This window comes from Nomascus leucogenys, chromosome X (genome assembly GCF_006542625.1).
Source record: "Nomascus leucogenys isolate Asia chromosome X, Asia_NLE_v1, whole genome shotgun sequence".
Lineage (NCBI taxonomy): Eukaryota > Metazoa > Chordata > Mammalia > Primates > Hylobatidae > Nomascus > Nomascus leucogenys.
This window is the reverse complement of record NC_044406.1, coordinates 117,749,977-117,894,155: the sequence shown is the minus strand read 5'-3', so window position 1 is coordinate 117,894,155 and position 144,179 is coordinate 117,749,977. Positions and strand designations below refer to the sequence as shown.

Genomic DNA, 144,179 nt, shown 5'->3' with positions numbered 1-144,179 from the left:
GGATTACAGGTATGAACCACATGCCCAGCCACTCTTTGGTATTTACCCACCCAAAGAAGTTAAAAATGTATGTCCACACAAAACCCTACACGGGAATGTTTACAGCAGCTTTATGCATAATTGTCAAAACCTGGAAGCAAGGAAAATGTCCTTCAATAGATAAATGGATATATAAATGGTGTTACATTTAGATAATGGAATATTATGTGGCACTAAAAAGAAATGAGCTATCAAGCCATGAAAATACATGAAAGAACTTTAAATGCACATTACTAAGTGAAATAAGCCAATCTGAAATTTCTACATACTGTATGCTTCCAATTTTATGACATTCTGGAAAAGGCAAAACTATGGAGACAGTAAAAACATCATTGGTTGCCAGGTGTTGGTGAGGGATGAATAGGTGAAGCACAGAGGATTTTGAATGATACTATAAAAATGGATACATGTCATTATCCATTTGTCCAAACCCATAAAACCATGAACCCTGGTGTAAACTATGGATTTGGGGTAATTATAATGCAGGTTTATTACTTACAATAAATGTACCACTCAGATGTACATTTGAGATGTTGATAATGGGGGATGTTGATAATGAGGGAAGCTATGTGTGTGGAGGGTACAACAGCAGTCCCCAACCTTTTTGGCATCAGGGACTGGTCCCTAGGCCACACACAGCTGAGGGACTCTGGGCCTGGCCCAGCAAACCACTTTTTCCTCCTAGGTCTCTGGGCCTGTGATGGGAGGGGCTGCCATGAAGACCTTTGACATGACTTAGAGACATTTTCCCCATTGTCTTGGGGAATTAACATTTGGCTCCTCATTACTTATGCAAATTTTTGCAGCTGGCTTGAATTTCTCCTCAGAAAATGGGATTTTCTTTTCTATCACATTGTCAGGCTGCAAATTTTTCAAACTTTTGTGCTCTGTTTTTCAAACTTTTGTGCTCCCTTTTAAAACTGAACACTTTTAACAGCACCCAAGTCATTTATTGAATGCTTTGATGCTTAGAAATTTCTTCTGCTAGATGCCCTAAATAATCTCCCTCATGTTCAAGGTTCCACAAATCTCTAGGGCAGGGGCAAAAATGCCACCAACCTTTTTGCTAAAACAAAACAAGAGTCACCTTTGTTCCAGTTCCCAACAAGTTCCTCATTTCCATCTAAGACCACCTCAGCCTGGACTTTATTGTCCATATCGCTATCATCATTTTGGGCAAAGCCATTCAACAAATCTCTAGGAAGTTCCAAACATTCCCACATTTTCCTGTCTTGTTCTGAGCTCTCCAAACTGTTCCAACCTCTGCCTGTTACCCAGTTCCAAAGTTGCTTCCACATTTTCAGGTATCTTTTCAGCAACGCCCCACTATACTAGCACCAATTTACTGTATTAGTCCATTTTCATGCTGCTAGTAAAGACATACCCAAGAGTGGGCAATTTACAAAACAAAGCGATATAGTTGGACTTACAGTTTCACATGGCTGGGGAAGCCTCACAATCATGGTGGAAGGCAAGGGGGAGAAAGTCACGTCTTATGTGGATGGCAGCAGGCAAAGAGAGAATGAGGAACATGCAAAAGCAGAAACCCCTGGTAAAACCCTCAGATCTCATGAGACTTATTCACTACCACAAGAACAGTATGAGGGAACCAACCCCATGATTCAATTATCTCCCACCAGGTCCCTCCCACAACACATGGGAATTATGGGAGTACAATTCAAGATGAGATTTGGGTGGGAACACAGAGCCAAACCATATCAGACTTACCTAACAATTTTTGACTGTAGAAAATTCAGGAAGATTCTCCTCATATTAGTTTTTATTAATTTTTGCATGACATAAGTTTTATGGTATTAGTGTTTATTACATTTTACATACAATGTGAGGTAAGGTTCAAAGTTAATTTGTTTTCTATATGGATAGTCAGTTATTTCAGCACTATTTCTTGAAAAGATTATCCTTTCCCCAGTGAATTCTTTTGGTACCTTGTCAAAAAAATCAATTGACCACATTTGTAAGGGTTTATTTTGGAATTATCCATTCTGTTCCCTTAATCTATGTCTACCCATAGATGAATACTGTACTATACTGTCTTGACTACTGTATCTTTATAGTAAATTTTGAAATCAGGTAATGTAAGTTCCGCAAATTTGTTCTTCTTTTTCAAAATTATTTTGCCTATTCTAGATCCTTTGCATTTCCATAAAAATGTAAGGATCAACTTGTCAATTTTTAGGAAAGTTCTGCTGGGATTTCATTGATCCCATGGATCCATAGATCCATTTGTGGAGAATTGCCATCTGGCAATACTGAGTCTTCCAAGCCATGAACATAGAATGTCTATCCATTTATTGAGATCTGATTTCAACTTATTTTGTGCTATCCTGTAGTTTTAACTGTAGAAATAATGTACTTCATTTGTTAAATTTATTCCTAAATTAGCCAGGCATGGTGGCTCACACCTGTAATCCCAGCACTTTGGGAGGCCAAGGCAGGCAGATCACTTGAGGTCAGGAGTTCGAGACCAGCCTGACCAACTTGGCAAAACCCTGTCTCTACTAAAAATACAAAAATTAGCTGGTCATGGTGGTGCATGCCTGTAATCCCAGCTGCTCTGGAGGCTGAGGTAGGAGAATTGCTTGAATCCAGGAGGCAGAGGTTGCAGTGAGCCAAGATCATGCCACTGCCCTCCAACCTGGGCAATAGAGCAAGACTCTGTCTTAAAAATATATATATATATTTCCAAGTTTTGATGCATTTTTTTTTCTTGAGACAGGGTCTTTCTCTGTCATCCAGGCTGGAGTGCAATGGTGCTGTCATAGCTACTGCAACGTCAACCTCCTGAGCTCAAGTGATCCTTCCACCTTAACCTCCCAAATAGCTAGGACTACAGGTGTGCACAACCATGCCCAGCTCATTTTTTATTTTTTGTAGAGACAGAGTCTTGCTACATTTCCCAGGCTGGTCTGGGTCTTGAACTCCTGGCCTCAAGCAATCCTCTTGCCTCAGCTTCCCAAAGCTCTGGGGTTACAGGCATGAGACTCCATGCTCCAATGCTATTTTTAATGAAATTTTTTTTAATTTCATTTTCAGATTTTTCACTGTTAGTATATAGAAAACAAATTTATTTTTGTATAATGTTCTTGTATCCTATAAATTTGATAAATTTATTAGCTCTAGTACTTTTATTGTTAATTCCTAAGGATTTTCTAATACATAATTATGTCATCTATGCACAAAGACAATTGTATTTCTTTCTTTCCTGTCTAGATTCCTTTAATTCCTTTCATTTATTATTTATATTTTCTTTTTGCCTTATAGTGCTGGCTAGAACCCGAAGTACAATGTAGAATAGAAATGGTGAGAGTAGACATTCTTTCCTTCTTCCTGACTTTAGGGAGGAAAGAATTCACTATTTCACAATTAAGACTGTTATTAGTTGTATGTATTTCATAAATGCCTCTTATCAGGTTGAGAAACCACCTTTCCTTTCTATTCCTAGTATTTTTAAGTTTTAATCATGAATGAGCATTGGATTTTTCTGCATCTATTAGGATAATCATGTGGTTTACTAGTCTTTTATCCTATTTTTATGGCATATAAATTTTATATTGCTGCTGTAACAACTAACTACAAACGTGTAGCTTGAAACAGCACAAATTTATTGTTTTACAGTTCTGTATATTAGAAGCTCAACATAGGTTTCACTGGACTAAAATTAAGATGTTAGCAAAGCTGGATTCCTTTCTCAAGGCTCTATGGGAGAATCTATTTCCTTGCCTTTTATGCCTTCCAGAGGCTGCCTGCATTTCCTGGTCCATGTTCTTCACCCTCCATCTTTCAAAGCCAACAAAGGTAGGTCCAATCCGTCTGACATGGCATCATTCTGACTCCTTTCTCTTTTGTCTCCCTCTTCCATTTTTAAGGATGCTTGTGATTACATTGGGCCTTACTTGGTAGTCCAGCAAAATCTCTTGATTTTATGGTCATCTGAGTAGCAATCTTAATTACATCTGCAACCTCAATTTCCCTTTGACATGTGATGTAAAAAATTCACAGGTTTTGGAAATAAAAATATGAATTTTGGGGGGGAACCATTATTCTGCCAACCACAGCATGCCATCTGACCCCCTGAAAGGTAAATGCTTATCTTATATGTAAAATACATTCACCCCATCTCAAAGTCTTCAAATGTCTCATCCCATTGCACTATTAACTCAGAGTTAAAGAACATCTAAATCTTATCAGCTCAAAAGTCCCAAACTCATCACCTTAACAATCTACATCAAGTATAGATGAGGTTCTGGGTATAATCCATCCTAGGACACAATTCTTCTTCAATCTATGGACCTGTGAAACACTGGCTCCCAAAATATTATGACGGTATGGAATAACTGTCATATACATTCCTGTTCAAAAAGGGAAAAAATTAAGTTAAAAAAGGAGTCACTGGTCTCAAGCATTTTCAAAATCAATGAAGGCAAACGTGATTTGCTTTAAAGACCTGCAAATAATCCTCTGTAGCCAGTGGCTTCACTCAGTGGGCAAGCAGTTCTGGATTCACGCATCCACGCTCTGAGTCATCTTTTCTTTTTCATGAAGTGCAGCACGTTTGCAGGTGGTTACTTTCATTAGCCTGTTTCTTGCATGTAGAATTTTGGGGCTCTGACAGCCCTTTTGTTCATTTCATACTCTGTCCTTTTCAGTACAAGCTGGCAGCGTTTTTGCTTGTATAAAATTCTCAAAAACCTTGTGTGTCTCCTATGTTTGTCATGGGGATTTACTCCACTAAGCAAGAGGCTCCTTCACAGATCTTTTCTAATTTATCTTATCTCTATTTTTGGCTTTTGCAGAAATGGCTGAGGGTGTCTATGAGTCACACTCTAATTTCCTCAAAGAGCCTTCATTGTGGTGGAACACACTGATCTGTTGATCTTTTTGTGGTATGAGCAAAAATTTGTCCAGCCACAGCCTAAGCTTTTGTTCTAGAACACACTTTCCTATAAGTAAATCTCTTAATTGTATTATCTTTTGCAATTTGGATAGGCTGGGAATTTCCCAAATCACCAAGTCCTGGTTCTATTGTAACAATTTCCCCCTCAGTTTATCTTTTTCCTCTCATATTTTGTTATAAGGAGCAAGAAGACAGGCTGTACCTTCGACACTGGGTTTGGAAACCTCAGCACAATGTCCAAATTCGCAGAATTCTGCTGAGTTTTCTTCCACCGTATAACAAGACCCTGTTTCTCCCAGTTTCCAGGAACATTTTCCTCATTTCATTTTGAGTCCTCACTAGTGTCACCTTAAACATCCATATTTCTTTTCTTTTTCATTTTTAAAACTTTTATTTTAAGTTCACAGGTACACGTATAGGTTTGTTTTATAGGTAAACTTGTGTCATGGGGGTTTGTTGTACAGATTGTTTCATTACCCGGGTACTAAGCCTAGTACCCATTAGTTATTTTTCCTGACCCTCTCCCTCCTCCCACCCTCCACCCTCCAATAGCCCCCAGTGTGTATTAGTCCCCTCCATGTGCCCATGAAATATCTATATTTCTAATAAAAGTGTATTTACAATGATTTATGTAGTCACTAAGGTGATATATGTTTTCTTTACCACAATCCTCACTTTTTTCTGAACCTTCATCAGCAGAATCTTTGATGTCATATTTCTATTAACAGTATGGTCAAGGGAATCTAAGTTTTTAAAATCAAGCTTTTCAAATTCTTTCAGTCCCTGCCCACTGTTCAATTCCAAAGCCGCTTTGGATTTGTATCCAAAAATACATTTTAAGGTATTTGTTACGACAGCATCCCACTTCTAAGTATCAAAATCTATATTAGTTTTCTACTGCTGATGTAACAACTAACAACAAACTTAGTGGCTTGAAACAGCACGAATTTACTATCTTACAGTGTGGTACATTAGAAGTTTAATAAGGATCTCACTAGGCTAAAATCAAGATGTCAGCAGAGCTGTGTTCCTTTCTGTAGGCTTTATGGAATAATCCATTTCATTGCCTTTTACACCTTCCAGAGGCCATCCATGTTTCTTAGTTCATGAACCTCTTCCTCTATATTCAATGTCAGCAGTGACAGGTCCAGTTCTTCTCATGTGGCCATCATTCTATGTCCTCTCTGCCCTCCTTCTCCCACTTCTAAGGATTCTTATGATTACATTGGGCGTACCTGGATAATCTAGCATAATTTCCTATTTTATGACCAGCAGATTAACAACATTAATTCCATCTGCAACCTAATTTCCCCTTGGCATGTAGTATAACATATTCACAAGTTCTGGGGATTAAGACATGGATAGCTTTGGGGAACCATTATTCTGCCTACCACCTGTGTTACATTAATCTATTTTCTAGTTGTTAAACCAGCTTTTCATTATTAAGATAAATATCACTTGGTCATGTCATATAATTCATTTTTTATATTGTTGAATGGAGTTTGATGTTCTTCAAAAGGATACTGCTCTAGGGTTTCTTTTCTTGTGGTGTCTTTGCTTTTTGTATCAGGGTTATACTGGCTTCTTAGAATTAGAATATATTCTCATCTCAATTTTCTGAAGGCATTTATGAAGGATTGATTTTTTGTCTTGAGTTAATTTGCCTAGCCTGGGCTTTTCTTCATGGAGAAGTATTTAGTTTCTAATTCAATTTTCCAGTAGTTAAGGGTCTATTCAAATTTTAAATTTCTTCTTAAGTCAGTGTTGGTAATTTACGTCTCTTTTCAGAATTTTCTCATTTCATCTAAATTGTCCAATTCATTGGCATAAATTGGCTTACAATACTACCTATAAGCTTTTTAATTTCTGTAAAATCAGTAGTGATAGCCTCTGTTATTCCTGATCTTCTCTTTTTCTCTTCATCAGTTTAGCAAGGATTTGCCAATTTTGCCAATCTTGTCAAAGAAGCAACTTTCAGTTTCCTAGATTTTCCCTGTTGTTTTTCTGTTTTCTTTTTCTATTTCATTTATTCCCGCTATAATCGTTATTATTTGTGTTCTCTTGATTGCTTTGGTTTTTAGTTTGCTTGGCATTTTCCAGTTTCTTAAGGTTGAAGCTTAGGTTATCGATTTGAGATATTTCTTCTTTTCTGATACAAATGTTTAAAACCATAAATTTCCTTCGAAACACTGTTTTAACTGCATCTCATATATTAATATTTGAATATATTAAATAATTTTTATTCAAATCAAAATATATTTTTAGAATCCTAGTTATTTTTATTAATCAATTATCCAACACATGCTAATTGTATTCAAGGCACTGTGCAAGATGTTGAGAATCCAGAGATGAGCTTTTAGTTCATCCATCTCGCCTCTCCTTCTGTCCATATGTGTCCATAGGGTGATGATCCTGGAAAATCATGCTTATAAAGTTTGTGAAAACCTCAGCATTCTAGAGAGAGACATAGAGACTGTTAAAATGCAGGAGTATTGGGTGACATTTCAGGAGCTCTAGTCTCCAAACCTTCTCTTCCTCTTATGGGCACCTATATCCATAATGAAGAGCAATTATACATGACACACGACTTTTTATTCTATGTCTGACCCTGGGACTGTGATGGAAAGAAGAAAAGTTGATGAAGTCATTGCCCTCCAGCTCTCTGATCACCAAGGAGGGATGGACACCTCCCTCTTCTTTGTTTCTCAATGATTCAGTATGTCTGGCTGGGGTTTTCACTGACTCTTTCACACCCTTCCTCTTCCCTGGGCATGCAGCCTTGGATTAGCAATCAGTGGTCAGGTCCTCTGACTCCTCCTCTCAGTGGTCCCCTTTTCTAGTCCTGCCTTGTCAGTCTTTTAACTTCAATCAACTCCTGCTGTTGTCTCCAAAATCAAAACATTTTAATTGCTCTTCTGATTTTTCCCTTTGGTCCATAGAAGTGTTTTATTAATTTTCAAGTATTTGCACTTTTCCCAGTGTACTTTCTGATGTAGATCACTAAATTAATTATGTTGTGCTCATAGGACATCTTTAAATAATTACATGTTTCCAATTTTATTGAGACTTCTTTTATTGAGACTTAATTTTTCCCTTTGATCCATAGAAGTGTTTTATTTAATTTTCAAACATACGGGCTTTTCCCAGGTTCCTTTCTGATGTGGATCTCTAAATTAATTCTTTTGCACTCAAAGAACATATTTAAATAATTGCAATCTTTTCCACTTTATTGAGACTTGTTTTCTGGCCCACTGCATGGTATATCCTAGAATATGTTCTATATGCTTTAAAAGAACGTGTATCCCATAGTCATTGGGTGGAGCATTCTAAAAATGGTAATTAGGGCAAGTTGGTTAATAGTGATGTACAAGTCTGTGTATCTTTGCTTATTTTCTATAAGTTATGGGCAGTGGGATATTGAAATATCTAACTATTATTGCTGTTTACCTATTCCTCCTTTTAATTCTGTCAGGTTTTGCCTCATGTATTTTGAGGTCCTGTTGCTAAGTGCATATATGTTTATAGTCTTTACATCTTCCTGATGGATCTACCTTTTAATCATATAAATGGTCTTTCTTTGCTTCCAGTAACATTTCTTGTCTTAAAGTCTTTTACGACATTAATAAAGCCAATATCATTTTTATGGTTTCTAGGTGGGAAATTTTTTCCATCATTTTATAAACATTCAACCTATGTATTTATTTGACTCTAAGTGGTATCTGTTCTAGACAGGATATAGTTGGAGCTTGCTTTTGTTTGTCTTGGCTGATAATCTTTGACTCTTGAAAGGGATGTTTATTTCATGCACATTTAATACACATTGATATGGTTAGATTTATGTCTGCAATTTTGTCACGTTTTTCATCTGTTTCATTTTGTTTATGCGTATGTTGCTCTTCATTTGCTTTTCTAGGTGAAATAAAGATTTTTAGTGTATAATTTTAATTTATCTATTGCTTTGTTATTTACTATATTATTTTCAATTATTTTCTTAATGCTCTTGAATTTACAATATGCATCTTAGCTTATTACAGTTGACTGAGAATAATGCTAATTCAATTTTAGTAAAGTACAAAATTTTACTCAAGTATGTCTCTTTTTCTTCCTCCTGCCTTTTGCCACTACTGCCATATAGTATATCAATATATGTTATAAACGCAATGATATAGTGTTATATTTATTAGTTTATACAATTGCATGTCTTCTTTAAAAATTGAGAGGAAATTAGAAGTAATATATTTATAGAAACTTTTGTATTTACCAACGGGTATACCATTTCCATAACTCTTGATTTCTTCCTGGAAATTCAAGTTATCATCTGCTGTCATTTTCTTTCAGCCTGAAGATTTCCATTAGAATTTCCTTTCAGGCAGGCTAGTGACCAACAATTCTCAAATTGTTTATTTGAGAATGCCTTTGTTCTACCTTCATTTTCTGAGGATAGTTTTCTTAGACACAGAATAGTTGGTTGAGAGTCTCTCTCTGTCTCTCTCTCTCCTCTATTCACCCATTTTGAATATGTCATCTCATTACCTTCTGGTCTGTATCGTTTCTGATATGAAGTCAACCATTAATCTTATTGTTGTTCTTATATACCTGATGTTTTTCTTGCTGCTTTCATTTCAATATTTTATATTTTTCTGGTTTTTTATAGTTTGCTCAGGATATTTTTAGGTGTGGATCTCTTTGTGTTTATCCTGTTGGGGGTTGGAGGGGTCAATGAGTTTCTTGGATGTATAGATTAATTTTTAAATCAAATTTGGGAAAATTGCAGCCATTATATCTTAAAATGTTTTCTATTCCTTTCTCCTCTCCTCTAGGACTTCCATTACACATATGTTAGTAGATTTTATGGTTTTCACAAGTCTCTAAGGCTCTGTTCATTTTTCTTTATTCCTTTTTTCTTTCTGTTCTTCAGATTGCATCTTCTCTATTGTTCTATCTTCAGGTTCACTGATTCTTTCTTCTGCCAGCTCAAATCTACAATAAGCCCCTAAAGTGAACTTTTCATTACAGTCATTTTACTTTTCATTTCCCAAGTTTGCATGTGGTACTTTTGTATAAATTATATGTCCTTATTGAGATTCTCTATTTTCTGTGTCATTGCCATCATACTTTCCTTTAATTTTTTAAACATAAGTTATTTGCTTCAGTTCTTTAAACATATTCATGATGGCTGCTTTTAAGTATTCTCTGCTAACTTTACCATCTGGGAATATTCATAAACAGTTTTATTAACTGATTCCTCCCCTGTCAAGTATAGGTCACACTTTCTTCTTTTTATGCATGTCTTATAGTTTTGTTGTTGAATATTGGATATTTTGGATAATATAATATAGCACTTCTGAATTCTGACCATCCCAAAGGTATTGTTCTGTTTTGTTTTGTTTGTTTTGTTTCTTTGCTGACTGGGCTAAATCTTTACAATCTGTTACCCCAATGATGTGCAGCCACTGGTGTCTTTATTTAGTTTTTTTCCCTTTGTTTTTATTTTAAAATCTGGATTTTTAAGGGTGATCGCTGGGCCTTCATAGCTTCTGATAGACCAAATATTGGTTAGTAGTTGCGTTCAAACATCTTATGCCAGAAAGATTTTCTCTCTCTGCTGATGTATCTATGTGTGTACTGTGAAAACATTTAAACTGTTTTGAAGTCTTCCAAAGTTTTTGCTTTTTGCCAGGCTTTTTCATGATTTCTCTGGGGGTGTTTACTGTCTCCATCAACCAGGTATGTGTGGGTGGCTTAAGTCTACTCCAATCTCTGCTGCACATGTGCACATCTTCTTATTAAGCCAGGATATGTGAAAAACATACCAGCATCCTATGTCTGTCACCTCCCCAAAAACCTTGTTACATTCCTAGCTAGTCCACTGTATCTTGCTTGCCCAAAATAGGCATACAACCTCAGGCTAATGGAGCCATTAGCTCTTCCTATTCACTTGTTACCTAGTTTGCCACTGTAACTGTGAATGCTGCCAGTCAAGTGAGCCCCTCCCACTGAGGCATCACAACCGCCAGTTTGCACAGCCGTCCTCACCCTGGTTTCATTACACCACATACAGAGTCGGGAGATGGTGTCTAGAACTATCCCCAGACAAAACTACCAGAAACATGCTGCTCTTGTACAAAGTTCAGTAGTTTTCACAAATAAATACTTCTCAGTTTGCTTTGTACCTTTGTTTGAATTCCAGAATGTTGAAATGGTTGTTTTTCACTATCTTGTATAGCTTTATAGTTGCTTTTTGAGGAGAGAATTTCTCTACCTCCTGTCATGCCAGAACTCCTGTCCTATAATAGATATTTTAGAATGACTTTTATCTTTTGGCTTTGCTAAACTCAATTATTACTTTTCATAGCTTTTTGTATATTCCTTAGCATTTTTATCCATACAATCGTACCATTGGCAAATTGGTTAATTTTACTTCCTCCTTTTCATTCTGTATGCTTTTATTTTTTTTCTTGCCTTACTGCATGAGCTGAGACATCCTGTATTAAATTGCATTGGAGGGGTGAGGTCAGACAACCTGTCTTTTAATCTGATCTTATAGAGAAAGAATCAGTCTTTTACCATTAATTATTATGTTATCTTTACATTTTTTATAGACCAGCAATGTTTTGAAAAACACACATACTCCTTGAATAAATGAGAAAAGATGATGAACTGTAAGAAGATAGTAAACTGTGGCCAAAAGGCAAAATCTTCTATTATCTAGCTAAATGACCTTGACCAAGTCCCTCCACCTCAGTTTCTTCATCTCTAAAATGTGGAAGGTTGAATTGACCACAGGTGATCAGTGGTTTTCAAACTTTAAAGAAAATCCTTTCTTAAAAGTGTTTTCCATGAAAGTCTAATATTTAAAAAGAATAAAATAAAATCTGATCTGGTCCAGTAGAAGTAGGAGTGGTAGTACTGGATCCCAAGTTACTCAGGCTCTCTGCCTGTCCTTTTACAATGGGAGGTACTGCCACAGAGGCAGTAGGGTTCTGTGAATGGAATGGAATTTGAAAGGAGACACATAACATTATTAATATGACTTGGAGAGGTACAAGGGGAATAGGAGATAGGTATTTATAATAAAACAGCATATAATACATAATATATGTATATATAATGGGTAACATTATATAAATATAATATTACATCCATACATATATATGATGGTTACCAATAGTTATATATATACAATGGTATACATGTAATACATATACATATACCGTCATGTGTCAGTTAATGATGGGGATACACTCTGAGAAATACAAAGTTAGGTGATTTTGTCATTGTGCAAATATCATAGAGTATACTTACACAAACCTAGATCATATAACCTACTACACACCCAGGCTCTATGGTATAGCTTATTGTCCCTAGTCTACAAACCTTTACAGCATGTTACTGTACTGGATACTGTAGGTAACTGTAACACAATGGTAAGTTTTTGTGCATCTAAACATATCAAAACATAGAAATGCACAGTAAAAATACCATATTATAATCTTATGGGACCATTGTTGTATATGTGGTCTGTCATCGACCAAAACATCATTATGTGGTGCATGACTGAGTATAATGGGATATATATATATATAACCAAGATGTTAATGGTGGTTATCTCAGGTTGATGTCATTAATTTCAGGTGACCTTAATTCTTTGTGTTCTTGGGGTTATGAAACTTTTTAAAAATGGACTTTATTTTTACTTTTTGAGACAGGGTCTTGCTATGTCACCCAGGCTGGGGTGCAGTGGTGCAATCACAGCTCACTGCAACCTCGACCTCCAGGCTCAAGGGATCCTTATCACCACAGCCTACTATGCAGCTGGGATCACATGCACATGCCACCGCACCCAGCTAAGTTTTTTTTATATTTTGTGGAGATGGGGTCTCACTATGTTTCCCAGACTGCTCTCAAACTCCTGGGCTTAAGCAATTCTCCTGCTTCAGCCTTCCAAAGTGCTGGGATTATAGGTGTGGGCCACTGCATTTGTCTTATTTTGTACATAATCAGTAAAACAGCAATTTTCATGGGGGTACAGGAAATTGTAAAAAAATACACATAAGAAAGGCCCCTAAAAACTGTCTCTCAGACCACAGTGCAATCAAACTAGAACTCAGGATTAAGAAACTCACTCAAAACCGCTCAACTACATGGAAACTGACCAACCTGTTCCTGGATGACTACTGGGTACATAACGAAATGAAGGCAGAAATAAAGATGTTCTTTGAAACCAACGAGAACAAAGACACAACATAGCAGAATCTCTGGGACACATTCAAAGCAGTGTGTAGAGGGAAATTTAGAGCACTAAATGCCCACAAGAGAAAGCAGGAAAGATCTAAAATTGCCACCCTAACATCACAATTAAAAGAACTAGAAAAGCAAGAGCAAACACATTCAAAAGCTAGCAGAAGGCAAGAAATAACTAAAATCAGAGCAGAATTGAAGGAAATAGAGACACAAAAAACCCTTCAAAAAATTAATGAAGCCAGGAGCTGGTTTTTTGAAAAGATCAACAAAATTGATAGACCGCTAGCAAGACTAATAAAGAAGAAAAGAGAGAAGAATCAAATAGACGCAATAAAAAATGATAAAGGGGATATCACCACCGATCCCACAGAAATACAAACTACCATCAGAGAATAATATAAACACCGCTACGCAAATAAACTAGAAAATCTAGAAGAAATGGACAAATTCCTCGACACATACACCCTCCCAAGACTAAACCAGGAAGAAGTTGAATCTCTGAATAGACCAGTTAACAGGCTCTGAAATTGTGGCAATAATCAATAGCTTACCAACCAAAAAGAGTCCAGGACCAGACTGATTCACAGCCGAATTCTACCAGAGGTACAAGGAGGAACTGGTACCATTCCTTCTGAAACTATTCCAATCGATAGAAAAAGAGGCAATCCTCCCTAACTCATTTTATGAGGCCAGCATCATCCTGATACCAAAGCCTGGCAGAGACACAACAAAAAAAGAGAATTTTAGACCAACATCCTTGATGAACATTGATGCAAAAATCCTCAGCAAAATACTGGCAAACCGAATCCAGCAGCACAGCAAAAAGCTTATCCACCATGATCAAGTGGGCTTCATCCCTGGGATGCAAGGCTGGTTCAATATATGCAAATCAATAAATGTAATCCAGCATATAAACAGAACCAATGACAAAAACCACATGATTATCTCAATAGATGCAGAAAAGGCCTTTGACAAAATTCAACAACCCTTCATGCTAAAAACTCTCAATAAATTAGGTATTGATGGGACGTATCTCAAAATAATAAGAGCTATCTATGACAAACCCACAGCCAATATCATACTGAATGGGCAAAAACTGGAAGCATTCCCTTTGAAAACTGGCACAAGACAGGGATGCCCTCTCTCACCACTCCTATTCAACATAGTGTTGGAAGTTCTGGCCAGGGCAATTAGGCAGGAGAAGGAAGTAAATGGTATTCAATTAGGAAAAGAGGAAGTCAAATTGTCCCTGTTTGCAGATGACATGATTGTATATCTAGAAAACCCCATTGTCTCAGCCCAAAATCTCCTTAAGCTGATAAGCAACTTTAGCAAAGTCTCAGGATACAAAATCAATGTACAAAAATCACAAGCATTCTTATACACAAATAACAGACAAACAGAGAGCCAAATCATGAGTGAACTCCCATTCACAATTGCTTCAAAGAGAATAAAATACCTAGGAATCCAACTTACAAGGGACGTGAAGGACCTCTTCAAGGAGAACTACAAACCACTGCTCAATGAAATAAAAGAGGATACAAACAAATGGAAGAACATTCCATGCTCATGTGTTGGAAGAATCAATATTGTGAAAATGGCCACACTGCCCGAGGTAATTTATAGATTCAATGCCATCCCCATCAAGCTACCAATGACTTTCTTCACAGAATTGGAAAAAACTACTTTAAAGTTCATATGGAACCAAAAAACAGCCCACATCACCAAGTCAATCCTAAGCCAAAAGAACAAAGCTGGAGGCATCACGCTACCTGACTTCAAACTATACTACAAGGCTACAGTAATCAAAACAGCATGGTACTGGTACCAAAACAGAGATATAGATCAATGGAACACAACAGAGCCCTCAGAAATAACACCGCATATCTACAACTATCTTATCTTTGACAAACCTGACAAAAACAAGCAACGGGGAAAGGATTCCCTATTTAATAAACGGTGCTGGGAAAACTGGCTAGCCATATGTAGAAAGCTGAAACTGGATCCCTTCCTTACACCTTATACTAAAATTAATTCAAGATGGACTAAAGACTTACATGTTAGACCTAAAACCATAAAAACCCTAGAAGAAAACCTAGGCATTACCATTCAGGACATAGGCATGGGCAAGAACTTCATGTCTAAAACATCAGAAGCAATGGCAACAAAAGCCAAAATTGACAAGTGGGATCTAATTAAACTAAAGAGCTTCTGCACAGCAAAAGAAATTTCCATCAGAGTGAACAGGTAACCTACAAAATGGGAGAAAATTTTTGCAACCTACTCATCTGACAAAGGGCTAATATCCAGAATCTACAAAGAACTCAAACAAATTTACAAGAAAAAAACAAACAACCCCTTCAAAAAGTGGGTGAAGTATATGAACAGACACTTCTAAAAAGAAGACATTTATGCAGCCAAAAAACACATGAAAAAATGCTCACCATCACTGGCCATCAGAGAAATGCAAATCAAAACCACAATGAGATACCATCTCACACCAGTTAGAATGGCGATCATTAAAAAGTCAGGAAACAACAGATGCTGGAGAGGATGTGGAGAAATAGGAACACTTTTACACTGTTGGTGGGACTGTAAACTAGTTCAACCATTGTGGAAGTCAGTGTGGCGATTCCTCAGGGATCTAGAACTAGAAATACCATTTGACCCAGCCATCCCATTACTGGGTATATACCCAAAGAATTATAAATCATGCTACTATAAAGACACATGCACACGTATGTTTATTGCGGCGCTATTCACAATAGCAATGACTTGGAACCAACCCAAATGTCCAACAATGATAGACTGGATTAAGAAAATGTGGCACATATACACCATGGAATACTATGCAGCCATAAAAAATGATGAGTTCATGTTCTTTGTAGGGACATGGATGAAACTGGAAATCATCATTCTCAATAAACTGTCACAAGGACAAAAAACCAAACACCACATGTTCTCACTGGTAGGTGGGAATTGAACAATGAGAACACATGGACACAGGAAGGGGAACATCACACTCCTGGGACTGTTGTGGGGTGGGGGGAGGGGGGACGGATAGCATTAGGAGATATACCTAATGCTAAATGACGAGTTAATGGGTGCAGCACACCAACATGGCACATGTATACGTATGTAATGAACCTGCACATTGTGCACATGTACCCTAAAACTTAAAGTATAATAATAATAAAATAAAAAATTATTCTTAAAAAAATAAATTAAAAAAAATGAAAGGCCTTTTAAGCTCTGACATTATATTAATAAGGTCGACTAACATCCAAGAGTGTTGGCAGTTTAATAAGGGACCCTATAAGTGAACAGACTAACCCCAAAAGGAATAAGGCACTAATGAAGAGATGCCAGGAACTGGGGCCATAATTTTTATCAGTATTTTCAATTTATGTCTTCCAAGTTACACCACAGTGGTCAAAGAATACTCTTTGAAACTTAGGTAAAACCACTTGTGTGGTACTTTTTAGTTTTTATTTAAGTTTGTTTTATTTATTTTTAAAGGATAACAGTAAAATCTATGTAGACTCACTCTTCTATTTCTATCCGGCTCACAAACCCTGGAAAGTTTGTTTTATTTATTTTTAAAGGATAACAGTAAAATCTATGTAGACTCACTCTTCTATTTCTATCCGGCTCACAAACCCTGGAATCCATTTCCCAATCTCCTTGTGCTGCTATTCTGGCCTCCTGCCCATCTCTCCTGCTCCACTTCCCTATGTGTGGAGAGACTAATTGAAGACAAACTGGCCAGGCTAATTTTTCAAAGGGTGAGCTCAACTTTGGATTTTTACTTTAAAGTAGAAAATGAAAATTCCCTTTAGGACAGTTTCCTGTTTTGGATCACAGTCTATTTAGTAAAAATTTTGCCAGTAAATCTAAAGGAATAAAGTCTAGGTGGAAAAAGAGAGAGGAAAGTGATAATCCATTCTTCATTTACTCATTTACTATTTTAAGCTTTCACAAAAAAGTGATTTATACATGTGTATTTTCTTAATATTCACCTATTCAGCAAACATTTATTGAGTGTCTACTGTGTGCCAGGCACTGAAATATGTGATTTCCCCAATGTACATCTTTTCTTTCTCACAACAACCTTATTAAGTAGAATTGTCAGCCAGATGTGGTGGCTCATGCCTGTACTCCAAGCACTTTGGGGAGTCACAGCAGGAAGATCACTTGTGCCTAGGAGTTCAAGGTTGATGTTAGCTATGATTTTGCCACTGAACTCCAGCATGGGCGACAGAGGTGACAAAGCAACCTCAAAAAAAAATTGTCACCTTACTTTATAGGTCAAGAACTGAGGCGCAGGGAGCGGAAGTGACCTGCCCCAAGTCACAACGTTGGTTAGATTCCAAATACACTCTGGTCACCAGAGCTACTGCTTTTTCTACCAGCCTTGCAGTTGCCTCTCCAGCTGAAGTTGTTGTGGAGATTGTGCTGTAAGCAGTCAAAATATTAGCAAAGGTATGCACCCTTGTCCATCAGATGACAATATTTAATTTGTCTAATTTTACCAGTTTATTTATTTACTGACATAGAATAAGTTGGTTCAATATAGACAAACGGTGGTATTTGGGCTTTTTGCCTAATCAAGTTGAAATGTGCTTTTTAAAAAGTTTCATTCAAAAGCCACTCTTTTACTTAATGTGGAAGTACTGGGAGCCTTCCCACTAAAATCAAGAGGAAAAAAAGGATGCTCACTCTTGCCACTATTATGTAACAATGCATTGAAGGTATTAGCTACCCTAACTATACAATAGAGTAAAATAATTATTATAAGTATTGGAAAGAAAGCAATAAAAACATTTCTATTCACATATAATAGAATTGTCTTCTACCCGAAAACCAAAGAATCAAGTAAACAACTACTACAAACATTTAACAAAATTTAGTACATTAGTAAAATATAAAATTAATGTATAAAAATAAATTCCCTTCACATATGCAAACAACTGTCAATTAGAAGATATAATGGCAGAGAAGATCACATTTTAAAAAGCAACCAAAAATATTACATACATAGGAGTGAATATATAAGAAATCTACAAACTTTTATGAGGAATACTTTCACTTTGCTATTCATCACCTAAACACACTGATCAATCTTAGAATCACTAAAAATGAAACAACCAGACATATGCCTTCTGATCCAATACGAAGTACCCAGCATCAACCATGAAGTGTCTTTAACAAATAAGTGAATCTCATCGAGAAATATGAGGAATAGAAGAACAAATTAAATGACACAATGAAGCAAGCAGACAAATCTAGAACATGAAACATTCCACAGGACAATTGACCCAGGTTCTTCAATTGATTTATTGAAGGGATAAAAAGGGGGAAAGGACATTGCTTTAGATTCAAAAAGAATCAATGGATATAACAACCAAATGTAATGTGTGGACCTTGTTTGGATCCACTTGTCCTAACGTTGATCAGAAAGCTTATTTCTGCAAACTAATTAATGCAAACTAATTAACAGTAAAAAAAAGATTTTTGAGACAATTGGGAAACTTTCAGTATGTATTACAGTTGACTCCTGAATAATGCAAGGGTTAGTGGTGCTGACCCTCGCACAGTTGAAAACCAGCATATAACACTGACTCCTCCAAAACGTAACTACTAATAGCCTACTGTTGACTGAAAGCTTTATCAATAACATAACAGTCGATTAACACATATTTTGTATGTTATATGTATTATATTCTTACAATTAAGTAAGCTAGAGAAAAATGTTATAAGAAAATCATAAGAAAGAGAAAATATATTTACTATTGATTAAGTGGAAGTGGATCATCATTAAGGTCTTAATCCTCATTGTCTTCATATTGAGTAGGCTGAGGAGGAGGGAGAGGAGCTACTCTTGCTGTCTCAGGGGTGGCAGAGACAGAAGAAAATGATGTATAAGTGGACTCATGCAGTTCACACCCATGTTTAAGGGTCAACTGTATATGATAATAAGAAAGTGTTTAATAATTTTGTTAGATGGAATAATGGCTTTGGGGTTATAGAAGAAAATTTCCACATTTTAATGAAACACATACTAAAGATATTTAGGGAGTGAAAAGAAATAATGCTTGGAATTTGCTTTAAAGTCATTTGTGGGAGGTAGAGAGGGAGGAAAAGATAGAGAATGAAATAGAAAAATCTTAGTATTATTTGTATTAGCTTTCTAGGGGTGTGTCTTAGTTTATTCTGTGTTGCTATAAAAGAATACCTCAGACTGGGCAATTTATAAAGAAAAGAAATTTACTTAGTTCATGTTCTGCAGGCTGAGAAGTTCAGGGCATGACTCTGGCTTCTGGCAAGGGCTTTCATGTATGTTACAAGGTGGCAGAGAAGGTCAAAGGGGGAAGTGGGCATATACAAAGAGAGGGGAAAACCGAAGGGCATCCTAGCTTTATAACAACCCACTCTCTCAGGAACGAATCCATTCCCACAAAAACTAATCCAGTATCATTACAGCAAGCACTCATTACCCCGAATATAGCACCAAGCCATTCATGAGGGATCTGCCCCTATAACACAAACACACCCCACTAGGCCCCACCTCTCAATACTGCCATATTGGGGATCAAATTTCAACATGAGTTTTCATGGGGACAAACAAACCATATCTAAACTATAGCCAGATGCTGTAACAAAATACCACAGACTGCATGGCTTAAACAACAAATTTATTTCTCACAGTCCTGGAGACGTCAGCAAGTTTGGTTTCTCCTGAAGCCTCTCTCTTTGGTTTATGGAAGGCCACCTTCTTGCTGAGTCCTCAGTGGTCTTCCCTCTCTGCACATGTTTCTCTGTCCTAATAGCCTCTTCTTACAAGAAGACCAGTCAGATTAGATTAAGGCCCACCCTAATGGCCTCATCTTAACATAATTGCCTTTTTAAAAAGCCTATCTCCAAATACAGTCATGTTTTGAGGTAGTGGGTGTTAGGGCTTTGACATAAAAATTTTGAATGATGAGTGTGAGTTTATTGTACTATCTATACCCTTTGCTGGCTCATGCCTGTAATCCCAGCACTGTGGGAGGCCAAGGCAGGAGGATCATGAGGTCAGGAGTTCGAGACCAGCCTGGCCAATATGGTGAAATCCCATCTTAACTAAAAATACAAAAATTAGCCAGGCATGGTGGCACATGCCTGTAGCCCCAGCTACTTGGGAGGCTGAGGAAGAAGAATTGCTTGGACCCGGGAGGCAGAGGTTGCAGTGAGCCAAGATCATGCCACTGGACTCCAACCTAGGTGACGGAGCAAGACTCAGTCTCAATAGCAACAACAACAACAACAACAAAGTACACCTGAACAGATAAACATACATAGCATGTCCCGTAAATAGGCACCATCAGGAAGATATCAATTATCCCTGAGAAAATTCATAATTTTAACATATCTCAATAAATACACCAACATTTGTTTCCTGGAACTGAATAAGTGTATGCAGAAAAATAAGTAAACAAGAATAGTCAGGAAAATTCTGGAAAACGAAAGAGTAATGGGCTGTGGAGCAGCCTTACTGGATACTAAAACATACTCTAGCACCTCAAAAATTAAAACAGTGTGGTATTTGTGCATGACTGGAAGAGAATAAAAATCCCAAAATAGACCCAAATGCATAAGATGATTTAATATATGATAAAAGCAACTTCTCAAATCAATGGCGGTAGAAATAAGCTTTCTGGTCAACATTAGGACAAGTGGGAAGCCATTTCAAAAAAGATTAAATTGAATCTATATCTCATGCCATACATCAGGGTAAAACCCAAATAGATAAAAGACTTAAATTTTTTAAAAAAACAAAACCACAAAAGCACTTAAAAAAGCCTTAAAGTGAATGCCTTCCTAACTATGACTCAAAATCCAGAGGCCATTTTTAAAAATGATTGACAAATTGTGCTACACAAAAAAAGAAAAACTCATGGCAAACACACGTGAGCGCACGCACACACACAACACACACCCCATAAGATCATAAGCAATGTCAAAAGACAAAGGAGAAATAGGGAAAATATTTGTAACATATATCATAGACAAAGGACTAGACTAATTTCCCTAATTTTTAAAGATTTTCTAGAAATCTGTGAGAAAAGACAATAAAACATTTTTTAAGGGAGACCTAAAAAGAAATAATCGACAGCACGAACAGACAACCTACAGAATGGGAGAAAATATTTGCAAACTATGCATCCAACAGGGGACTAATATTTAGAATTTACAAGGAACTCAAACAATTTCACAAAAAAAAACCACATTAAAAAGTGGGGAAAGGATGTGAATAGACATTTTTCAAAAGAAAACATATAAATGGCCAACAAGCATATGAAAAAAATGCTCAGCATCACTAATCATCAGAGAAATGCAAGTTAAAACCACAACGAGATATCATCTTATACTAATCAGAATAGCTATCATTGAAAAGTCAAAAAATAACAGTTGTCAGTGAGGATGCAGAGAAAAGGGAGCACTTGTCCATTCTTGGTGGGAATTTAAATTAGTACAACCACTATGGAAAACAGTATGAAAATTTTTCAAAGAACTAAAAATAGAACTACCCTTCAATCCAGCAATCCCACTACTGAGTACCCCCAAGGAAAAGAAATCATTATATTAAAAAAAGATATCTGCACTCATATGTTTATGGCAGCACTATTCACAATAGCAAAGATATGGAATCAACCTAAATGTTCATCAACAGATGATTGGATAAAGAAAATGTGATATGTGTACACAGTGGAGTACTATTCGGCCACAAAATAGAATGAAATGTGTCTCTTGCAGCAACATGGATGGAACTGGAAGCCATTATCTTAAGTGAAACAACCCAGAAACAGAAAGTCAAATACAACATGTTCTCACTTATAAGCTAAATAATGTATACATGCAGACATAGAGGGTGGAATGATAGATACTGGAGACTCAGAAAGGTGAGAGGATGGGAAGGGGGTAGATGGTGACAGATTACTTAACCAGTACAATTAATTTCTTAATGGGTACATTATTTGGGTGATGGACACAATAAAAGCATAGACCTCATCAGTACTCAATATATATACAGGTAACAAAATTGCACTTGTACTCCTTCAACTTTATACAAAATCTTTTAAATAAGAAAAATAAAATGAGAATGTCGAAGTAAATGAACACACCTTTCACAGTAAAAGAAATCCACACAAAAAAGAAATTAATATAAATGTAATGGCACTGGAGCCGGGTGTGGTGGCTCACACCTGTAATCCCAGAACTTTGGGAGGCTGAGGCGGGCAGATCACCTGAGGTCAGGAGTTCCAGACCAGCCTGGCCAAAATGGTGAAACTCCATCTCTACTGAAAATACAAAAAAAAAAAAAAAAAAAACTAGCGGAGTGCGGTGGCACACACCTGTATTCCCAGCTACTTGGGAGGCTGAGGCAGGAGAATCGCTTGAACCCAGGAGGTGGAGGCTGCAGGGAGCCGAGATCGCGCCACTGCACTCCAGCCTGGGAGACAGAGCGAGACTCTGTCTCAAAAAAAAAAAAAAAGTAATGGCCCTTAAACATATGAAAAGATGCTTGACTTCTCTCATAATATGAAAAGTACACCAAGATTTTTTTTCTCACCTATCAGTTTGGTAAATATTCAAAAGTTTAATACTCCACTGTCAAGCCTGTATAGAAAACAGTCACTCTCATACATTACTAATGGGACTGCAAATTAGTACAATCTTTATTAATTTGGTAGGGCTGCCATAAGAAATATCACAGACCAGGTGGCTTAAACAACAGAAGGTTATTTTCTCACCATTCTGCAGGCTAGAAGTCTGAGATCAAGGTGTTGGTAGGACTGGTTTCTTCTGACGCCTCTCTCCATGGCTTATAGATGTACATCTTCTCCTCTATGTGTCTTCACGTAGTCTTCCCTCTTTACATGTCTGTGTCCTAATCTCTTTTTACGAGGACACCAGTCAAATTGGATTACGACCCACCCTAATGACCTCATTTCAACTTAATTACTTCTTTAAAGACCCTCTCTCCAAATGCAGTCACATTCTGAGTTACTAGGGCTCAGGACTTCAACATAAGAATTTTATGGGTCACAATTCAACCTATAATAACCCTTATGGAAGGAAATATAGATATAGCTATCGTGACTACCAATTCATTATCCTTGACCAGCAACTCTACTTCTGGAACTCTATCCTACAGATATATCTGCACACATATAAATTGACATATGTATAAAGATATTCATTTCAGTCTTGTTGAGGCTGAAATATTAATTTCAGACTGGCTGAGTGAACTTTGGTTAGTCTACACAGTGCAAAATTATGCAGCTGTGAAAAGAAATGAGGAAGTTCTCCATGCACAGGTAAGGGCAGATCTTCATGATAAATGAGGAAAAAGAATGCACAAAACAGTTTAATACTAGTATGCTACCTACATAGGATAGATACATTTGTATTTGCTTGTATAAAATTTGCATAAGGAAACACTGAAGGCTGAACAACTACAACAAAACGCTAATAAAAGTGGTTACCGAGCGGGACCAGCCATGCAAATCTCTAGAAGATGGCGGTGCTCTTTTAAACACTTCAAAATCATTGGAAGAAAGCTACAGCTGGGCTCTGCCTGCTGACCTGGGGAGGCCAGTGGCTCTATGGAAAACACTGTGATAACCTACTAAGGAGAGCAGCCTGTGAAGAAGCTCAGGTGTTTGGCAATCAACTCATTCCTCCCAATGCACAAGTGAAGAAAGAATCTGTTTTTCTCAATCCTGCAGCTTGCAAAGGCAAAGCCAGGATTCTATTTGAAAAAAATGCTGCCCCGATTTTACATTTATCCTGGCATAGGTGTGACTATTGTTAAGACAGATTATGAGGGACAAGCCAAGAAATTACTGGAACTGATAGAAAACACATAGGTGATCATTGTTGCAGGAGGAGATGGGACACTGCAGGAGGTTGTTACTGGAGTTCTTCGATGAACAGATGAGGCTACCTTCAGTAAGATTCCCATTAGATTTATCCCACTGGGAGAGACCAGTAGTTTGAGTCATAACCTCTTTACTGAAAGTGGAAACAAAGTCCAACATATTACTGATGCTACACTTGCCATTGTGAATGGAGAGACAGTTCCATTTGATGTCTTGCAGATCAAGGGTGAAAAGGAACAGCCTGTGTTTGCAATGACCGGCCTTTGATGGGGATCCTTCAGAGATGCTGGCATCAAAGTTAGCAGGTACTGATATCTTGGGCCTCTAAAAATCAAAGCAGCCCACTTTTTCAGCACTCTTAAGGAGTGGCCTCAGACTCATGAAACCTCTATCTCGTATACGGGACCTACAGAGAGACCTGCCAATGAACCAGAGGAGACCCCTGTACAAAGGCCTTCTTTGTACAGGAGAATATTACAGAGGCTTGCATCTTACTGGGCACAACCACAGGATGCCCTTTCCCAAGAGGTGAGCCGAGAGGTCTGGAAAGATGTGCAGTTGTCCACCATTGAACTGTCCATCATAACACGGAACAATCAGCTTGACCGAACACGCAAAGATTTTATGAACATCTGCATTGAAGCCAACACCGTCAGCAAAGGAGACTTTGTAACTATAAGAAGTCGAAAGGTGAGAAAAGCCAAGCTGGACACCGAGGGCATGGAGTGTCTCCAAGCCAGCCAGTACACTTCGCTTGTCCCCAAGGAAGCAGGGAGCTCTTTTAGCATTGACAGTGAGGAGTATGAAGTGATGCCTGTGGAGGTGAAACTGCTCCCCAGGAAGCTGCAGTTCTTCTGTGATCCTAGGAAGAGAGAACAGATGCTGGCAAGCCCCACCCAGCGAGCAGGCAGAAGACAAGTACTCTGAGACCACATTTTAGGCCACCAGTAAGACCAAAAGGGAACAGGTGCCTCAACCATCCCAACAGTGTTGTCAGATGCTCTCGAGGGCATTTTCATGGCAAGTACCCCTCTGTCCCGCTCCAGCAGTGCTTCCCAAAGTGTTCTCTGTCACCTGCTTTGCAATCAGCTTCTGTTAGGGCATGTTTTGTTTTGGTGTGACGGTCGACCCTCCTAAACACAGACTTTCCTCAGGCTAGTTCAAGATGGAAAAGGACTTTCTTCTGTTTTCTCCCAAAGTGCAACCACAGGGGAGAGCCCACAGTGGGCTTAGCCTGCCTAAGCCCTTCCATTCCCATTCTGTTCTTTGACTGTACTAGGAATTCTGGGAAAAGTGCCTTCCTTCCCTGGTGACCTTTTCCTATTTCTAGGCTCCTCCACGGGTGCTACTATTTTGAGAGCTCCGGCTCTTGTTTAGCTTTTATTTCAATTCTATCCTCAGTCCAGATATGTATGTGAGGTTGTTTCCCTCTTCAGCCATGGCCATAATACTGTAAAATGCTAGTTTTTATTTTTTAAGTAGTGCTTCTTAAATGGTTTGCATGAGAGCCACGTGGAGTGCATGTTGAAAATTGATCTATTTGGGGTCCACCCCAAACCTAACAACCCAATTTGGAGATGGGGCTCAGGTATCTGCATTTTTAAAAAGTCAGCCACCCTTCCCAGGTGATTCTGTAAGTTGGTCCCTCAACCGTACTTAGAGAAATAGTGTTTTAAAGCAGTGGTCCACAAAGTATTCTGCTCATGTGGCCCCCAAAAGTATTTTGAAAAATCATGTATCCCCTCACCCATCTAAGTTGACATCTAAAATTTTTCATGGGAAGTTAAATACTTGACAAAGTATGTGTTTGCTGGTGTCATGTAAATATTGGTATTTTAAAATAAAAACTGTTACATCACTATTTTAAACATATCCAGTACAATTTAAATATCACAACAATTTGACACCCTTTATTCATTTATAAAAATAAATGAGCTAGTTCTTTAGTAGTTGAATATTTTAAATTGGCTTTTCTTTTTCTATATTTTCATACCACTTTCAGCCAAGAATCCTATCATAATGTAATCTCTTGTGCTTGGCATCTTTTAGTCATTCACCCATTATCTTCTTGTCAACAAAAACTATAAATGGAAGTAAGTTTTTTTAGTTCTTGCATTAAGTGTTATCTCAGTCCAGACTAAATGTTATCGTAATTATTGGTATATAATGAAAATGATATTAATATAATTCTTTGATGATTGTTTTATTAGAACGTTCTTTATCCTAATTAGTTCATTTATCCAAGAATACATGAATGTTATTTACAGCTGAGATGGGGTTCAACATCAGTTGTATTCCTTGTTTCATTTCTTTATAGATGTAAGCACATAAATTCTATGGGAATAGAAAGAAAAAAACTGGTAACCAATAGGGGTATATTGGGAACACAGAAAAGAGGGAACAGGAGTGGAAGTGAAGTTTTCCATATACCTTTTTATATAGTTTTTATTTCTAAATCATGTGAATTCAGATAATTAAAATTATACATAATTTTATATATGTTTCTATATAATATGCAATTATATGGATGTATGATATCTATATAATTATATATAGATATATATAAGCATAGATAGATAGCTAGATAGCTAGATAGCTAGATAACTAGATAGATAGATAGATAGATAGATAGATAGATAGATAGATAGATAGATGCTTCCTAGCTCGGCCATGAAATTTCTAGTACAATTTGAGATTAACTCGAATCTTTTTGCTTTTGAGAATGGCTATTCTCAGTTTATTAAAGCTTCATCTAGGGTTTTCAAATTGTGCCCTTGTGAAATAAAGAAAATCCCCGGGGACCACAAATGCTTTCCTTCTTTATATTTTTCTTTGAAGAAAGGAGCTGAGTTTAAGAAGGCTAGAGGAAGACCAGTTGGATTTGATATGGACCAAACAGGAGACTACCCAGATGCTATTGATCCCCTGCACTTGGCAGCACAAACGCCCTTGGGTGTGCATTACTTCAAGCAAACGGAAGTGTGCCCCGCTGACAGTGGAGATGCCTGGCTGGGGGTGGGGGGACCCGAGTGCACCACATACAGCTGGGAGTGAAATTCCTGGAGAAAGCACCCACAGCACTCTGAGCCTGCTTGCAGCCCAACGGCCTCGCTGAGAATGCTACATTTAAAAGTGCAGTTTTTGGATGATTCCCAGAAGATTTTTGTGGTTGATGTAAGTGGAAATCACATTGCTATTATTCCTTTATTATTCATTCAATAATAGTCATTTGTGAACAGCCCATTAGACAGCAATGTTATGTCTTCTTTAGGACTGAATGAAGGAGGACTGTGATTTTTAGCTTTGGAAAAATAATCTGTATTTAACATCACAATGTAGTTCATATTTTTCCATTAACCTTTCTCTTAGAACAAGTTGTCTTTTCTCAAAGGACAACAATAGCAAATTTTAAAGGCAGGATAACTATTTGCAAAAAGTAAAGCAGCAATAAACTAGTTCTTTTACCCAATAAGGTATTATTGTTCATTGAAATTATGTCTGTGGGTCTCATCCCATGAGCATTTGTGGGGAGAAAACTGTTGTTCTGAGGGAAAGGAGTGGGGGAAGCTATCCTCCTTTTCTGAAGAAAACCTATGGGTTATAAGGGGTAGAATTATGTAGTTGTAATGAGAACTTCAGGAAGTAATGACAAGTATGAGAGAGAAAAATTAGGATAAGAGACTATTTAGCTTGATTTAGTACTTATAGTTCAGAGTTCTTAATAAATTCCTAGCTACAAGATGATTGCATACAATTATACTTCATCTCTTCAAGAAAGAACAAATGTATTAAGCACATCATTTGTTGCTCATGTTCCAACATCTTAAGATATGTACATTTTGATGTCGGGATTTATGTATGAGCATTTTGAAAAGTTCTACGTTTTTATTGGAACCAAAAATACTATTTGCTTTGATATTTACATTAGCTACTAACAAGAGACAAATAGTTTATTTTCTTTGAAATTCACACAAAATGTTTGTTCTTTTATACATAAACTGACAACTGCTGTGGCTCAGCCATGATGTTTGGTGTGTGGGTAGCCCATTTTTCCAATGAGTATTTTATTTTTATTTGAATCATGTGCTTTGTGAGTGATGACTTCATGTCTTCGTCTGCTGTTTTGCTGTCTCTTCCTTTCAGTTTTATGCGCAAAAGGCATTTCTAGTTCCACGGACCTGAATGATTTGTTTTTGTAGCAAATAGCTTCCATTAGAGGTATGAGGCATTTCCTATTCTTTCTTGGAACTATATTTAAGGGGTGGAAAATATCTTTTGAGTAGTTTATCCATTTGCAGACTGGTGGTGTATGCTCACAGTGCTGCAGTACCTGAATTAGTGAGCTGGGTATTCAAAAGATATTGCTTTAGGCTAAGTTTTTAATAGATATTTCAAGGAACTCAAAGAGAAATCTTTGACAAAAAGTGACAGATGAGTTTTTTGAATGTGCAGTCTAATTCAGATCCATTTAAATGGGTTGGAGGGTGGATGGGGAACACAGTACCATATCTTCACAAAATTCACCTACGGAAGAGCCAGTTCCAGCAACTTGAAGACTTGATTTGGCTTCAAGTCAAACTGTCTCCAGCTGCAACACATTGTGTTCCTTGGAAAGATAATGGGAGAGATTTGATACCCAGCAATTCGGGTGTCAAAGCATGTGATCCCTTTTGCTCTGTGGAAGACTGCTTTGTAAGTAGCAATTGTGGTGTTACCCAGAGTGGCAATAGCACTGGCTGCAGTACTGTGAGTGGCTTTGTCCAGAGGAGTTAGAAGCTTAAGTTAGCATTCAATCATCCAATAGTACCTTCTCTGCTTAACAATAATAGATTGACGATGATGATGATGATGATAGTGATGATGATGATAATGGTGGTGATGATGATGATAGCAGTAGTGAGTCATCTGTGGGTAGCACTTTAAAATTTACAAAGCACTTTCACATCCATTAGTTCATTTGATCCTCCATTCAGCCTTGTGAGTGAAGGTAGGGAAAAGATCTTTTCCCATTTTGTAAATTAAAAGATGGAGGCTCAGGGAACTTAAGTGACGTGTGCATGATCACACAGCATATAATTGCAGAGCTGGACTTCCAATCCAGAACTCTTCCCTCTCCTTCATATACATTGTAAACAGAAGACTCATCTGTCAGTAGCCTTCAGTATTGCCGATGCACATTATTTATTTTCTGATGACCTCAAAAGGCATAGAACTTGGCACACAGTGAGCTTTTGATGACTATTGTGAACCAGTTAGTAGATCCTTCTTTTCTTAATCACGGTTGAAGAATTATGTGGGACAGTGTTCCCTCAAGGTCACGGAGACAATGGTGTGAATCTTTTCACCTATTCAAACACTTAAAAAGCAACCTAAAGAATGCTCTACTTTATTAGAACTAACATTCCAAATTTGGTGAAGAAATGCTTGGAACCATAATGAAGAGAACCCATTAATAGCTGAGGAAGGCCACATGGAGGACCTTTTGATACTAAACTGGAATCTCAAGAGGCATGGATCATAACCAAGGAAAACTGTCCTTTAAGATAAGATTCAAGAAAATAATTGGTTGCATAAGGGAACATAGTGGACTCTTGGGTATTGGTGTTGATTTTACAGAAAGTGCAGTGGTAGAAATATAAAAAGGACACATGATCAGATAAAATAATGTCACCTGGGGAAAGCTCATTGACATCCAGAACCCTTTCTCCACCCCCAGTACTATTATCTTGCTGAATTTGCCAGTGTCCAAGGTCTCACTCAGGCCTCCTGAGACTGTTTCCTAAGAAGCCTGTTTTGTCACTACTCCACAAGAACTGGAGTCAGAGACTGACATTTAAAATTAGAATGCTAGTGTCACCATTTACAGTGGGATTGGGGACACTGGGGTCCTCTCATCATTTATATGCCAAATGATGTCAGAAGAGCGAGATCTGGAAGAATTAGATATATGATCCTAATATTCGATGGCTTGGTAATGCATCTGTGTCCACAGAGGCCATGGCATTGAGACCTTTTAGTCATGTATTCATTAATTAACTCATTTAGTTAACAAATTATTATTGAGGACCTAATATGTCCCAGGCCCTGTTCTGGGAACAGTAGACTCTGCTATATTGGTAGGTAAAGTTTGTGAGCAAGAGCACACTCTGCTCTGGACAATGCTGCCTGGATGCTACCAATTTTGGCCTTGGTTATTCCTTTTTCTGTCATTGCATGATTGACAACTCCACTTTCTGTTCATCCTACTGTTTTTAACTTGTTAATACTTTCAGTTAGTTTATTAGAAAGAGTGGCTGCTCCCAAATACATCTTGTTTTCCTGAGGTTTCTTTGCATATTTGTGCTCTGAGTCACTTGGTGTTGATTTTATAGACAAATTCTCTGAAAATATTAGTCAACCTTTTCTTTCATGAACTTCCAATAGTGTTTAGGGGTGCAGGATAGGTTATGGGACTTCAGAATTGCTAGAATGTGCCTACTAAAGTACAATCCAATGAAGAAAATGAATTTAGTGAAAATGTCATCTTACTTTTCAAGCCCTCATATTTATTTCATAAAACTGATCATTGTCAAATATTAGCATTATTCTTAGGGCTGATCTTACCACGGACAGCTTATCTTTAGATTGTCAAGGAAGGCTCTCTAGAATGATGATGGGAGTGGGTGAGTGGGACTAAAAATTGAGTAAGGTCATGATTTACAAATTAATTGCAGGTTTTATTGTATATTTAGTTTTGCTTCTTCAACATGGAGACTAGAACTTTTCTTGATGGAAAAAAGGAAGATAAGACCAAAGTTAAAGCTTTGTGAGATATTAGAAACAATAGAGGGTCAAGTTTCTAGCTTGACTATCAATCTCTTCAATGTACACACATGCACATGCACGTGTGCACACACACTCTCACACACATTTAGTAGTAGTGATGAGTGCCTTTGGAGAGCAACCTCTTGTTTGTTCAACTCAGGTTACATAGAGAGTTGTACAAAATGGCCACCCCATCACCGTATTTGACACAGTTCTATCTGATATTCCTTTTTGCCTGCTGTATTTCTGTCTTTGTAAAAGCTGTTATTTCTGAATTTCTAAAATGTTTCACTTTGATGGTTTCTGGAGCCTGAAGTCAAAACAACATGTTAAAACATCTCTACTTTCACATTTACCTGATTACCCCATGCAGTGGGTACCCAGTAAGAGAATATAGTAAGTTAGCTCACCTGATTCCCTTGGGAGTCCATGATAAAGGCCACTAGGCCTCATTTTTGGAAAGAGACAGAGGAGAGGCAGTGCCAGGACCGAACACTGTTCAAGTTAAGTAGGAAAGCAAAGCACAGTGATTTTTAAATTTATTAGTGGTGGAATTTACCCTTGGGATGTTTGCCCAGGGGTTGGTTTTTAAATTTGTAATGATGAAGGATGTTTTGTAGTTTAGTCAACAGTGAAATAGATAACCGATTCTGTCACTTCATAAGGCAAAGTTCTTCCAACTTCAATGAAATGAAATTGCTTTGGTGTAATAGAAGGTACCTGGATTTGGGACTACAAAAACTACCAAAAAACCCACCACTTTAGCTATGTAATCTTAGACTAATCACTTATCCCCTTAGCTTGCTGAGTTGTTGCAAGGAGTAATACAAATGAGGTAATGTATATTTGGAGTCTGATAAACCAGGATAGATTTGACTCGGCCACTGACAGGCTGTGGAGCCGTGGGTAAGTCACTTAGGCTATTTGAGCCTTAGTTCTGTCAACTGTAAATCCTAGACTTGGGGTGCGAGGAAAAACTTCCAGAAGAACAAACCATTTAAGTTGCTGAGTAGGAGTTAAGAAGGTGAAGATCGAGAGGTAGATTGTGGGGGTAAGTATGGTGATCTACACAAAGGAAAGAATGAAGGCCAATATGCAAAAGAGAACATGGTCCTTTCACAGAACAAAAGGGTCAATCTGAGTGAAGAATGGAATCTTGAAAGGAAAATGGGAGTGACTGGAGGTCAAAGTTGAAGAAGAGGTTGGCAGCTAGACCATTCAGGCAATGTATTCTGTATGTGAAGAAATGTGGTCTTTATCCTGAAGGTGGCAGAGACCACTAAAGGGTTTAAAAGTGGGGATATTAGCCTCTGCTCATCATTCGTTAATTTATGCATTTATTCATTCATCCTATATTTAATAAAAATATGTTCTAAGTGCTAGAGATGCCAGGTAGAATCTGAATGTTACCATCAAGTTTAGTGGATCCAATTTTAGATGGTCAAACTATATCCAAACACATATGCCCAAACATCAATATTGCAGCCTACTAGGGTTCTGAACTTGGTCAATGGTGAAGACAGACAGGAAGGATGAATAAAAGACATGTTAATGAGGTAGAATTTCTAGAACCATTTGATGCCACCCCTTTGGGTATGGGAGATATGTGAGAAAGGATCTAAATGACCTCCAAGTTTCTAGCTTAAGTGGCTGGTGGGATGATGGCCCCACTCACCAACATAGAGAACAGAATAGAAGGAGCAAGTTTAGAAGGGATAATGATTGGTTTTGTTTGAGATTTATGGATGGGATTATGGAAGGAAAAATACATCTGGAGTAGGGCAGACCTGAATTCTAGACCAAACACCAACAATTTGAAGGCGTGAGACTTCAGGTGGGTCACTTCAGCTCTCTGAGGATGTACCCTTATCACTAAAGTGGAGATAATCCTAGCATCTACCTCATGAGGTCATTGTCATGATAAATGAGATAACAGGGATAAGGTTCCTGACACAAAGCGGGTGCTCAAACTTGTTAATTCCCCTCTCCCTAGCTTACAGACCTCCTTATTTCCATACTTTGCAAACCAACAAAGAACAGTCACTTTCAACTGGACTTTCTTTTGATAATGCTTGATTTTGCAACCCACCTCCAGGTAATAGAGCTGTGCTCCCCTATTTCTGCGCTTCCTGTAGGGTTAATTTACCCTGGCTTTTTGCATGCTTTGGCCTCTGTTTACTCAGCAGTCCCAAGAGATTTGATCTTCCCTTTGGAGTCATTAATCCTGGAAGGGTCCATAAGAACTCCCTAGAGTTACCTAAAATAATGTAGGGCTTCCTTTAAGGAAGCAGATGGAAATAGCCAAACCCTTTGCATTTTACTACATTCTAAATTGTTCCATGGTCATTACTCACAGTTAGAGTAATACAGTTAATAATAATAATATTACTGAATAATAATCACAAATAGCATTTATCAACAATTTTCTAAATGTATTTCCCATGCACTACCTTACATAAGTCTCACGCACATCAAATAAGTGTCACTAAGGTTTTTATATAACTTCTTTGTGCCTTGGGTTTTTTTTTTTAATCTGTAAAATGGGGATAATATTAGTACCTGCTCCATAGGGTCCTACCAAAGGTTAAATGAATTAATATATGTAAAACACTCAGACTAGTACTAGTAAGTGCTATATAAGTGTTTGCTACACTCATGCCTCATGGAATTGGCTCCAATTTTAGATGGTGAACACATGTCCTGCTTCTTATGTCCAAGCAGTAATATTCCAAGCTGACTAGACCTAAAATATTATGTTTATCTCTATTTTATGAGTATGTGAACTGAGGCACAGAGAGGTTGGCTTACCCAAAGTCATATGGCTATTTAAGTTAGCAGGTGAGCTGGGATTCAAGCCCCACTTTGTCTGGCTTCAAAATCCTGTCTATACATTGATTAGATGGTAGGCTTCTGACTCAAGTGTGATTTCTGCATATGCAGTGAAACTTCCTGGTTTTCCAGAACTTTGTGATGTATCCTCTAGCAGATACATCATAAGCAGCCTGCCTAAACAGCCTGCCCCATGCTAGGTGGGATCAATCGATGTTTGTTGATAGACTGACCAACAGACTTAGCAGATCAGCTCACCACCACCCCGTGCCTGTACAAAGAAAGCCAAGTGAAGGAGCTTCTAAACCCAGGTCAGAAAGATCATCCTGGAATCATAACGTTCCAACCTAGCCAATGTTGGCTGTCCCTTTGCCAGGGATTCATTTGTCATTGCAGGGGACCCATACTGCCTGGTGAATGTCTTTGTTTAAACTGAGCTTCCTCTGTCGTTCATATCCTGAGGTTTGTTGCTTCGGAGAATAAATTGAACTGAAAAAAAGTGCTTGTGCTTCCTCTGGCCCCAGGCCAGGCTGAGCAGTGGGTCAAGCATGGTGTGGGTGCTGCCTGCCCCACCCTCTGGGAGCCCCACATCTCCTGCTGTCACATGGCTTCCAGGCTGCTTTCCTGCTCCAGCTCAGAGCAAAGGCAGGGCCTCCAGCCTTCCCACTCCCACTCCTACCTGCCCCTTGGCTTCCCATCCCCACAGCTGAAAGGAGGAGGGAACCCGAACGCAAGAACATTTGAGGCCATGGCGGAGGAGATTGGGGAACTGGCTTTGGAGCTATAGGTGGGTGGCGGTTGGGTGTTTGTTCACGTCTGCACTCGTGGGAATCTCTGTGGAAAATTTCAGTTAGTTGGGGCCTTGCCGGCCGCCTCTTCACCTTTCATCGCAGGGCAGGCCTGCCTGCTGCCTGGTGCTGGGGAGGAGTAGCAGAAGTTGGTTCACTGCCCTGCAGCCAGAACGATCTGCAGATCTTCCCTCTGAATTAGACTCGCCAGAGGAGAAGATTCCTCTGAATTCTATAGGAGTTTCTCTCCCTCTCTTTTAAATACCCTGCATTTGCATCATTGTTTTGACCTGTCACAAACACAAATGTATTACTCTAATAAAGGCTTAACTTTAATTTGTGCCTTAAGACAACGAAGCTGTCAGTTGCAACTTGGAGAAATTCTTCAAATTGACTGAGCTGAGTCCAAATTGTCTTGGGGTCAAAAGGGCATGGCCTGAGGGGGAAAATCATCTGGGAGGCGGCTGGACTGGCCCAGTCATTTCCTAAAAGAGCCTGGAGACTGCCAGCCCAGCAGCAGAGCGCAGTGCCTAGCTTTTGTGATACTAGGTGCCTCTTAGTAGCTTTGTGCCAGACTGTCAGAACTGGAAAAACATTCCGTGAGACCAGTTCTACTGCTGAGAGAACCACCCTTAACAGTTCATTTACACCCTAGGAGGTAGTGCCGAGCTGGCCAGTGAGGTGCTAGGGCAAGGCACCACTGAGAAGATCTGCTGAAGGCTACAAAGCTCAGGAAGAATGAAAGGTGGCAGGCGTTCCGAGGAACATTTTTCTGGGGGCTGCGGAACCCTCTGATGTATATAGCTTGTCTGGTTCTAAACACAGCTGCTGTGCAAAAGCTACAATTATTACCCCCACATCATCTAGTTCCAGCCCCTTTTTCTTTATTCCTTCTCAGCCTCTTTACCCACTTCCTCCTCTTCTGGGTCCAAGGTGTGGGGCCAGAAAGGGGAGGTTTGTCTGGGTGAGCTGACCCCAGGCCCTGGAAGCACTTAGGCATGGCGCCTCACCACTAATCGCTGGGCTTAGTTGTCTTAAACAAGAGGTCCTTTGTCCGCTGAGATTCCTTCTATGATGACGAAATTCACCTTTCAACAGACTTTTAAAAAGACAAAGATTCTCCAGAACTTCACACTCAGAACATTTTAAGTGATTGTAAGAGATCTGTGACAAAGTTACTGTCAATTGCCTTTAATGCTATGAGATATCATTTCCTGACCTAGCTGAATGCCAGGAATTTCCACTTAACATTATTTCATACAATCATTACTTAATACACCTGTGAAATAGGTATGATTATGCTCCTTCATTCATTCATCACTCACTTAACAAGTCCTCACGAGCCCTCACTGAATCCACACACTGTGTTGGCTATTGAGGATGCAGAGATGAATGAGAAATAGTACCTAATCTCAAAGAGCTCATGGGCTAGGGGAAGAATCAGAGATATAAGCAGGTATGTATATTATGGTGTGATGTGTACAAATGACAGTGGAAAGGATAATTTTTTTTCTAGCACAGCAAAAGAGGGGCATCTAACCTAGACTGAAGTGTATATGTGGAGGGGACGGACAGGCAGGGTTTTCTAAGGAAGGTGATGTCTAACCTGAACTCCAGATAGCCAGTACTAATTATTTAGGTATGTGTTGGGGAGTTGGGGGGCTGTGGGAAAGCAGAGATGAAGGTTGGTCCAGACAAAGGGAGAAGCAGGAAAAGGCCTGTGGAGTAGGTTAATCTGGTTGAATCTTAAATTTGAGGGCAGAGGGGGCTGAGAGAGAGTGGTGAGAGACTGAGGGCTGAGACAGGAGAGACAAGCAGGAATTGATGAGACAGCTAAATGCCTAGGCAGATAAAAAGGGGTCCCCAGAGAATCTCTGACCCAGCCCACAAGTGTTTACATCAGATGCTTTTGTGCAGATGGGGGAGCCTGCCTAGGGCCTTGTCTGAGCATGCCCACATGCGCACTGGGAGAACAGGGTGGAGCCATGGGCAGGGGGAGGAGCTTGGCCTCCAGTTCTTATGTGGTGGCCTGGGATTCAATCTGTGAGGTCAGGGACATATTAGCAGGAGCTCCATCTCCCTTTGCTGAGTTTTTTTTTTCTTTTTTTCCCTTTTCGCCCAATAAAATCCTGCCCTACTCACTCTTCAATGTGTCCGCGTGCCTAAATTTTCCTGGTTGTGTGACAAGAACCTGGTTTTAGCTGAACTAAGGAGCAAAATTCTGCAACACAAACTCATAAAAAAGATCTTTCAAATAAAGAAATCAAGGTTCGGCAAGGTTAAATATGAGCTCAAGGTCATACAACTGCAAGTAAGTACTTGAGTCAGGAATTAAAAGTAGATGCGTTAATTGCAATCCCCAACTCTCTCCCCTATGGTTTGCTGCCTCCGGAATTCTGATGCACAGTTCGGGTTCATATAATTCTTTCACTGCTTTACCAAGCAAGAACTACCACTGCCACGATTCCTGCCCATAATTTGTATTCATATTTCCGTATTTGATTAAAATTTTACACAAAAAATTAATTTAACATTTTAGTATTTAATTCAAAGTCTCAAGCAAAAATAAGACAACCAAAAATGTACCCCAAATAAGCTGGGAAAATTCAGTTTCTGGAAAAATGTATCCTAAGGAAATAAAATTGTATGTAAAGATACATGTACATCTTTGTGTACTAAGATGTTTATCTTAGTGTTGTTTGCAATAGCTCAAGGGAGAAAACAACTTACATGTCCAACAAGGTAGTTTCATATAACAGTAACTAATGATGATATTCACAATATAATACTACATTTTTTTAAAAAGTTGGTCACCAAAAGGTGTTATTACATCACATGCATTGAGCTTTACTCTGTGATCCTTAGATTGGCTGTCTCTTGATAGGTGGGATTAGGAGTACCTTATTTCTTCTTGCTTTTCTGTTTCTTTTGTTCCCTGCTTTTTAAATAAGCATATATTGCTTTTGGACTGAGGCCAAAAAAACAAAAAAAGAGAAAACAATAAAAGAATCTTCATTGAAAACACAGTTCCAATGATAAGTATGTGAGGTAAAGCATATGTTACCTCGATTTAGCCATTCCATAATCTACATATTTTAAAACATCATGTTGTACATGATAAATACATATAATTTTTATTCATCCATTAAAAATAATAAATAAAAACAGTTGCTGTATATGATCCACTACCTGCATAAGCAATCAAAAGAGGGGATTCCTCTCATAACGGCAGGGCCACACTTTCCCAGCTGCTCGTAGCCACATTATGTGATATGTATAGGTTCTAGGAACTTGCTCCAAAATATCAACCCCATTCCCCACTAGCCTACAATTATTACTCTTTTCCAACCTATATAGTAATGGTAATAGCTAATATAGATCAACAGAATGTTTATTATGTGCCAGACACTAGTCTAAATATTTTACATGTATCAGCTCATTGAAATCCTCAATGAAGTAGGTGCTACCAATATTCCCATTTGACAGATGTGCTAACTGGAAAGAGGTGAAGTAACTTTCCCAAAGTCACAGAATAGTAAGCGGTGCAAACAGGATTTGAACAGGGGCAAGCTGGATTAAGAGCCCATGCACTTTACCACTCCATCCACTCTTTGAAGCTAGCCCTTCAAGAACCACCATGTTGCAGTTATCTCAGCATTTTATTTTATTTATTTTATTGTATTTTTAAATTTTATTTTATTTTAAGTTCTGGGATACATGTGCAGAAAGGACAGGTTTGTGACATGGGTAAACGTGTGCCATGGTGGTTTACTGCACCCATCAACCCATCACCTAGGTATTAAGCCCCACATGCATTAACTATTCATCCTGATGCTCTCCCTCCCCCGGCCCCAACCCTGACGGGCCCCAGTGTGTGTTGTTCCTCTCCTTGTGTCCATGTGTTCTCGTTGTTCAGCTCCCACTTATGAGTGAGAACATGTGGTGTTTGGTTTTCTGTTCCTGTGTTAGTTTGCTGTATCTCCGCATGTTGTATCTTAAACGACTCTTATTTGTGTTGGGAGTGGTTGTGTAAAAAACAGGGTCAGCAGTTGCTGGCGAAGTGGGCCCTGTAAGAGCTCTGAGAGAGCTTTCATGTACAAATGGAAAATGGAAACGGTTCAGAGAAATGGACAAGGTTAGAAAAATACATGGCATCTGAGAATCATATGAGGCCAGAAAGAAAGGTCATTCTTTGGAGCTCAGTGGGTGGGGTTATGAGGCCAAAAGGATGCAGTAAGTTCCTTTAATTTTGAGAAGGCAAGCAATAGTTGTTGAATAGTTACTGCTTACTCTGAAACATAATAGATGCTTAGTAAATACCTGTTAAATCAACGTAAGGGTGGATTCTGTTCTTGCTCTCAGCTGCTAGGCAGCTAATCCTTGCTCCAATGAGTTAGCTGATAGAATGTCAGTCGATAAAACATTCTAGGAAGTTAAGTGTTAAGTCGGGAGGGGTGTGGTGCAAACATTTCATGTGTTAGAGTAATAATTTTTTTCCTGGACCAGCCCTGCACACATGTGAAACTGTGTGGTCACAGTATGCCCTCACTGACTATTCGAAATGGGGTTGCCAGAAGAAATGAGAAACGCCCTGCCTCAGACTTCCCCAAAGTATAACAAACGAGAGGTCATCTCTACTCCTAGGAATCTACAAAGACTCCTCAGGTTTCTCTGTGGAAGCCACCGTGAACCTGTTTATTCATTTCTGCATTTGGAGGAATGTGGACTAGAGACTCCTACGTTGAGAAAAGCAAATGTCAAATTCAACATTCAGAAGGGAAGAATATCTTTGGTTTTGATTTTTAAATAGCAATGAGTCAGCTTAACCAGATCCTTCTGCACAAATAATTCCACCTAAGCAATTAAAGGAGAAAAATATTAGAAGATCTTGCATTGGAAGTGTACAACTAATTTTAAGACACAAAGGTTAGTATCCCTTGGGATGTAGTTTCCCATTAAAGATTGCTAATAAGTTACAAATCCTACCACTACTCCCTTCTCAGGTTTCCCACAATTTTACATTTAGAAAGTTAAACCGTGCTTTCTCTTTCTCTCTTGTACATCAGTCTTTTAGATGTGTAGTACTTAAAAAGAAATGCATGAAATTAAAAATGTCCTGGGTTTGGCTGTACTTGTACCTGGGTACAATTAGAGAATTCCAGACAACTGTTTTGAGTTATGCTGCATACCCTAAAAATAGAGCCACCATATTTAAATAGCCTTGAGGAGAAAGGATGGCAGAGGTCCTTAAATCTGGGGCCAGCCCCAGACTAATCCAGACTGAGAAGAATCTGTAATTACTAGGCTTACAAGTTCAAGTCACTCCAAGGCTCACAAGTGTGAGTTAGCACTTAGGACTGAGATGACTACAGGCTGGTGTAGGCTAAAAGAAAAGGGGCAGAAAGCTGTAAGCAGGCCCCGGAGTTAAGTTCAACAAATCTTTGAGAATCACCTATGGTGTGCACGACATACGTGGCGATCGGTCAAGGGGAGAGCAGACCTAAGTGGAATCTAGCTGGTTGCCATTGTATGTCCAAGTTAGTATCAAACAGCAGGAACCCATGTGAAGAGACTAGGTGAACATCAGGGTTAGGAACTTGGATAGATGTGTGGGTAGAAAAAGAAGAGTGAAATAACAGGTCCTAAGTGACTGCTGCAAAGGTGCAGCTTGGCAAGAAGCCAAGTCAAGACTGAGGCAGGGGCGTCTTGTAGGTTTCCTGCCCTAGGGCAGAACTGGTTCCTTAGTGTAGTCCACAGGTGTCAACAAGCAAGCACACCTGGCTAACGTGGAGATGTGGAAAGGATGGGAAATGAGACACTCCTGGACAGGGAGATCAGATTTTTGCTAATCAGTTTGAATCCTGTAGAGGTTGTATATTTTTAATTTAAAATTTTATATCCAGCTTCAAAAACAATAGAACCTAAGTTCATTATAAATAGATGAGAAAATTCTGGTAAGCAAATGAAGAAAATAAATTTCAAGTATAATCCTACCACCAAGATTTTAACATTTTGGTGTGCATTTTATACATTGAAATTCTACTTCCTTAATGGACCCCTAAATTCCACATGTGCCTCCCCATTCCATTTAGTTTGGAATAGTTTCCTGAATATATTTTAAAAGGTTTTCTGTTCAGTCAACGCAGATTTTCCACAGTAACCCTAATATGCTGGCTTTCGTGGCCTCTTAGTAAGTAGATGTTTTATAAGGCATTATTCCTTGATGACTTCTTTATAGGGTTTCTGTGAAATTCACAACCTGTCAGAACAGCATGGCTTCCAAACTGCTCACAGCTCTGCTGGGCAACATAGTGAGCACTCTTTCTAAATGGAGTAAAGCTGATTCTAGGAAAAAAGAGACTGACTCGGGGAGCAAGTGAGAAAAGGGAGGCTAAAGGAGAAGGTGAAACATTGAAGTCATAAGCAGAAGGCGGGAAAAGTGAGTCAAGGACACAGTCCAAAGGTGAGAAAAGATAATAAAGTCAGGTAACATGGTTACCAGAGGCTGGGAAGAGTAGTGGGGGGTTGGAGACTTGGGGGGAGGTGGGGATGTTTAATCAGTAGAAAAAAAATAGAAGAATGAATAAGACCTGCTATTTGATAGCACAACAAGGTGACTATAGTCAATAATAACTTAATTGTACATTTTAAAATAAAGAGTGTAATTGGATTGTTTGTAACTCAAAGGATAAATGCTTGAGGGGATGGATACCTTATTGTCCGTGATGTGCTTATTTCACATTGCATGCTTGTATCAAAACATCTCCTGTACTCCATAAATGTAAACGACTACTATGTACCCACATAAATTAAAAAATGTAAAATGAGGTAAACAGTGTGACTATGACAGGAAGAAATGAATGAAAAAAACAAGTTGTAGCTGCTTATCTCTCTCTTATCGTTCATACACCTAGATATTAGTTTTCTCTTTACATTTAAGGAGAGCCTGGCATAATGAAATGAGCCCATTGCTGGAGGCCAGAAGACCTGGGTCCCACTCCCAGGTCTGCCATTAACCTGCTGAAAGATCCTAGGCAAGTCTCTTACCTGCTCTGGATCTAAATCTCCCCACTTGTAAAATGATGGGCTTGGAGTACATGATATCTAATGGTCTGTTTTGTCCTGGGTGTCTCATATTGCTAGGTATATACAGAATCAATTTCACGTTAAAATATAATTCCAAGTACCATTTAGAATTTGGTTGTGCATCATGCCCACCACATGGATTTAATGCTAAAGTGTTATGTGGAGACAAACAATTATAATTGTTTTAATTACCCAGAGTAGCTAGTAATTTCTATAAGACTTGGGAGCACTGTCTTAAGAATGCTATTATTACACTGTCACTTTTCAACAGTCTTTCCCATTTAGGCATGATAATTTCAATGTCCCAGGAGTGGGGACAAGATTGCTATTAGGCTGATAATCTTGCTGGGAATCTTTTTCTTCACCCCTGCCCCGTTAGTATGAAGGTTAACGCTGAGCAGTGAGAGTCTCTTAGACTCCATCCAGTTACTCCACCAAAGAATGTGAATCGGATGCAACGTGTCCAGGTTATTGTCAGGCCTGCATAAGGCCTCAGGCAATTATATATAATCACTTCCTTGTAGCTTTGAAAAGGTGTCTGACAGAAGGTATCGTCTATCAGGTACCGGACTAGCTATCTGATTCCAGAGTTCTCTTCCTTGCTTGGTTTGGTCGGCGTCAATATGGCTGTGTGTATAGGGGGTGGTGGTCAGGCAGTTGTTCAGCTTGATTCTCCAGGACCCCCCAGGATAGTCACGTGGGCTGGAAATCTTTCTGGGCAGTTAATCCTAAGCAACGTTAAGCCTTCCATCTTTCACACATGCAGCACTGCTTTATGTTTTCAGAAATAAAATAAAAACCAGTTGTAATTTGGTGCGAATTTCACACGTGCACAAGCATCTAAAAGGCTTGTTCTTTCTACTTACCCCCACCAGGAAACCTTAAGTACCCAGTCAAACTGTGCTTCCCTCCAGGGTTTATTGCTGAGTCCTGTGGGCTCCAGGGAAAGGGTCTTGGTTCCTTCCTACTTATTCTTTGTTCTTTGATGTGTCTAACTGCACCTTGCTCTCCACCAGATGCTAAAAGATTAGACTGCCTGCAGAGAGAGCTCCATTTTAGAAGGAACCGCTGCTACCTGGTAATTAGCCTCTCACCACTCTTAGCAGTTTTCCTTTTACCAGGAGTTAAAACCCCATGAAGGGTTACAATTTGGTCAATGAATTTCTTCTGCCTCTGCCCTGAAGGAGCTCCCTTTCCTAGTTCCCCAGGTGATTTACTGAGTGCAAACTTTCAAATTATGTTCAGCTTATTTCCTAGAAAACTTCTTGTAGCTGCCTATATTGGTAAATGTGTAAAATATGAGCCTTTTTTAAAAATGTCAGAATATTTGCATTTTTACCGAAAAGTAAAACGGTCTTTAAAAAGAATCCCTCCTAGGGCTTATTCCTCAAGAAGTTCTGAGATTCCTGGATGTAGCCTGCAGAAAAAGGCTTACCTTCAGAGGGGTTTAAGCTCTCTGTAAATAAGGTGCACACCTACTGATGTTTATAAACAGAGCTCAGTCGAGGTGAAGGAGTGCAGACCAAGATTTCACCAGATGGCTAAAATTAAATCAGCATCACTGAAAACATGCTTAGCCTAGAATTGCACTAAATGGTGTCAAAATGCAGAACTATCTCCATACTTACTGTTCTAATTAACACAAGTCCAATCCTCTCACTGGAGTGTTCTGCTTGGTTCTGGCTTCCAAAATGCTATTCGGAGTTCAGGATTTGAAGAGTAAAGGACTGATGGAAATTAGCCAGAAGGAACTAGTTCACAGTTGTCCCCACAAATATGCTGAATGACAATGTGCTTATACTATTATAGATGGAACTGGTTCTGGGCCAGTGCCACAGTGGGTGATTGGGGTAAGTTACAAAAGGGATAATACATGGAGAAGCTCTGAGGTTCACCAAAAGACCAGAAGAAAAATACCAGGTGGTTGGCCAGACACACTGGCTCATGCCTGTAGTCCCAGCACTTTGGGAAGCTGAGGCAGGTGGATTGCTTGAACTCAGGAGTTCGAGACCAGCCTGGGCAACATGGCGAAAGTCCATCTCTACCAAAAATACAAAAATTAGCCAGTCTTATAACCCAGTCTCAAAATAAGTAAATAGATAAAAAAATTAAAAACAAAATTTAAAAATTAAAAAAAGAAAATGCCAGGTGGTGGACTTAAATTTTTATATTTATTTTTCTTTTTATTTGAGACGGAATCTTGCTTTGTCGGCCAGGCTGGAGTGCAGTGATGTGATCATATTTCACTGCAGTTGAACTCCTGGGCTCCCACCTCAGCCTCCTGAGTCACTGGGCCTACAGGCATGCACCACCATGTCCAGCTAATTGTTTAATTTTTATAGAGACAGGGTCTCCATATGTTGCCCAGGCTGCTCTTGAACTCCAGGCCTCAAGCAATTCTCTTGCCTTGGCCTTCCAAAGCTCTAAGATCACAGGCATGAGCCACTGTGCCTGGCCCAGGTGGGTGACTTTAAAAGGAATTGGTGAACAAAGTAGGTTGTCAGAAGGAGATTTTATAAGTCAATGCCAGCAGAAAGCTTTTGATATGAGAAGCCATGATTTTCTTTTCAGACCTGTGCAAAGGCTAGGGAGTGTTGAAGGAGGGGTTCAAATATGTGCACATATTGGTGAGGAATGTTCTGAGCATCCCCACTCTCAGATAGGTTGGTGTGGGGAAAATTCAGTAACAAGGGATGGAGAGTACGTGAGGCAAGCTGCTTGGGTAGCCCCTTGTTGTGCATGTGGTCTGTGGGCCAATTGGTAAAGAAACAAATGTCAAGGATGAGCAAAGTGATGCATAAAGGTGAATGAAAGATGGTAAAATGAAGCCTAAACTCAGCGATGATGCACGCAAACCGTTATCCCAGCAGAAGGCAAAAGGGGAGCAAGCCTGTAAGACCTGCAAAGAGAATACCAGGAATCTCTAGGACACTCCCTCTCTCTTAACCTCCCCAAGTCCAACTGCACCTACTGCAGAGCCATCTCTCCTATCTTTACCTCTTTCTATTCTCACTACCACTGTCTTAATCCAGGCTACCATCTTCTCTCACCTGAACTATAGCAGCCCCAACCTGGCTACCTGTCACCTGTTTTACCCCCTCCTCCACCTATCCCTTAAACCATCATTCCTCAAAGTGTAGTCTACAGACCAGCAGCATCGGTCTCACCTGGGAGCTTGTTAGAAAAGTATATTCTCAGGCCTCACCATATATCTATAGAATCTAAACCTGCATTTTAACAAGATCCCCAGGTGATTCATATGCACTTTACAGCTTGTGCAGCAGTGCCCTAACTACGTTTAGGCTGGTGTCTCTAAGACACAACTCTGACCATGTCAAGTCCCTGCTGAATATCATCCAGCTACTCCTAACCCCACCCTGTACCTCACCTTCAAGGCACATGGCTTCACATGCCACAAACAGCTCCCCTTGGTATGACTTCTGCCCACTTTTCTAGCCCAGGGTCTCATTTCTCCTTTAGCAACACCAAACTGCTTGCAGTTTCATTGTTTAAACCAGGTTTTCTAATCTCTTCTGCCTCTAACACTCTTCTTCTTTCCGCTGGCTAACTCCAATTCTTGCTTCACACCTTAGCTTAGATGTCCCATCTGTTAGGAATCCTTTCTACTACGTCCTCACCCATCTTTATGGGTTAGGTGATCTCACATTACCCCCTGCATACATCACTTAGCTCAAACTGCTGTGATTAACCATGGATGTGCCTGTCTTGTCTGCCAGCCTATGTGTTCCTTGGTGGTAATGCCTGTGTCTTGTTCATCTCAGTGTCCCTGGAGCCGAGGAGAGTATGTGGCACAGAACAGGTGCTCAGTAATCTGTGTTGAATTGAAGGGACAGTAGAAAGGATCACAAAAGGGTAATGGCATACACAAAAAGGAAAGGGCAGGCACATGAAAATGAAGCCCAGAGTTTGGGCAGATAAAAATTACAAACAGGAAAACAAAAGAGCTCAAAAAAGACAATAAATAATAGAGTAAAAAGCACGCTAAAGGAGAGATGAGGCGTTGACTTTTAAAGTGTTTATTAAGGAGAAGGTTAAGACTGATGAAACAGTTCTCTGTCTCTGTTTTTGTGTGTGGCTGTTATGGCTGAGACTTACCTATGAAAATGTGAAATCAGAGGGTTAAAATGACCAAAAGGAAATTCATTTACTTGCCACCTGGAAAGATGATCAGCTGATACTGGTTTATCTGAGAGAAAACCAATAGTTATGTGTGTGATTCTAAATATTTCAGATCTTGAATATTCAAATAAATATTGCCCTTGTCAAAATAGACCCCTCAGATGATGCAAATGCTAATAGCTGGGTGTAGCCTGTTCTCACACTGCTACGAAGAAATACCCGAGGCTGGGCAATTTATTTTTGTTTAAAGAGCTTTAATTGATTCACAGTTCCGCATGGCTGGGAAGGCCTCAGGAAACTTACAATCATGGCGGACGGGCACCTCTTCACAGGGCTATAGGAGAGAGAATGAGTGCAAGCAGGGGAAATGCCAGACACTTATAAAACCATCAGATCTTGTGAGACTTGCTCACTATCATGAGAACAGTATGGGGGAAACCTCGCCCATGATCCAATTACCTTCATCTGGTCCCGCCCTTGACACATGGGGATTATTATAATTCAAGATGAGATTTGGGTGGGGACACAGAACCAAACCATATCACCAGGTGACCACACACCAGGATTTGTCCAAGACAGGCCTGGTTTATGCCTGTTGTGATAATATCCTTATTACAAGTGCCCCTTGTTATCCTCTAAAGTGTCTAGGTTAGGTTCATAAATTATATGGTCACCTAGAAGTAGTCAACACTTATTGAGTTCTTCCTATGTGTCAGACACTGTGTAAAGTACTTTACATGAATATTCTCACTAGAAGCTTACTATGATCCCTTTTGAAATAGACATACAGTTCACATAACAGTAAATTAATCAAATTCATCCTTTTAAAGTGTACAATTCAGTGGTTTTTTGTATCTTCATTATGTTGTACAACTATCCCAACCGTCTAATCCCAGAATATTTTCATCACCTCCAAAAGAAGCTCTATGCTCATTATTAGTCACTCCCACCCAGCTGCTGGAAACCACTAATTTACTTTCAGTCTCTAAGGATTTGCCTATTCTGGATAGTTCATAGGAATTGAATCATATAATATGTGACTTTTTCTTTCTGGCTTCTGACAATTCCATTTTACAGCTGAGGAAACTGAGGCTCAGAGAGATTAAGTAGCCTACCCACGATCACTCTTCTAGTGGGTAGAGGAGTTGGAACTAGACCCAGGTGTGTCTGGCTCCAAAGCAAACATTCTTAGCCACCATGCTGTGCTGCCACCTCATATTTATTGCAAGGGCTCAGCACATTCTTGGAACTCCTCTTTGGCCCTCTGTAGCTGGGCACATTCTTTCCAAAATGCCTCACAAATCTTCATTATTTGAGAGGGAATTTAGTGTTTGGGAAGAGCCAAAAGTCATAAAAAGCAAATATGGTAACAAAAGTGGACCATCAAGCAGGGTCATTGCTATAGACTGACTTGTATTCTCCCAAAATTTATATGTTGAAGCGCTAACCCTCAGTGTGACTTTATTTAGATAGGACTTTTAGGATGTAATTAAGGTTAAATAATATAAATATGGGGTCCTTATCCGATAAGATTGGTAGCTTTATAAGAAAAGGAAGATTCTCTCTCTCCCTCTCTCTCTCTTTCTCTCTCCACCATGTAGAAATGTAGTGAAAAGGCAGCCATTTACAAACCAAGAAGAGAGCCTTTACCACAGTCCAACCATACTGGCACCCTCATCCAAGGTCTCCAGCCTCTAGAAATGTGAGGAAATAAATTTCTATTCTTTGAGCCATCCACTCTATGGTATTTTGTTATGGTAGCCTGAACTGGCTAAGACAGTCATATTTAGGGATAAAAAATGAGGCATAACCATAAAGTCAGGAGAATGAATGATTATCATCTGTAACTTTGAGAATAATTTCCTGAAGGGGGCATAAGAAATATTTTGAATGCCAGAGTCAGCATTGGAAACAGGGGAAGCATCTATCTATACGATATTTTGTATGACACTATGCTTTTAACTTTTAGAATATCTATTGTATTTCTCTGGAAAAATATAACAAGTATAAGAAAAAAGTAAAAATAACCCATTATGCTACTATTAATGATATGCTGTATTTCCTTCCAATCTGTCTTTTCTTGAAACCTTAATCGTATAGCCTGTATTTTTTTAAAGCACACAATTAATATGTAAGATACATTAAAATTTCTCTCTTTTTAAAAATCTTTTAATTTTAGGTTTGGGTGTACATGTGAAGGTTTGTTACATAGGTAAATTCATGTCAAGGGATTTTCTTGTACAGATTATTTCATCACCCAGATATTAAGCCCAGTACCCAATAGTTATCTTTTCTGCTCCCCTCCCTCCTGCCACACTCCACCCTCAAGTAGACCTCAGTGTCTGTTGTTTCCTTCTTTGTGTTCATAATTTCTCATCATTTAGCTCCCACTTATAACTGAGAACATGCATTATTTGATTTTTTGTTCCCATGTTAGCTCCCTAAGGATAATGGCCTCTGGCTCCATCCATGTTCCTGCAGAAGACATGATCCTGTTCTTTTTTATGGCTGCACAGTATTTCATGGTCTATATGTACCACATTTTCTTTATCCAATCTGTCATTGATGGGGATTTAGGTTGATTCCATGCCTTTGCTATTGTGAATAATGCTGCAATGAACATTTGCGTGCATGTGTCTTTATGGTAGAATAATTTATATTCTTCCGAGTATATACAGTAATGGGATTGCTGGGTCCAATGGTAGCTCTGCTTTTAGCTCGTTGAGAAATTGCCATACTGCTTTCCACAATGGTTGAACTAATTTACACTCCCACCAACAGTGTATAAGTGTTCCCTCTTCTCCGCAACCTTGCCAGCATCTATTATTTTTTGACTTTTTAATGATAGTCATTATTTTTAATACCATTTGACTTGCGTGAAATGGTATCTTATTGTGGTTTTGATTTGCATTTCTCTAATGATCAGCGATACTGAGCTTTTTTATATGCTTGTTGGCTGCATGTATGTCTTCTTTTGAAAAATGTCTGTTCATATTCTTTGCCCACTTTTTAATGGGGTTGTTTGTTTTTCTCTTGTAAATTTGTGTAAGTTTCTTATAGAATCTGGATACTAGACTTTTGTCAGATGCATAGCTTGCAAATATTATCTCCTATTCTGTAGGTTGTCTGTTTACTCTGTTGATAGTTTCTTCTGTTGTACAGAAGCTCTTAAGTTTAATTAGATCTCACTTGTCAATTTTTGCTTTTGTTGCGATTGTTTTTGGTGTCTTTGTCATGAAATCTTTGCCCATTCCTATGTCCAGGATGGTGTTATCTAGGTTGTCTTCCAGGGTTTTTATAGCTCTGGGTTTTACATTTAAGTCTTTAATCCATCTTGAGTTAATTCTTGTATATTATGTAAGGAAGAGGTCCAGCTTCAATCTTCTGCATATAGCTAGCCAGTGATTCAGGCACCATTTATTGAATATGGAGTCTTTTCCCCATTGCTAGTTTTTGTCAGCTTTGTCAAAGATTAGATGGCTGTAGGTGTGCAGCCTTATTTCTGGACTCTCTATTCTGCTCCATTGGCCTATGTGCCTGCTTTTGTACCAGTACCCTGCTGTTTTGGTTACTGTAGCCGTGTAGTATAGTTTGAAGTCAGGTAACGTGATGCCTCCAACTTTGTTCTTTTGCTTAGGATTTCCTCGGCTATTCGGGCTCTTTTTTTGTTCAATGTGAATTAAAAAAAATTTTTTTCTAGTTCTGTGAAGAATGTCATTGGTAGTTTGATGGGAATTGCATTGAATCTGTAAATTGCTTTGGGCAGTATGGCCATTTTAATGATACTGAGAATGTCTTATTTCAAATGTTGTTGAAGGTGGTTGTTGATCAGTTAATTGACAAAATTTGCTAAAGCAAACACTAATAACAAATCATATACATATACATACAGATTATCTCAAATTTTTTATTTTAACATAAAATGTATACATTTTATTCATATTCTAACCGTTTGATATAGGGCCAAGATCTTTTCTTTAGTATGGACTTCTGATTGTATTCCCTTTTGTCTTTCTTCCATAAACCACATCCATAATCTGTCATCGATGATTTCCAGTCTTGGTTTATTTAACATGGAGCAAGAATATAATGATTTCAAAGCAGCGAGTACAGAATCTTTCCAGATTTTGATGTCTTTCCTCCCTCAATCTTTTGTTGCTGTCATATCCAAAACTAATTTGACAGCACATTTTTGGGGACTCCCCCTTATTGAGTCTTTGTAAAAATATCAATTTAAGTTTCATAGAAACAACTCTTGCTATTAGTGCTCATAATAATTTTTGATATATATACCATTTAATTAAATGGTGTAATTATAATAATAAGTAGAGCTTGTCAAAAATATTTTCAAGAACATAATCATTAGTAAGCATGGGACTCAATTGGTCACTGTCAAAGTGTACAATTGTATTTGAGTCACCTACTAGCCATGAGTTTTCATCACAATGTGGGCATCTGCCAATGTTTTTTTGTTTGTTTGTTTGTTTTTTGTTGTTTTGGTTTTTTGAGAAGGAGTCTTGCTCTGTCGCCCAGGCTGCTGGAGTGCAGTGGCACGATCTCAGCTCACTGCAAGCTCCGCCTCCCAGGTTCATGCCATTTTCCTGCCTCAGCCTCCCAAGTAGCTGGGACTACAGGCGCCCACCACCACGCCCGGATAATTTTTTGTATTTTTTAGTAGAGACGGGGTTTCACCGTGTTAGCCAGGATGGTCTCAATCTCCTGACCTCGTGATCCCACCACCTCAGCCTCCCAAAGTGCTAGGATTACAGGCATGAGCCACAGCGCCCAGCCCGCATCTGCCAATGTTTTAAAGAGGGAATGGAATGCATTATATGCACATTATTAAGTGGAAGTTGGTTAAGAAAGTTTCTACCATCCTTGCTTCTTAAAAAAAAATTTCAGACATGTACAGAGTAAAAAGTTAAAGTCCCCTTATTCTGTCTCCTCTCCAGGAATATTGCTGTTACCAATTTGGTGTATATTCTTCCAGATTTATTACTATGCATATATCTATACATGTGCATTGCTGAAGTGCATATGCATATGTGCATGTGTATATGATGTGCCAGGCACTGTACTAAGACCTTGATGTGAATTATTTTATTTAATCCTCACAACAACCCTATGAGATAATATCACTATTGTCTTTATTTTACAGATTAGTAAACTGAGGCTCAGAAAGGTTCAGTAATTTGCTCAAGGTCACATAATGACTAGTTTGTCTCCCTCTTAAGAGGACTATTATACTAATGTATATGAATCAAGTTAAATGTCTGGGTCCATTTATCCACTTATTCAGTAAACATTTATTGAATGTCCACTCTGCCAGGCACTGTATTTAATTCCAAGAATTCAAACACGTGGTTTTTATCTTCAGATATCTAGAAGAGGTAGATCAATCTGTGAGCTAAATGATTTGCCCCAATTCGTCCAGCTAGTAAGTGAAGAGAGCAAGATTACAATCCCGATTTATTTTAACGAATTGGTATATAACAGTTGTTGGTGCACAGAAAATTTGGTAGATTTGTTTTTAGAGCTAGCCACTTCGAATATTATTGTTTTCATGAGAAGATGAGTTTGAAGCCCCCAGGAATCAGTGTTCAATTGTTATGACCCAATAAATTAAAGATTATAAATCCAAGTTATGAATGATTTGTTTAAATTATAGAGATGATAGATATAGATAGATAGATAGATAGATAGATAGATAGATAGATAGATAGACATTTAAAGGCAGATATTAGGATGAGACAGGATTCAGGATTGCAGTTCCAATTCCTTAAGGGGGAGGACTGACGGGTGGTAAAGAATTTAGATCTGCTAAGGAGCTTGATTAGGATATTGAAAAGTACCAGCTTAAAAAAGAGCAAGCAATTGTACAGAGAATCAGAAGTCCAGAGAAAACAGAAAAGAGAAAGAAAAAACAGGAAAGTTGTGTATAAGGCAGTATTACAAGAAAGAGAATCATAACATCAAAATTGAGAAATTTGATCATAATGGTAGAAAAAATTAAAGGCTGCATGTTGAGACAGAACCAAGACCTTACCTATTACATAACACATTCCACGAAGCTGGCCAATTTCAACGTACACTATGGAGGACTGAAGGAAAATGCCTCTCGTGGAGATAGGGGTGGAAAGCTTGAGCCACATGAGTGTCTGACCTCCAAAAGCATAAATGCCAAAGGCTTTTAGAGCCAGTTGGAAACACTTACAAGGATGGAAGAATCAGGGAATTATTCTTATAAACATAGTATGGGATCTTACGGAAGGAAGCAAAAAGAAGGCCTTAATTAGAAATCTTAAAAGAATGGCTACATATGCTTTGTAATTGCAGAAACATGTAAATATACAAACACATGGAACATGGCAGTGTTGATAGGGAGGATTAAGTGCCCTGATGGAAAATAAGAATAAAATATGAAAGGGAGAAAGGAAAATCTTGAGCTTCTTAAATTGCTTGCAAAAAAAAACTGGAGTGTATGACGGAATTTGGTCCTCATGACTGAAATGTTTCTTTGGTGTTGGAAAAAGTACTGCTGTCATCTCTTTTATAAATTCCTTTTTTTTTCATAATAAAAATCCCGTGGCAGCTCCTTGTCCATGAAGGATTTTAAAAATAGGAGCAATTTCATGTGTCTGCAATGGTCTGTGTCAGCACTTGCCCTAGGCAAGGTTGCCACACAGGCAAAAATGTACCCCTCTCCCCTATAAACAGGCCCTCCCTGGCAACCCCATTCCCTTGGTGCCCCCCCCAGTGGAACTGACCCCCTTTTCTTGGACTACACCTCCATTGTGATCTCCCGCATCAAATCAAACCCCCTTTCCCTTGGTAGAGCAGCTCTGTCTCCAGGTGCAAGGGATGAAATAAGTTTCACCCTTTGCAGCCTATTTTCATTTAAAAATCGGACTGGGGTTAACCCAAATGAATCTTGAGTCGGTGGAGCTCTGGGCAGTAAAACCAAGTAGAGAGAAGTCCATGGGGAGAGGGGCGTATTTTTGGTCGGTGGGGGAAGGGGGTGAGGTAGGCCGCCTTCCTGAAAGCTATTAAATCCCAGATGTGGGCTCTGTTCAGTTTGGTGCTGCCTTGAGGGAGGGGGGAAGTGGTGGTGGATGGACTCTCTGACCTCTCAAGGTTGCTGTTAATTCTATGGGTCGGTGATTTCCAGCTACATTTCCCCGCGCCTGGCTTCCTTTGCAGCACTGTAGGCACCGCGTGACTCGCCTTTAACTAGGGGTTTTCAGCAGCCAGTCTTTGTGCCTATCAGCCAGGGCTCAATTTTCCCACCATGGTCCTCCCTGCAACAGCAACCCCTGGGCTCAGCAATAGTGGAGGCTGAAAATCAGCCCCAGCCATACTCAGCTCAAAGAAATTTTTTACAGAGAGCTCTTCAAAGCTCCTGTTCTCAGAGAAGCATAAGAAAGGGACTGTTTTGTGCTCACAGTGTGTGTGGGCTTTATGAAGAAAAAAAAAATCTGTGGCCTTATGTGAACAGAGTATGCTGTATGCAGATTTGGTGGGCAAAGCTACAAAATGAAATCTACTCAAGGGGCTCATATAATCATATGGTCAATTTCATGTTGGATCAACAAACATTCAGGAGCCCAGTACTATGTGCCAGGCTCTGAATTAGAACTGGTGAGTAACAAGAAAAATAAAGCAAAGTCCCTGCTATGGAGGAATTCAGTCTAATGGGGAAGATAGACATCCAGGGCAAGAAGTGCTATGCTTGAGGTAAGTGAGGGTGTTTGGAGGCATAGGGGAGCTTGCCCTTGGCTCAGCCTGCGGCTGATAGGGTTTGAAGAAGGCTTCCCTGGGGAGATGACATCTGAGCTGAGTAGGAATAAGCCAAACCAAAGAAATGTGGAAAGAGCAATAGGTGGAGAAGGATGACATGAGCAGAGGCATGTAGGCATGCAATGACTGGACAGGTATGGGGAACTAAGAGCAGGCTGCAGTTATTAGAGGGGAAAGTGTCAGGAGGAGGTGGGCAAGAGGCTGGAGGGGCAGGCATGGCCACAGGAGGGAGAGAGAACTGGGTATCCTGTGCTGAGGAGTACAGGCTTTATCCTGAGGGGGAGCCACTGAAGGATTTCAAGCAGGGGAGTAATAGGGTTGGATTTACATCTTGACTAAACTATCTGTCAATTTGGAAGAAATCATTCAAATTGCCCATGGGATGAACTGACTAAAGAATTCCATTGAAAGGGTAAATTTGCAGATGTAGCCATAGTTAAGTGCAAGGCTCTCTTTTTCCAAGGTGGTTTGTCATGAGGCTTTTTTAGTGATGTCGCTAAAACAACATACAGACAGATAAGTGGATCTATCTGTAAAGGTCAACATCTTTGAGAAGGATGCATGTCCTCTAAACAGTGCTTAAAGCAAACAGGGCTCGCAGACAGTCTTGTGGCTTCTACCCTTTATTCTGTGCTGCAGTAACAGTATCAGGTTAGGAATGCAAATTGTGCTATCATCTTTTTGTTTTGTTTAGCAAAAGTCATCTGGGAAGGCATTGTTTAACCTGAGTTGCAGCCATCTAAATCTTGCTGAAAAGGAATATTTTGGATTAGAGTTCTGCAGCCATTCTGGAAATAATGTAAGTTGGTTTCATTATAGGGTTCTTTGTGTCTAGCATTGCTTCTAAATGCAGTTTGCAGCTAGGTATGTAGGGTTCAATTCCCTGATTGAAAAATGAAAAACTATGTGCATCCTTGCAACATGATTAGATTTAATAACTAGTTTTCCTCCTCCCTCTTTGTTTATTAACGTCACCTTGGCCAGGTGCGGTGGCTCATGCCTGTAATCCCAACACTTTGGGAAGCCAAGGCAGGTAGATCACCTGAGGTCAGGAGTTCAGAACCAGCCTGGCCAACATAGTGAAACTCCACCTCTACTAAAAATACAAAAATTAGCTGGGTGTGGTGGTGTGTGCCTGTAATCCCAGCTACTTGGGAGGCTGAGGCAGGAGAATTGCTTGAACCTGGGAGGCAGAGGTTGCTGTGAGCCAACATCGCACCACCGCATCCCAGCCTGAGCAACAGAGTGAGACTCTGTTTCAAAACAACAAGTCACCTCAATTTGCCAGACACAAACTCTTTTACCCCACGTTCCTGTTTTGTCACTCTGTGAGCAGCTATGCATGCTTTATCAATTTCGCCTTTCCAGAGCCTGGACCTCAACCTGCAGAATTAAGACTTTTAACCGCACCAGTGAATATTCAGAGGAATCTCATTTCTCCTTTCTCAGACCCTAACATTCAGATATTCTTCTGTTGTGTCCTGCCTTGGCATATCTGTGATCTGGCATCTTCCCAGAAAGGCTCATTATGTCTATTAGACTGGCATTTGGGGACTGGAGGGTTCAAATGTGGAGCCAAATGCCTTCATTAGTCTTTGTAGCAACTAATGAGCCATGTATGTGACAACTCTGTCATCCTACTAAGGCAGTGGAGCAGTGATTCAAATGTCAACAAGAAAGAGTTTATAGATCAACAATGTTCACTGTCATCGGGAAAATATAAGGGGGCAGATTAGACGTGGTATGCCACCTATTTGACATTGCTGTTTGTTTCTACCTTTAGAAGTCTAAATAGTCCTGGTACTCGTTTATTTCATGTTAATCTTTATCTATCACCGAAAAGAAAAATAAGCTCTGCTCAATGCCATGCTCTACCAATTTTTTCCTTAATGTTATTACAGGTTTGGTTGGAACTTTTGAAGCCCATAACAAAGCAGGTAAAAAGTAAGTATGGAAAATCATTTAAGGAATAGGGTTCACAGTTAGAGCTTGAAAAAGGTTTCAGCAACCTCACACAATTTCTCATTTTAATATAAGGGGAGAAAAGGGCTTTGAGATATTATTTCAACCCTTCACACATCCAGTAAATTCAGCAATTTAGAAAATTGTTTTAATTTTGCCTGAGATGAAAGAAATCATGCTGCTGGATCTTTGAGTAAATGTGAAGAACTCTGGTAATTACAGTACTCTGGACTGGTTTGAGGAATATATCTCATTTTCTGGCACTGCAAATCTTCGAGCATCCTTGATGTCAATCTGCAATGCCATTCACTGTCTGCCTGAAGATTCTTTAGTTATATCCTGTCACAAACATTATTCATTCGCTTTAGTTCATATTTAAGTGCCTAATATGTATGAAATATTTTCTCCCTATATTTTACAATCTAGTGTGATGGTTCTCAAATTTCAGTGTGCATTAGGATCGCCTGAGTTTCTTGTTAAATGCCGATTCCTGGGCCTTATTCCTGGGTTGCCAATAACCTGCATGTTTACAAAATTCCACAGATGTTTCTGAGACAGGCGGATTTCTATCAGGACTTTGCACTGTTTTAATGTCTCTTTTACTTGTTCCTCTTCCTCTACCTGCTCTTTACATGTTAGTGCTTCCCAAAGTTCTGTCTGTTCCCACTGCATAAGGATCACCTGTCACATTATTCCAACAGCTTCCAAATCGATTCCCCTCATCCACCATCTACATTACTCCCAAAGAAATCTATTGAAAATACCAACCTGATCACATCACTCTTCTTCTTAAAATGCTTCCATGGCTCCCTACTACCTACCCTTCGAGGAATAAAGTCCCAGTTCCTTAGGATGGTACACAAAGCATTGAACTCTGGCTACCTTCCTAGCCTTGTCCTTGCTACTAGCTACCTCGTATTCCTACCTCTGCTGACTTTGACAAAACTAATCTCAGATGGAGGCTTAGCAGATAAAATACAGAATGACCTATTAAATTGTAATTTTAGATAAAGAATAATTTTCTTATATGAGCACGTCTCATGCAATTGTTGTTTATCTGAAATTCAAATTGAACTGGGAGTCCGGTGCTTCTTATTCACTAAATCTGGCCACTCTACTCAGGTCTCAAGTCCTCTAGTAGAACATCCTTGACCTCCTCCAAACTCTTTCCTCCCTTCTGTGCTTCCCCAGTACACAGTGCTTATAGCATTTTAGGGTGTTATAACCGTCTAGATGTCTGTCTCTTCTACTAGACAGTGAGCTCTTAGTTGTCTTTTTACTCCCAATACCTTCTTTGCATATAATGGGCACCAACAAATATTTACTGAATCAATGGTGTTAATGCTGCATGTGTGCATTTATGTTTTGTGTAAAAGTTAATTTTCAAATGCAAGCAGGTGTGAAGATAAGTATATGTGTTTTCTTAATGTATAAGATAGATGGAGGCATCAGTCCATCGTGCTTCGAATTCTCTTTATGAGATACTTAGGCCCGGTAATGTACACCTGCCTCAGCTGAAGTTGAGCCCTTCTCTCAGTCAGGAATGCAGAATCTCAACTAGCAAGTGCTGTATTTTTCTGAATGGGATACTTAGGAGAGGACACAGTAGGCCCCAAAGGGGCACATTTATACAAATAAAATTGAAGGGAGAGACGTTAGAAAGAGGAGTGGGAGAACTTTCCCAATCGCTATACACATAGAGTCACAAACCAGATATTGTGACACTTTATACATGTGATAAATGGAAACACAGAAATCTGTAGGAGGGAGTCATGGGGAGGAGAGGGAAGAGGAGAGGGGTGTGTGTGTGTGTGTGTGTGTGTGGATCTATAACTGTTGTGATGGACATTTAAATAAAACTTACGGAGATATTGTGTTTTAAGATCCTAAGGAGATTGTTTTCAAATTTATCGTGAAATTTTTCCCAGTGGACCCTGGACATCTGCGGGAAGAACTTACAAGGTATAGTGATTACTTGTGTGTCTCTGCATGATGTTACTTAAGAATCATTATTCTCCATTCATTGGAGGGCAAGTGCTTCTGGCCATTCTCACAAAACTTGGCTTTAAGTCACTGTCTGGGAGATGGTGAGGATCTGGAGAGAGGGTGGGCCTAGCTCGTTCCCTAGGTGTTCATCTTCCAAAGGGTGGAGACTACAGGAAGAAAGAGGGGTGTTCTAGAAGTTCAAGCCTGGGTATCCACTTGGGGGTTATGCCATTAACTACTACAACAATGAGTGTGCTCTCCTTCATGACATCTGTGTTTCAGTCAGAGAGGGCAGCTTAACAGCACAGGTATAATACCAGCGGATTTCCACGGAAATTGAAAATGTGGGGGTTGTGAATGTATCTCACAGAAGGCAAAATATTCTGTAATGATGATAAATACTTATGAAAAAATGTCCTTCAGAATTACAAAGTAAACCTATTTCTGCAAAAATATGTTGTCAACAAAATATTCCTCAAAACCTTACTCTACTTCCTAGACTTACACTTTTTTTTTTTCTGAGACAGGGTCTCGCTCTGCCTTAGGTTGGATAGGCTGAAGTGCAGTGGCAACCTCCCTGGCTCAAGCAACCCTCCCACCTCAGTCCTTGTGCCCTGCTTCCCACCAGGACTACAGGAACTTGCCGCCACGCCCGGCTAATTTTTAAGGGTTTTTTCGTTTGTTTGTTTTTTAGAGATGGGGCTTTGCTATGTTGCCCAGACTGGTCTTGAGCTCCTGAGCTCAAATGATTTCCCCACCTTGGCCCCAAAAGTGCTGGGATTACAGGCATGAGCCACCACACCTGGTTTAGATTTAGACTCTTATACATGAAAGAGGTCTGAGAGATAATCTAATTGAGCCCTCTTACTTTACAGAGGAAGAGCTAGGTCATGGGAGCTAAAATGACTTGTCCAAGATCACAGGAGGCTGCCAGTTATTCTCCCTGATGTCTTCCCCCCAAAAGAGTTCATGGCCAGTTCAATCTTTGCCCCTTTTATAAAGACTTTTCTGAGTGGCCTTTGCAAAAGTCGCTTTTTACAAGCCTCTCTTTCCCTCTTTCTCCTAATTCTCTCTCCACATTTGTGAGCTACAGGCCACTTTCCCAAATAACTTGATACCTTGGTATATGTATGTATTTGCATTTGCTAACCCATTTCAGTTGAGTTTTAAATTGTGACCAATTTTGGTGGAGATAAACTCCCCCCACCTCCAAAAAAAAAAAAACAATGGGAAAATCAATGTGATGATAAATAATTCATCAGCTGTTCAGAGCAAGGATTTGGTATTTGTAGCAGGCAGCTGCCTTCTTAACAGCAAGGAACGTGTCAAATGACAAGAAGTTCCCTTTCTTTCATGCTAGGAGCAAAACGAAATTCACCTTTCCTTTAGCAACTAAAGCTGATTATTCTCATTTACAACTATATTTGAAAACAGGCAATGGCAAAGGTTAGGCTTCATTTATTTGTTTCCCATTGGTCCATTTAAATAATACTTAACTTTAGTTGAGTTTACAAGGATGCCTTGTCTAGGCTAATACGTGGGTTTCTGAGAGTGGTGTGCAAATGTAATTTTTCTACTTGAATCGTTTCTAATGTATAAGGGGAGCTCATAATTTGAAGGATTATAATGATGAATGCTTTTGTAAACTGAATAATCACCTACTAATTTACCTGCTTTTTCAATCTAGATTTTCACGTATCACTTGTGATTAATTTTGATTCACCACATTGCTTTCAAGGCTTAATTGGTTTAAAAAAAAAAGTCCACATACACCTTTATTTAGAAAATCACATTTTTATAGGGAAATGCCCATAGTACTCACTGTTTAAATTTATAAAACAAAATATTGGGGCCAGACACAGTAGCTCACGCCTGTATTCCTAGCACTTTAAGAGGCCAAGGTGGGGAGATCACCTGAGGTCAGGAGTTCAAGACCAGCCTAGCCAACATGGTGAAACCCCATATCTACTAAAAATACAAAAATTACCTGGGCATCATGGTGCATGCCTGTAGTCCCAGCTGCTAGGGAGGCTGAGGCAGGAGGATCGCTTGAACCCCAGAGGCAGAGGTTGCAGTGAGCTGAGACTGCACCACTGCACTCTAGCCTGGGTAACAGAGTGAGACTCTATCTAAATAAATAAATAAACAAACAAATAAATAAATAAACAAATAAAATATTGGAACCAATCTTGGACCATGGAAGAAGGTAATTAGTGGTAGGTAGTCTTTGTTATACACATTTCTTTCCAAAATTTGCTTCTCCTTTGAAAATGACTTTTTCATAAGTGTGGGGTAAATGTTATCTGTTTAGCAGAGCCCTAGATACCAAGCTGCATTTCATAGGTCCCTGATGAGCTTTTGGTGGGAAAAGGGGCAGTTTGGTTTAGTTCTTTTCAGCAAACATTAATTATACTGACTGTGTAAAATAATGTGTTGGGCACTGGTGATACAGAGAAGATGGTCCAGGCCAAGGGAATAACAGGCAGAAGCAGGGCCCCAAGTTCTTCATTTCTAAAACACAGTCTTTCGGATAGGAGGCAGCCTGAATTCAGGGTCAGACCAAAGTTCTAGCCACAGATTCACTATCCTTGGGTGGTATGACCTTGTCAAAATCACCTAGCCCCTCTCTTTCTATAATTGTAAACTGGAGTGATCATTTCTTGCTCCACCAAGCTCCTAAGTTGTTATGGTAGTGAGTACTTGATAGCGTTTTGTAAACAGTACGCTACTGGCCTCCTGAGTGCATTTATTCTTGCTTGATCTCCTATTCTCTCTAGCTGGGAATGTGGCTTTGCTACGTGGCAGAAACCACCAGAGGATGATTAGCCAACTTTCTCAAGTTGGCGGGAGGATTTGGCCAGGGTGATTCCTAACGGCTGTGAGGCCTGCCAAAGTGTTCGATCAGCCGAGTTGTGGTCCAGGTCTGGTTTGGGGCTGAAGCAAAGCCTATGCATTACTCACCACCCCAAAAAAGGCATCTGACTGACTAGGGGCACCATTCCTTTCTTGAATCATCTTGGATCTGGGAGAAGGAAAATGCTTCTTTCTTATTTCTGTTTCTTTCTCAAGAGATTCTCCCCAATTTCTTTGCAGGTATCTTTTTACTCTTCAAATAAAGAAGGATTTGGCTCTAGGAAGGCTTCCATGCAGTGACAACTGTACAGCGTTGATGGTATCTCACATCTTACAATGTAAGTAGCAAATGTCTGTCTGCTTTGGGACCTGTCAGCCAGGTAGAGAACCAAGCACAGGAGCTGAGCTCCCCACACATGCCCATCACTGTGTTAGGGTTTACAGGGGAGAGAAAGCCTGGATAAGATAGAGAGAAACAGCATGGCCTGAGCCTGAGTTTCCTTGTCTTTAAAATAGTGACAAGAATACCTTTGGTTCTGTGGGTTAAATGTAAATGCTGATTTTCTTCTACCCCAGTCCAACCTTCCCCTCCTACCGCCTCTGGGAAAGCTGTCCAGGAGCTGGTTTGGGCTAACCTGGGCATGGGCTTTGCCAGACAGGTCCCCACTCCCTCTGCTTACCCCAGGATAATTCTCCGATACATGCTCTCTGTAGCAAGTTGTCACGTTTGTTGTGATTTCCCTGTTGCTCTTTATCATGATTTCAGAGAACAAACACAGAGTACAGCAGGTAGAGAGAGGTTAAAAGGGAAAAAAGCCCCAGGCATCTATTAGCATTCCCTATACCCTAACAATCAACAAGTAGCTGGACTAGGCTGCATAACGACGGTAGGTAGAAGGTGGTCTGGGGGAACAGCAGGGGCCTTCCAGGGAGGGGGTGATCTCCTACAGCCCCAAGGGCAGGGTATAGGCAGCTGGAGATAGTGTCTCTTCTAAAGCCAGCTGGATGTTTTCTCCCTTCTAGAGAGGCCTCCAAAGAATAGGCTGTTTCTTACTAGTCCTGCAGGATCATAACTTCATTTTCTGTGTCTTAAGTTCATTTTTGACCTCTGTACCTTACCTTTCTGATAGTCCAGAAATGGCAGATTTCTAATTTCACCAGGAGCCCCAGAATGCAGTGCTTAGATAGGGACAGTGTCTGAATAAGTGTTTACCAAGTGACTCCTGACAGGGACAAGCATTGAGAGCCCTAGGATCTCAGAAAGGCAGGGGGCAGTAAGAGAAATGGTAATCATGGAAGGCTGTTGGAGAAGGTGGCTTTTGTGCTGGGCCTTAAAGGGACATATAGGAATTGGATAAGTACTGGTCAGTAAAGGAAATACCATGAAAACAAAAATGGTGGTTGGACAAGAAGTGGCGTATATAGAGGATGAAAAAAGACCCAGTATAGCCCAAACATAGGGTCTGTTTAGAAGAGGTGATGGAAAATGCACCATTTTTAAGGGTCTTGAATGCCGAGGACACTAATCGTCATGTCCAGTATTGTACTTTGGCACTGGGGTGGGAGCATAGGGTAGAGCAGATAGAGGAAACAGTGCTAGAAGACATCCTTCTCCACTAGCTGCCTGTTGAGGCAGCAGTCAGAGGATTGGGGCTCCCAGGCAGTCTCTGACGGGGGAGCCCAATTTCATTCTTAACGGTTCTGCCTTATGGATTTGAGCATTCCCTAGTGGCCATTTCAGGCATAGCACAGAGCACTTGAGCTTTTCTAGAGGATGTTGTTTGTCAGTAGAAACTCTTTCCATGGAAAAAAGCTAAAGTTCCAACTAGGTAGTTCTTCACAATTGATCCCAGTGAGACTATTTCACTAAACTCTAACGTAGTATGCAGAACGCAACTAGATTGCTCATTTATTTGTCTAATTTTCCATTCATCTAATATTTGTTGGATACCTGCTATATTTTAAGTGTTCAAGAACCTCCACATTCCAACCTTCTCGTCTCCTTTGGTTTCACTTACACACCTCTCTACTCTAGCCAGACACTCCCTCCCAAAAACAAGCTGAACATTTCAAATGAAGCGTCCCTCTTTTATGAATTCCCTCAGTAACTCTTCTTGGTCGTTAATTCAAGAAAATTGTATCATGTACCTACCACATGCCAGATACTATTCTAGGCACTGGGAACACAGCAATAAACAGACAAAAATCCTTGCCCTTGTGGAGCTCACATTTTGGCAGCGGTGGAAAATCAATGACCAAAATAAGTAAATAAATTATATAATACATGGTAGCAGGTGATAAGAGCAATGGAGAAAAATGAAGCGTAGGAGGGAGATGGAGGAATTCTGGCAGCAGATACTGAATATTTATATTTTTAAATTTTATTCTTTTCTTCTTTTATGGACAAGAGTTAACATCGGCATAAATATTATTTTTTGAGATGGGGTCTCACGCTATCGGCCAGGCTGGAGTGCAGTGGGGCGATCTCGGCTCACTGCAACCTCCACCTCCCAGGTTCAAGTGATTCTCCTGCCTTAACCTCCTGAGTAGCTGGGATTACAGGCACATGCCACCACACCCGGCTAATTTTTGTATTTTTAGTAGAGACAGGGTTTCACCATGTTGGCCAGGCCGGTCTTGAACTCCTGGCCTCAAGTGATCCTCCCGCTTTGGCTTCCCAAAGTGCTGGGATTACAGGTGTAAGCCACAGTGCCCAGCCAGCATAAATATTTAAATAAGGTGGACAGGGTAGGTTTGCTGGGAAGATGACAGCTAAACAAAGACTTGAAGGAGGTAGGAGGGTAAGCTATGCAACAAAATCATGTGAAAGAGAATCCTGGCAAAGAGAACATCCAGTGCAAAGGGCCTGAGGTGAGAGCATGCCTGGGGTGTTCAAGAAACATCAGAAAGGCTTTTGTGGCTGGCTGGAGCTCAGTAAGAGAGGAAAAGAATAAATATGAAGGCCTTAAAAGCATATTAACAGCATTAGGAGATATACCTAATGCTAAATGACGAGTTAATGGGTGCAGCAAACCAACATGGCACATGGATACATATGTAACAAACCTGCACATTGTGCACATGTACCCTAAAACCTAAAGTATAATAATAAAAAAATAAAATAAAATAAAATAAAGCATATTAAAGGGCCAGGTGTGTTGGTTCATGCCTGTAATCCCAGCACTTTGGGAGACTGAGGTGGGAGGATCGCTTGAGGCCAGGAATGCACATCCAACTGGCCATCTCTTTTTTAAAAAAGGATATGAAAGACCTATAGCATAACTCTAAATGAGCAGATAAGCCATCGAAGCAGTTTAAGCAGAGGAGTGAAATAATCTGAATTAGGTTTTGTCAGGGTCCTGTTGGCTGCTGTGGTGAAAACAGACCTCAAGAGGAAATGGTGGAAGTGGGGAGACTAGATAAAAGGATATTACAGCAGAGAGAGAGACCATGGTAGTTTGGACCAGCGCAGTGAAGGTGCTTATAACATTTGTCACCTTCTGTTACTGGAGATATTTACTCATTCGTATGTCATAATTGTATTCTTAGGTTGCTATAGTCTTGCACAGAGAGAAAAAAAGCACAGTCTTATGTGCTTTTGTTTTTCTTAGGGTCAACGTGGGATTTGTGGTTAATAAACTGGAAAATTGGGGTGTGTGTGTTTGTGCATGTGATTTATTTTAAAAAACAGCTCTATTGAGGTATAATTTACACATCATGAAATTCACCCATTTTAAATGCACAACTCAATAATTTTTAGCAAATTTACAGAGTTGTGCAAGCATTACCGCAATCCAGTTTTAAAACATTTCCATCACACCAAAAGACATCTCTCATCCCTACTTGCAGTCACGCCCTGTTCCCACGCTCAGCCCCAAGCAACCACTAATTTGCTTTCTGTTTCTGTAGATTTGCCTTTCCTGAACATTTCATGTAAATGAAATGATAAAACATGGGGTATTTTGCATCTTACTTTTTTCACTCAAAATAATGATTTTTAAATTAATGCATGCTCTAACATGAGCTGCAACAGTTTGTTCCTTTCTTTTGCTGAGCAGTATTCCATTTATGGATTTACCTTTTTTTTTTTTTTTTTTGAGACGCTCACTGCAACCTCCGCCTCCCAGGTTCAAGCAATTCTCCTGCCTCAGCCTCCTGAGTAGCTGGGATTACAGGCAGGCACCACCACGCCTGGCTAATTTTTGTATTTTTAGTAGAGACAGGGTTTCACCATGTTGGTCAGGCTGGTCTCGAACTCCTGACCTCATGATCCACCCACTTTGGCCTCCCAAAGTGCTGGGATTATAGGAGTGAGCCACTGCACCCAGCCACATTTTGTTTATCTATTCACCTGGTCATGCACATTTGGATTTTCTTCCAGTTTAGCTATTATGAATAACGCTATAAGCATTGGCACACAAGTGTTCTTGTGGATACAAGTCTTCATTTCTTTTGGGTACATTCCAAGGAGTATAATTGCTGGGTCTTATGATATATTTACGTTGAACATTTTCAGAAACTGCCAATTCAAATTGTTACAATAACATTAGAAATGTACAAGGTTTTCGATTTCTTCATACCTTCACTAATACTTGGTATTGTATATCTTTTTGATTATGACCATTTTAATGGGTATGAAGTATCTCACTGCAATTTTAATTAGCATTTTCCTAATGACTAATGATGTTGAGCACAGTTTCATGTGCTTATTCCAATGTTTTCTTTGGTAAAATGCCTAGTCAAATCTTTTGCCCATTTTTAAATGAGTTTTTGTATTATTATTGAGTTTTAAGAGGGTTTTATAAATTCTGATTAAAAGTCTTTATAAGATATACAATTTGCAATTTTCTCTTCTAATCTGTGGCTTGTCTTTTCATTTTGTAAGGATATCTTTTGAAGTACAACAGTTTTAAAATTTGATGGAATTTCACTTTCTGTATAGTTTTAGTGGATCATTCTTTTGGTGTTGTATCTAAGAACTCTTTGCCTAACTTAAGGTCAAAAAGATTTTCTCCTAGAACTTTTATAAATTTACCTCTTATAGTTAGATCTATGATCCATTTTGAGTTAATTTTTTGTGCGCTTGCATGGAGTATAGTGTGAGGTAGGGATCCAACTTCATATTTTTGTGTGTGGATGTCCATTTGTCCTAGCAACATTTGTTGAAAAGAATATTATTTTTCTTCATTGAATTGTCTTGGCACATTTGTCAAAAACCAATTGACCATAAATGTAAGGAGTTACTTCTGTACTCTCAGTTATGTTCCATTGATCTATATTTCTATTCTTATGCCATTACCACACTGTCTTAATTACTGTAGCTTTGAGGTAAGCTTTGAAATAAGGAGGTGTACACATTGCCCAAATTTATTCTTTTTCAAAATAGTTTGATTATTCTGAGATCTGTGCATTTCCATGTAAATTTTAAGGTCATTTGTCAATTTCTATTTTTAAAAGCCTACTGGGATTCTGATGGGGATTGCATTGAATTTATAGATATTTTTTTGAAAAATTGCCACCATAACAATATTGAATCTTCTTGTCTGTGAACATGAACTATCTCTTCATTTATATAGATCTTTTAAAAATTTCCCTTGGCAGTATTTTGTAGTTTTCAGTGTGTAAGTCTTACACTTCTTTTATTAAATTCATTCCTCAGTATTTTATTCTTTTTTGATGCTATTGTAAATGAAACTTTTAAAAATATCATTTTTAGATTATTCATTGCTAGTATATATAAATACAGTTGCTTTTTCTGTATTGATCTTCTATCATGCTACCTTGCTGAACTCATTTATTAGTTCTAGTAGTTTTTCACAGGTTCCTTGGGATTTTTTTTCTTTCCTTTTTTTTTTTTTTTTTTTTTGAGACAAGGCCTCACTCATTCACCCAACCTGGAGTGCAGTGGCATGGCCATGGCTCACTGTAGCCTTGAATTCCTGGCCTCAAGCAATGCTCCCACCTCAGCCTCCAAAGTAGCTGGGACCTGGGACCACAGGCACGTGCCACCACAGCCAGCTAATTTTTACATTTTTTGGTAGAGATGGGGTCTTGCCATGTTGCCCAAGCTGGTCTCGAACTCCTGGGCTCAAGCAATCCTCCTGCCTTGGCCTCCCTGAGTGCTAGGATTACAGGCGTGAGCCACCATGCTCAGCCTTGGGATTTTCTACATGCAGGATCATGTTGACTGCAAGTAAAGACAGTTCAACCACGTTCTTTTCAGTGCAAATTCTTTATGTTTCTTCTTCTTGCCTGATTGCACTGACTAGAACCGTCCGTACAATGTTGAATAGATGTGGCAGGCGCTTGATATCTTTACCTTATTTCTGATCTTAAGTGAAAGCACTTAGTTTCTCACCATTTGGTATATTCCTTGTTTGTTAAGTGTTTTGTTTTGTTTTGTTGATTGTGAGTGGGTATTAGACTTTGTGCAATGCTTTTTCTCCATCTCTTGAGAAGATAATGTGTGGGGTTTTTTGTCCTTTATTCTATTATCATAGTGTATTATAGTCATTGGTTTTCATATGTCAAACTGACCTTGCAATCCTGAGATAAATTCAACTCATTGTGTAAAATCCTTTTCATATGCTGCTGAATTCAGGTTACTAGTGTTTTGTTCAGAATTTTTGCCTCTGTATTCATGAGGAATGTTGACCTGTAGTCTTCATTTCTTATGATGTTTTTGTCCTGTTTTGGTATCAGGGTAATATTGACCTCATAGAATATGTTGCTAAGTATCTACTCCTTTATTTTCTGGGAGAATTTGTGAAGACTTGGTATTTATTTCTTCTTTGAATATTTGATAGAATTAGTCAGTGAAACTATCAGGGCCTTATTAGGTTTTAATGTGATTTGCACATTTATCAGTATTGGTAAAAAAAAATTAATAAATGAATGAGCCATTTCTTTGGTCTTTTAAAAAATGTTTATTATATGGAGATTTTCATTATATTGTGATTTTTGAAATACAGATATACACCCACCTGTCTAAAACACAAATGGAAAACCAAGAAAGAAGAGAAAAAAAAACAGCCCTCCAGCACTCAAAATAGGTATCCTATTGTCCATGTATCTTATCCAATAGAAGAGCACTATAGAATTCCATGGAGAGTCTATTTACTCTTACAGTATATAGAATGCTAACAGGTTTGGATATTTGCTTTCTCATTTTATGTTAGATTAGAAGTCTCACTTTAGAACCAAGTATTTTAAAGTTTGACTGCAGGGGAAGTCAGTGACCAGGAAGTGATTCATATAAATCTGACAGAGAGGAAAAAGGCATACAAATTATAAAGAAGAAAAAAGAATCCAAAAATCAAAACAATCTGAGGCAATTTAGGTTAAGGGCACATAGTCCTAAATGCCTTTGTAGACATAGTGCTGTAATAGATGTTTTATAAAAATAAACTGGAGGCATCTAGAAAAGAGCAAATTATGATCATGGATAAACTGCTAGCTATTTGGAAAAGCCAGAACGATTTTCAGAATGATTCACCTATTGGGGATTTCAGATAGCTGGGGATTTACTAGACTCCCAATGTACAGAGTGATGAATTGGCTTGCAATGTAGTTGGCATTTATATTCCTCTCTCTTGATAATATATGATCAGGATGGAGTGGTGTTGGATGGCTGTATTAGTTTGCTAGGGATGCCATAACAAAATACCAGAGACTGGATGGCTTAAATGCCAGAAATGTATGTTCCACAATTCTGGAGGCTTCATGTCCAAGATAAGCTGTCAGCAGGTTTTTTTTTTTTTCTGAGGCCTTTCTCCTTGGCAAGCAGATGGCTGCCTTCTTGTTGTGTTATCACTTGGTCTTTTTTTCTGTGTACTCATATCCCTGGTGTCTCTCTGTGTGTCCAAATTTCTTCTTCTTATAAGGATACCAGTCAGATTGGTTTAAGGCTTGCCTTAATGGAGTCGTTTCACCTCAATCACCTCCTAAAAGCTCTATCTCCAAATATAGTCACATTCTCTGCTACTGGAATTAGGACTCCAACATATGAACTTGGCAGAGGATGGGGACATAGTTCTACCGATACCAGTGGCTGATTGAAAGTAAGAGAGATCATATATACAATATGGTGGAAGAAAAATCTAACAAAATGTTCAACTGTGATCTTGGAGCCCTTAAGATCTATACTTGGTCTGTGACTTCCTATACTAAGGCTGAAATGCTTCCGAATTGAAAAAGAGCCAATTGCCTCCCCCCCCCAAACACACACACCCCTATAGAAACATAAATATACATAAAGCATGGGGTTGGAGGCTTTGGACTGCATTGGCTGCAAAGAAAGGGCTGTTTGATGGAGGACAAAGGTATGCTGGATGATCCATTGCTAAGTTCCTCACAGGTAATGTGAAAAATGTCTTTTTCCTGTCATGCAGCAGAACTTGGAGACTTTCATGAAGAAACAGATAGGAAGCATCTGGCACAAACTCGGTACTTACCAAACCAAGACTGTTTAGAGGGCAAGATCATGCACTTTCATCAGAAACACATGTAAGTACTTTCAACTGGCACCTGCTTCCCCCAGTAGAGAACACTAAAGTTGGGGACAGACTCTTAAGAGCAAGTCCTTAAACCTGAGAAGTTTCAGGCTCCATGAAATGCTGAGCTCCTCGTGGAGCTCTGAGGGTGGAAATGTCATTCTTGAGGCATTTATTAGGCTCATAAATTCTTTCCCCTTTCAGTGGCAGGAGCCCAGCTGAATCTGACATTCTGCTACTGGACATAGCAAGGAAGCTGGATATGTATGGCATCAGGCCTCACCCTGCCAGTGATGGTGAAGGGATGCAGATTCACCTGGCTGTTGCTCACATGGGAGTACTGGTGTTACGGGTAAAATCTCTTTCCTTTCAAGCCCTTCAGCTTGGCTCAAACTTGGGTGTCCTTTCCCAAGGTGATCTCACCCCTGTGTTATCACCAGCCAGAAAGGGAAATGGTCAATCGTATTTACTTGTAGTTGCATGAAAAGTATACATGACAAACTAATAAACATAGTTAACTGTAGGGAATGGATAGATGGGGACAGAAATAGGGGTGACAGTGGTGGGAGTGAGACTTCTTTCTATATATATATCTTTTTGTATACCTCTGATTTTCAGACCACGTGAATAGATTACCTGTTGAACAAACAACAAACTAGCAAAAAAGCAAAGCTGGTTGGGACGACCAGGAAAGCCAAGGGAGTTTAGAGGAGTTGGAAATGGGTATAGGCTGCAGTAATTAAACAGAATAGCCTAGAGAAGGGTCTGTCAGAGCTGGCAAGAAGGCTTGACTATGTGGAAGGCATTGTGGGCAAGGAAAATGAGGAGACTGCAGGAGAGAGGTATAAAGTTAGATGAAAGGGTGTTTTGGAATTAGTGGGAACAAAGGTTATATATTCAATATAGATGAGGCAGTGAGATATGGCCATGATGTGATGTGGGCAGTGAGGAGCTATTGAAGGTGTTTGAGCTATTGGGGTGTCAGGAGAAAGAGGACATTGTTTTTAGCAGATGAATCGGGAAACATGGGAAAGGGGCGAGATTAGAAAAGCTATTGTGGTAATCCTTTCCTCTTGTGATCTCCCTGTGCTGGCTAGAAAACTTCCCTAGGCATACCCCTTCTTGCTTGCATTCCAGAGCATCCTTGTATCCCACCTGAAATGCCTTCTTTGACCACAGCTCCTACCCAGTGCAGCAGGATCAAGCTGTGCAAGAGATGGGTCAAGGGTGGTCCCTCTCATTAAGTGCATTTTCTGTCAGGTTTGCACTGTCTTACAAACCAACTCTTGTTAATACATTCTGAAATCTGCCACATTTTTCATTATAGGGAAATACAAAGATCAATACTTTTAACTGGGCTAAAATCCGCAAGTTGAGTTTTAAGAGAAAGCATTTTCTCATCAAACTTCATGCCAATATCTTGGTAAGTAGCTTTCTAATAAATTCCTTTACTTTCTGTTCACTGGGAATGTTTTTGGTTGTTTCTGCAAATCGTTTGAATATAAATGGTAAAAGTCGGCTGGCCCTGAGTGATGGTGTGCCTTTTCTTTTGCCTTTAAAGAAATCAACCAGAGTTTTCATCATTTTTTACTAAAGGCAAAACACTAAGAAATCTGATTGGCAGTTTAGAATTAACAAAGTAATAGGAAAATGGAGCAACTGGGCTGAAAGGCAAGTCTCCCTGGAAACTGTTTTTTAGGGACTTGATAAGTCAAATGGGAGTGACCAGATCTAGGACTAAGAACACATTCATTTGATGTTATCTGTTCCATTTTATAAAGTATCTTCAATTACTTTCCTTAAGCAAAAATTATTAAACACCTAGTATATGCCAAAAACATACAGGATGTGGGAGTCAGGTATACACGTAAGCAAAATAGACAATTATTGGGCAAGGTTGCATAGTAAAGGGTGAGACAAAGGTACTAGAAATGATCTTCTTTTTCTGTTCTAGAGATAGAGTCACACTGTTGCCCACACCGAAGTGAAGTGGTGACATATAGCTCAGATCAGCCTCAAGGACCTGGGCTCAAGTGATCCTCCCCCCTCAGCCTTTTGAGTAGCTAGGACTACAGGCATGCGCCACCACACTTCGCTAATTTTTAAAACATATTTTGTAGAGACAAGGTCTCACTATGTTGCCCAGGCTGGTCTCGAACTCCTGGCCTCAAGTGATCCTCTTACCTTGGCCTCCCAAAGTGCTGACGTTACCAGGCATGAGCCACTTAGTCTAGAAAGGAATTTTCTTATGACCATAAAGAAAATAAAAAGTGTGTATCAACTAATTTTTGACCTACTGAAGATCCAGCAGTTTGGATTTTATTCTCTGCATCTTGACCTTATAGAAAAGTGTTCACTGAGCAGTTCAAGAAACTGGATTCAGTGTAAAACTCATGGAGAGCCCCAGAGGTTACATGCAGGAACCTGGAAAGGAATGAGAGAAGTGGGGTCAGTGCAGTGGGTTGATGGGGCTGCTGAAAACAGGGCTGCAAACATGCCATGTGAGGGGTACATATAGTGTCAGGAGATGGGGAAAACTCGAACTTTAGGTATAGAAAGCCAAGATTAGAATATGCTAGATAAGCAATATAGAGCATTGTACAACAAGACAACCTATAGAGGAAAAAGTGTTTCTAACTGTTACACTAAAAAGACTCATGGGCTGAGTGTGGTGGCTCGCATTCATAATCCCAGTGCTTTAAGAGGTTGACGTGGAAGAATCACTTGAGTTCAGGAGTTTGAAACCAACCTGGGCAACATAGCAAGATCCCATCTCAAAAAAAATACAAAGAAATTAGGCAGGTATGGTGGCACATGCCTGTAGTTCTAGCTATTCAGGAGGCTGAGTCAGGAAGATTGCTTGAGCCCAGGAGTTCGAGGTTATAGTGAGTGATGATCATGTCACTGCACTTCAGCCTGGGCAACAGAGTGACACCTTGTCTCAAGAAAACAACAGACTTATGTACATGTAATCATCTTATAAACCCTTCCATCTATAAGGAAATCTCCTCCCTCCTGTTTCCTGTTGGTCATTTATAACTTCTCCTCACCTTGAAAAGATGCCCTTTGACATGATTTTAATCAAATTTACAACTTCATAAAAATGTTTCTGGCAGAGAAGAGTGAGTAAAAAAGGTATTTAAGGTGAGGGGAGTGTGCAAAGCAATATTTGCTTCTTAGAGAAGGCTCTGTTTGTGAGCAGTGGCCCTGTCTATTCCTCGCAAGGTTGCCAATCATTAGGTTTCAGTAGGTGTGAAACCTACAGGGAGCCAAGTGGAAAATCAGAAGCTGCATGGGCCAATGGAGCAATAGTTTGGAAGGCATTGGGATTTGAAGGTCTTTGATATTCTTGAAGGATGTTTTACTTGATGGAAATTGGTTTATACAGGTGTTGTGCAAGGATACCTTGGAGTTCACCATGGCCAGCCGAGATGCCTGCAAAGCTTTCTGGAAGACTTGTGTGGAGTACCATGCTTTCTTTAGGCTTTCGGAAGAGCCCAAATCAAAGCCCAAAACCCTACTCTGCAGCAAGGGTTCCAGTTTCCGCTACAGGTAATTAAACAATGCACATAGGCAAACTGCTAACACTGCTTCTTTTCAATAACACAGGAGGCTTAGGAGGAGTTCACATTCTAGAAGCAACAAAGAATCCATTTTGATCACATCAAAGATTGCACCCTTTCCTGCTCATTTTCTGTATGACACATTAAGTCAATGTTTCCTAACTAGGAAGGAGGAAGAGGGGGGCACCTTACCTAAGGGGTAGGATCAGAGTCTCAGCAAGGATGGGCGGATGTGTGCAGTTTGAGAATACATGTTCTATAAACCCATTGTTTCTCTTATATTTAACTTATATGCAAACCATAGAAAGAAAAAACTCAACAGCCTCCTTTGGGTTGTAAAAGCTAGCATGAGAAAGCACTGGAGGGGATAAGAGATTTAGAAGATTGAACAATATGCCACTAGAGAATCCTCACTACAGGTCACACTTTGGAGGAATCGAAGCAAGGTTGGGTTAAGATCTTGTCTTTACTTGAATACGTCGGCCTAGGAATTAGTTGGAGGAAGTTTTCAAAACTTTTAGCTAGGTACAAAATTCTGATTAAAAGCTTCCCCATAAAGGATTTTTTTCAAAGAGTGGTATCCTACCCCAGTAAAAATTAAGATCTGTTAAAACTTACATATTTCTGATTGAATCTTTCTCAGTAGATGATACTGAGCATATTTTGCCCTTTTCTTAATGACCTGAGTTATTATAAACATCACATATGATCTTTTGCAGGCAGCTGTAGTGCAATAATGGCCTCAGGGCAGGGGACGCATGTTAAGGCCCTGTACTTAGGTGATAAATGGTCCAGACTTTTTAGACTTTATTATTCTTGTGTTTCTTTGTTTTGTTTTGTTTTTGAGATGGAGTCTTGCTCTGTCACCCAGGCTGGAGTGCAGTGGCGCGATCTCGGCTCACTGCAACCTCCGCCTCCCAGGTTCAAGCAATTCTCTGCCTTAGCCTCCCAAGTAGCTGGAATTACAGGGGCGGGCCACCACACCTGGCTAATTCTTGTATTTTTGGTAGAGACGAGGTTTCACCATCTTGGCCAGGCTGGTCTTGAACCCCTGACCTTGTAATCCACCCGCCTTGGCCTCCCATAGTGCTCGAATTACAGGCGTGAGTCATGGTGCCTGGCTAATTCTTGTGATCTTTTTGATTTTTATGTTTCTCCCGGTCGTGATCTGACTTTCTTTGCTAGCGTATGCCTGACTAGAACAATCCTCTTCTACTGTTCATTTAGCTGCTTTTCTTCTGCTGTGGACTGGGAAACCAGATAAATAACCTCATTCAAAGTAGTATGGAAAATCAGTCAGTTGACTCCGATTTGGAGGTAGAGGAAAAGGCTTTAAAGGAAAATATATTGTTGTTATTATTATTTGAGACAGGATCTCGCTGTGTTGCCCAGGCTGGAGTGCAGTGGCATGATCTCTGCTCACTGCAGCCTTGCCTCCCGGGCTCAAGCAATCCTCCCACCTCAGCCTCCCAAGTGGTTGGGACTACAGGCATGCACTACCATGCCCGGGTAATTTTTATTATTTTTGTAGAGATGAGGTCTCACTGTGTTGCCCAGGCTGGTCTCAAACTCCTGGGCTCGAGTCATCCTCCTGCCTCAGCCTCCCAAAGGGCTGGGATTAAGGTGTGAGCCACCATGCCCAGACCAGGTATATTATTTTTAAAGCCCACAGTTTTTAGCTGTTATATAACCCTGTTCAGAGGCCTTTAAAAAATACTTGCATTCTGAGTAGTTGAGGTTGTTCTCTGCCTGGTCCTTGAATAAGTGAGTATTATCATTGTGATGGTCAAAGATTCATGACATATGTCATTCATCTAGTCTTTTGATTTCAACAATAAACGAGGCTTTCAAGTTTTAGTAGCCTATTGGTTTATGGCTAGAACTAAGGATTTTTATTGTTCCTTATGATAGTGGACGAACCCAAAGGCAACTTTTGGAATATGGGAGAAAAGGGAGGCTGAAGAGCTTGCCATTTGAAAGGTACATGATTTTGTTTCTCTTGCTCGTGTTGATTTTATGTTGAATTTGGAGATTTCTATGTATCCTGGTATTCACATGAAGGTCATTTCAATGACTTCTCTGCTTGGGGATTTCAGGAAACATTACCCATCTCAGTACCATGAACGACAGTGCAGGTCCTCACCAGACCTCCTCTCTGATGTGTCAAAACAAGTAAGGTTTCTGAAAATTTCTACTTCTTTAGATAAATGTAATTTGTGCAAATTTCAAATGCTTCCAAGAATTGATTCTGCCAGAATCCCAGTGTGTAAAAAGGTTACTCTGTTCGAGTAGGTTAGCTTCCTGGGGAGGTCTGTCAGCTCGGTCTTTCCTGCCAATAGAAGACCATTTAGTAAACTACCACTGGTGTGTACCTTATAGACTGGAGAGAACTGGCACATCTTCAGATTGCAACCTGTGTTGCTAACATCTTGCAAAATGCAGATCCAAATGGCTTTGAATTTTCAAAACTGAAAGCTCTATCTTTTTACCTATGAAAATCTTAAAGTGTAGAGGAAGGTATAAGGTCTTGGGTTAAAGTTTTAGAGTATTTTTCCTGTGTAATTTTGTAACTTAAGGACAAAGTGTTGTTCCCTTGGAACTGTGAGACGATGGCTTCCTTTGACATTTTTAGTATGAAAATTGTGAATTATTTTTCTTTTACTCTCCCTAAAAAAATAATTATAGGTCTCATAAACCCTCATGGCTTCAAGTCACTGGCAGTTTTTATCCAAAAGGCATCAGAAGCATAATGATGAAAGGAGCCATTTAGTATATGAACCTCTCATAGCATTCATAGCCCTCCTCCCACCATTTTACAGAAAATAGGGAGGAGGCTGGAGCAGCAAGGTTAGGAGACTTGTCTAAGGTCACACAGCAAATCAGAGACAGAGCCAGGACTAACAGGCAGGACTCCTGGTTCACTAATATAGCTATTAAACCAAACTGCTTGTAGTATATACACTCAGAGTCTGGAAGTAGGATGGCATTGAGAAAGAATAGTGTCACATGTACTTTTTAACACATGCACTGGGATGTAGTAGAAGTTATTACCCTTTCTTTATATATTTATCTACCCTAGAATGGAACATGGATCTTGTTAAATGACTTTATGAAAAACTACCTTTCAAACTTTGAGGCTATTTTAGATCTCTCCCCCAGCCCTAACCAAATGGCCTTTTCCTTCTTTCACCAATGTGTCTTTTCTGTCAAGGTGGAAGATTTGAGACTAGCATATGGTGGTGGCTACTACCAAAATGTGAATGGAGTGCACGCATCTGAGCCGGTGCTAGAGAGTAGGAGGAGGAACTCTGCAGTGGAGGTGACATTTGCAACTGAGCTGGCGCATTCCAAACCAGAGGCGGATCCCACATTGCTACATCAGTCCCAAAGCAGTTCCTCTTTCCCTTACATTTATATGGACCCTGTCTTTAACACTGAGTTCAATCCTAACCCTGATCCCAGAGACATGTTTTCGGAGAGGAGTCCTCTAAGCTCCTTCCAAACAAGCTGTAAGTTTGCTGGTAATCACATGAGCATATCTTCTGGCCTCACAAGCAAAGTGAGTCCAGCAAAGCAGCTAACTTACACGGATGTGCCCTATATTCCTTGTACAGATCAGCGGGTTGGTATTATGCCTCCCCAGGTCTTTTTTTATGTGGACAAGCCACCCCAGGTGCCCAGACGGTCCCCAATCAGAGCAGAGGAACGGACAAGTCCAGATAGCTATGCAGAGCCCACTGCAATGAAGCCAGCCAAAAGAAGCCCAAGGAATATCAGAATGAAGAGCTTTCAGCAAGACCTGCAAGGACTCCAAGAAGCTATAGCCAGGACTAGCGGTAGGAGCAACATCAATGTAGGTCTAGAAGAGGAAGACCCAAATTTGGAAGATGCATTTGTATATAACATTCAAGAGCCAACCCCTAAAAGGTCCCAGAGCCAATCAGACATGAAAACTACTCGTTTTCCTTTTGGGTCAGAATTTAGACCTTTAGGGCCTTGTCCTGCTCTCAGTCATAAAGCAGACCTGTTTACGGATATGTTTGCAGGGCAGGAGTTGCCAGCAGTTCTAATGGATCAAAGTACAGCAGAAAGGTATGTAGCTAGTGAATCCAGTGATTCTGAATCAGAGATTCTTAAACCAGAGTACTATGCTTTGTATGGCAAAGAAATAAGGTCACCCATGGCCAGAATCCGCCTGTCTTCTGGTAGTCTACAGTTAGATGAAGAAGATGAAGATGCTTATTTCAACACACCAACTGAAGACAGGACTTCACTAAAACCATTTAATTACTTTTTAGCTTAAAAGTGTGAACCTATGGACATTTCTAAGCCAGTTCCCTGTTACCGACTTAGGCAGAAAGTAATGAAAGTTGTAGAAACCATTTTCTTGGTTACTACATATTCATTGGTATTAAGGAAATCTCATTTTGGATGCCTACCTTATGAAAGATCCAGCTGTTGAGTTTCACTCTTCCATTACCTCTGAAGGGACTTTAGAACATGCCCTCTCCTCACCAGCACTGTGGCAAGGCGAGGTAGGTATTTGTCATCTCCACTGCATACTTCCTTATAGGGACATTGTGAGTGAAGGTCAGGCTCTTCAATGCTGAAGAATGGTGACAGTATGGGTTGGCATATGGAATTGGCTTCTAATGGCATTTAGTGATTTAGTAGATTGTGACTGTGTTGATCTTTGTGCTCTTAAACAACACTGAACAAATATTTCAGTCTTTACTATTTGTGTGGGGCCCAGTAGAAATGGTCTTGTAATATGCTAAAGACTTCCATTTTTATAACACATAAAAGCGGAGCATGGCCCTCCTACAGCCTCAGGAAGGAGGTGGTGGCATAGATCCTCTCAAGAGAATACAGGTTTAGAATTAATCTAAGACTTGGCAGAATTCTAAATCTAGGAAATTCATGAATTAAATCAATTTCTAGAGCCAGACATAAACCTGATAAAAATATCATGTTGTTTTACTTATAACTTCTATATTCTTAACTATCTACTATATCTAGTAAAAGAGAAACATCATCAGGTCAGTTTGTTTATCTAATATTTCCTGCCAGAATTTATTTTTTGTCATAGTTTCTTGCATGTATGCAGGCCAGGAAATGAATGTTATTGTAATAAAGTGTGATGGAAAATCCAGGTAATTAAAAAATAAATTATAACTATGTTCTTCCTTTTGTTTTAATCAATTTCAGAAGTGATTGGTTCTGGCCTATTACTGAGGAAAGGGACAGTTACAGAACAAGGAAAAGGAAGGAGGCAAGTGAAAATGTATGGCCAGGGAGAGGAAAAGTAGTAGAATTGAAGGGTAGCTGAAACAAAAAAGGATGGTACTAACACCAGGGTGAGTTAATGAACCAAAATTCCATTTTTGACCCATTCAGAATTTCTCTAATGGTCCTCCTAGAAGGTATAGCATTCTATTTGAGAAGTTTATTTTGTTTGATTTTAAAGTCCAACATATTTACAAGATAATGTTACTACTAACTTCAAAGAAAGGAGGCAATTCTATAGGCAAGCTATTTTTTATATATAACTTAAAGGAGAAAAAACTAATGGAATAGCTTCCTCACTCTCCTAAACTTTACATCAGAAAAATCCCTTTTAATATACTTCATCCCACCCCTTTCCTCCATCCTAGCACTTTGTCTGCTTCTGGACTCATATCCAGTAACTCACAAGTCTAGAATAGCTATCTAATAATAAGAATATCTTGAAACCCAATCACCTGGGCTTAATAATATAACAGTATAATATTAGAATATTATATAATTAATATACTAATATATTAATACATATTAATACCATAGATCCTTAATGCTATGTTATGTTCACCCTCAATCTCTTCTCTAGGAAAAACTTAAACTCCTTTAGGTTAATGCTATTTCTCATATCAATTTCTAAAAATCTTTACTAAGTTTATATCTGTATATGATCTTTTAATAATATAATAATCAGGGTGACCATATAATTTATTGTTCAACCCAGGACACTTTCAAGTGAAAGGGGACTTTATTAATAATTTGGTCAAGACAGGAGGCCTAGAAATCAGGACAGATGTTCACTGTAGCTATAATTAATGCTTAATGAAATGTGAAAAGTATCTTCTGGTTTCCAACAGAAATTTCGATTTTAGTGTTTGAACAATAAAGGACAAAGGAGTCCTTGAAGTCCCATACCACACCCCCATCTCAAGGAAAACAAACATTGAGGACTGTGAAATTTAAATATTTATTTTCAAAACCCCCAAGACACTGGAGTATGCTTCACCTAGAAACAGATTACAGGACGAATAGCTATAATGAATAAGCAATACAATTTGTATTTGGGATGCAATTGTGTTGTAAAGTTTCAAATAATCAATTTATAAATTTGTTGCTTTTACTTTTACAAAAATATTCATTTAACCCATAACATGAGTTGCAAAATTATCTCCAGACTTCTACAGATTATATACTGTAATTGCGTTTCAGTTACACAGCAGGTGAAAAATTTAACTGAACCATTACTTCAAAATACAATGCATTAAAAATAATTGTTACAATATAGGCACCAATGAAAAGAATTTTCTTGGCATACAACACCACAACAACTTTCTCAAGTATCTATATTACGTAAATTAAAAAGAGGATGTAATGGCCACTTTGACTAAAAACTGTATTCCCTACAGGAAGAATATCTTTCTTTTAATATTTGACAATTACTCAGATTTTTTTAAATGACTTCTGTGCAAAAACCAAACTGTGCAGATCCAAACAATTAAACATTAACTACCAAAACTAAATATCAATAATTCTACAACTACTGAAATAGAGCCCCAGTTCAGAACTTAGGCAGGCATAATATATGTACTGGGCTTAAAAGAAAAAGGCATCACCCACATAATAGTACCATAAATATAAGTGAAAATTAACTGTGCAATCTAACTTAACCTTTGTGTGGACAGAAATCATCCTGTACTATGGTTATTTTCATATGAACTAGAAAATGCTCACTTAAATATCCTTTTAAAAACAACAAACTGATGCTTATTAGTGATAATTATGAAGAACAAAAATATATAAATAGTTTATAGGACAATTCATTACCAAGGCAAAAATATGCTGGTTTAAGTTATATTCATACCTGTTGATCAGGTATTTAATCACATGACAATCAGCTTTATTTTTTGGCTCTCCAAATCCAAGCAGATAGTATGGGATTTTAGTTGAAGATGTAAAACATGAAGCCAGACTAACTCCTCCAACATTACCAAACACCTATCCTTGGGTAAATGATCTTGCTTTAAATTTCTAACCATGTTAAATAAGGGTAAAATTGCCTCTTCTACCTGAAAGAGAATGTAAATACTATACACCAAGAGGTACCTCTGTTGCTGTACATTGTCTGTAAATGCTTCAAACACAGGGTCTCAAATGTGATAATCATTGAGCTGCCTGGAATATCATACCAACTTGGTAGAAGAGTCAATACTTTTACAGGTTTCATTTAAAAGACTTTACTAAAATTTTCTGTTTTAAGAAGGTATGACTTATTTACACCTCCCCACCAATAGTCATTTCTAGAATATGCATGTTTTTTAAAAAAAAAAGCTTTTTGAAGCTTGATAATTTACAAAAGCTGAATATTGAGAATGACTTTGAAAGACCTGTATGTTTCAATGACTGTAGAGTCAATTAAAGATCAAAATGTGAAAGGTATTCATCCTAGTAACTTAAGAAATAGGAATACTTAAAAGCAAAACGGTGTCTCGACATTTACTAGAATACAGGTGAAACTATAGTATTAAAAGTTATTCCTTACAAAATAATCCTTTCAAAATATAAAATGATAAACACCATCACAAAATAGTTTAATAGCTTCTTCCAAATCTTCAGTGTTGCAAAGATCCAAAAGGCACATGGAGCTCATGGGTTAAGCATTGTTAATCTTGACGTAGGTTTGGTGGGGCTCTCTGGGTCCATAAGAAACAGAAGCCAATAATAAGTTTCTTAGGGGGATTCGTCTGCTGAACACCTATAAAATTTTTTAAAAATTTAAACCAATGTACAACTATGCATGTTTATATTTCTCCTTTGTATGAACTCTGCAATGAAGAAACTGATTCCACAAAAGGGATACATTGTTTCTATTGAATCTCATCATGTAGATGTTAAAATATAAACAAGTTAAAAAATCCCTTCTGCATCTGATTTCACAACTTCCGATTGATTTGTTTTCAAATGGGAGGTTTTCATTAAAATATAAGGATTTTAAGAGGGGGTTAGGTTTGAGAGCACAAGTGAGCCTTATCAGATAGAAAGATCTTTGAGAGTGTGTGATTTCACAGGTCACAGAGTTTGTTCCATCTCGATCCCAGTGGCATCACAAACACAAAGAAATATAAAGATGCACGGAGAAGAGATATAGCAGGGTCAAGGCTAAAATCAGTATCACCTTATAGCTTGCTTGAGCTAAGAAGTGTATATGTGTGCATGCATACAAAAGTCTTGTTGAAAATTTTTTAAAAAATTAAATGTAAGAACTTTTTTGAATGCAAAAAAATCAAATGAATATTTCAAGAGACAACATAGAAACTGAAGTTGAACATAAGAGCCCTTTTTTGGTCTGGATTGAGTCCCTCTACCTTTTCCTTAACTTTTCATATGGAGGTCAAACGTAGGCACTTTAGCACTGGAAACTATGCAACTAGTGGTGTTTTGTTCAATTCTGAGGGTAGTGGCAAGAAAGAAAGCATTCCACAATTATATTAATAAGAGCTCAAATGAGAATATGCTCAGTGACCTTTTGTCTATACTCTTACTAGTGGAGAAAGAAAAATAGGTCATTTCATGCAGTGGAAAACTACCTTGTCATGCCTAAAGATAATCATTCCAAAAGCTAATGTTTAAGATAGACAACAAACAAAAACTATTTTTAAGTATACAACTATGTATTAAAAGGTGACTTTGTTAGGAATAATTGGAATGGTTGAATCAAAGGAATTACATTGCATCATAAATTAACATACAACAGAAAATGCAAAATAATTTTTAAAATGACATTTCCAACTTACTTTTGAAATTTTTCAATTAGTTTCTTCACCATTTTATCTGTGATGCCGGGACAGGTGGCTTCAGCCACCGCAATACTTTTCTCGAGTTCTTCAATCGCCTGATTCCTGCTAGCGTTATTCTCGTCCTGCTGTTTAAGCTGAGAAAGAGTAATAGTTAAAACATTTAAAATATTATACTACTTAAAACAGATATCCAAGGCTAATTAATCTGTACTTACTTCAGCAAATGCAGGTGTGATTATCATAGACAAACAACTCAGGGTTTGCACAAGATCTTGCTCCTTTGAACAAATAATATAGATTATACACGTGAAATTAAGTGTCATGATTTTCTTATTCTTTAACAAATACGAACTAATTTGAATCCCCCACTGAAAACAAAAGATTGTATGCAAGGCAAGTCTCTAAGCTTTCTTCCTATCATTCATTCCCATTTATCATCCAGAAGTCCTCTAACTTCTGGGAGTACAATAGATACCTGTGATTCCCTGGGCTTATGTATCTCCAGGTGAAATGCACTTAAAAAAATACCAATATGGCCACTTAAATAACTTCTATTAACTTTTCTTAATTAGCTCAAAACTAATGACAAATGAAGCATACTACAAACACAGTGAGGCAGACAGGCATTTAGGAGTATTCAATGGTAATAATTTTCGGCCATTATAATCTCACTACATAGTTTGAAAAACTGTATGAAGAGTAAGTAATTGTCTCCATATACATACTGCCCCATTCTGTACTTTCTTTGGATCAGGCTTCTTTCGTACGGTGGTAAAGCTCCATTCAGGATGAGTATTGTTTTCCCTGCTGGTAGATTCCCTAAAGAGATTGCCAAAGATACCTCTATAAGTGCCCAAATGATTCAGCTTGGCAAAAATACCAAATCAATGCAGGTAGAATCTAAAGGGATAATTGTCCCAATGTTTAAAAACTCATGATGCAAAAAAGCATCTGATCTCAGCTTCAGGTGAATACTACATTTTACTACAGAGTAGTAGTGGAGTGGTTCTCAACTCTATGTGTGCTTCATTGAGACCTCCTACCATAAATAAATACCTGTCCCTCACTACTCCCCACTTATTGAATCAGGGTCTCCAGTGGTGTGGCTTGTGATTGCTTTAAGGTTCCATGAGTGACTCTTATGGGAAGCTAAGGCTAACACCCATTAGAATAGGGCACAAATTATTCTGATATTTTTTATCCCTTTCCAACATTAGGCAATTTCTCAGAAATGGAAGAATCTCAGAGTAGTATCTAAAGAAATTTGGTGTTGCCTTTGTGCCAGTTCAGCTGGTGGAGGACTAAATTCTGGCATAGCATACAGACTTTCCTAGTCTAAATTAATTGACGGACTTAGAGGCTGAATTTTTAATGTAAACGCTGCTGTTATAAAACCCTACAACTTTTTCAAGAAATAAAAATCATACCTAAATGAATATTTAAATGTATCAGTCTGATCTTGGTTTGGTACATGGCCAAGAGGTGGGAAAGGCCTGGAGGTCAGTTCTTTAGAGGGATTTTGCAGGTTGCCATCAAAGTATGAGAAAATACAGCTCCTTATTACTTTGAGCAAACTAATATAACACCTTTAACTGAATCCTGTTCCAAAATTTTGTAATATACTCAAGTATCCACTAGGGGTTAGACCAAGACCATTTAAAACTAGAGCTATTCACTTCCAAGAAAAACATGTTTCCAACTTCATTGTATTCCACAGACTGTGATTGAAAAAGATTTTTGCAGTTTCTAAGGTGAAATTTCAAAATATGGTTTATATTTTATGCTAGAACAAGCACACTGGAGCATAGCTAAAAGATATACAATATTTAAACAGGCTGCCTAGATAAAAATTAAATAATTTGTACATACGAATCAGAGCCCTCGGAATCAGATTCATCATCACTGTGTCCTTCTGCCTTCCATCTCTTAAAACGATCTATCAGTTCAGTCAGATAAGAAGTCTTCTTTGAATTTTTTACAATGAATTTGTGTTTCAGAAGTTCTTTTGCTGTAGGACGCTAAGGATAAAAAGATCAAGGCTGCATATGACAATTGTTGAACTCATGATTACAAGGAATGGTTAAAAAATATCATTTGAATTACTAAGCTGAAAGGTATAAAGGTATGTCTATAGACATAAGAACAACTAAAATGCTGTAGGAAAATAGCTAATTCTATTACTGAAGTGGCTCAAGGCAACCACATTGAATCTACTACTTTGGTGTCCCAATTTGTTAAAGCCCAGTGGGCAGCAGGTGGCTTACCCACCAGCAAACCGGCAGGCAGGGCCTTCTCAAAAGCAGAGAGACACATGACAGTATTTAGAAAGTAAACATTTAAAAACATTTCAAAGTAGTGTTCTAAAATACTTTAATCACATTTACTGTAAATTTGAAAAAACCTGATGAAAACTTGCAAGGCTGTAATTTTGTTATTATCTACACATATCTTATAATCCCTTCTCCATCAGAAATCAATGTCTATTGCATCTAAATGCAAACACCAGGTGCTGTGGAGGATGTTCCACCTCCATTTTATTAATATGAGAATGTTTATCATCAACTTAAAAATAGTTATATCAAGTTTGGACTGCTCTTGTGTATTTCCCATCTCGAAAAGTCACAAGGCAGCTTTATTTCAACAACAGTAAAACAACTGTAATTGAATCCACCAAGTAAATGAATGGAGCTCACTAGCCTAGGAAAAGTATACAACTTCACATTGAAGTTTCGAAACACCAAATAAAAATAGTTAAACCTGGCCAGGCGCGGTGGCTCATGCCTGTAATCCCAGCACTTTGGGAGGCTGAGGAGGGCGGATCACTAGAGGTCAGGAGTTTGAGACCAGCCTTGCCTACATGGTGAAACCCCATCTCTACTAAAAATACAAAAATTAGCCAGGCATGGTGGCGGGTGCCTGTAATCCCAGCTACTTGGGAGGCTGAGGCAGGAGAATCGCTTGAATCTGGGAGATGGAGGTTGCAGTGAGCCAAAATCGCACCACTGCACTCCAACCTGGGCAACAGAGCAAGGCTCCGTCTCAAAAAAAAAAAAAATAGTTAAACCCAAATATAACTTTTCATGAAAAATGAAAACAGTTGAATAAAAATCATTGTATTTATACATACACTTTAATAATGACATAATACGAAGTTAACTTTATTTCTCAAATTTATTTCCCCCTGAAAGAGGAAATAATGAATAGAATAAGGAGGAAGCTGAGGATCAAGAAAAAAATGAAGGTTAAGGAGAAAAAGAATGAAGAATCTGGTTAAGAACTCAATAGAAACAGCAATACAGAAGGACGAACCAGGTTCCTGGATGGATCTTAGACAATTCTCACATGCACTGTATTCCCTATTGCAGGAAAAGCTGTCTTTGCTATAAGTAGATCTAATAATAGAAAACAAATAGTAATAATAGCAATATATACTCACAAATGATGGATCTTTGTTCAGGCAAGCATCAATAAACTCCTTAAAAGACTTAGTAAAGTCTCCAACAAGAGTTGGAGGATTGTTTTTGGGAATAAGAAACAGAACTCTCATTGGATGCATATCGGAGTTAGGTGGCTCTCCCTTGGCTAGTTCAATAGCAGTAATTCCCAATGACCAAATGTCAGCCTAAGGTAAAAGGAAAAAAAAAAATATATATATATATATATACATATACATATGCATATATATGTATATCACCTTGAAACTCCATTCCAATATACTACCACAAAATAGTCTGCGGAACCTAATGGCTATACAGTACTTGTCTCTCAAGAAAATGTGGTGTTAATAAATTTTTATTAATAGAATTCATTTATGTAAAACATAATGAATTCCATACTTTCTGCCAGGTACCCTTCTCGGAATGGAGGATTTCAGTGGTGTATAAGCCAGACAAAAATCCCTGCTCTTAAGGGGCTTACATTCTATTAAGAAGGACAATAAATAAATAAATAATATGGTGCCAGATGGTGCTAACTTCTGTGAAGAAAATAACAAAGTATAGTAAGAGAGTAATGAATCATGGGGACAAGGGTGTTGCAAATTTACATAAGATGGCCAGGGAAGACTTCCCTGTGTAGGTGATGTTTAAGCAAAGACCTGATTGTGGGAAGAAGGTTTTTTCAGACAGAGGAAAGGGCAGGTGCAAAGGTCCTGAGGCCAGGGTGTACTTGCTATGTTTGAGGAACAACCACGAGGCCACTGTGGATGAATAATCTAGAAGAGAGTGGTAGGAGATAAGACTGGAGAGGCAGATAATGGCCAGATTGTGTAGAGCTTTATATGTCACAGAAAGGACTTAGGATTATATTCCACGTGGGATGAAAAGCCATTGAAGTGAATAGGGTGCAAATATTAGTTAGCTGCGAGGGAATTTATGATTAAACAGCAAAATATGACATAACTCTAGCTTAAGAAACACTTGTGAAACAAGGAAAAATAAGGCAGTGTATTAACTAGGATAGTGTGCCATATATAATTTATTAACAAGCTCAAAACAGTTTGTACAGGTAATACTTTACTTTTGAGTCATAAGCTGACTGTTGAATAACTTCAGGAGCCATCCAAAATGGAGTTCCCACAAAGGTATTTCTTTTAATCTGTGTATCCGTCAGCTGACCAGCAACTCCAAAATCAGCAAGTTTAACATCTCCTTGTTCTGAGAGCAAGACATTGGCAGCTAGGAGGAAAAAAAGAAAAGAAAAGAAAAAACTCAGCTTGCTCAGAATGCTTCTGTTTTTCTCAGGTTCATATTAGACTTTTGTATACCTTTTATGTCTCGGTGAATTTTCTTTTCTGAATGCAGATAGTCCAGACCTTTTAAAATTTCCTTTAGCATGGTAGCAATCTGGAACTCATCAAATGGACCAGCTCGAAGCTTAAGGGGAAAAACACACACACACATACACACATGTGTAAAAGTTTGGAAACATAAAATTCAAAATTGGTATCTTTGAAATGAAGAAATCACTTAGACACATGATGCCGCTCTGTTTATCAAACCAATATCTAAACAAGGAAGGAAAAATGTAAAATGTGAAGGAAGAAAGCAAAAGAGTTCAGTCAAAGGGCTGAACAGGTTTTTTAATGATTCAATTTAATGAAAGATAATACGAGCCCTTTTACCTATATACTAGGCTTCAAATTCTGAGGTTCCTGAATATTTACATCAAAGATGGAACAAATATGCTTACATAATGACAGAACCAACTATCTTTTCTTTAGATGGAAAAAAAGAGAAATCAGCTACTTAAATTCAGGCAATTGCTGTGAAAAAGTTGCTACATATTGACACGAAACTGATTTTTAGGTCAGAGAATCCATAAGATTTCCACAGCAACTATTTGATCATATCAATCGGCATTTATGTATTTTAATAATATGGTAAAGAATAGCCTTTTTTAAACTCAAATTGTAAATTTAGCCAAGAATATAATAATTAAACTATTCAGACTATGATGGTAAAAAAATTAAATCATGGAGGGATAATGTTTTTCAAATAAATGTAACACATATCCCTTTATTTCCCCATCCCTGTACCAAAGCCAATAGTTCCAACTGGAATACAAGGAAAGCAATGATTAGGTTTCAGGAGAACTTGTAATGGAATATCTGAAAATCCCTCTTTAAAATAAATGGTTATTTTAAAATTCTGGTACCTCATAAAGCACAAACAGTGGACTGTACAATATTATTACAGGAAAGGGTGGGAATCTAAAGTCAGAGCCGAGGTAGAGTTCTGTTTGCTTCTGGAAGGAGGGAAGAGGTGGTGAAAATTAAACACTGCCCACTCTGCCTCACACTGGGAGGGATCCACAGCTCTTTGGCACCTTGTGTATTTCATCTTTCATGAATGCCATATTTATGCTGAATAAAGGGCACTTTCATGTTGAAATTTAACAGCTTAAAATAGAACTCATACTTTGGTCTCACCATCTAATATTAACTGTGGTCTGGGTATATAGTATACTCCAGGGATGTCTGTAATTCAATAGGTCCCTTTCCCAGGTAACATTATCTATTTACTTTCAAATCTATCAACTTCCACCCCAAAGTTTCTATTTAAACAGTAGTGATTAAAATAGTTTCTAAAGTCCTCTAGAAAGGGTGAAAATGGCATACTATTTTATTAATGGCTGGCAATGAACTTCTGAGGTACTACAAAATAACTGAAGGACAAACGTCACACTACTTAAGATCAGTAATTAGTATCATCTGATCATAGGACATTGGCAAGGCCAGAGGAGGTATATCCTTGGTTATTTTAAGTGATTGGGCAAGATTAATGTAATGCCTACTAGCTATCATTCTGAAGGACATCTAAAAGTAACATAAATAAGCCAGTATATTGCCTAATACAGAAGTTTTTAAAAATATTTAAGTAAAAACAACAAAAAGGGGATCCTAAAGATTCATGAGCTTATCTGCTATATTTTAGGTTCATGTTAAAATTCAATAAAAGTGAAATCTCAATTAACTGGGTGCTAGAGGAGGATGGGAAGAAAGACCCTGTGGCAAGGAGACTTCTCCATTTGAACTTTTCTCCAATAACTGAAGAACTTGCCATGTCTCTAACAGATAATATCTCTGTCCCAGGGCAGTGTACTTGCCTTGTGTAATTTGCCTCTGTTGTCAAGTGAGAATATGCAGGAGAGGGACCTTGACTCTTTCGAAGACTGTACATTCGTGAGCTCATGGATCTTCGTCACACTTTAACTTCCAGCCAGTCCCTAATGCAGTCTGCTATTTTATGCCTTCTCTTATGGTTAGCATATTGTTTCTTTTTTCTTGGGGCTCATGTTTTATTCTAGTCATCTTATTACATGTGTTTTTGTTGCAAGCCACCACGATTCTTTTTGGAAAGAAGTGGAGCATAATAAACTCAATAAAATGATGTGCAATATACTCAAAGTCTGCTCACATACAATAAATTGTTTTTCAAGAATGGGAGTGACTCAAGGTAGACGCTGTATAATGTTGACATAAATGACAAGTTGTAATCTTATGTTATTCCATTAGTTAGGTACCAGGCACCAGTTTAATTTGAGAAACACTCTCCGCTAAACATCCCTCTTATTTCCTCTTGTTCTTAGTAGCAGAGCCTTCCTCTACACCTAATCCTGTCTTAGATTCCCCCAAATGATAGCATTTATTTGTACAGGAATATACATGAAAAAGGAATAGCACCTTTTCTCATTATCTGCTCTCCCTGTAAAATCTAGTTAAATGAGTTTTCTAATTAAATCACAATATTATTGAATTTTAGAGCTAAGAACACAAAATTAGAGATTACTGATTCAATTTCTTCATTTAACATGTGAATAAATTAAGACACAAAGAGGCTAAAGGGCTGCCCAATATTTGCCAGGCAGTCATTGTTAGCGCTGGGTTTATGACCTAGGGCTTTTGATTCTTAACCAATACAGTACTAACAACATTTTTCATTCATTGAAACTGTTATTAATGGCTATTTGTTTTATTAAGTAGAGTTCAGAATAGCAGGATGAGATTAAGATCTCACAATCATTTAACTTGGAGATTTCATAAAACTGACCAAACTACTATTAGGGGACACAGATTTGGGTCATTGATTGGGGTTAGGCCAGTGTTCACTGCTTAACATTGCTATCAGTGATCCTGTTGAACAGAGTGGCCTAGCTTTGCCAGTGCTTCCAAAACGGGGAAGAGACATGGTGAGCACCCTGAGGGACCAGATAAGACAACTGATAAATTTGGAAAGGGCTCTTAATATTCGAAAAATGGAAGGAGGATCATGAAACAATTGAGAGGCTTCTTGTAGAGCTAATGAAAAAACTATTGAATAATATGACTCTGTGACAAGACAAATAGAAATGAGATCATTTAACTTCAAGAGGAGAATGAAGCCTGACTCCATACGCATGAAGGATTATTACACAAAGAAACATCAGTGGTGTTCTCTCACTAGAGAGGAGAGAAAAAAAAACGAACTCAGGCTTTAAGATATAAGAATTAGATTAGACACACGGAAAGATTACCAAATTCAGCAACTGATTAAACTGACATGAATTCCTAGTAGTAGATGAGGCTCTCCATCAAGTTTAATTACCATTTCTTTAGAATGGTTTAAATATGGTTCTGCCTAAAGGAAAGAAAATCTCTTATAGTCATTTCTGTTCATAAAATTATTTGAAACTTTGAGTTACTGGCAGTCAAGGTTAAAGCCTTTTAAAAATATTTAATCACTTTCAGTTAGGAAAACTCATCTGCACCTAAAAAAATAAGAATTAAAATATTACTTGATTATTTTAATCAAAACACTTTCTTAGAAACAGAATACTCTATAATTTCTAAGGCAGAAACATGCAAATAAAAAAATCATATAATATTAAAGATGGAAGGGAACTTAGAAATAACTTAGTGCAACTTCTTTGTTTTATAGAACACCTACGTCCAGGAAGTTTGTGCCTGGTTCACAGGCACAGAGCCAGACCTATAACCTCAAACACCTTAGGCCAGCCCAGTGGTCATTCTACTACACTAAGTTGCCTCTCATAAGTCATACTGAATTTTAAACATAGTATCATATTAATAAAGATTTTTAAGGAAGGGAAAGAAACTCAACACTGATAGGATCACACTAAATTGGGGAACAACCAGTGTTTCTCAAAGGCATTCTGTGTGTGAATGCATCTTCATTGGGTTGAATTTTCCTGCACACTGCAGGATTTTAGCATTCTGATCCATGACCACTAAAATGGCAGGAGCACTTCTAAGTCATTGTGACAACCCAAAATGCCATCACATTTCCAAATAATCTATAGAGGGGCAGAGAGAACTCTGTGAAGAACTGGATCTGTAGGCCTACCTTGTTTAGAACCCTAGTACCACTATCTTAGTCAATTCAGGTGCTATAACAGGATACCACAGACTGGGTGGCTTAAATAATATTTATTTCTCACAGTTCTGGAGACTGGGAAAGAAGTCCAAGCTCAAGGGGCTGGCAGATTCAAGTCTGGTAAAGGCACTCTTCCTGGTTTCCAGAAAGCCTTCTTCTCACTGCACCCTCTCGTGGTGGAAAGAAAGTCAGAGAGCTCTCTGGGGCCTCTTTTATAAGGGTAGTAATTTCAGTCATGAGAACTCACCTTCATGACTTAATTAGGTCCCAAGGTCCCCACCTCCTAATACCATCACATTGGGGATTAGGATTTCCACACATGAATTTTGGGGGGACACAAACATTCAGTTCATAAAAATCACTTTTAGTGACAGTTATCTCAATTACATATTTTTTAAAAATCTAAGAAAACTCAGTTTTTTTCAGGGATAAGCTTGCAAAAGTCAAACTTTGACAGCAATGGATACACACATCCCCTTCTAATTTGGGAGACTTTATTTTATTAAGCTATTTGCATTTCTTATATAGTCTTAGAATGCCAGCAACATGTTCAAACGTACAATACATCTGTACCTACATAAGGTAGTGGTCATGAAAAAATAATTTAATTTGAACATATTAACTAAAGCAACCACTTAGCGTGCCCAAAAGCCATTAATCTTCAATTTAAAAAATTAAGGTATGTGCCTATGCACACATTTGCATCTGTGTGTAATTATTTTAAAATACTTACAAGATCCAGTGCTGAACCACCACCCAGGTATTCCATTATTATCCATAATTTAGACCCCTGTAAAGCCATGAAACAATTTGATAATTACAAACCTGAGCCAAAATAACATACTAGCAAAAATGTTAAATCTCACATACTAAAGCACAGATTCTATTTGCATGTTCTCATTTATTTGTGGGAGCTAAAAATTAAAACAATTGAACCCTTGGAGATAGAGAATAGAAGGATGGTTACCAGAGGCTGGGAAGGATAATAGGGAGGGGGAGTTGGTGATGGTTAATGGGTACAAAAAGTAGTTAGAGAAAATGAGTAAGATCTAGTATTTGATAGCACAACAGGGTGACTATAGTCAATAACAATTTAATTATACTTTTAAAAATAAGTAGAAAAGTATTACTGGACTGTTTGTAACACAAAGAGTAAATGTACCCTGATGTGATCATTATACATTATATGGCTTTATCAAAATAGCTCATGTACCCTCATAAATATTTACACCTTCTTTGTAGCCACAAAAATTAAAAATTAAAAAAATAAAAATAAAGAACAGATTCTAAAATGTAGGTTTAAAAATGGTTGCTTGGGAACCCAGAATATATTTTTTCCATAGAACATTCCAAATTAAAATTCTGAGCTTAGACTACCCCCATACCTTTTTGCCTATGATATAGCTAAACAAATAAAAGTACTGTTTATTATTGTTGAACTTTTAGTAATTTTTATAAAAAACAAAGCTTTAAACAATTATCTTGAATGATATTGGAAAGAAAAGATAGTTACATTAAAGAATGAGGAGGTAAATGAGGGCTTGTAGAAATTTTGGGTTTGAGTCTGAGGACAATGGATATTTTGCCTTATTTCAGTTGTTGGCTTTCATTTGTTTTGATGTACTTCAAACTTTTATCAGCTATGGTTAAAGGCATTTTTGGCACACACGGAACCTAGAAAGAATATTGTTCATTTTACCTCTGATGTAAATGGATAAGAAAAAGAGAGAGTGTAGCTTTAAAAATATATGCTTTCTCCACGTGGAATTAACTTCACTGTGAGCTGAACAAGAGGAAATGGGGCTCCCGGGAGGAATATATGTATACAAATTCTAAAACAGGTGTACACACACACATACCATTCAGTATCATCAGTTAAACACTGGAATAAACCATTAAACCCTTTTTGTTTTAGCTATAGCTTAAATACAAGGGACACCTCTCTCTCCTTACCATTTCATGAGTGGTATTCCCTGAATTTTTGTGGGACCAAAGAGCTGACTGGAAGTAGAATGGTTGGCTTTACTATACTGGCAGCAGCGAAGTAGTGACTGGACTGTGTTCCAAAAGTTGATTTTTAAGTAAGATGTTTGGAATTTTAAAAGCAAGCATTTTCCCATAAAAATAATACCTAAGTTCCTGGGGTAGTCCTCCCAAAAGACAATTTCACACAAATGTATTCATTCATAGTATAGCATGAAAAGTACCAGAGAAACTCACTACTATTTGTATCTTAACAATATTTCAAGTGGAAAAATATATTCAGCATGGTGCTTCAACTTGGGATGCCAGAAACACATTTCTCACCTTTACAACCCCAGCTGCGGGGTGAAGATTCTCAAGCTACTGCCAGTAGCCCTCAAACTCAAAAATCCCTGGGAGGTATTCAGGAGTCCAATTTAAAATTTCTAGGCATCTCCATGAGGATGTGACTTTATCAAGGCAGAGAATGGAATCCAGTGACATGATGATGAGTGCTTAGGGGATGGGAGAGGGTTAAAGAATCAGAGTGGAACTGACATTGTAGTGTGGGGAATGGGATGTGGCCTAGGGTTAGGGATCACGAAGGGAGGGCTCAATTAAGACAAAATGATTCTCCTTTCCATATGCTGACACTATGTAGAATTTGTAAGAGAAATGGAGGAACAATATTCCCCTACCACTTCCTCCACTAATCTTTTTATTTTTTTGGATTTTTTAAGTTTATTATTCACAAGACTCAGGAATTCCATTTCTGTGCATAGTCAAGAGAAACTCTTGTACATCAGTAATATAAATTAAACAACATAGTTGCACATACAATAAACTTGGTTTTTTTTGGTTGAAACTTTTTTTTTTAATTATACTTTAAGTTTTAGGGAGGGGGAAGGGATAGCATTAGGAGATATACCTAATGCTAAATGACGAGTTAATGGGTGCAGCACACCAACATGGCACATGTATACATATGTAACAAACCTCCACTAATCTTGACATCCACTCTGTCCTGACATAGATGACCAGCAAGCACTGCGAGCAGAAAGCTGAGAGTCTTGGTTAGCAGTGAAGTCTACATTAGGAAATAGAGGAAATAAATTCCCACAATACTGGTGAGCGAAGAGGAGTTCTAGGAAAGGTTCATATAACTTGTATTTGTGTATAGAACCTGGGCACTCACAACCTGAGATTTGTGAATCTGACATACCTTTATACTTTTTCCAAGAGAAGAAAAAAGTGGTTCTTACAATGGTGGATAGGTTAAAAATTGTTTCTTTTGCCACAAGTTTGTTTCTAACAAGTACTATACTCTATCATATGAATTCAGAGAGCCTCCCATTCGCCTGACATTTAAAAGAAAAAGATATTATAAAACATGCCTGCCTATTTTGTAGTTCTGCATGAATGAAAGCACCTGCTTTCCAAGTTAAAAACAGTGTGTGCCTTTTTGTTCGTACTAATTCAAAACAGAAACTTGCCAACTGTCTGTCAGTAAAACGTGTTCATAGAAAGCTTGAAATGTGACTTTACAAAGTTAGTATATACCATTAAGCATTAAAATTACAACTACTCAATTTCTAGATCTGAAAATAAGGAATCCTTATTTGTTCGGGAAATCAGTGGTGGTGAGGGCTGCACGACACGCCTGTAATCCTGGTATTTTGGGAGGCCGAGGTGGGAGGATCACTTGAGTCCGGGAGTCTGAGAGCAGTCTAGGTAACATAGGGAGACCTCATCTCTACAAAAAGTGCAAAAAATTAGCCGGGTGTGGTGGCATATGCCTGTAGTCCCAGCTACTCGGGAGGCTGAGGTGGGAGGATCAATTGAACCTGGGAGGTGGAGGCTGCAGTGGGCCAAGACTGCGCCACTGTACTCCAGCTTGGGAGACAGAATGAGACCCTGTCACAAAAAAAAAGAAAAAAAAAAAAAAAAAAAAAAAAACAAAGAACAAAACAAAACAAAAAAAACACCCAAAAAACAAACAAAGACACACAAAATCAATGTGAATGTAGCTAATGCCACAGAGCTGTACACTTAAAATGGCAAAATTAGTGTTAAGTATACTTTGCCTGATTAAAAAAAAACATACAGCACATAAGATTTTATAAAACTGGAAATGACAGTAGAGATCATCTTGCCAAGAATATGGCTAGAAAATTTACCACTTCTAAGTCATTTTCTTCCAGTTTGGAATGCTGTGTCCCTACCCCACTCGCACCTTCCAACCCCTACCAAAATCATACTCCAGACTTAGTTCAAATGCTACCTCCCTAGTTTGAGGGTTATTGCACTTGATGTACTCACAGATAAGCAGGCTATTAATATGAAGCAAGTTATAAACACCTATCTGGGGCTGAACAGAGAGGATGAAACCAGAGACATCAATTTAGAAGTTGTCAGACTAAAGTAGATGAGATTAACCACAATATGCAAAAGAAGAGGAATACACATAGTAGGCATTAATAAATAAGCATCTGTTGAATTGAATCTAACATGGGGCTTCTTAGAGGTGTAGTATATTAAGTTTAAAGCTATTCCTATTTTGAGAAAAGAACATTTTAAGAAGGAACAAACTTTCCAACCTCCATTTTCTTTAAGTTTTATAAGAGAACTCCAAAACAAATGTTAACAATAAAAGAATATTCCAGAGGCATTGAGCATACATACACTGGCTGTAAGCACATACGGTTTCAGTGAAAAATAAAGAGAAGGCCAAAAAGCCATACAGACGATTCTGAAATATTTTACTTCATTCAATTCTTTTTTTTTCATAAATATTGGTGATGGTGGGTGGGAGGCAATATTTCCTTAACATACATAGAAATCTAAAGGCAATTTTCAGCAGCAAATAAAGGCATGATTCAAATTCTATTCAATGCCTGAGTGTCATTTTAAGATTTACATTGAACTAGAAAAATATTTAAGGATTATAAAAGATGATTCCAATATTATGAGATCAGAAGGGAAGGGTTTGCTTATTTTAGCACTCTTCATAAAGACTAACTTTGTCAGGAAAATCTGCCCAGTGAACTAAAATCTGCCCAGTGAACTGTGGTCATACTGATGTGTTTGTCTGGTTTTTAACTCTTGTTTTTAAAAATAAAGTTATACAGTGAGCTTAGTTAAAATGAATACCTAGTACATTTTCTGCATGTCTCAAGGAAATCACTACAACTGCATACAGTTTCAAAGAGCATATAATTTTCTCTCAGATGTAATAACCTTTTCCTCCAGCTTACAGTGAGGTCTTAGTTATGGATGACATCCTGTGTAAGAACAACCCATTTCCCAGTTTGTTCAATTAACTTGACTCTCAAAATCCTCCATGTCACCTGAAATGGAACAATGGGCCACAATAAGTATGTAAGTTGACTGATAACACAGTCCCCTGATGGTACAAAGAGGATGTGGCCTTGACTTATGTTGACTACATGAAACAGAATCCTGTTCTATTTGACGTGATTTTAGTTTAGAAAAAAATACAAACCCACACAGTCATACTATGTTGTAATATAAATGGAAAATAAATGAGTTGGTCAATTTAAGAAAGTGATTTAAATAAATGGTATGAAAACGTTGTAAGATTATAGAATATTTCTTTCTCTGTGTGTATATACACACACTCTGTGTGTGTCTTGTAGAGAGACATATGTATATACACACACATTTATTTACTTTAAATAGATTCAGAACATAAATAATCAACATAAGCCAGCTGCACATTTCTACAATTTTATCATGAAGCAACATGTTCTTCAAAGTAGTGTTTTATATCATAGAGTTTAGTTAATGATGGGAAGGAGATAAAAATAATTTGATTTAATCCCTTAAGAAGCTATCTTGGACAATGGTTTTGTAGCACTGGCTGGTCTGAGTACACTTTACCATCAAAATTTGGGACAAACAAAAAACTAGTTTTTAATTATTTAAAGATTAAGTAAATACTGGGTGACTAGTACATGTATACTACTGCGCTACTTAAAAAACACTCTATATGAAATCTTAGGAAAAGAAGATAGAGCTGTCACTCATTTTCCATGGGAGTATTGAATATGAATAAATAAGCAACCAATAAAATGGTCAAACCATATCAGTACCAATTTTCAATATATTATGGAATAGCCATTTTAAATAGGGCTTTTTAATATTTTAGGTCAGCAACCAAAAATAGTGTATTTGTCACAGGTGCCTAAAAGTAGCAAGGATTCAGGTTTGCCCTAGAGTGAGCCTGGAAATACTGGGATTCAATCCAGAAAGAGTAAACCAGAATGAGCAAATGATACACACACAGACACACACAGACACACACACACACACACACACACACACACACGACAACAAATTCCTGGGGCTATGTACCACCAAGGAATTGTATGGGAATTAGGAGGAGAACCTAAAACTACTGAGACTGCGTAATCACTCATGAGATCTTTAAAAAAGAATATGATGGGCTGAATTAGCTTTTTAGGAACAAATATGACAGCAAAATTATCACACAAAGGAGCAAATAATTACGTATGTAGTAAAATAGAGTAATAGCTAACACTTAGAAGTAAATGTTGAAATTGGATAGAAATTACTAGCATTATCATCTCCTTTTGGAGGCCTTTTATTCATGCCACTCCTGAAAAGGACAGAAGTGACTACTTACTTATTTGTGCATCATCTATACCTTGTACACACTTTAATCATAAAATTAGCATCATTTCAGTGCAAAACTGGACTGTGAGTGCCTTGACAGCAGTAGTGAGTTTGTTCACTTCTATATCTTCAGCATCTAATACAGTGTGTAATATATAGTGGCTGTTTGGCTGCTTAATGATTCATTCTACTATGCATTCATACCACATACATCCAATATTAGAATAAGTCAGGTTTTGTAAATAGGCAGTGAAATTTGTGATAAATTTCTATATCAGTATTAACTAATATAGATACAGATAGATGGAAAGCGATGACAAAGTCACTAAGACGGCAGAGGAGATACCGTTTTAATCACCCCCTCCCTCCACATATACATAAAAAGCCCCCAAATATAGACAGCTATCCACAAACCCAAGTAACCCTGGAAGGATTCAAGGGCCTATTTAACAATCTGCAGCAACACAGTGGAGCAAAAAAGAAAGAATATCTCCACAGAAAGGATCACTGATGACATCAGCATACCTGAGAGGCCAGGAAATGTCTAGGAACAAAGATGAAAGGTGGAGGCTATTGGTATCACTACACAGTAGAAGCCATCATGGTCCCCAGTGGCCTGCTCTGCAGAGGACACTGGCATCTCTTGCTACTGAGGTAGCCAACAGCCATTTCTGCCAGGGAACCCCAGAGAGGGATACATGACTACAAACTCTCTCATCTCAAGAAGAAGACATTGTTGAGCCACATGGAGAAAGAAGCCACCACTCTGAAAACTGGTGCAGCTCCAGACCTCTGAGTCATGGCCGCTCTACTAGTGCCTACACTCCAGACCCAGATTCTGTGTCTTCACTGAGCTCAACCATACCTCAGATATTGGAGCCACTGCCACAGTGAGCTAGCTCACACCCCAGGGCCCCGGAGTCAAGGTTTCTCTGAGTGTGCCTATGCTCCAGACATCCACACAGTCACCACTGAAAGCTAGCCTGTGTTCTGTACTCCAGACCAGCTGAGTGGTTGCACTGGACCCACCCACAGCTCAGATACTTGAGCCAATCACTGCCATAGTGAGCTAGCTCACATCCCAGGCTCTGGAGACAAGGTCCCTCTGAGCGTGCCTATGCTCCAGACATCAGCTCAGATGTTACAAACTGCTAGGCACCACGCCACCCTCAGGGCCACTGTAGCTCTGTGCAGCAGTAGGGGGTATTTGTACCTAGGATGTTGGTATTACTATTGGCTTGGGCCCCAGAGCATGTCCCTCCAGATACGCCTATGCTTGAAGCCTTAGTTCTGTGGCCACTCCATGGGCATCACTCATTAGACACTAGTGCCACCTCAAGTGGGCCCACAAGCAGACCCAATGCCAAAAGGGATCTACTCAGCTATGATTTCTCTGGTGGAAGAAAAAGAGACTCGGGGGACCCTAGCAGCTCTTGCCACCAAAGACCTCAAACAGCCCTCACCACTGTTGTAGACACCCAAGGTATTGACCACTGAGGATCCCTGCAATCTCTGTCAACACTAATCTCAAGTGACGAAGCCGCACAGGGACTATGCTCCTATGCCCTCATTGGAGCCAGAACCACTGCAACCCACCCAGCCATTGCTCTCACACTGTCCTACAGAGGAAGAAGGTCTTTTCACATTGAAACCTGTAATGTCTGGAAGAGGCGATTGCTCTACCAACTGCAGAGAAATCAACATAAGGCAATAATAAACATGAAAAACCAAGGAGACACCTCACCACCAAAAGAACACAGTAGTTTCCCAGTAGCTGACTCCAAATAAATGGAGATTTATAAACTGCCTGACAAATAATTTAAAATAATTGTGTCAAGGAAGCTCAGCAAACTTCGAGAAAATACAAAGAAACAAGTGAAATCAGGAAAACAATAAATGAACAAAATGATAAATTTAACAAGTAGATTAAATCATTTTAAAAACTCAGAAATTTTAAAGCTGAAAAATTACAATGAATGAAATGAAACAATACAATAAAGTGTCAATAGCAGAACTGATCAAACAGAAGAAAGAATCTGTGAACCTGAAGACAGGTTATTTGGTAAAGGTATAGATGGATATCCGAAGTTTTATTTGGTCAGCAGAGCATAAAATGATAGCATTAATTTTTGCGCAGGCCAACAGCTTAATTAGTTATACATATACTCTTTTTGGCCTATAGATCAACCAGTAACAACAAACACTTCCCTCCTTTTAAACCCTAAATAGCAAAGATCTAGCACAGCCTTCATTTGAAAAACTGCAATACAGTTTTCCAATCCTTCAAATGAAGGATAAACAATTTTAATTTTAAAGTGATTCAAATTCCAAACTAAGCTAGAGTTCGTAGGGGCTTTTTTTTTTCAACTATTTATTATTCACATTTCAACAGACACGAATCCTGACTTCTAACTCAGGAACCCAAGAACCACTGGGTTTTACCAACCAGTTTTCTGCTATGTAGTAACATCTCCATCTGCTGGAACTTTAGGTGTCTGCTAATCCCATGATCCTGGAACCAGTACAAATCCAACTTTTATTTGGAGGGGGAGGCAGATGTTATTCCACTTAATTCCATTTTAACAAATATTTACCACGTGCTTAAGATGTGCCATACCCTGTGCTAAGGAATGTAAGTACCAGGACTGCTTAAGCTAAACTCCCTGCTATGAAGGAGCTCACAACCTGGTGGGGAAGAGAAATGTGTAAATAACTACCATAACTCAATGAAATAAGTGACATACTTACATGTCCCATCAATTCTGAGGTTGAGACAGTCAAGACCATTGAGAATAGTGTCTGGAAACCCAGGGGGATAGCACTTTCCTGACAAAGGATGTCTCCAGGACCAGCTGCATTTCTGCTCCTCCATCAAACCAAAAGTTCAGGTGTGGAAAAGGGGTGCAGCTGAGTACTGGGATGCATTCAGGATACAGCTGCTAAATCTAACAACGGTTTATTTGGCACTATAAATGGAGCTGGATTCTGCCTGGAGGCCATAGACTGCCAAATCCTAATTTAAGACATTGCCTTTCAAAAAAATAGAATTAAAAAACTTCTAATGAAAATACCTTATGACTTAAATAATACAGCACACACATTACCTTTAAATATGACCCATAGTATTTTGTTACATATGAGCTGTCACATTGACTCAAGACAGTTATTTCTTGCTGAATGTCTTCTATTTCATCTTCGGCTTCCTCAAGGTCTATGATTTTAATAGCAACGACTTGCTGGGTACGGTTATCAATTCCTTTGAAAACTTCCCCAAATGAGCCTTTCCCAATGCGCTCTAATTTTGTGAACAGTTCTTCTGGATCAGCTATGTTATTCTAAAGGGAGTGGGGAAAGAGAAAAAGAAAGAACACAAATGTCTTGAATCAAATTTTTTTTAATGAAGGAAAATAAATCACATAAGCCAGTAACAAATTTTTGTAAAAGCATACAAACTCCTTTGTGCTTTGTTAGAACAATTGTAATCCCAAACAGGCAGCTAGTCCATCTTCTAGTGAATCATACACACTAACTGAGCTTAGCTGATCCTGCTACCACAAACATTCTCACACAGCAAATATATCCAGTGCATGCCAAAACATCAGGCACTTTTTGGAATAAAGCCGCTGATTATACACAGTTTACACATTAATGCAAATGTAGCAACAGTGGGAGAATATCTAACCTAAGCTAAGGTGAACTGTTTAAGTTTCTAACATTCTGCCAATATTACCTTTTAACACTCCTCTCTCTCCAACTCGGATATCCCAATCATCTTAGCTACACTTCCAAACCGCCATCTAAATAACACAGACCAGAAAAGACTCCAGGCTTTACAGGTCTTTGTTTTTCTTTAGTTGGAATCTTATCTATATGTAATGTTATCATCAATAGCTGAACTAAGATTCTATACCTTTGTAATAATTGCTAGTAATCATGAGAAAATGGTAATACATTGAACTTTTTACAACTCATGTCACAGTGAAGATCCAGAATAATTTAACACTTCACTACAATAAAATCTGGAATAAACATAGGCTTTTAAGGTTAACAAATGTATAGGCATGACTTAGATTTATAAATTCACTGTTGTTTCCTGATTCAGAAATATTCTGTATCTTATAATATACAATTTTGAATTAAAATTTTACCCCAAGACAAACTTTATATACTTACTTAAACTCATATTGCTGAAAATATACTGCTGATCAAGTAGAAACTCAAGATTGCCAACCCTGCCAAAAGCACATTAAGTGCTTTATTAATCAAAAACTTTGAGTTCCTTCAAAATATAAGAGGATTCTATAAAGTTCTGGTGAGCTATCATGTCTAATTTGTTAACTGGACCTAGAATATCTGTTCATTTACTACAGTTTTACCTAGTTTCACTTCATCATCAATTTCAGAAGACAATTATGGAGTTAGCATGTCCCTTTTATCTTCCTTTATTAGACAAAGAGGCCATTGAAAATACTGTTTTTCTCTTATCAAGTTCATTGCACCATGATCACCAAATGCACACACTACTACTCCAGTAAACCACTACCTTTTGAGGTAACTCCAAAACTCATGACTGCTTTTAAAGAATTTCACCAAGTTCTCTTTTTACACAGCCTAAAATACAGTTTGTACATGACCTGTTTACCTTATAAGCTTCCCCATTCTCTCTGATTGGATTTTTTTCCATTTCTAAAAGTTGTGCTTTCCATATAGAAGTCTCTGAGACTGCAAGCTACTTGTGTATCCCCACCCACCTCCAGTACCCACATGGAACAAACACATCTTGAGCTTTCCATATGGGCGTTTAAAAATAGCTTCGGCTTCCAGTAGGTTGCAAATGCATTTTTAATGCCCATATTTTGTTATAATACCTTCTCAAAAACTTGACTGCCATCATTATTGATTTCCTTGGTGTCCTCTTTTACCAAGACATTGTATTTCATTGTGACTACTAATACATAGTGGCTAACCCGCAGTTACCTCTTCCTACTTTTGGTGATGGTTCTTGGCTTTGTAATACCTTGTGGAAAAAATACTTACTACATAGCTTGGTGATGGGTTCACCTCCTTATAACTTCCTTTGGAAAAAAAGTATTTCTGTTTTTCTGATACAGTTATAAAACAATTCTAAAATTTGGAAATGTATCATTTATTTGAAGATACATAGGATATATCTTCTGATAAGACACTCTGGGAAGTATATGTATTCATTAACTTTATAACAAGAATCTTCTGTCGTTAAGGAAAAAAATGAACTCTTAAACTTCCTAGTTAGTGTTTTAAAAGGATTTGATTGAAACAATCAACCTCAGGGAGGATATGGCTATTCCTTGCTTCCTACAATAAATGGGTTCTTGCAAATATGTAAATCAAAAATTTTAAAACGAGGTCACATTTTGCATTTTAAAGAAGCACTGAAGTAAACTCTAATCCATGGATATAGTTTGAGATTTTAAATTGAGGAATAGCAAGTTGGACACAGAAAAAGAGAAAGATCCATCATTTACCCAATGTTTGCACTTCCTACTCTTTTATTTTGGGTCTAACAATGCTCCTACAAAACACCAACTTTCAGAGTGGAGGGAATCATGAAAACAAGATTTCACTAATATAACCTCACTTCCCTACCTAGCTAAGGGATAGAGACCCCTGCCCCATTTACTAATCCTGAATCCCTGATAGATAATACAAAAGTTATAACTCCCCCTTCATCATTTTAAACCAAAGTATCCTAAGGCTTTATTAAGACAGGTTTCCTTCCTGCTTTTATCACAAGGGCAAAGATCAAGTAAATAAATAGCAAACATCCCAAGGAATGCAATTAAAAGCCACCTAAATAAAGAATCTAGTTTGCCTAATCATTCCCATCATTCTTTGGAACCTCTAAGAAAAGTCAGCTCCCTCTCCATCCAAATCAAATACTCTTTTAAGAATACTGAAATTCTAACCCAAATGCCCATCAATGACAGACTGGATAAAGAAAATGTGGCACATATACACCATGGAATACTATGCAGCCATAAAAAAGGATGAGTTCATGTCCTTTTCAAGGACATGGATGAAACTGGAAACCATCATTCCCAGCAAAGTAACACAAGAAGAGAAAACCAAACACTGCATGTTCTCACTCATAAGTGGGAGTTGAAAAATGAGAACACATGGAAATAGGGAGGGCAACATCATACACCAGGGCCTGTCAGGGGGTGGGACCTTGGGAAGGGATAGTATTAGCAGAAATACCTAATATAAATGATGAGTTGATGGGTGCAGCAAACCAACATGGCACATGTATACCTATGTAACAAACCTGCACATTGTGCACATGTACCCCAGAACTTAAAGTATAATAATAAAAAATACTGAAATTTCTAAATATTCCTTACCTCTACTGCAAAAATCACAATTTATTACTCTATCTGCGTTTGTGTTGCCTTCTCAAAGCTGCCCAAAAAAAAGAGCTCTATGTTCTGTAGTGTCAAATAGGAGGAACTGCTAAATTAAGCTCATATTGACTTATTAATGGCAGACGATTTCCACATGCCATACCAAAACAGGGCTACGAAAATGAAAACCTCAAAGATCCACCTCCTCAGGGCAATCAGATTATTCCTTGGCCCTGTTTTATCTGTTATTTAACTTGAATTTGCACTCTTCAACTATAAGTACACTGTTAGAAATTTAAGTCTTATTCAGAAGGTATCATTACCACTAAAACAACAATAACAACAACAACTATTTAGTATGGAAATACTCTGAAGAAGTCCAAAAGGAAGCAATGTTAGGTGAACATCTTGCTTGTCTCCTGTGCAAAGTCAGGAGCAGATAGAAGAAGTCTTCTTGGATACTTAAACCACAGAAACAGAGAGCTGAAAGAACTCTTACAAGTTCTCTAGGTGCTCTCCAATCCTGGCTATACATTACCACCTATATCACCTTTAAAATGTGGATACCTAGGCTTTACCCCAAAACTACTGATTCAGCCTATCTGAGATTGGGGCTTTGCAACCAATACTTCTGAAAAAGCACCCCAGATGATTCCTGTGTACTCATTTGAATACTAGTCTCGACATCAGCACTTGGGAACCACTAAGCAGATGGATGTGAAATTTGTGTCCTTGATTACAGGGAACCCATTATCCTTATTTTTCCCAGGCAAGCATATGGGTCTCATCTAATTCTGTACATTAAAAGTGGACAACTTGGAGATTAAAGTAAAACTAAGAAGAATTTGGCATTTACTATACATACCTATATTTTTAAAAATGAATTCTACAATACTTCTTCTAAGGATATGTCTCTAAAATTAGCACTGGTGACCCTTGAACTACATGGGCTTGAACTGTATAGGTTCACTTACACATGAATTTGTTTTCAACCAAACACAGATCAAAGATACAATATTTCCAGAATGTGAAACCCATGTATAGGGAAGGCTGACTTTTCATATATGTGGGTTCCGCAGGGTAGACTGCATGACTTGAGTATGCACCAATTTTGGTATACACAGGAGAAGAAGGTATCCTGGAACCCCGAGGGATGACTCAAGATTAGAAACATAATGTTTGTCAAAACACAAGCAACATATCCCATACTCTTTGTATACATATTCTTAAACATTGTTTATACCCAATATAGTCTATGTATCGTCGATAGGGCCTATAATAGGTTAAGATGTGATTGATGACAGAGTTTTGAGGATAACAGCCAACATTGATGAAGGATAAAAGTTTAGATCTAGTTAGTAGAAAATGGGTCAACTTGTGGAGGGGGGCATTAGGAATTGGTGGCCAGGAGAAACAAGAACATTGAAGACAGATTTAGAATTAGTCTTGGAGTTCTCGCAGAATGGGGACCTGGAGAGCAAAATGTGGGAAAGAACCAAGGTAAAGAATCTAGTTCTTTGAATTTGAGCGAGCTAACTAAGACCCCCAGTAAGACTCTGGGACTGAGAGTGAAAACATAATAGACGTAAGGAAGAGGAGGCAGATTTCTCACAGGATTTGACCTGGAAGGGTTCAACTCAGGTGTCCTAAAAGAATCTTTCAGAACTAAGAACCAAGCTGAGTAAGGTTGAATTATTTTGCACCTGCCTTCCTACCTTAATAAAGCCCATACTACGAATGCTGTAGCTATAAAATAACTTTTTGCTACAGCATTTACAAAGACTGGCCTATATGTAGGCCTATCAGTGACTCATTGATGAGGAGGAGTGTTACAGGAAATAATGAGCAAATAATGTGCTAATGATATCAAGGCTTAAAAGAAGATTTCTTACTTCCTTGAAGTCCTCAAGTGGGAACACCAGGAGTGACTTGCAGTGAATACAAAGTGCCCTGACAATCACAGAGAGCAACTAAAAACTTCAGCCTAACAATGTACTAAACTAGAGATACACCTAGTTAGCTACCTGTTTAAATTAATCAAATCAGTTCTCCCAGGCTAGAGATGAAATGCTTTTCTGGATTACTTCCATGTATATACAGTTTCCTGTCATCTAAGAAGCAGAATGCATATAAATAAAAGTCATTCTCTAGTTGGTTTATGGGCCTCAAATTAAATTACTATTCTATTATGATCGCCTGTGTTAAGATTTTTCACTTGCCCTTATGAACATAGCCTAAAATGTTTGCTGAATGTTTCCTAATCAAGATATCATTATAAAAAAAAAAAAGGAGATTTGGGCCAGGTGCAGTGGCTCATGCCTATAATCCCAGCACTTTGGGAGGCTGAGACAGGTGGATCATTTGAGCTCAGCTGAGTCCGAGACAAGGCTGGGCAACAGGGTGAAACCCTATCTCTACTAAAAAAGAAATACAAAAAATTAGCCAGGCATGGTGGCACGTGCCTGTGGTCCCAGCTACTCAGGAGGCTGAGGTGGGAGGACCACCTGAGCCTAGAAGGGCGAGGCTACAGTGAGCCATGATCACACCACTGCACTCCAGCCTGGGCAACACAGTGAGAGCCTTTCTCAAAACAAAACAAAACAAAACAAAACAAAACAAACAAACAAACAAAAACAGAATTTTAATGTCAACAGCCGTATAACTCTTACCAGTGCTGAGTTCGAGAAAACGGGACACTATCTTTTTTAAGTGCCAGACATAATCCAAATACAATTGACTGCTCTCTCAATCACAGGCTTTTAGAAATGGAAGGAAATGTACATAGGTCATTCAATCCAACTCTTTATCATCACCATCAGCAACAAGCATTTACTGTATACCCGTTTTGTCCTAGGCTAGGATCACTAAATGGAAGCTATGTAATTTAAGGCCATTTATGTTAAAATGATGGTAAGTCTTAGAGAAGTTAAGAAGAGATACAGACTCTTGAAATTAAAAGAATTAGATAATCTTTGAGATGAACAGGAACTTAGCAAACTTGTCCAAAATCTATTTTTACAGGGAGGAAACTATACCCTGGAGAGGTTACAAATTGTTCAAAGATAAAAGGTAGTTAACTAGTAGCAAAGCTTAAATCTGAACGCAGATCTCTTGACTGTTATGTCTACGGTTCCTTCACTACAGCTAGGATTTATTTGTAATTTAAACTATAACCCCTTTTTCTATAAAAGCAAAATTATTTTCCATCGTAAAGAGATCACACAATTGTCTAATGTCTACTCTACTATTCCAATGCTTAAAGAATTTGAAAAATTTAAACTTAAGAGAATCGAAAAAATTTAAAATAGGACTTTTCTATATTTCAACTGATATAATTTTTATTAATTTTTTAAATTGACAAAATTGTATGTATTTATCATATACAACAAGATGTTTTGAAATATACAGTATATACATTGTGAAATGACTAAATCTAGCTAATTAACATGCATTACATGCTATATTTCTTATCTTTGTGGTGAGAACACTTAACATCCACTCTGTTAGTATTTTTCAAGAATACAACGTATTATTATTAATTATATCACCATGTTGTGTAGTATATCTTCTGAACCTATTCCTCCTAACTAAAATTTTCTATCCTTTTACCAATCATTTGCAACAACATGGGTGATCCTGCAAGACAGTGAAGGATCATGCTAAGTGAAGAAAGCTAGGCACAGAAAGACAAATACTGCATTATCTCACTCACATGTGGAATCTAAAAAATTGACCTCATAGAACTAGAGTAGAATGGTAACCAGACTGGTGGTTGGGGGTTGGTGGGAAAGATGTTGGTGAAAATGATACAATTTTTTAATAATTGTTGAACCACTATGCAATTGATTGGCCCCCATATGTATGCACAACTACCAAATATTTCATATTACAATTTTAAAGAAAAATGATTCGTAAGTAATCTTGACTTTCTGGCATTTCTCAGACTATTGTTTTTCCATGTCAATAACTAGACTGGAATGGGCTAGCCTCTAGAGTGTAGGAGATAAAGTAGTGATGCCATTCCATATCATGATTCCCATAGGATCCAGTGTCAAGAATCCAACAGCTCCAATTCCAGCTTTGTCAGTGATTTGTTGTAGACTTCAGTAACTCTTAATACTAAGGTTTCCAGTTCTGTTCATTTAAAAACCCCCACAAATTGATGAAATTGTCCAGGAATAAAAAACAACATTTAGCATCAATTGTTAATTTTGTGCTAGGTTTATGCAGGCCTAGAATTGTTCAAATGACCATGCATGCTCAGATTACTTTAATAATCAGAAGAATAAAATAAACTCCCCACAAAATTTTCTCCAACCTTTGAAGAATGTGATGTTATCAGAGTAATTTTTTACTTTGCACAACTTCAGGTTCATACTACAAGTTATCAGATAAAATTTTATGGAATTCTTAAGAGATCCCTGTGATTTATATTTCTAAAGTAAAATACTTAGCTCCACTATATTTTGCATATGACAGAATAAGAACTAAGATAAAAATTAAGTATGTCTGTATATGTTTCAAATTAAACATGAAGAATTTGGCTTGAGGTTAAATTTCTTTATGTGGACAGTCATTTAAATTTGTATTTCCATATTTATAAGGGCTCAAAATATTTTAACTAAGTGTACAATGAAAATGTTATTAGCTTACCTATTTTTGTGGTATACTCACATTTTTACATCTTTCTCAAAGTTTATTATAACTTGCCTTTGCAACATAAAGTAGCAGTCAAATTCCCAGATTTTACATGCATGAAATGAGATAAATGAAATGTAGTAGGGATATGTCGTTACATCAACCCTGGGCTTCCTTGTGGTCATCAGACAGCATTTTATCAACTCACAGTTGACTCCTTATCTTTACCCACCTACTTAAAAGGCAGTTTTGAGATGAATGAGGCAACAGCACTCCAACCCTGGTCTCAGTGGTGAAGCACAAAGTCAAAGGTCTCACACAGTATTATTTCATACTATTAAGGCAACTCTTTAAACTTTCAGCAATTTTGTGCATAGCAGCAAGAAAAATGTGTTCATAAGGCAGAAATAAAATTAAATGTATAAGTACTTTTTCATCTTCTCTTTATTTTATTATTCTTATTTTTAAATGCATCTCATTAGCAAAAATACTTAGAATGAGATATTTTAGTAAAGGATAACTTCACTAAAATTATTACAAAAGATTTTGACATAGCGTATGAATAACAGCAGTTTGAGGAGTTTCTCCTGACTAATAATTTTGAGTCTACTTAATCTTTAAGAACAAAAGAATAATTGATAATATTCCTTCATCTTAATTCCTCCTACTCACGATAGGATAGGAGAAGAGCTTCCTCTGCCTCCTAACTTGCATTCCTCTTTTTACCTCACTTCAGATCAGAGGAAAAGAACAAGCAAGCAAGCAGGATACATTCTGGGATGCGAAGAATGCTGTTCTTTACATGTTTGTAAGACAGTTCATTTTACAATGGAGTAAAGAAGAATGAGACATTTCTTTGATTCTATTGTCACTTAACCACATGTCACATTTTTCTAAAGAAAAATGAAATATGGAAAGAACGAGAATAAATTTAATAACTTTCCTTATCTTAAAAATCCTCAAGCAAGAACCAAAGTCATAATAGGCAGCAGTTTCATTAGCTCCATTTCACAAATATGGAGGTCTTCACATTCCTGTTATTTTAATTAAAAGTAGAAACGTCAGATTATTTCATTCAACCAGGTAAATCATCTTTGGATATAAGCCCTTTTAAGTGAAAAGACATAACTAATTTTGTGTTTTTTATTTTTTGTTTTTTACTGACTCTCTGGGATCTGAAGTTCCCTTAAACCTTTAATTATATCCATGGGTAAAGGGAAGGAAACATCCTGCAAACAATCACATTCTTCTCTCAATAAACCAAAAGTCAAGGCTATCATCACAATAAATGCTGGATGCAAATTCCATTGCATCATTTAGCTAATTCCTCTCTGACCTTACAGCCATTCCAAAGGAAAAAGGAGGTCTGGTTTCTCATAAGTACTACAGAGGTAAAGAGAGCAGAGAGGTCAGGAAAAAATTGACTTAATTTCGCTTATCTTGAAAATTACAAGAAATCAGTGATTTAATGTCGATTTCACCATCTGTATGAGGGAGAGAGGTGTATTCAATCTTTAAATCCCTTACTGCTCTGAAGCTGTGTGAATCTGTGAAGTATTAGAAGCCAAGTCCCTTTGTTCCCCTTCCTTCATCACTAGCAATCACCAACCCTAGTTTTGAAACAAGGTAATGGATTCATTGGTACTGGTCATGTGGCCAAGCCTATAACAGCACACAATAGTTCAAATGAAAATTATATACCACGCCATTGTTCCAGTAAGAAATTCAAAATCACTAGTAGACCGTATTCAAGCCCCAGCACTCTAATACTGTAATGAAGTGGGCCTAGACACCAAGAATAGATAAAGAGCAGCAGAATGAGTCATTGTCCAGACTGATTTCTCATCCTTCACACTGGCCATGTCCCACTATATACACGTGACTATCACGGAGGAAGTCAAGGGGTTCATACAGCTCATACAGGACCTAAATAAGGACCTAATAAGTTCAGCTCACACAGGACCTAAAGTTCTATTTGTCTTTCTCTCCTAGTTGTGAAGTAAATTCACTCAGAACATAAAGCAGTACTCAGAAAGTAACACATATATATATGTTTCTCTATATAGATAGACGTTATATAGATCTATACATGTTTCTCTCTCTCTCTATGTATATATATATATAGATCTCTCTCTATGTGTGTAACATACATATATATGTCTCCACACACACACACACATAGAGAGAGAGAGAGAGAGAGAATTTGAACATCCAGTGAAACTAAGTTTCCAAAGGGAAAATTCCAGGGATATCTTAACATATTTCAAGCCCAATGCTTCAGTAGGTAATACCTTAGACATACAAACTTAAATACAGTGATCCATTAGGAAATGACTCTATTTTTAAATTTTTGAGCCTTTGACTCATGCCATTTTCTCAGTCTACAATACCTTGCTCTCCTTCTCCATCTCTGAAAATCGCAGCATCTTTAATTAAAAACAAAACAAGCCTTCTCATCCCCCTAGGGGAACCTGATTAACCAATCCATTGCTTCATCTTCTGCCCTCCCACAGGAGTTTACTTGTGCCTCCATTAGAGCACACATTTTACTATGTTTGCATTCTCTTTCATTGCCATGACTTTCTATTTTCAATAGCAGGCTTATTAAGGATAGGGCTCTGCCTTACTCAGTGGCAGCTATCCTCACAGTATCCAGTACGGCCCTTTATACACCATGGCAGCTGGATGTTTGCAGGGTATTTACCTGGGGACCCTCCTAAAATGAAATCTTTGGCATGTGATTATCTTTTCATTTGCAACTTGACTTCTGACTGTTGGCGAAAGGGAGACTATATTCAGTAAACTGATGGATGTTAACAAAGGTATGAAATTTTAAGTCAATCCCTATTTTCATGTGATTAACATAATAAAAATTTTGCGAAGTCACAACTTTGAGATTTTTTTCTTTCAACTGGAGACAGTTATTCGGGTTGCAAAACAGCAATTCTCGAAAGAATATGGAGCTATACTCAAAGAAGAGTTAGTAGTAGCCACACACACAAGGATGCATATCAGTGGTATATATAAATCTGATTCTAGAAGCACATCTGCAATCACTATTAACCAGAACCACATGACTACTATATGTCCTGGAGCATCCAGGATGATTTCATACTCTAATGCAAAGATTAGAAGCCTTGAAGAGCCACAGTTTGCATACCACTCTGCTGTAAATTTCTTTTAATTTCATTGTGCTAAATACATATAGAAATACACAATTCAACCAGGTATCAGGTTTAACCAGGAGCATTAATGTTAAAATTACAGGGATTATTACTGACTAAACAGGAGGTTACATAAATATGGCCTGGGATTGATAACAAGCCCTAACTATAAAATATTCATTTGGAAAGGAGGAAAAGGCCATACAATGAAAGAAAGACAAAGACTCTGTTAATATATGAATGATAAAACAGGTATCCTAATTTATTCAGGCCATTATTTAATCAAACCCACACAGGGCACTTTGAAGTGACAGATGCTGAGAGCCTCATTTTACGCTATCCATATTAGAGGGAAAATAAAAGGATGTCATTCTAGTACTTTCAGAAATAAATGCCTTTGGTTAGAATCTAAGGCAGCAGCCCCTTATTGCAAATATCGAACTATCATGGGTAATGTTATGGTGAATCTTTAGCACACTTATTAAAATGCATTGGATTAAAACAAAATTGATTTGCTCACTGCCTATCTTTCTTCTAGATGTGGAACTCCAATTAAAATCAATAGGTTTGAAGCTTGTAAGCACAGCACTAAATTATTAACACCACGAGTTCTTTTAGAAAATTAACACTGATTGAAAAAGTGGAATTTTACATAGACTTACCTTTTCATTCTTAATGAGAAAGTGGCTGCAGAATAATTTCCCTCCAACATTTTCCTCCTTAATCAAATATATATTCTGAATGAATTTAATCAAATAGTATTTATTAAGAGTTACCCAATGGAATCGTAGGACTAGGGAAAATTATCTCTTGGGTCCTGCTGGCTTTAACATTTTATGATCAAAAGAAAATGATACTGATGGCATGATGGCCTCAATAGCAAACGATTTTAATCTTGTCAAAAAGAGAGGAGGTTATTGAACAAAAGAATGGTCTCTAATTTTTCAATAATCACCTTTTCATTTTCCCAAAGTGAAAAATATCATCAAAGTCTGTGTTTACGTGTGTGTGTAAGTGTGCAAGGCTAAACAAATGCTTATTGTTAGTTTTTATTACTCTAATTCTTTAAAAGATTTGGAACAGTGCATTAATAAATAAGAATACACTTAAAAACCAAGTAAAATGGTAAGTATGTGTGTGTGTATGTGTGAAACAGTTGTACCTGAAAACCTAACCTAAGAAGAACTATTACAAATGAGCATAAAAGCTCCATACTGTGCACCACGATACAGTTAATATATATGAGAAAGTAGCTTACATTAACAATACAGGGTTGAGATTTCAGCAATCTCACTGACAATTTTATTATTGCTATTCCCTTTCCTTTGCATAGGGAATACCACTCATTTTGGGGAAAAAGCACTAAATATTGTCATATTTTCACTTTCCCAAATAATTCCAGTTTAGAAGACTCTTCTACTTTTTGTTGTGAGTTAATCTCCTCTTGAAGGTCCCCAAATATTCGAACTAAGATTTCTGAAACCTATCTCCATCCTACCCCATTGTCCCCATTGTCAATAGCACTTGTAAATATCTTAATCCCTATCTCTAGAGGTACAAATTCACCCGTTTTTACACCCATTGATCTGTGCTGACATTGCTGAAATTACCAAAGCACAAATTAAATGTTCAAATAGAGGAGAAAATGCTACTGAAATTATGAGATATCTACTAATGAGTTGACTCTTTTAACAAATATCACTTCAAACATAAAGCTATTTCCATGTTCTCAAAAAAAATGCTATATAGTCTGTTTAGGAACTTTAAAAAGCAGTAAGATTTTAGAACCGGAAGTGACCCTTATGAAATACTTGGCTTTTTTTTTTTAATTTTATACTGAGTGATTTCTAGCTGGGGGTGGAGTTGGGGGAGTAATGACAAATAAGTAACCTCAGGATGGAGATAAATGACAAAGTTCCTTAATGAGTTCTTAAATTGCTTGATGAGCAATTCTAAGTAATTAAAAGGATTTCAACAGTCTCTACCCAAAAAGATCAGTGATCTACAACTTGAGTTCATTTGTACCCTATCATTTTACAACCCTAACCAGAGAGAAAGTACTATTCATCAAACAAATCCTCACTGCCTACCCCAAAAGGACTTATAAAACATTTTGGAAAACGCAACCTTAGAATTCCCTTTGTTATTTCTTGCCTTGGTTAATTTCATTTCTCCTCTTTCTTTCCCTTATTTACACCCAGTCTGAAAGCCAGCTCAGCTATCTAGTACAGCCTTTCCTGACCACCTCAGGAAGCCTGGCTTGACTCATCTTTCCTCGGAATTTCTGGTCAGGCTAGTAGGGAGCCGCTGAAAGCTTTCAGCAGATGAGTGAAAAAATAAAGGTTGTGTTTTAGGTAACTGCATCATGTGTACACGCAGCCTTGAGTCTACTTAATGACAAAAGAATAGTGTGACAAAAGAAGAGATGATGTCTGATATTTTGCAGGAAAAAAATACTGGGAGAACTTCATGATTAACTGAATATGGAGATAAAGGAAATCAGCAGCAAATTACAAATAATGCCTGATGGTCATTTTCATTCCTTTGATAATTGTGACATACCAATACGTGTTTTATGGTGGATGGTACCTCCCCCACTAAATCAAGTAGTCAAGTGGCATTGGTAAAGCCTGATTATTTCATATGCTATGATCTAATAATTTTAATGCATTTTTGATTAAGTATTATTCTCCTTACTTCAGACAAGGTACCCGAGATGTTAATTGTAGGGTGAAGACACTTACTCAGTACAAGGAGGAAACAAATGTGATTATATCTGACACTTAACACTCCCTATTCACTTTCCTTCTCTAATAGATGTGGCCATCTAATTTTAAATACTGATAAAAGCAATTAAGCCTCTCCCCTGTCCTCCCTTATATTACTTTATAAAATGCTCCCATTTTTATTTTCTTTCTCTAGAAACTGAGAAAAATATTAAAATGTATCTGCACACAAACATATAAATGTAATTTATCATTCATTGTCATTACCAATACAACATTCTATGTAATTCCGTGGTTAAAGTGTATCTCTAAAAAGCAAACAGAAACATATCTGCCTATTTACTCTGATCTGAGGTCTTTTCTTGAATTAAGCATCACAATAATGGAACCAATAGGCAAGTCAGTTACCTTAGTAAAGTGAAAATCTTTTCTATTGTCATACTATATCCACAACCTCAGTGAAAGTACTATAAAATGCTTCCTTTCTTTACATCAGCAATTCTCAGTCGGGCTTAATGCCCCAAGGCAGGGATCGGCAAACCTTTCCTGTAAAGGGCCGTATACTAAATATTTCAGGCTTTGTGGGTCAGGTACACTTTACAGTCTCTGAGTCTCTGTCACATCTTTTTTAAATAACTCTTTTAAAATGTAAAAATTATTTTTAGCTTGCAGGCCTCACATGACTAGGTTACAGACAGTATTTGGCCCTTAGATGTAGTTTGACCACTGCTACCCTAAAGAATCCTTGTATGAAAAAATTAACTGCTCTCTGGCGCATCTAGAATTGGGCTTCCTTATATGTCCTTCTTGAGAGAATTGAGAAGACAGTAACTCAAAATCATTTTCTGTTTTATGGTTCAGATGAGGAATTCTGGTTGAGAAAGGCTACATTCAATTTAAAAAGCTCCAAAAGCACTACTGGAAGATGGTAGATGATTATTATTTTCCAAAAATACAGGGAATCAAAATATTTGCCAGAGAGAACCTAAAAATTCAAAATTTCAAAGAACTTCCCTTTTGTCCAAAGCATAAGCCAAACATTATAGCCTTACTACCTCTTAGCAGAAAATTAAATACACACAGTAAAAGCATAATTACACATTCATTGCTTCAGTTAAAAATTATTTACATCAAATTCAAAATTTGCCTGGAATGAGTACCTGATCCCTTCAATATATAAAATGTTGTGTGTACGCTGTCTTTTACAAATAATAACCTAGTCCCAACTCCTGAGTAGAAACTCCAAAACTCAGTTTTAGAGCTTAAGGATTACCTATGCAATCCCTTTACTTTACATTTGCAGAAAGGCACACAGGCAATTTCACAGTATAGTGGAACAGCATACACTACATTCTTCATTCATTCTAGTAGTTAGGAGGAAATGATTTAGTGTCCTAACAGGAAAAGAAAAATAAAGTATAAAGCTCTGGAACCACTTGGCCATATTAAATAAGAGTATTCTTTCACAATTAACAGGTAGTCTTTTCAGTTAAAGAAAATTTTTAAAAATATCTAAAATGTGCTTTATCTTTCAACCAAGATCACACCTATATTGTAATTTCAGGATGTACTACCATCAAAAATACACCCCAGAGTAATCAAATTAAGATACATCTAGTTATACAGATTGACCCAGAACCCAGGCATGTGGGTGGACAAAGGGAGAGAACTGTCTCTATCCCGGAACAGGATAGAGAAAACAGTGGCAGAAAACAGTGTTTTCTTGTTTGTTTGTTTTAAGCATAAAGACATTTATCCTTTTAAACTACTGTAAAGTTAAAAGTCAATAATGTAAACAATACAGTATGTAGTATCTGTAAATAGTCCTAGAAAAAAGTAATTGGACTACTACTATTTAGAACTCTTAGCCAAAACATAAATCAAGTGGTGCTAAAAAGTCATTAGGCAAACTTATTTTAGAGTATATATGAGATGCTACTCAGCCTTGAAATGCTCCACAGAACTGTTTTAATCAATCCCCAAGGGAGACCTTTAATGCCAGAACCTACTGGAAAAATAACAATGATATTAAGTCCAGTCATTTTAAAGTGAGCCTCCTCTTTAGCCCCCCGCTCCCCACAAAATAGCAGTTCAAATTAGCCAAGTAAAATCAAGTGATAGATATTCTGGCATCTTTTTTTATTAATGAAAAGTATTTATTCTGGCTACCAAGGGGAAAAAAAAGGCCACCCAAAATGACTCCAAGAGTCTAAAAACAATGTATTGGCCCAATACACATGCTACCAAAATTGCACATCTTAAATAGAAAAGCAGCTGTAATCACCATTCCCATTACGTTAGATCTTTTCCCTGATCTTTCACAAGCTTTCTACCAACGAAAAAGACTCTTTAGACATTTTCTTGCCGTAACAAATTAATTATGTAAATGTCATTTTTATCACAAAAGTCACACGCAACAAGAAAAAACAAATTACTATTACCTCCCCAATTTCCTTTTCTGTTAGCTTTTTCTCCTCTCTGCAGAAAGTAGAGAAATTTCCCATTCTAAAAAAATACAGAAAGAATTCTCAATCTTTAAAGCAAAGGATTTCCCCTTCCTTGGAAATACTGTTTTTCTGTTCTTCCAGAGTCCAACACCTTTTCCCTCACCTACATTTTCTGTTTGCTCATGAGGCAGCAGTAATCCTCTGTTATTATGAAATTCTACCTTCCCTAAGCAGGGTTTACATCGCAGCCTCCAAAAACGATGCCTGAACCTCAGCAGATAGAAGATCCATAGCAACAGCAGTTAAGTTTTTTTTCACTTGCTATTACCAGAAATCACAGTCCAAAAAGACGACCATGGAGGTGTCACCTATGCTAAAACCTCGAAATTGATTCGTTATTTAACTAGTTGAATCCCACGTTTTCATTTTGTGTGCCCTTTGAGAAGCCTGTGACAGAGTAAAAAAGATCTTTCAGTGACAGTCACCATTTTTCATGAAGAGATAAATAGTTAAAAAAAAAAAAAAAAAGCAGCTCTCCGGGTACAAGACTTTGTTTGTCACGGAAACAGAATTCAATGCCTGGTCCCTTCCATTCTCTATCCCTTAGAATCTATAGTGTTAAGTACTTATAACAATTTGAGCTTCAAAATAGGAGCTTAGACAATGATGACAAGTTTCTGTGAAGTAGAAGTCACTCGTTTACTGCCCACATATCTCTGATTTTACTAACAGGTAAACAAATTAATATATATCAAAAGCAGTTCCGTTAATGCAATGATTTTCTGTAAAACTATTCTACAGGAAAAAATGAGCAAAGAATTGAAAATCTTGATAAATATAATCCTAGATAATGTTCAATTCAATCCTAATTCGCTAAAACTGCTTAATATTGATATTGAATTTCATTAAAAGCCATTTCCCATGATCTGTACTCTGTATGTTATAGACTGCTGTGAGTTCAATTTCTTCAGGAATACTAAGAGTTTAAATATCAAAGGTAGAAAGAACTAGCCACAATAAACGTGCAACATGTGTTACAATAAAAGTGCATCATGTGTAAAATCCTGACAATACTATTATATATTTAGACATAGGTACATACTCACACGTTTTTACCTTTCAGTAAATGAGGTTTTAAATGAGGTAAAGAATTCTACATATTTTCCATATATTTTCATATAATAAAAATATTTAGCAAGTCCATGGACACCACAATTTTTACTGAATACATATTTTTTACATAAATTACACTGATTTCCCTTAATTCACCGACCTTCTTAAATGACATTTTCAAATGATATTTTTCTGCTCCTTGAACATAGTGACTACCCTGTTACTCATTTTTATTTTGACAATGCATTTTTCTACTTTTAAAAAATAGTTGTATCTACCATTAGTATAGTTTATTAAAAACTTTATAGGCAAATGTTGAGCCTTATTTTTAAAAGATAGATTAAAAGTATTTTCAAATGTAAAATATACTGCATGTGCAATACACATTGAGGGTGCATATATACATTCATTCATCTATCCATTTATCTATCTATCATTTTCCCCAGCAAATCTTCACAATGAAGTGTAAGGTATAAGGTAAACATATCAGCATTTTTACATCCAAATAAATTTAACTCCCTGAAGAGGAAGCAAGTCACTTAGGGATTCTAGTGATAATTAAACATGGCTTAAATTATTATTATTATTTTGAGATAGCATCTCACCCTGTCGCCCAGACTGGAGTGCAATGGTGTGATCTCAGCTCACTGCAACCTCCGCCTCCCGGGTTCAAGCGATTCTCCTCCCTCAGCCTCATGAGCAGCTGGGATTATAGGCGTGCACCACCACACCCAGCTAATTTTTGTATTTTCAGTGGAGACAGGGTTTCACCATGTTGGCCAGACTGGTCTCGAGCTCCTGACCTCAAGTGATCCATCCACCTTGGCCTCCCAAATTGCTGGGATTACAGGTGTGAGCCACGGAGCCCAGCCAAAAATTTTTAAGAGAATATTTCTTCACATGCTTTTGCACATCCTCATTGGTGGCAAATCTTTGATTCTGAAGGATGGATTCGTTTTTGTTGGTTGCATGTTCATTTTAGAAATTGAAAAGTGATTTAGGTCCAAAGTTGGTGAATGAGGTAGGTAAATCAAGTTTGCTCACATTGTTTGGTGTTGCCCTACTTGCTTCTCTTATTTTCAGTTCTAATCTTTTGTTTGAACTAAACTCAGAGCTTTCCTACTGGGTACCTGTTGGCAAACGATAATATATGAATCTGACAGGTATAGAGAATATTTCAGAGAGCAGAAAGGCCATTTAGGAAGTGGTTTGATATTTCTTTAATGATTCAGAAGTAACTTCCTCTCCCTTCCAGGAATTTACATATATAAATACAAATTGGCTTTGAAATGTCAGGATTGTGAATGAGTGTGTGTGTGTGTGTGTGTGTGTGTGTGTGTGTGTGTGTGTGTATGCAGCCAGAGCTATTAAGTCTGTTTTTTTTTTGAGGGGGGGACATAATAATAGGTCTAAAAATCTCTACCTGTGGGGGAAATATTGCCACTTACTGGCATTTAAGATACTGCCATTTATATCACTTTAGCCAAGTTGCATTTTAGCAACTATAAGCATAAACAGATTTCATGTTCTTAATAAGGGTCTGCATTTGAAGATAAAAGCATTAATGAGCTGTTTACTACAGTAAACACCTAACCATACTGAGCATGGTAACATAATTCCACAGAAAGGTTCTATTTGTAAGAATTTGTCATCTAAGGGGCTTATCCAGACCAAAACAATAAAAATAAATATAACAAAATAAACAATAAAATTATTGTAAAATTTATTATAGTAAAATTATATAACAATAATAAAATTAAATCAATCAATAAAAACTGAAGTAGGTTACTTAACAGCACACATGGGCCAACGATAACTATATAATGATGAGGATGGGTGTTTGCTAAGTTGCAAACCTGCCTAGATTAAGGAAAACAGAAGTCATGGGTGACCATGAGATTTTGGAAGCTGAAGAACTTAACACAAAATTGAGTTCAGCTTCTTGGAAAGATAACTGGAAATCTCGTTGTTTTCATCTCTCACAATTTCCTCTACTATCTTCACATAAGATTCGCCAATATCCATCTCCTCTCTTCAACAAACGTGTTACTGATTGCCTCTGCTTGGATATGTGACCAGCACTTCAAATTCAACATTCCCCAAAATGTGCCAATTTTCTTCCAAACGCAGCCTTATCTCTGACTCTACTCTCTCATCATGTTTCCTTTCTTCTCATATTTAAGGGGTCGCCAATGTCTGTTAAAGTCATCCTTGAGTGGTGCTCAAAGTGCTCCCCAAATTGGCAGAGCAGCTGAGAACTCATGAGAAATGCAAATTCACAGGCTTCACCTCAGATCTATTCAATCAGAAACTCTGGGGCTAAGGTGTAGTAGTCTGCGTTTTCGCAAGCCCTCCAGGTGCTTCCCATGCATGCTCCAGTTTAACCATCACTGCCCTAGATTAAACCCTTATCAATTAAGCCTTCCCTTATCCCCAGCCTAGCCTGTTAGGTTTCCAACAGCCTAATGCAATCTTCCAAAACAAACAATGTTATTTCATCATTTCACTATATTGCTAAAAAAATAAAAACTAAAAACCCAAACCTCCTTGTTATGGACTGAGTAAAGAATAAATGTCTCAATCTGGCATTCAAGGCCCTTTACAGTCTAGCCCTAACACAATTCATACCAATAGGTACCTACACCAAATCTCTCTTATACAAGGAGCCTGTGTGTGTCCCCTCGGGCCCTTTCTCCTGCTTGCCTCCTACTCTCTTTTAAAAGTCTGTTGAAGGCCATCCTGCTGAGAAGCAATGTAGTGGAGTAGCAAAACACGAATGCCTAGCAGAAAGGTATTCTATAAATGATAGTTTCCTTTCTTACTCCAGTCTTCGTTGGGATGGATGCTTCTACATCAGATTCTATCTTATTTGGGATTCATTACTACTGTTCTGCATTGTTGGATTTCGAAATTTGTAGGTGTCTAGTCACTCTGGTTAGAGTATAAACTTCTTGAGCTCAAGGACTCTCTAATATTTTTTGTATTTCAAAGATAGACAGCAAGCACTCTGTCCTACCCAAAGCAGGCCTTCCAAACTTTGCTGCTAATAATTTTCTGGCTTAAATCAAACCACGTAGATTCTGTGTGTAAAAACATAAAACCTGGGTCACCACTGTCCAAGCTGGTAAAGTCCAATGTATTACCATTTACTGACAAGCACATAAGAAAGCTCACCACTAAGTTCAAACAAAGGATTTGAACTAAAACTAGAAACTCAAACAGGATCCTAATTAATGAGTTTGCCAAGTGTTCTTCCCATGGAGTCAGTAGCATTTAAAAAGCATAAATTTGAAATATGCGTATTTCCCTGAGGCTGTCAGATACATTGACTTTAGTCTCTTTAACCACAACAGGTCAAAGTTCTATTTTCTGTCACCATACTTAGTAGTATGTGTGCATGCTTTGCTGATTGGTTTCTTTTGTGCTTCTGCTAAAAGTTAAGGCAGGCAGCAGGAAATTGAGATCAGGGAGTTTAGAAACTTTCCCAGCTCTACTGGGCAACGATAATGATGAGGCAGAGGCTTTGGGAAGAAATTCTGACTTTATGGTTTCTATTGGCTCAGCTCCCCTAAATTGTCTTGCATTAATAACAGCTTATGCTCCACCTGATTATCTATACTGCCCATCCCACCCCCACCACCCACTGCTCTGTTATTTATACTATAGTGCATCAAGCAGTCAAACCTAGCTTAATATAACATACTGTAAAGTGATACGTCCCAAAGCAAATGGTTTAGTGGAAAGCTGGGGGTGGGAAGAAGGGTTAAAAAGGGACTAACAGAGCAACTCCAAAATGCATTTTCAAAGAAAAATCTGGATGCTTCTAGATGTTCTTGAAGTATTTCCTCCACCTGCCAAAAATTCACTCCTAGGATTGTGTTACCAGGCACTATTGAAACCTGGTAGAGTAATTCACTAGCATGCTTAGAAATTTCCTAACACATCTAGTGTGGTATGGATTTCAAATTCAGTAAAACTTCATTAAGTTGATACTGGGAAGCTTTTTCCATAATTCAAAGCAACTGTTAATTCTTTGGCTAGACACCCTATTGTTTCATAATAAACAAATTGAAAAAAACCCCATTGATGGTTGATTTGAACTCAATGCATTTCAGTCCTTTGTATTTTAAGTTAATAGGGTTGTACTTGTACAGATTTCTTTTCCCCACTTTTTCTTTAAGAGCTAATAGAAGGAGAGGGAAAAATTTAAAACACTGCTGACAACACACAATCTCTGTTACAAGGATCACAAAGAAAGGTTGAAAACTTTTTCTGTAAACATTTTTCATGAGAAAAATACAAAAACACAATGGCTTCGATTTCCTCAACGGCACATTTTTTAAGATGCTTGACCAAAAAAGAGAAAGTGAACATATAGAAAAGATAATTAGACTATTTTCAACTCTTTCATCTAAGCAATCTACAATTTTGTTTACTCTGGGGCCGAGGAAGTATGAACCACAGTTTTGTTCTAATTTTGCCAGACTATCCAAAGGTAAGACATACCAACGGTTAACCTGATATTTTGAGACAAAAATCATTCTCATCCACGATGCTATGATAAATGGAGGAAAAGAAAGGCCAGCAAGCTGCCATCAGGGGAAGGCTGGAACAAGTCCAGAAAAGCCTGAGGGGGAGTTTTTAGATGCATCCTGTAGCTCTATCCCCAGCAAGGTATATACTAGTGAGGGGTGGTGGGGAGAGGCAGGCAGGAATGGAGGACAGGATATGTTCCATATATAGGTTTTCTGGTTTCTCTGAATGTTCGCATCAGGTGATTTTCCTAAGTCATATGTGGTTTTAGGGAGGGACAACAGAGGGGATCATGGGTAGAGTTGGCTGTCAATGTGCCCTTAGTTTTATGTTTAAATCCAAATTTGAAGGCATTTTCCTACAGAATCACTCTATGTTATAGGAGTATTGAGAGAAATCAGTTAATATCTTCAATAAATATTTGATTTCTACAAACATTAATTCAAAGATGTGCTTCCTGCCATCTAACACTTTAGTCTAAAATGGCGAATGACCAAGTGAGAAATGCACAGAAGATAGGGTTAAGAACAGATAAAGAAAATGTAGTATGTATACACAAGACAGTACTATTCAGCTGTAAAAAGGGATGAGATCCTGTTATTCACAGCAACATGGACGGAACTGGAGGACATTATATTAAGCCAGGCACAGAAAGACAAATACTGCATGTTCTCACTCATATGAGAAAATAGATAGTAGAATTGTGAGTATTAGAGGCTGAGAAGGGAAGCAGGAGGGGAAGATGTGCACAGATTGGTGAACTAACACAAAACTACAGCTAGATAGGAGCAAATTCTATCTGCAGTACTGTAGGGTGAATATGGTTAACCATAATTTATTGTATATTTTCAGAAAGCTAGAAGGGAGGATTTGGAATGTTCACAGCACAAAAAAATGATAAATGTTTGAGGTGATAGATATGTTAATTACCCTGATTTGATCATTACACATCATATACGTATATTGAAATATTACTCTCGGTCAGGCACAATGGCTCATGCCTGTAATCCAGCACTTTGGGAGACCAAGCATGGTGGATTGCTTGGGCCCAGGAGTTCAAGACCAGCCTAGGCAACATGGTAAAACCCCAAATTTACAAAAAAAACACAAAAATTAGCCAGGCATGGTGGTGACCGCCTGTAGTCCCAGATACTCAGGAGGATGAGGTGGGAGGATCACCTGAGCCTGGGAGGTTGAGGCTGCAGTAAACTGTGATTGTGCCACTGCACTCCAGCCTAGGTGACAGAGTGACACCCTGTCTCAAAAAAAAAATATTACTCTGTATCCCATAGATATGTATAATCTAAAATAAAAGGAAAAAAGAAGGGGTCAAAATTTTAGTTCTGTGTATTTAATTGATTTTTTTTAAATGAGTTACATTCTGCCATTCCTTCAGAGACATTGTTTTACATGTACCCGTGGCGGAAATTCTTCGAGTCTTAATCACAAGAAATGAAAAGGAGTTTGTTGTACTATAGCTAATAATACTATTATTTTTTGTTCACCTAACACCATTTTTCTAGCAACAAATAAAACCAGTAAAACCACCACTCTTTCAGAACACAGAACTCAGTCAAAAACTGCTTTCAAGATGTCTGAAATTCTACTATTAGATTTCCATTTCTTAAGGCATAATTCTCTGTAAAATGTGAATATCCATGGAGAAGTAAAGCACTGAGCCATTAATCAAAAACACCTTAGTGTGAGTGAAATTATCAGATTCTTTCTAATGCGACAGTTCAGACAGGAAAGTAAAACAGTTTTTTATTTATGTTTGTTTTTTGGGGAGTGGGAGGGCAGAGGGAAGAAACAAGAGGTAGATAGGTCCAAATCACCAGTGAGAGGACCCTGAAGAGTCATGGGAAAGTACAAGTAGAAGGAAGGAGAAAAGGAGAAGAGATGAGGGGAGAAACAAATTTGTCTGAAATCAGCCATGGTTACCAAGAAAGCAATGAAGCTCATTTTTCTCTCAAAGTCTGTGGAAGACAAGAGAATGAGGGCTTCAGTTTGTGTGGGCAGATGATTAGTTACAAGAATGTTTTGTTAGACATATTACACATAATACATGAAAATCATTTAAATAAGTATAGAGAGTCTACATTGTACACATATAAATTAGTCTTTAAGGTGTACAGAGTTCAAGCATTGTACAATATTTTTAAAGAAACAGAATTTTAAACAGCTAGAAACGTCTACTGTAAAGTATAGTGATTAGCCATATAATAAAGTATAGTGATTTACATATAATTCATACCTAATGGTATAAAGAAAAGTGAAATACATGGTCCCTGCCTTCAAGAAATGTACAACCTCATTTGGGAGGCAAGTATAACATATATAATTAGAGAAAATCTAAGGCAGTATATACATTAAGGACAAGACTGTTTATTACTGACAATAGACAGAATAGGTGCTTGGAAATAGAAGAGATTTCTATAGCCTGGGACATTCAGAAAGAGTTCACGAAGAAGGTAAGATAGAGGACCTTGAAAATCAGGTAGAATTTGGCCAATCACTGATTATTGAACTGTGACTGGCATGGTAGAATTAAAGGGATTTCTTGTTGGGATGTAGTGAGAACTAAGTATAGATCTACAGAGAGGAGCCATATAACAGAAAGTATGGAAAGCTGAGCAGAGGGCTTTGGGTCTCATTGGGGTGGTGTGGGGTGGTGATTGGGTTTCAAAAGAAAAATGTGGGTTATCAAGCAGGAGAGAGATGAGATAATGACAGTGTTTTCATGTGATTAGCCAAGCATTGTTTTGCAGGATGAACTGCCCCCATACATCATAACACCTTTTACAAAGGCGCCCCAACTCCACAGATGATAGTTAATTCATCCTAATAACCTCTCATTGAGGCAAAGGAAATGCAGCTTTTATTATTCCCCATTTTGTAGATGATTTGCTCAAGGTCACTGAATATGAAAAGCAGAATAAAAAATACAGTATCACAATGTTCAATGGTTCCTAAGTACCAGCTAAATTATATTCTCTCATTTGCTGTGACTCCAGCAAGAGAAGTACATGATGATGGACCTTTGTACTCAAGTGCCATTTCTAAACTCTGATTACTGTTGAAGGCACATGTCCTATCATACCCAATTCCTGTTTATTCTCCCTACAGTCCCTACTCCCCTAGTGTCAAAAGTTCTAACTACCCCCGCCTTCTCTCAGCTAACAGTCTTTGATAATTTTGTTCCAGCTGGTCTTCTGCCATTATCATTAGCACATTCAACACCTCTGCATTAACTACTCAATAACAAGGACAATAATTCGGGTTCACCAATGCAAAGCAATGCTTTCAACCTCAAATTGCAAATCTGATTATCCCCTTAGGGAGGTGTAAGGGAGGTAAGAACTCCACATACTGGACTCTGGTACCAACCTGAATCCTTTCTCCAATGTAGGTTTCCCAATGACTGTTAAATAAAGAATCCCCCCATCCCCCACCCCAGTTAACTCTCTCTCTAACTTGACACATGTTCTCATCCTTTCATATACCTTAAAGTCACCCTTACTTTTCTTATAACCTATGTGTCCTGTCTCATGAGGGCCCTCACTTCCACATATTCTTTCTGGCATTATGAACCTCTCCCTCCTTGATGTCTCTAGTCCTTCATTTTCAAGTGAAGTGCCCAGCATAGAGTAGATGCTCAGTAAATATCTGATGAATGACCAAAGCTTCAGTTCTACATCTTCAATACTTATTGGACATATGTACTTTGTCATCCCATTGTTACCACAAAATTCACAAGTCTAGAACAGAAATCCTTAACTTCCTACCAGATCTGGCTCTTCCCCATTACATTCCAATTTCTTTCAGATGTGTCATAAGTCTCCCAGTTCCCTCATATTCAACACCACAGTCTTTAACTTTTCCTTCTGAAACTAGCTAATTATTAAGCCTGGTAATTAATTTTTTCTTCATAGTACTAAACATATGGAAGGAAACCTGTCCATGGAAGGCCCATTGCATCTGTATAACTATGACTGACCCATTGAAATAGCCTCTGTAGCCAGGCGCAGTAGCTCACGTCTGTAATCCTAGCACTTTGGGAGGCCAATGTGGATGGATTGCTTGAGTCCAGGAGTTGGAAACCAGCCTGGACAACTGCTAAACATTGTCTCCACAAAACAAACAAACAAAAAAAACATAAAAATTAGCCAGGCATGGTGGTGTGCACCTGTAGTTCTAGCTACTCTGGAGGCTGAGATGGGTGGATTGCTTGAACCCAGGAGGTGGCGGCTGCAGTCAGCTGTGATAGCGCCACTGCACTACAGTCTTGGTGACAGAGTGAGACCCTGTCTCAAATAAAAAAAAAAGAATAGCCTCTGTAGATCAAACTGCCTTCCCTCTCTCAATCCTCCAGTTGATTCATTCATCCAATTTTGAGATTTCTCTTCAGATATATAACTTGGTACATTGAGTCTCCCTTACTCAGAAATGTTTAATGGCTAGTTCAAAGGCCAAAATCCTTCCCTGGCATTTAAGGACAATCATGATCTGTACTCAATCCAGTTTTCCGACCTTATCGTGTATCATTTTTCTAGAGGAATTCTCTATGACAGTCCAAATGACTTTATCCTGTTCTCAAAGATTGTGTGTGTGTGTGCATGCGCTCACAAATGCAGTGCACTTTTCCTTATCTATATTGTATACATATGCTCCTTGACTTAAAATGTGGTTATGTCCCAATAAACCTATCATAAGTTGAAAATATTGTAACTTGAAAAGGCATTTAATACAGTACACCTAGCCTACCGAACATCATAGCTTAGCCTACCTTAAACGTGTTCACAACATTTACAGTAGCCTACAGTTAAGCAAAATCATCTAACGCAAAGCCTATTTATAACAAAGTGTTGACTATCTCATGTTATTTACTGAATACTGTATGGAAAGTGAAAAACAGAATGGTTGTGTGAGTACCATTGTAAAGTCGAAAAATCCTAGTCTGTCTACCTCTGCTGGAGATTTTTCCTTGCTTGGAAATGCCCTGCTCAGTGTGCATCCTAATAAGACTTTGGGGTCAGCTTACTTTCTGGAAGCCTTCAACACTTCCAGTCAGAAACTTCTATTATACTTACAGTGAGTTCACAAATTTTGCATTATTTGATATTTCATGTGCTAGTTTTAACAACTCAACAAGATTTTAAGATCTTTAAGGGTAGAACATGTAATATACGTCAGTATGCTTCCCAGAACCCAGTGATTATGTTCACCAATGTCGGGCAGTGTTTCCCACCACTTAGATAAAAGTCTTCAATAAAGTGGTCATTCATCGTTAAACTTCATGTCTACTTCTGATCTCAAATGACAACTAGATTTAAACTGTACCACCTTGGTCATATTTAAAGATACATGAAGGTTAATTTTAAAGTTCTTTGGCAGAAGCTTTAAAAGTTCTTTAAGAAGAGGCACAGTATAAAGAATAACATTTAGTACTCTAACTCAATATTTAACTTTATTCTTCCACCTACATCTTACGAAAGATTTAACAATCAACAATATTCTAAATGAAAACTTGTCCTCAAAAATACTATTGTAGGTTCTAAGGGGAAATATCTTAAACTTAAGTATTATTTATAACTGAAAACTTCAAAGAAAACAGGGTTTGAATCATTAAAGAGTAAATATTTGAGTGGAAAGAAACAGGTTTATTGGTTTTTTTTTTAAGTTGTACTTTAAATATTTTCAAGAGTTCAGCTACTGGTATGGAAAATTCCTCTAGTTACACACTAAAGAAGTAAGCACAAATTAAGTACAAAAATCTTCATACCCTCAACATTTGGTGTAATATGGCAAAAAATGTTCATTACCACAATATTAAGAAATATCAACAATATGAGTTTGAATAACTAATTCATAAGGAAGAGTTTGAACTGGACAAAATTCTGGGTTTTCTTTCTTCACTCCAAGTTTCCTTTCTATTTTAAACTAGTGGCAACAGCAATTTCTTTGTTTGAAAGTCAGGAATGCTGGAAATCTTAAGTGATAGAACAGGTAGCTGGGCTTCTACTTCACGTCTCTCCTCAGAGGGAGAAAATAATTGTGGATAAAGTAATTTTGTTTGTATTTCTGGAAAAATCATTTTTCCCATCAATCTTCATAATTCTCTAAAATAAACTGTTAAAAAGTTATAGGCTGGTCGGCTACCTCACCCTGATTTGTGGAAACGCTATACAGTAATTTCAAGAACACATGGCTAACTCAAGTTTTCTAAAGGCCTAAAAGTTGCTCCTAACGCCTTCATAAAACTCTAGGAGAATTTTACAAGCTCACGATAGATTTCTGCATCTCATCTGCAATATTTTGCTACATAACAATAATAAAAATAGTCTAGGTTCAAGAGTCACACTGCATGCTATCAAATTTATTATTAAGGTATTGTACAATTTCAACTATGGAAAAAACTGTGTGCTGCACAAAGTGCTTAAGAACTATATTAGAAATAAAATGGAAATAAGAAGTTAAGAATTTATCATTTCATTAAGATGAAGAGAATGACCAAAAAAAAAAAAAAAAGATTCCTCTCTTCTTTGCTAACGTTGAGATGTTTGCCCTACTCAAATTAGGTGGGACAAAGTAATCACAACTCAGAGGGCACAGAGTGAAAGGCAGAATTTGTAACTTCAAGTATGTGATTCACATTTGAATCCACATTAATTAAGATTTAAAAATTCAAGAGATAGGCAACTCAGATAATTAAACAAAGCAGGGAACAATCAGAAATACTAAACAGCAAGCAGTTCCTAAACCATATAAATTCAATAAGGTCAAGACAAATAAAATAAAGATCAGAAACCATTTTCCTCTCAGCACACAGAGTTCCCCAGAATCACAAACTTGATGAACGGGAGGCACTCACTCTGCTGACGCACGCACGCAGGCTCGCGCACACAATGGAGCGAGAAGCATGGAGACCCTCAGAGACAAACTTCACATGTGCATCGTTTTACTCTCCACAGAATGGAAAGAAGAGCACAGTGAGAAAATGTCACTTTTTCCCAGATCAAACAGCAAAACTGTACTTAGTATTGCGAACTACGAATTCCCTTGATACAATCAAAGGCAGAACTGAATGAATGGCGTGTGGGGCAGGGTGTGTGGGGAAAAGAGGGAGGGAAAGAGGGGGGGAGGCCGCCTGAAAGGAAGAAAGTTTAAGGCATTTTGCAAGGCTTGAGTGGATTAATCTTTTTTTTTAAGCCCTACTATTTCCTATTTCCCTTTCTCTCTCTCTCTCTTTATTTAACATACACTAACTTCCTGAGACTCAACCCAGACTTGCCCTAAATGCAGCTGAAATGTCTGGTGTTTAGGACACACCAAGAGTTCTAGGTGCACAAATAATCCCATTTTGGGAAAGAATTTAAAAATCACTCTTGTGGCCATTCACAAAATGAGGACACTGAAAAAAAAAAAAAGAACTCCATGCATCAATAAGTAAATCGAGGCCCCAGTCTACAGCTCTCTGATTTCTACTAGAAATATAAGCTATTTACTACTAAACATTTTATTTTTGAACTTCAAAAAAGTTTGTTTTTACATTTTAGATCATGAGGGACTGAGGCTTCAGTGGTTTTAGCCTCTAAATGGGTTGTTTGGGCCATCTAGCAAAGGAAAAAAAAATAGAACATGAATGCTTTAAAAGGTGAGTAGATTTGGATAACATTTAGCAGATAGCGTAAAGTGCACCGATTTAAAAACATAACAGCATAAAAAGTTTTCTGACATAGCTTACCTTTAATAAAATGAAAATATAATGGGAGGGGGTTGGGCTGGGTAGACTTCGAGTAACAAGTTGGGTCCCATGCAGTAGTCCCTTGTCCAAGACAAAAAGCTTCCTTTAACCACATGTAACAGTCATCTTGTGGGAAAGGCACGGAGGGGGCTGAGAAGTCATCACCTCAGCGACTCTGAACAGAACCAGCATTTCTCACGCCACACTATGTGCTGGGCTAGGTCGGGAAGCAAGCTACAATTTTGCCCTTAAGCAGCAGTACCGAAAGGGAGAAAGAGGTCACCTCTCTCTTAGCCCTACGCACACAGGAAGAGCCCAATTCAAGCCGCCGCCGCCGCCACCCCTGGTGTTGCCCCGCCCCAACTTGAGTGTGTGTTTGGGGTGGGGGGTGCAGGGCACTCACTACTCGCGTTATACCCCACAAATTCCAAGGCACTTCCATCTCTCCCAGGTTAAGTTCCGCCCCCCCATCCCCAACCGTGCCAAGCTCAGCAGGCGCAGGTGTCTGTGGCTCTGGCCTATTTTTACACCCCCCAACCGCCCTCAATCTCCACCTAGTTGCGCGCTCCAGTCCCGCCTCGCCTTCCCAGCGAAGAGCACTACCTAGCCTACACACCAGGAAACACCTCGAGCCCTACTCCCAGGTCACCTGGCCATAGTGACCGGCCCTGCCCTCAGGGGAGCCCTGGGGCCGTCCCTTGTCGCCGGTGCCCAGCACCGAGGGCGCACCGGGCTCCCAAGCAGTCACGTGGGCGGCGGGGGCGGCCTGCGCTTCCTCACCTGCATCCCAGGCACTTGGACAGCCACCGGCGAGTGGGCCATGGAGGCGAATGCTGCCTCGCTCCGCTTCTGCGGCGGTGGCGCCTTGGGTTCGGACTGGCTCCTCCTCCGGGGGTAGTTCGGCGGCCCTCCCAGGCTTTTCGATCGGGGCCTGGAAGGACACACAAAAGTGGGGTTACTGGGCTGGCGGCGCGTAGCCCGGGGCTAGGAGGTGGGCTGTTAGCGGCGCAGCTCCCTGGGACTCAGTCTACCTTTCTGGCGCCCGCCCGCCGCTGAAGCAGCCGCCTCCGCTGCTGCTCCTCTTCCTGAACGCCGAGCGCTGTGAGTGGTGGTGGCTGGGACCTGGGCTCGAGTGATGCCGCTCCTCTGCGCCTCGCCGCTTTAGGAAGAGGAGGTGGAGGCGCCCCAGCTACCCGCCTGCTCGCCTGGCCTGGGAGGCGGTTGGGGGCGGTTCCGCCGTTGGCCCTGCCCCCGCCCCGCAGCCGGGCGGTGTCGCGGGAGCCAAGCCTCCAGGCAGCGAAGGGGTTTGGCTGGGGTTGCTGGAGTCTGAGAAGCTGGAGACTCTCCCGGCACGCGGAGAGGAGAACCCAGGGACCCGGAGACCTGGGACACGGCTGGGCCTGGAAAGAGTTTGGGAAACCCTGAGGGTATGAGGGCGTCCCAGATGCGGCCACGTTGCAGGGAGGCGTGCGAGGCTGGGGCACATGCAGCCTCGGAGACGACTTGAGCTGAAACTTGGGGAGTGTTGGAAGTCTTTCTTGGCTCCCTGGGCTGGCTAAGGATAGGATCAGAGATAGCCGCGGAGTCGGTGGACCCCCGCTTTTTCCCGCCATCTGGTCTCCTCAGCTGGAGGCCGCGCCCCTGTGCAGGTCTGTGGCCACACTCTTGCTTTCCGAGTTCCCTGACCCCAAACATGTTTCAGGTGACTTCAACTTAAGGTTCCCCCTACCTCTTGGACTATCACTTGCAGAACGGCCAAACTAGGGCTTCTCTCTACCACAAGTTCTGCACGTGTAAGGCAGAGAGAAATTGGAAAACAGATGGTATATCGGCAGAAAAATTAATGAGGATAGTAGAGGCTTGGGAAATGAGATTGGATCGTTAGCAGTACAGGTTATTGAATTCAGCATACACTGCAGTGGTTTTGGTAACTCCATGCCTCCGCCCCATTTTAAGTTCCACTCCAGGAGGGAGACAGGCTCTTTTGAGAGTACTCTAACAGTAGCGACAGTAACACTGGTAATAATAGCAACAGGAATTTCATTATGAAGGCACCTTTGGGAACACGTAAGGGGTTAATTACTTTAAAAACGTAATAGTCGAGTGCCAGTTTAAAATGAAGATGAAGTTCCTTACCTTGAAATTTGTTATGGGTCTCTACGCACCACACGGTGGGGGGCCTCTAGTGGTAAAAGGTAGTTTCTCTTCTTCCTTTTAAATCTTTTTCAGAGAATAGTATATGATTCTTATCAATATCGTTATTATTAATGGATGTCATTTTCATTGTGCCAGGGACTGCTAAGTGCTTTCTATGTGTTATTAATACCTTACTGAACCTGTACAAGGGCCTTCTGGAGTCTTATTGATTTCCCCTTATTTTACAGATGAAGAAAAAGGCTCAACCAGGTTAAATAATTTGACCTAAATGTCACGCAATTAAGAAGTGGTACAGCTGGGAATTCAAACGCAGGTCCCCCTGGCTGGTGATGAACTTACTACTTTCTCTATGGTTTCTGTTTGTGTTTAATGATGATAAAGGATACAATTGCATTTTCCTTACTCCTAGTTCCCCAAGTCCAGCCCTTCACTATTTCTAACCCAATAGTAGGCTCCAATCTAGTCTCGATTTCCCACCAACCCAGCTCACAACATTGCCAGCCTGACTGGAAACCTGCAGTGCCACCTAAACTTTTAATGTCCATAGAAATCCGAGGGTTCTTTTGCTCCCTCAAAAGTGCAGATTTTGATCTCCCAAGTCTGGACTGGGCCCAAGATTCTGCAATGCTAGCAAGCTCTCACATGGTGATGATGTTTAGATCACACTTTTAAGTTGCAAGGGTCTGAATCAAGCTCCATCATTTAAGACCTGTCTCAAATCTCACCTCCATTGACCCTTCCTAGTTGCTCCAAGCCCTCCTTCAAACTCCTCCAATGTCAGCAGCGCTCTCGCTGTAGTTCTTTCTTCTTATTTCATATATTTCATTTGTTTTGTCTGCCCATATTAGGTCCTTGAGGCCAGAGATCCAGCCTCTCTTACATGAGAATGATTCAGGTAGGATGGCAGGACTCTGAGGGCAAGCTTTTTATACATTTTGTCCATTGCTGTATCCCCAGAGACTAGGTTCATGGCACATAGTAGGCCCTCAATAAATAATTGTTGAATGAATGAATGAACTTCTTTTGAATTCTCCACTGAGGTTACTAGGTGCATAATGTATACACTATATATTTTGTTGATGTCAGGTTAAACCCCTAAGCATTGCCCTTACTGAACATTTAAATTGTTCAGTTTATCATGTGTTACATCTTTCATTATTTAGTCTCCAAAATTCTTTCCTGCTAGTTTAATTTCACAACTACTTATGAGCCAGTTGTATAATTTTGATAGATAAGTAAATTAAGCATATCAGAGAAATGACTTTCTCTGACATCATTCTGGGCCAGAGTTATGTAACTATGTGGAAGAATAAAAGCTTAATGCTGAGACCTGGAATATTGAGACATTTCCTGAAAGACATTGCATTTGAGATCTTAGTGAGCTTTTTAGCCTTTATTTAGGTTTACTGCTATTAAATAAAGCATCAGTTGTTGTTATAATTGATAGAGATCACTTGAGTTTTTACATGGGATTGCTTGTGGACTTTTAAATGATTTTTCCTGTGTGTGTGTGTGTATCTATAAATTAAATCTCGTGAAGTTGTCAACATTTGAAAACAATTCAAATTTTATGAGCATTAGAAACTTTTTTTCCACTTTGAACTGCATTATTTCTCAAATTCTTAAATAAAATAAGAAATTCAAGTATGCTTTTGTTACACACACACACAAAGGAAACTTAAATATTTTACTTCAAATTGTCAGCCCGGGCCAGGCATGGTGGCTCACCCCTGTTCCCAGCACTTTGGGAGGCCGAGGCGGGCAGGTTACCTGAGGTCAGGAGTTTGAGACCAGCCTGGCCAACATGGTGAAACCCCATCTCTACTAAAAATACAAAAATTAGCTGGGCATGGTGGTGTGTGCCTGTAATCCCAGCTACTCTGGAAGCTGAGGCAGGAGAATTGCTTGAACCTGGGAGGCAGAAGTTGCAGTGAGCTGAGATCACGCCACTGTACTCCACGCTGGGCCACAGAGCAAGACTCTATCTCAAAAAAAAAAAAAAAAAAAGCCCAGAGTCTGATAATACATTACAGTGTATTCCCATAGTTTAATGGAAAATGTTTCTTGAGGAGAGACGCAACTTATGCTTTTTGGTCACATGTAGAGTGTAACATAGCACCTCAGATAGGATTTGGTACCTGCTTGATTGATGTGACCTGAATGGCTGTGAATACTTAATAACCATATAAATAAAATAAGATTATACACAGATTAGGTAAGGTTTTGAGTAACATTATACACAGATTAGGTAAGGTTAGTGAATTTCAAGTTAGACAGTGTTCTTGAGGCCTCAAAACTTAATAATTTAAATTTGGCACCTGGTTTCAATTTCCTGACATTTGTCATACCCTCCGTTCAGGTTGAGTATCCCTTATCCAAAATGCTTAGGACGAGAAGTTCTTCAGATTTTGGATGTTTTTGGAGTTTGGAATAATTGCATGTACATAATATCTTGGGTATGGGACACAAGTCTGAACATTAAATTCATTTATGCTTCAGATACACTTTATATACATAGCCTGATGATAGTTTTATACAATATTTTAAATTTGTACATGAAACAAAGTTGGTATACATTGAACCATCAGAAAGCAAAGGTGTCATGTGTGGAATTTTCTAGTTGTGACATCATGTCAGCACTCAAAAAGTTTCCGATTTTGGAGCATTTTAGATTTCAGATTTTCACATTAGGGATGCTCAACCTGTATTAAATATTTAACTTTACCCGTGTTTACAAATATTTACTGAATTGACTGGTTCTTAGCTAAAGTGTAGGTAGATGGCAATAGCCAAACTTTAATATAGGCGACAGTGAAATAAGGGCATGTTTTTCAACTAGGAGCAATTATGCCTCCTGGAGAACATTTCTGGGTATCACAAATAGGCAGGTAGGTGCTACTGGCATCTAGAGAGTGGAGGCCAGGGATGCTGTTAAACATCTTACAACGCACAGGGCAGTCCCCACAAGAAAGAACTATTCAGTCCACAATGTCAATAATGATAAGGTTTGAGAAACCATTCTCCACACTTTTTGCATTAGGAGCTACTAACCGAGAAACAGCCTTGAAAATCATTGTTCTCTGAAGATTTTAGCTCAGTGTTGTGGCTGGGACCAAATAAAGAAAATACTCATAAGATACTGGGCCACATCAAGTGGGTAATAGAAACAAAGCAGTATTCTTATTTTACCTCTGTAATGAACCATAGATCATCTGTCCCCTAAAAGTGAATACAACTTAATGAAAAATAATGTTGAACAGAAAATAACTTTAAGTAAAAATTAATCATTTTTTAAAAAAATTAATTACTGAGCATGTTCTAATATACCAGGCATTACCTAGCCTTCAAATATGTTAACTCATCATGATAAATTTGACCTCTTATTCTACTTTACAAAATTTAAAGGTAGGATTTCACATTTTGGACTTACACATTTTGAGCCTAGTGACTATGATGAAATGGATAAAATGTATATATGTATGAAATATAATGGCAAATTGATATACTTACCTGAGTATTTGAAACTAAAGAAAATTATCTGGGCAATTCTAGAAGCTCACCATCCAGTGATGGGAATATTTTGATTCAGGCTGCGGAGTCTACTGATACTTGGAAGTACAACATTCAAGGGCCATTTTTTATTTTAATAAAAGCATAGATGATACCTCAAATTTACTGTTTACTCTCATTGGGCATCAAGTTGGAAACCATGTTATGATAGTTCTTGCAGATGTCGTATGTATCATTGCTATTGTTCCAGCATAGCATCCCAAGGAGAAACCTATTGAATCAGACCTTGGTCAAGGAACATTAAACCTTAAACATTAAAACTGTGTGACTTCCGAATTCTCCTGAATAACCTTCCACCTTTTGTGGCTTGCACAATATACTATCATAGTATTATATATAATGGAAGCTATACTATCCAAGACATCCCTGCTGAATATTCTCTCTAGCTTTACCTCCTGATGCTGCTGAGGGGAATAGAACAACAGAGGAGGTGGGTGGAAGCAGATGCCATTTAAGCAATTTCCTGCTTATAACATTTCTTTACATATATGCTTACTTGCTTGAAATGTTTGCATTTAGGTACCAAAAGCATCAAGCTCATAACTTCTGGCCTTTACCAATTGGTTACAGACCTAAGAGAGGTAAGATGGCCTGGACATTCATTTGCATGCAAAGGCAGGAGACAAAAGATGGAGGAGCTCCCTTCCTGATTCCAGTTTTGCTCCTCTGCCTAAACTGTCACTTACAGAATCAGACCGTTGACCTTTAGATGCCTTGGACCTAAGGTGAAGGCCCTCAGAAACATGCATGGGCTCACTCACAGTCTCTTCAATGCTGAAAGAACCACTGTACTAGCCATCCTATAATGGTAGTTTATTTTGCCATATGGGTACCTGAGGAGACTGGGGAGTTTCTTGGGAGAGATTCTTTGGAAGCCTGGGTCCTTTGTAATGAGGTCAGGTAAGTTCTCTTGTGCTCTCCAAGGTGCAGTTTTTAGTCACAGGAGAGCCTTTCATGTGTCATGATGCTAAACAACCCATTTGAGTGATATTTTCCCCTCTGAGTTGACCTTTTAAAATGTATTGAATTGACCACTTGTTCTTTCATTTGTAGACTTCTCAAGAAAACAGTTCTAGTCAAAGGTGGCAGTTAAAAACAGGAAAAAACTGGCAGTTGAGACCAAATAGGAAGTGACTTTGCCATCAGCTCACACCGAGGAAAAGGAAGTTGCTAGGACCTCTAAGAAAGGCAGTTTTGTAAAATTACCACTCTTCAACTTGCTTAGCTGAGGCTCTGTCACCCTGTGGTAAAAACTTCCATGGTTTTGTTACTGCAGTACTTGACAGAACGTGAACAGAGTAAGGGAATAACAGGCACCCCTCGCAGGAATGTTATCAGGGACTGCCAGAAGTTTCTAATGGGGGCAGAAACTCAACATTGTAAACAAGCAAAGCTGCCATCCTCTTTTTTTTTCCTGGGCCACATCAATATTTTAAGATTAGTTAACATTCAGTATGTTATATCATGAGGCTCACCACAAGGGTCCAACTGTAAACTATAATAGGATTTTTTGCTGACAAATAGAATGTTTTTTATACTTTCACTTTGGCCCCAGGTCCAACCTAGGCCACACCACCTTTCCTTATTTCCCTTACTTTCTCTTCCCTTACTTTCTCCTCCCTTCTTCTTCTTTTTTTTTTCTCACATATTTCTTGCTCTGTGCTAAGTGCTCGGAATATAAGGAAATGCAAGGAGTTTGCTTTCCCAGAGGAGAATGCCACAAAAAAACGAGAAGCATTCACAGCAATAAATGATAATAATAGCAGTCTATTACTACAGCAACAGGCACCAGAGAGCAATTCATTTTACCTCTGTAGATCCTGGAAGGCTTCATAGAGGAGGTGATATTGAGCTAAACCTTGAAAAATGAGTAGGAGATAGCCAAGTAGAGAATTGAGGATAAGGGATGGAGAAAAGAAGCCATTCTAGGCAGAAGGAACAGCATAAACAAATGCCTAAACCAGGCCTGTATATTTCCCCATCACCTGATGACCTGGTTAAAATACAGTTATTGCAATTCGTTTATCCAGTTCTGAATTTGTCCATCCAAGGTAGACAAAAGGAACTTGTATCTTATTTTTAAAAAACTCCCCAGGTGATTATCTTGTGTACTCTTGGTTAAGAACCTCTAGAACTAGCTGATAGTTTGATTTGATTTTACAGGCAGAAACACAGAGTACATGAGTTGTCCTAACAGTGAGGCTGGAAGGATCCATTAGGGGCAGACTACAAGCCTTGTATGGCATTCTGAAGAGTTTATACTTGATCCCTCAGGCTCTTAGTAGTCTTTTGGGGTTTTTAAGGAAGAAAGGAATTTGATCCAGATTTGTTTTTTCAAAATAAAGCTCTGCTTAGCACATAAAGGATAGATTGGATATGGGAGAGACTGGAAGCAGAGGGACCTATTAAGAGACCATTAGGAGGCCATTGTAAAAGTACAGAAGAGGGACTGAACTAAATTAATGGCTGTGAGAATGAAGAGGAAGGAATAGATTCCAGAAACAAATTATGGTTGGACTCAACAGCATCCAATTGATTGGATGTGGACAGCACCAGAGGGAGAGGTTTAAAACACCAGCGACATCTAGCTTAGGGAACTGGATAAATGTTAATGCCTGGAACTTCACCAGAGAATGTAGAAGGGGAACCAGGATTGGGGAAAAGATAAGGAATTCAGTTTGGGTACACCGAGTCCGCAGTGCCTGTACAGCCTCTAAGTGGAGATATCCAAAAGGCAGTTGAAAATAGCAAGAGGTCAGATTGCAAATATAGATTTGAGGACTGCAGAGAGAAATCCTTTGTAACCTCATGTCAAGGTGTCAATAAAGGACATAAAAAACAGAAACCAAGTTGGAACTGTTCACTTCCCATTTAGAAAACCACTTCTTAAATAATTGTCCTATGTTTTGGGCCAGTCAAATGTGTCCTGTGTTTACTGGCATCACATCTATCTGCAGAAAGCCTACTGTTTCCTCCAAAGTAATGATTGTTAACCTTATGTCTGTGAGATCGTGTTACTAAATATTTCTGCTGTGTTCCTGCATACATAGATTTCCCTTTGAATGCACGATAATGACAGTAAAGAAAAGAATGGAGTAAAGAACAGAAATGATGTGAAGAAATCTGAATACTACGTTGCCAGCTTTTCTGGTATGGTTTTCTTGCTTGCAACTGTAAAATAGATTATTGTGCACCAGAACAGTTTGTATTATATTTCCCTTCCTACACTCAAAAGAAAATGAGGTGGGAGATGACATGCGTGCCTGGTTTCACGAAGCCAAGTTAGTGTCTTCTACAATGGAAAGAAAAACAGGAACAATTTATTGCAATCTAAAGCACAGATTACTGGCAAAACCATGATATTTGCCTGCTGTGAAAGTGCATAGCAACTTTAGTTAATATTCCTCCAATTTTTTGAAATCATTCATACTGTTCTGGTTCTTCCATTCTTTCTGTGCTATTGACCTTTTATGAAACTTCACACATTCTTATAGTTTACCATGTGTGAAGGTAAGCATTCAAATGGCTAAATGCCAACTTGAAATTAACATAGATAAATCATGCTTTCCATATAAATTGTGAAAATAGTGGTAGACATTTACAGTATGAGATCATGAAAGCAGATACAAATAAATTATATTTTAAATGTTTTGTGCACTGCATTTTATTATGTGTTTGGGTTTTTCTCAAGTGTTACAAGAAACTGAAATGTACCAGCTCTTAAATTTTAATGTAACTTTAGCATCTGACAATATACAGATTCTTGCTATGCAAATATAGAGAAATGGGTGCTTACTATGTTGTGAAGGATGGATTTAGTTCATGAAATATAGATTTTAAAAATATACATTTTCCTATTTTTTCCAGACTCTAAAAGCATTAAAAGGTTATTGCTGTATGGAAAGGTCATTTATATGAACAATAGCAGGAGAAACTGTGTCTGGGTTGTAAAATGCAGGGTTATTGAATATGTTTCCTAGTAAAATTGTAAGGTATGGAAAGTGAGTATACCTAGCAAAATGCTTCAGTATCACTTCTCTACTTTGGTTCTGCACGTAGCATATGAGATATAAAGTAATTCTTTTTCAAAGCAGAAGCCCAAGCCAAACTCGAATTAATTCAAATAGAGGAATTAGTTAATTATAATAGGTATCGTGTATATAGTTATTACTGTGTGTCAGGCATGGTTGCAATTTACATATATTCCCATTTAATTCTCACTACAACTTCATGAGCTAGGTACCACTATCATCCTATCATTTCCATTTTAGAGATGAGGAAACTGAAGCACAGAAAGATTAAATAACTCGTCCAAGGTAGAGTTGCCAGATAAAATACAGAATGCCAGTTAAATTTGAATTTTAGATAAATGAATGATTCAGCAGGAGACATATTTATACTTTAAAATTATATCTAAAATTCAGATATAAGTGGCCGCCCTGTATTTTTATTTGCTAAATGTGACAATCCTACAGGCCAAAGTAACAAAGTTATTCAGGGCTGAAGCCAGATTATGAACCCAGAGAGTGTGGCCTCTAACCCCTATGCCTATATTGATTATAAGAAATGGAGGGCAGAGGCCAAGGGCAGTGGCTCATGCCTGTTTACCTAGCACTTTGGGAGGCCAAGGAGGGCGGATCACTTTAGGTCAGGAGTTCAAGACCAGCCTGGGCAACATGGTGAAACCACATCTCTACTAAAAATACAAAAATTATTTGGGCATCGCAGTGCACATTTGTAATCCCAGCTACTTGGGAGGCTGAGGCAGGAGAATTGCTTGAACCCAAGAGGCAGCATTTGCATTGAGCTGAGATCGCACCACTGCACTCCAGCCTGGGTGATAGGGCGAGACTCTGTCTCAAAAAAAAAAAAAAAAAAAAAAAAAAGGAATGTAGAGTTGAGTGCTTCATTATCTATATTTGGAGTATTTTTTATTTTTAAATCACAACTAACAGTTAAGCCTCATGGCAGGATCATAGGTCTATAATAACTTTGAATTTATTTTAATTTACTCTAATTGTCAATATCGTTTGGTCACAATATTTTTAGTGAATTGTTTGTTCTAAAAGTGATGAGATCCATAATAGTTTTGAATCAACTTTGCCTTCAGTGCTTTCCAAGGAGAGAGATTAAAGAAAAAGTATGATTCACTGTAATGACCCATTGTCATGAGTGGAATTAACTGATCAGTGCTGTCGTTCAAAACACCTTTTCCTATTATCACAAAGCAGCTACATGTTATTTATAAAGAGCTACATGTTGTTTATAAAGCTTTCATTCAATAAGAGCTTTTTAAAAGAAGAACATAGTTTTCCTCATGTTGTCTTTTCGTTTGATATTTTTACTCTAAAACAGGCAACATGACATCTACTTTTTGAAAGATACTACAATTTAATGGGGAAAAACATGGGTTTCAGAGCCAGACAGACCTTACTAGCTGTGTAACCTTGATGTTTGAGGCTCATTTTCTTCATGTGCAAAATGGGAATTATTATTACCTACTCCAAATGGTGATGGTAAGGATTAAATGAGTTAATGAATATAAACCACTTTAATATGATGTCTGGTACAAACTTGACACTTCACAAATAGTGGTAGTTCCTTTCCTCTGTCTATTTGCTCCTTCCCCTGAGCCTCCACTACTCACAATTCATGAGCAACACTCATGAGTCTCCGAAAATCTAACCTTTATTTACTAAAGCATTCTGGCTTGTCCAAAAGTTACACAACAATCAAGGGTAAAGTCAATTGGAATCCAGAGAGCCTAAAATGTTTTCCTCCTATGATTTTCTGAATCCCTAAAATGTTTGGGTTAGAACAGAAGACTACAGTGTTGTTTGTGCTCTTAGAGATTAGTAGGAAGCATTTTTCATGGTGCCTTTAAAAAAACACTGAGAATGTTCTTAGACTTTCAAGTTGATATTTATATAATTTAGTTTCATGGGGAAATTCACCATAGACATCTTTGAGGGACACAGAGAGACATAAAAATAGATGCCAAGGGCAAGCAAATTATGTAATTAAGGCATTTTGCTTACTTTTCTAAGTACGTATGTGTGTGCAAGTTCATTGAAGCAAGGGGTGGTGATGTGTAATGAGGGGAGATACAGAAGTAAATGCAGTTAGGACCAAATACAAAGTCATCGTAAGATTAGAAGGCAAATAACTTTGCTACAGAAAAAAATCAATTCTGAGAGGTGACATATAGTGTACATGTGAAGAACATGGACTCTGGATCCAGACTACTTAGGTTCAAATACTAGTTTTGTCCACATACTAGCTCTGTGATCATCAGCAAGGTGCTTAACTTCTCTATACCTCCCTTTCCTTACCTGTCAAAGAGAATAATAAAAGGAACTACCTAATCAGATTGATTTAAGGGCTTAAATGAGCTTTATTTTTTTCTTTAAACTTTGATCAAAGCATGAGATACCTGTAGAAAATGTACAAATCATAAGTGTCCAAGAGCCCAATGAATTTTCACAGTGAACACATTCATGTATTTATCACCTAGATCAAGAAAAAGAAACTTGTACCCCAGAAGTCATCTTGATGCTCCCATTCAGTCACTACTTCCCCCAGCCCAAAGTTATCCACTTCCTTATCTTCAGTCATCATAGATTGATATTGCCTACTTTTGAACTTTAAATGAGGATCTACATAGAGTGCTTAAACAATGCTTGGCATATTGTAAACACTATATAAGCTTGGTAATGTGATTTTAACAATAACAAGAAATTAGGTATGTTTTGGGGGTAGAATTGTTAAGAGTAATAAAAACAAAAGCAAATATCTGAGGTAAAGCCTATGACAATAAAGCTAAATGTAACAAGCCTATTTTTTTTCAAAAACTAGGTTCTTGGAATCATTTTTCCTTCCATAAATGATATCTATTGTGTATTCCATGCTAAGAAAAATACACTCCATTTGAGACATGCAAGAAAACATATGCCCAAACATTTCAGCAAGATGCAGAATGAGAATTTTACTCAAATTGTTAAAAAAAACTAGTAAGAAAAACAAATTTGGCAGATGCCTTTCTGGGCCTCAGTTTTCTTATTGTAAAATGAAGAGAATTGGGCCAGCACTGACATTTAGTGTTTCCATGAAAAAACAATTCTTAAAAAGCAAAATCTGGGAATGTTGGAACCACTGCTTTATAGCCAAATAATAAATCTAGAATCACAGTCAAACATGACCTTTTGGAAGGAAGGCAGGAGGGTTTCCGTGAGGGAAAATCATGTCTGACTAATATATTAGCACTTCTCAAGAGTGTAAATAACATATGGACAGGGAGGAACCAAAGAATACAATTTACAAATACTTTTTTTTCTTTTTTTTTTTTTTTTTTGAGACGGAGTCTCGCTCTGTCGCCCAGGCTGGAGTGCAGTGGCACAATGTCTGCTCACTGTAAGCTCCGCCTCATGGGTTCACGCCATTCTCCTGCCTCAGCCTCTCCGAGTAGCTGGGACTACAGGCGCCCGCCACCACGCCCGGCTAATTTTTTTTTTTTTGTATTTTTAGTAGAGACGGGGTTTCACCGTGGTCTCTTTTTTTTTATTATACTTCAAGTTCTAGGGTACACGTGCACAACGTGCAGGTTTGTTACATATGTATACATGTGTCATGTTGGTGTGCTGCACCCATTAACTCGTCATTTACATTAGGTATATCTCCTAATGCTATCCCTCCTCACTACCCCCACCCCATGACAGGCCCTGGTGTGTGATGTTCCCCACCCTGTGTCCAAGTGTTCTCATTGTTCAATTGCCACCTATGAGTGAGAACATGCGGTGTTTGGTTTTCTTTCCTTGTGATGGTTTGCTCAGAATGATGGTTTCAGCTTCATCTATGTCCCTACAAAGGACACGAACTCATCCTTTTTTATGGCTGCATAGTATTCCATGGTGTATATGTGCCACATTTTCTTAATCCACTCTATCATTGATGGACATTTGGGTTGGTTCCAAGTCTTTGCTATTGTGAATAGTGCTGCAATAAACATACATGTGCATGTGTCTTTGTAGCAGCATGATTTATAATCCTTTGGGTATATACCCAGTAATAGGATGGCTGGGTCAAATGGTATTTCTAGTTCTAGATCCTTGAGGAATCGCCACACTGTCTTCCACAATGGTTGAACTAGTTTACAGTCCCACCAACAGTGTAAAAGTTTTCCTATTTCTCCACCTCCTCTCCAGCACCTGTTTTTTCCTGACTTTTTAATGATTGCCATTCTAACTGGTATGAGATGGTATCTCATTGTGGTTTTGATTTGCATTTCTCTGATGGCCAGTGATGATGAGCCTTTTTTCATGTGTCTTTTGGCTGCATAAATGTCTTCTTTTGAAAAGTGTCTGTTCATATCCTTTGCCCACTTTTTGATGTGGTTGTTTGATTTTTTCTTGTAAATTTGTTTAAGTTCTACAAAGACTTTTTTAAAAGCCCTTGACAAGCTTTCATATTGTTGACTTTTTTGTTGTCATTCAATGACTCCCTGTGGATTGGGGGAAACGTTTTTTCATGGAAAGCAAGCTAACTCACGGAATGAATTGGAAGATAGGAAAAAGTGGGTGCTTCTCCGGATGGAGCAGTGTCAGCACTAAGATTACCATGGGCCCAGGCTTGTTGAAGTGGTGTACACTAAGGAATACACAATGGTATTTCTGTGTTTGTACCTGGCACTAAGTAAGGTCTTCTCAGTAGTGAGATGCCAAGCTGA

General features: G+C 38.4%; 2 protein-coding genes and 1 pseudogene across 7 annotated transcripts; 2 read left to right on the top strand and 1 right to left on the bottom strand.

Moving 5' to 3' along the window:
* Positions 1-23,759: 23,759 nt before the first annotated feature.
* Positions 23,760-27,177, top strand: LOC100602441 (annotated as a pseudogene).
* Positions 27,063-77,605, top strand: FRMD7 (FERM domain containing 7). 2 transcript variants are annotated; one of them, XM_003272619.2, is made up of 12 exons: positions 27,063-27,297; positions 54,262-54,366; positions 55,469-55,511; positions 57,413-57,491; positions 60,609-60,706; positions 68,759-68,873; positions 69,065-69,212; positions 70,188-70,283; positions 72,249-72,412; positions 74,335-74,403; positions 74,520-74,595; positions 75,635-77,598. In XM_003272619.2, exons 1-12 carry the CDS (start codon positions 27,241-27,243, stop codon positions 76,724-76,726), a joined length of 2,142 nt encoding a protein of 713 aa, XP_003272667.1. In that variant the 5' UTR covers positions 27,063-27,240; the 3' UTR covers positions 76,727-77,598. The 2 variants fall into 2 exon arrangements, with proteins under 2 accessions (XP_003272667.1, XP_012354525.1); XM_012499071.2 differs by having other exon boundaries at positions 27,065-27,297; positions 57,458-57,491; positions 75,635-77,605.
* A 1,043-nt stretch (positions 77,606-78,648) lies between these two features.
* STK26 (serine/threonine kinase 26) lies at positions 78,649-130,861 on the bottom strand. Of its 5 annotated transcripts, XM_003272616.4 has the most exons (13): positions 130,762-130,861; positions 130,511-130,661; positions 100,090-100,320; positions 99,432-99,497; positions 91,101-91,157; positions 86,260-86,368; positions 86,013-86,170; positions 84,931-85,116; positions 83,364-83,512; positions 82,220-82,313; positions 81,710-81,772; positions 81,492-81,628; positions 78,649-80,452 (listed from the first exon to the last, which is right to left on the bottom strand). In XM_003272616.4, exons 2-13 carry the CDS (start codon positions 130,550-130,552, stop codon positions 80,428-80,430), a joined length of 1,317 nt encoding a protein of 438 aa, XP_003272664.1. In that variant the 5' UTR covers positions 130,553-130,661; positions 130,762-130,861; the 3' UTR covers positions 78,649-80,427. The 5 variants fall into 5 exon arrangements, with proteins under 5 accessions (XP_003272664.1, XP_003272662.1, XP_003272663.1 ...); XM_003272614.4 differs by lacking the exon at positions 99,432-99,497 and having other exon boundaries at positions 130,762-130,860; XM_003272615.4 differs by lacking the exons at positions 81,710-81,772; positions 99,432-99,497 and having other exon boundaries at positions 81,492-81,619.
* Between the last annotated feature and the right edge of the window lie 13,318 nt (positions 130,862-144,179).

Coding starts and splice junctions, on each gene's coding strand:
- FRMD7 (XM_003272619.2), top strand. CDS start 27,241: ATGCTACATTTAAAAGTGCAGTTTTTGGATGATTCCCAGAAGATTTTT. Junction 72,413..74,334: donor GGTTCCAGTTTCCGCTACAG/GTAATTAAACAA, acceptor TCCTTATGATAG/TGGACGAACCCAAAGGCAAC. Junction 74,404..74,519: donor AAGAGCTTGCCATTTGAAAG/GTACATGATTTT, acceptor TGGGGATTTCAG/GAAACATTACCCATCTCAGT.
- STK26 (XM_003272616.4), bottom strand. CDS start 130,552: ATGGCCCACTCGCCGGTGGCTGTCCAAGTGCCTGGGATGCAG. Junction 99,498..100,089: donor ACTATGGGTCATATTTAAAG/GTAATGTGTGTG, acceptor TACTGGTTCCAG/GATCATGGGATTAGCAGACA. Junction 81,773..82,219: donor AGAAAGTACAGAATGGGGCA/GTATGTATATGG, acceptor ATTTGTTCAAAG/GAGCAAGATCTTGTGCAAAC.